Consider the following 139,063-nt stretch of genomic DNA (forward strand, 5'->3'; position numbering starts at 1 on the left):
CACGTCAACCAGTGGCGTGGCGTGCATTGCGATGTATCGATTGTTATGCCATTTAAACCTATGGAAAAGGATCGATAAACAGGGTGTTCGCAGCGAACACCTCAATAATCGATTCTTTACCATAAGTTTAAATGGTATAACAATCGATACATCGCAATGCACGCCACGCCACTGACGTCAACCGAGGTTGCCTTGGCTACAGACATAATATAGACTGATTTAGTGGCTAGTCATTCGATTTAATCGAACCCTAGGTTCGATTGTAAACTAGAGTCCCTTGACTTTTAGAGTCCCTTGACTTTTAGAGTCCCTTGGCTTTTAGAGTCCCTTTATACCTACAGTTACGACATCTCACTTTTGGTTGGGCTGAAAGTGGCCTGGAAAAAATCCAATTCTGATTGGTTCTCGCTCATGGAGTCACAAATGAGTGCATCAAGATGGCGATACCTCGAATGTGAACAGAAATAATGAAAGTAAAACCAAATAGTGGTTAATCAAGAGTGAATTGTTACTGTCATCGCACCAAAATGAAAATAGATTATAAATCCACTAATCAATCTAATTTTATTTAACTGCAATTTCTATGGTTAGGTTTTGATCAGTTTCGTTGATGTTGTTGTTTTTGGATGACAGACATCGCAGGATTCCTTATCCTTATCCCTTAATATCGTTCGTTTGGGTGCACGTTGGGTGCACGAAAGCCCTGTCAACACATAGCAAAAGTTAAGTTCCATAAACCTATCACTGTGTGAGCAAGGCCTTCCATTTATAGGAAATGAACGTAAAAACTATGCAAGAACGAACATAAATGTTCATTAATAATTTTAACTTTCGTCGCCGCGCCGCGCTGACCGCGACGTGTTTAGCGCAATGCGTGAAGTATTCCTTCAGTCTTGTAGGTGCTATGCGTTTCATGCTGACCGCACTGTTTTTGACGCAATGCGTGAAGTATTCATGCAGCCTTATAGGCGCTATGCGTTTCACGCCGACCGCTGCTGACTGTACTGTGTTTGACGCGATGCGTGAAGTATTCATGCGGTCTTGCAGGTGCTAATATGTGTTACAAGCCGACCGCCGCGCTGAGGGCTTCCTTTTTCATCTCAAGTCCTCCTCATCATTGCTCTCTGCGCCCCGCCACTCCATGCCAAGTTGCGTGTTTGGTTTCTCTCTTAACCCGACTAATTAAAGGCACTGTCCCTTGTATCACCGAAAGACGACAAAATTAGAAATTACTATGTTCTCATGAAATGAGAGATTTTGTCGCCGTTTCTCATTTGTAATTTTTTCTCTGAATCCGATTTTCTTTTTATACCTACATTAAAAAAATTGCAAAATTTGCCGCCATGGGCCGCGGCCCATGTGGCCACCCCCTTAATCCGGTCCTGGTCCTTCCACCGTACTTAAATATACTTAGGACGGGTCTCAACTGTACTTAAGTCCGGCTTAGCGCTTTTGATTTGCCGGTGGTGCGGTTTAAACTCATCGATGGCTGTTGCACTCCGTGTGAAAAATCCGACAAAATTCGGCCATAGCCCAGGTGTATCTGGAGCTTAAAGGGACTCTAATGTAAACGAAGGAAAGACATAAAGACGGAGCGCTAGAAGAAAAAAATGATGCAAATTCATGCAAACTCTCCGATTGGCTAGAAGATTGGCGGCGAAAACGGGACAATTTTGAAATTCAAATATAGGGCAGGAACTGAATAAAATTGCGTAAACAAAGTATTCTAGGTTGATTTTCGCTCAAATTCACTTACCCACGTATATTTCTTTAACTTCAGGTTAATTTTGGTCCGTCATCGACCGATTAATCTCATTTGGGAGTAACGGGCATCTAGGACTGTACAACACATCTTTCCCTTGAAATTTCAGATATTTTAGAAAAGATTGTAAACAAAACGGTCTAAAAATTTTGAAGAAAAATATTCACAATTTTCTGAGTAAATTCTGTTTTCACTGAAGGGAATATGGCAACGCCTGAGGGTTCATACGGCGTTCTTCCTTAGCCCAACAGAACAGCACCCCGCCCCCCGCCCCCCGCCCCCCCCCGCCTAATCCGGCCTTAGGTTAGTGGAACTCAAAAACACTCTTAACTCAATTTTTTTCGAAATTGTGGGTTGGTTCCCTTCTGATAAATTCGGTCCAATTAACTTCCGTCAGATTTTACATCCCAGGACGCAGCTATACAATCAGTCGACACTTCGAACCGGTTCGATCGACAGACTCACGTCACGCGTGACTTTTACGAGTTTCATTTTGGCCGGCCGCCTTTCTGAGGAGGGAGCCAATGGGGAGCCGGCATTAGCTGGCACGGTCGTCAAGTAACACTCGAGCTCGACTCGTCTTGTTGACGTAACAAATGAGGAACAAGCTGCGGTCTCCTGCCACACCTGGTCGCGAACCGCATCGCTGAATGCATGCACGAAGCACTCAAGGCTGTCAATTTTAATGGCGCACGCTATTGTCCGCGCCAGTTCGTTACTCCCGCTCCTGAAATCCACTCCCGAATGAATGCACTCTACTACAGCTCGGTGGGGCACAAAAGGTCTCTAAATGCACCACACAGAGATAGCGTATTATGCAAAGCCCTTACTTTTATCTTCCTTGCAGAATAACGCTAGTCTGGCAGACTTCAATTCTGGGACTTTTAACTTTCAGGTGCTCGAAGTCGAAAAATGCATAAATCGACGGTGTAAGTCGGCAATCACATAAAACTCGGTTTGAGACGTCGCAGACTTCCTGTCTTACTTTACTTTTTGAACGGGAAAACTACTCAACGGCAATTCTTTGAAATTGCCGTGATTTTTCCTCTCTGTGCCAAGAAAATTCTGTATAAACTTCAAGAAATGATGTCAATTTGTTCTCCTTTTAAAAAAATAGCATAGACGAGGCGGAGACTTTCAGACACCGCAAACGAGATATGTGATTGCAGACTTACGCCGTCGATATCTCATATCACATGTATCTTAGCTCATGTTTTTTTTTTTTTTTTTTTTTTTTTTTTTTTTCTCCCCTCGGAAAACTAACTGACAATTTCTACCAGAACTTTTTCGTGAATTTTCTGCACTCAATCTAGAAAAATCACTTAAAACTGCAGAGCAACATTTTGATCAGTTTCTTTGAGAAAGTGAGACATTATTGAATCATTTTGAATTTTGAAATTAAGGTAAAGGTTTCTCGCATTTTAGCCATGGATGTGTCATATGAGAACGCATTAGAAATTACACGAGGGAGAAAAAAGAGAGAGAAAATGCATGGAGAGCAGGAAGAAGAAGAGACAAAATAATGACGAAGAAAAATGATTAGATGAAGAGGAGAAGGAAGGAGAAGAAGAAACTGATGGAGGAGAAAAAGAGGAACGATGAAAGTTTCGAGCCCTTTCTTCATCTTTTTTGTCCTTGTCATCCTCATTCGCCTCTTTTGCTATCGCTCTTTTTTCTGCCTCTATCTCCTTTTTTTCTTCCCCTCCGTCTTTTCCAGCCTTTTCTCCTTTCCCTCTTCCTTTTCCTCCTCGACCTTATTTTTTATCTCATGATCTCTATGGTTCATCTCTAACACCTCTGGTATATGATGACTAAATGCGAAAAGTGCATATCTCCTCACTTTCGACTCCTGAAATTCGATGATTATGTTTCATTTGCTTTAAAGGAAACGAATCAAAATGTAGTTCTAGTGCCAAGTTCACGCGACAATTAGAGTCATCGGTGGTTGCTCAATGTTCCAGAATTCAAATTACAATCGTATACAGTATACTCAAAAACTAGCCCTACGTATACATTAAATGAGTTTAACTTACCTACCACTTGCGTGAAGAGAGATGAATCCTGATGAGGAACTCTGGATCTTCGCACCTTACATTTTGTTTTCCCTTTTTTGTGTTGAGCCTAAGAACTACTTATATTGAAAGACCGCTTGTTTAAAAAAACAAAGTTTGAAAGATTTTTGTCCAAAAATTTTCTGATTTATGCATAAGGTCAGGAGAAAAATCAGTGAAATTTTCAGTTAGAAATGCCCAAGTTGCTTTTAGTTAATAAGCCATTTACGAAGGGAAATCCGGCAACATTGAAATGAAGTCACGTTCTTTTACAAAGATATACCTGTGGGATTATTGTCCAAAATTTGTCTGATTTATGCATGAGATCAGGAGGAAACTCTTTTCAAACGTCGCATGGCGCTTGTGATACTTTGGCCGGAAGGTGCGACATGATTTTTTTTCAGGGCAGTCTCTCTTATTCCATGCCGGAAATTTTTCCCAGTGCATGAGTACTGAAATAGGGTGTCCCTGTTGAGAACCCCACGAAAATGAGAAAGCGAGGGTCTCGGAATGAGGCTGGAGCGAGTATAAGTACCGATCCTAAAATTAAACGAGATGTTAGGCTGGAAAGAAATATGCTCGTTTGTGATTTGTAAGTGGCTGCTAACAGATCATAAAGCGTCTCTCGACACTGCGCCGGGACACGCGGCAACCCGCAACGCGTAACGTGCGGTGACAAATTACTCCCAGGAACCATGCTCCTCCCTCCGAATCAACTTCTCTGAGTAGTTGCCAGATTTCCTCAAATCTCTACAGTTTTCCTCGGTTCCGATTTTGAATGTAGTTACAAATTCACAATAGCATCCGAGCAGTGCTTCCATTTCCTGGAACTAGTTTCGAATTTCGGAACTTTTGGAATTTTCCTGGATTTTTCCCGGAACTTTTGAAATCCCAGAAATGTTCCGGATCTTTTGCTTTTTCCGGATCTTTCTCTGAATTTTCTAAAAAATCTAAAAAGAATCCCGAAACTTTTGACTGCATGGAGTACACGGAGAAAAAAAACCTCGTGCGTGGGACCCGAAGTTTAGGTCATACGGATCTCTGAAGTTTTCAGATTGAGCATCTGAACACTTGGTCTAGTTGTCGAGGTTCAGATCACATATCTGAAACTTCAGTTCTTACATCTGAAGTACTTCAGATGTGAGAACCGAAGTTTTTTGGATGTGAGAACCGAAGTTTTTCGGATGTGAAAACCAAACTTTAGATGTAAAAACTGAAGTTTCAGATGTGTAATCCAAACCTCAGCAGCTGGACCATAAGTGTTCGGATGCTCAATCCGAAAACTTCAGAGATCCATATGACCTAATCTTCAGGCCCACGCACGAAGTTTTTCTCTCCGTGTAGGAGAAATTGGAAAAAAAAGTTCCGAATCCCGGAATTTTTGACGGACATGGAATGGGAACACTGCAACGGAGTCTCGTGCCGAGTTTTTTCTCTAACAGCGAGAATGTATGTTTAACCGTAGCGAGGAGTGCTATGCGATAAATCGATTGATTTGCCATTTAAACGTATGGAAAAGGATCGATAAACTGGGTGTTCGGAGCGAATACCTTAATGATCGATTATTCACTACAGCTTCAAAGGAAATATATCGATAATCGATCATTCACGCCTCGCCACTGGTTTTTAAGGTCGTACTTAACATTTCGCACCAAAAAATGGACGTATTTCTGCTAAACGGAACTATGTGCATTATGACGTGAGCCCTGTTATGCATATATTCTTATGGGTCTCAGAGCTCATGTCTTAATGCACCTAGGTCCGTTTGGCAGAAATACTTCCAAATATCAGCTATTGATAGAACTATTTTCCCTGAAACCTTAATACGGGCCTCGAGAGGAGTGGGGAGAGAAGGGGAGGTAGGAGAGGGAAGAAAAAGGGGGTGAGGGGGTTGTTTCGGAACATTTTTGCAGAGTGGTTCAAGAATAGTTTTTATGGGGGTCCAGAGATAATTCGTTCCGCCACTGTCATTTTGTGTGTTTTCTTTTACTATTTACGACTGTTACATCTAATTATTTATCTTTGTCAGCCTTAAAACGCCGCAGGTACATTCCTAAAAAAATGATGGAAACTTTGGAAATTGCATAGGTGGATCCAGACAACTCAAAAAAGGGGAGCGAGAGGGGAGCTCAGGGGTTTTCCTAAGAAAATTTTTGAATTTTTGAAGCATTTAATAATCAGTTTGAATCCATTTCGTGAGGAATAATAATCGAATGTAAGCGTCTTTCCTGTGTCTCTTCTTTTTTCTTCCTTCTCATTTTCTTCCTCCTGTTTTTAGGCAAACGGGAGGGGGGTACACGCCCCCTACACCCCCCAGATCCACATATGTTTAATGAAGCGGAGGAATATTACCACTGCGGAAATACATGCAACATCGCCCTCTTTGATTCACGAGAAGACATAGATACGCATCGGGCTATCACGGTGAATCGTTAGAAATTTATTGGATCTTTAAAGTCGCCATCAACGCATAAACACTCCGAAAAGCTTGTAAGCGGGGAAACTGCAAGAAATTAACCTCAACAGATACATCAACCTTGTCTCATCTCCCCCCCCCCCCCCCCGTTCTGAACCGCATTCTTTTTCTCTGCAAGTGGAGAGAGGAGGAAGTTAGGGGCAATGTTACGCCGTTGAATTCGTGGGAGCAATTCCAATTTTCCCGCTTAAACATTTTCTTGCCCTCTTCAGTCACGCATATTTGAAACGCTTAAGTTTGAGATCATTATGCCCGTGAAACTGACCTCTGAAGCCTCGTTTTGTGGTGCAATATACAACAAACGGAGAATTTGCAAAAGTCTAAATTTTGATTGATTTTATTTTGATGGATTCAATGGACCACTAGACAAGGCCTGAAGTAGAAGAAAACGCCACACGTTTTCTCTTCAGAATGTTACACAGAAAAAAATCCACAAAGCGGGAAGTTTTGAAATCAACTCCTGAACGAGATTTTAACAAGTCTTTTAAACACAGACCAAATTGAGGTTCAAGTATACAAATGACCTCATTTGTATATTTTTGCCATTTAACCAATGTTAATAGAAAACAGTTGTATCTTGTTCAGGGATTGATTCTCAGACTTTCCGTTGTGTGCTTCGATTTCCTTGTGAAATTTTGAAGAGGAAACACGTTGTTGGACACAGATTTGAATTAGATATGCCGCTCAACAACGTACCAGAGAGGAACATTCATTCACTTTCAAGCCTATTTTTCTCCAAATTTATTTCATTAGAAAAAATTGTGAAAAGCACCACAAACTCAGCACAACAACATTCATAGGAAAGCGATGAAATTTTCCCGAGCGTCTACTGGTAAAATAGTAAAAACGTCTTTGGCATGAAGACTGTAGAGATTTCGAAGAATTTTGAGTGAGAGCTACAAGAAGGGGTCTCATTAATTCACGAAGTCTCAAAATTTCACGAGACAACTTATTTTTTTTATTCATCGATTGGTTTGTATTTCATGTCGAGAATTTTAGAAATTGTTTGACCAATCATAAAGAAAATTCTTAAAACTTTTTAAAAGAGAATTTTCAACAATTCTTGAGTAAACTTAAAATTGTGAAATGGAAAATTGCAACGTTTGTGATATAATGAAGTCCCCCTGCTTTTCATCCTCTCACATCAATTGGCAGTATTTGAATCAAATGGATCTATGTCCATTCTGACATGAACCCTGCGATCCATTAGAATATATGCATGACAGGGCTCACGGCTGATTTAAATGCGTTAAGTCAAGAGCGAGCCAACAGATCGGGGAGACGACGTGATGGTTGAAGTATCTATACAGTTTTGAAGGCGCTTCCCACGATTGTTTTCCTCGCAAAGTTTAAAGTTTTGGAAATTTTTTCCCCGAAAAGCGAGGTCCCTTTTCACATACCCGGTCACAATTTTAAAGCAACAAGACTTTCCCGTACATACGCAACAATGTATATGAGCGTTTTATCTTTACGGCTGACTGAGAGACTTTAACGCAAGTGTAGAAAAGTTAGATGGAGCAAGACGCGTGATACAACTATTACCACTTCCAAGTAGGAGTAATTGCATACCTACAGAAATGAAGGAAAACAAGGTATTTTATATCATCCCAAATATTGTGTTCATCAAACTCAACTTTCAGTTCGTGTTACTGAACGTTCGGTTCGTATTACTGAGCTTATGAGGTTAGAGGAACTATGAAAGAAGTTCGGAATATAAATATGAACCAAACGCTCGGTTCCATGAATAAAAAAATCGGTAATATTCTTAAGAGTGAAAATACACTGATTTTTACAAAACCTTAAAACTAGAATGTTGATATTTCGTAAAAATCAATGCAAAAACGTTGAATTTTCATTAGAATTATTTCTTAAATGTTGAATTTCCTAAGAAATTACTGCCTAGATGTTGAATTTATAAAAAGATAACAGTGAAAGTATTAATTTTTTTAGAAATTTACTGCGATCGCAAAAAATTTCTAGAAAATTAATGCGAAAGCGTTTAATTTTTCAGAAGATTACTGCAAAAATGCTATATTCTTACGGGGAAATTACTGCGAACGTGAAATGTCATAGTGCGTAGGTTGAATCCATGCACTGGAAAAAAAAACACATTGGATCTAGAATCCAGACTCTTAAAAACATCGACAAGAAAAAATACTCTTGATTCAATCAGATTTAACCTTAAATCAAGAACCAAGCCTCTTAATTTGAGCGGATTTTCCTTTTGATTTAAGCAAAAATCTGGTTGAATCAAGAGTGTTTTTCTTGTCAATGTTTTCAAGAGTCTGGACTCTAGATCCAATGTGTTTTTTTTTCCAGTGTGGTTGCTTGAAACTCCATAGGCTGAATAATTTTCTGCACTCCTGGGCGAAAATAGTGTTAGCATTCAAAAGTGTCAAAAGACGTGACGTAGTGGGATAGCAAAGCATCATGGATGATATATCTTTTGAAAATAAGAATGATAGGTGAATGAAAACGCTAAATTACTACAATTTGAGTTTATTCATAGAATGTTTTTAACATGTGCCTTTACATTCATAATATACATATAGTTACATCATAAAAAAATTATCAATATAGCTCAACATTTACAAAAAATTAGCTACGAATGTGTTTTCCAATGAGACAATATTTCTGTTACTTTTCTTTTATCATAATTGTTACAGATCTAAAGGAGTTGTATTCACAAGAGATAATTTAAAAACAAAAAATATGCAAATATGGATTATCTATCTTAGATATTATCACAAATTGGGTATCTTTATTGAGAAAAATGAATGAATACTAACAAAAAAAAAGTTACCAAAGTATGCTTTTACATAAATCGCTTATTGAACTATTATTATTGGTGTCTGTACAATGCTATTTACAAAAATACAAATATGTTTCGTATACTTCATCCTGGTGGCTGCGAAAATCAATCAAGGCAGCTTAAATTACAGAGGTAAATAAAAATAATAAAAAAGGAGGGAGAAAATGAGACCAAAAAGGGCAAAAGAGGAGTCCAATTGAATCAGGAAGGCTACAATTTAGTTCATTCATGACATTAACCTAGCTTTTCATGATATTTTCTTTCCTGCCGTCCTACATTTTTCAGAAAACATAAAAAAAACAGAGGTCAATTAAATCTTAACAAGATGTGATAGAACAGGCTTAAATTCCTCTAGTGGTGATTATAAATTTAACTTGACTCTTATAAAAGTTTCACAATAAAAAGTATCCATAAGGTCTAGGTCCGTCAATCGTAAGATTTGAGTCAAATATTGTTGAAAATAATATTTTCGATGGATTTTACGCATAGTCTCATTTTTTAACGATGAGATTGGTGAATATTTGACGTTAACAGATAAAATGATTAGGTATCTAAGAAAATATAAAAATGATTCAGTACATAAAAATCATAATTTCAAAAAAATGTCTCACGAGTGGAAAAAAAATCGACAGAAATTATGAGAGAAAGGAAAAAAGGAAAAAATAGACGGGTTAATCATTTGGAAAACACAAAAATTGCCACCAAGAAATAATAAATCGTATTTACATAATTTGACAGTATGGTGAATAGTTATAGTGATATTATTTTACAAAAAAGTATGACTAGAATCGAATAAAGGATGCTCATTGGGTACTTTCGACTGCAAGTCTTAGAGCACAATTAATGATTACAAACATCTGCAAAGAAGCTATCAATTTTCCCTTAAAATAAATCAGTTCAGTATTTCTCAATTAGTTCTTACATGAACTCATTCACAAGCTTGGACTTGCGGCGATTGATAAGTTTTACACTTATGAATTAGTATTTAAATGGCATTAGGTACGCCCATCCTCCTTCTCTCAGCAGACAGATTTTCTATTCCATTTAATGCCAAAATAAATAGTGAAATAATGCAACACCATGCTTATCACAGCTGGTATAAATAAAAAAGTTCGAAAGAGTAAATAAATTAAAATAAATCAATAATAATCCGGCTAGAACAAAGATTTTATTGCACGATCTAGTCACCTAGTGGTCACAATTCTAGAGGCTTAGGAGAAGTGTCTGTTAGAGATAGTTCCAAAATTAACAAATACCACCAGTCCAATTTGTTGCTTCATTGAATTAAACGGTGATTTTACTTTATAATTTTTCATTCTTTGACTCGTGAAAGATTTTTTTTTTCACCGCTTCGATGTTGCTATTTTACACACTTACATATAACAAGTTAGGGAATCAAATGTCATGCAATAAAATTGAAATTTACTAACCAGTCTTCTTTATTTCAAGCACGTATAGTTTCATCGAGGGACTTAATCAAATATAGTGATTTGTCGTGGGTTTGTGGTATGATTTTGAACCTTACATATTTCTATAGTGGACGGACTAATGAATGTCGCAGACAATTAGCAATCGCAATCTATGTGTGATAAATAAGAAAATAAGTGTAAAAATTCGAAGGTAAAGAGGTAAAAAATTATTACATAATTTGTATGCCTGAAATTCAAACCGACCAGCACGCACACTCATGGGCTTGGTCAGATAGGCAACTAAACTAACTGTCCAGGAAAGCAGGGAGTATCACCGGATTTGAAGGCGCTCCAAGCTTGGGACGTACTTTTCAAGTTCTTTACCAATGGAACCTTTACTATTTCGATACGAATCGTTGCAAACAGACAAGTTATCACGCATGTGGCATGCTAATTGTTGACTGCCGGCGACTGCAGCATTACTAAAAAAATACCAACATATAAGATGGCGCTCTAAATCTTAACTCAAGAGAGTCCGTATAACGGCTAAAATTATCTCATAGGAAGAGAATCTATCATTCATTGAAAAACTAGGAAAATAACAAAGAAACTGTTTGAAATTGAGTTGCACTGAGACAGTATGTGTCAATTTTCTTCAATCTATGACTATAATTATGATTTCAATGGAAATAAGAGGTAGGGGTCAAAACACAACTTGCGCATTTCCAATTAATTGCGTTAGGATCCCAAGAAATTAGATCACTAACCCAAATGTTGAGGTACTACCACACTCAATTGGAGATGCCAATATTACCCTCACGGATTGGGGTAGCACCACAATTTTAGGAGATGACCAATAACACTTATTCCCCCGTGTTGAATGACAAGAGACTCTACAGAAAAAAAGAACTGCTTCCAAAAACCCACCATTCTAAGCTCTAATATAGTAAGACCAAAACTTTTCGTGTAAATTGTATTTCTAAGAATCTATCCAAACGGATTTAAAGCCTTAGCCTCAAGGAAAATAAGGAGGTGAAAAACGCTTGAAAACAATTGAAATCATACGCGAGAGGTCTGTCAAAAAAGTGCCTTTTTTTGGGCGAACTCAGTGCTTTCGTTCAAAAGTGGCCTGATCGAACCTTATGACAAGACAGCCCTCCACTGACAGCCTCAGCTTGAGTTAGAGGTTCGTTTTGGCAGAATAACGTTTCAAAATTTACATTTTATACTTTTGAAAAATGCTGATATTTTGAAGTTCTTCGGTTGAAAAAAATAATTTTAGACGATCCCGATTTAGTTTTTGCGGCACCGTGAATAATCAGGTGATCTTACTGGGCCTCGGGAAATAAAAAAAGGATCAACTGATTTTTTTGTCTTCTCAACTCAAGCTAAATCTGTTACTGAAAATTGGATTGATAAGGTCATCATTTGAGAAACATCCCCAAGTTTCGCCAAAAATGGGCACCAAAGGCCCGTTTTTAGACAGGCTCTTGGAAAAAGCGTGTCAAAAATTACGAAAATTGCACGAAAGAGATAATTTTAGACTTTTCAGATGTATGTCATGCGTTTCGTTTGACTTTACTCGTAAGTATATTCACTTGGCTATACCTCTTGCCTGCACCAGACCCACTGATAGCAGTTCTGCCATTTCCCGGAAATGGTTCCAAATTTCAAAACTTTTGCAATTTCTCGGAACTTTACTCGGAATCTTCGAAATTCCCAGCTATTTTCGGAATTTCCCTCCGGATTTCAGAGTTTTTCGTGGGTTCCACCGATCATATGATCAAAGTTGATGATTTTCTTCCAAATAAAATTTGACAATCTTCGTAACTAAATCTGGGCGTATTTCGGAATTTTCCTCTAGAACTCTTGAAGAAATCAACATTTTTCTCGGAACTGTTACAAATTGGAATTCATTACGGGAACCTCGGAATCATCGGTGAAATAAAATGGCAGAACTTATTTGGCCTGGTTACACGATCAAATTCCCGTCAAATTCCGATCAAAATGACCAAGATGGCGGTCGATAGTTATCTAGATTGCTGAGTAAAATTAATTAAAACAGCGTGTCGATGGAAATAAGCATGAAATAAGCACGGTTGTGTGGAAATCTGATGAAGGATGAGCCCCACAGCTCCATCATCTACCATCAAATTTTTGCAGGCCGCAGAAATTTGATGGTAGATGGTGCGCACCAGTCACCATTTGTTCGGAAATTGACGGGAATTTGAGCGTGTAACCAGCACAATTGGACGCATTTCTGCCAAACGGAACTATGTGCATTGAGACATGAACCCTGATACTCATAAGAATACATGCATAACAGGGCTCACGTCGTAATGCACATAGTTCCGTTTGATAGAAATACGTCCAATTGAGAGAAAAATATGTCGCAAATTTGAGAAAATCGTAGTGACGTCAATGACATGAGTGACGTCACCCAGGAAAAGGTAAACTGGCGGAAGGGAGTGGATTGAACGATGAGCGTCGCGCAGACGAAAAGGATGAGCCGGTGCGTTCGGATGAAATCTTTTTGAGACGTGGATGCAATGAATGTTTCAACAGTTTATAAATAACGATCATCGACGGGCCGTGGCGTGACCGTGCGCCGGGGGCCGCGGGCCATCCCGTGCATTTAACTTAACCTATTTCCCGCTAAGCGACTTCCGATTCAACCCCCCGCCCCCGCACCGCCCCTCCCCCAATGTTGCTGCCCTCAGCCCAAATGTTGGCCTCTGACGAGCAGCGTGGCTGTGATCGCGCGAACAGTCGCCTTGTTCAGAGTGCTCCCGTGCTAAGGAAGAACGCCGTATGCACATTCGAGAGTTGCCAAATTTCCCCGCATAAAACGTGAATTTCTGAGGAAAATTATGAGTATTTGTCCTTGAAATGTTCAGAAATTGTTGGTGAAATTGCGAGAAAAATTATCTGAGAATATTCATAAGTTTACTAGGGAATTCGTGTTTTATCAAAGAAAACTTGGCAACGCCTGAAGGTCCATACGGCGTTTTTCCTTGGCACGGCAGTGCTGTGCTAAGGAAGAACGCCGTATGCACATTCGATAGTTGCCAAATTTCCCCGAATAAAACGTGTATTTCTGAGGAAAATTATGAATATTTGACCTTAAATGTTCAGGAATTTTTGGTGAAATTGTAAACAATATTATTTGTAAAATTCAAAGATAAATATTCATAAGTTTACTAGGGAATTCGTGTTTTATCAAAGAAAACTTGGCAACGCCTGAAAGTTCATATGGCGTTTTTCCTTAGCACAGCACTGCCGTGCTAAGGAAGAACGCCGTATGCACATTCGAGAGTTGCCAAATTCCCCCGCACAAAACGTGTATTTCTGAGGAAAATTATGAGTATTTGTCCTTGAAATTGGAGGAATGGAAATTGGAAATGAGGATTTTGCTGGGTGAGTTTTTGCAAAGCAGGTCCGAATTTCCAAACCAATTTCTAAAATATATAATTTTCAGTCGTCATAATGCAAATTTGAGCGTTGAATTCTGAAGGTAAGATTTACACAATCGGGAAGATAGCGGGGTCGCTGAAATATGTATAGTCTCTTGATGTAGCACTTATGGAGCCAGAATGGGCATATTCTCCTCCACCAGAATTTGAAATAATTTTAATTGCCCCTGATGTCGTTGGGGTGAATTTTGGTGCAAGCCGGTACCTTTTCTAAAATGTGTTAAGAAATAGATAAAAATGGTGTATTTCGAGCTTTATTGGTGGAGCTGAATCTTAAGTTTGCATACTGTAAAATTTTGAGTGAGAGAAGCTTCAAGAGGTATTCAAGAAAATTGGCAATTTTTCAAAAATTTTCCAGGGGAAACCTCCCTTTGTTCTGGTAAAACGGCAATTCTGGATAAATGGGGGCTAGACAACCTTAAAATTTTTGCTCCAGCTACGCCTATGACGTCCACAAGAAAAGACACCAAAATCCAAAATTGAGTTACCGATGCCAAAACATGAGTTAACTAGGACCATGACAATACTTCCTCCACCCGCGAGGGCAACGAGAAATTAAAAAATCCCACACGGCATTATAAACCCTTTACGTCGTTTCTACCGAGAATGACTTAATTAGTTCAGAACAGCACCAGATGACAAAAAAAAAAATATGACAATAGGAACGGGGAAACGTGTGAATGGGGCGAGCGCAGTCATTTCGCCACCGGCCTTAATTCTAGGAGCCTGAGTTGAAGATCCTGTTAGACATCAAGACGGCTCCCGAGGAGGGCGGGGGGGGGGGGAGGTTGGAGGGGTTGAGGGGGGGGGGGTTGTTAAAGAAGACAGGCCCGATTTGTTTCCGGAACCCGGCAGGAGAAGGCATTCCGGTACGAAGAAGCGTATTCCGAATCTGTTATGACAAACTAATTACTAGGCGACGGGCACTGGCAGAAGCGTTTAGTAAGGAATTAAATAGACGGCGCGGCGCACGGTGGGTAAGGAGTCAGACGTTGGTCTCAATTCTGAAAGACCTAGTTTTTGTGATGTAATTAACCCGAAGAGCATTTTTAAACGGGAAAATTGTGAATTTTTAAAATTAAATTGCAATTTTTTACGATTTTGTGGCGATAAAATCGCCAGGAACATCACGGAGAAAAATGGAACCGCGCTGAGTACCAGAAGATGGACTCCAGCACATGGTCCCGGACGGCGATTTTGCTCCAACATTTCTTTTGCACTTGAGCGCAGCCATCCGGATGTGCCTAGCACAGTTTCGGCGGATGCGCCCAGGTGCGGAATCTATGTACCCAGATGCGGAAATTCATGCCCCTACGTACAGTTTTGCCTGTGGTCAGCGCGGGAGGGGGCGGAGGCGTTATATTGGGAGGGGCGACCCCCTCCCCCAGCCCTTACCCCTTGAGGAGGAGGAGGTTGCTTTGTTCTATTCTTTTGTTAACAGTGAGGATGATAAGAAAAAAACCTGAGCACATTTTAAATCTCTAAAAGATCTTAAAATTTCTTCACCATTTTATTTTTCTCCTCTAATGTTTTTGGTGTTACATGTTACATGTTACAAGTTATAATGAGGAGGAAAACATGCTCATCAACATGAAAATTTTGACATTTGAAGGACCTTGTTAACTTCTACTAGGTATTTTATTTTAAAAAAATTGAAAAATCACGGAGGAAAAATAGAAAAGTGGAACAAAAATATAGAACGGAGCGAGTACCTAGGAGAAATGGGATAAAAAATTAGATACCTAGAAGTGAAAAAAAAGATAATGTCGAAGAAACAGGCATGCTGCAAAAGCAGATCACTGGAAAGGAGACATGAAAGATGAAGGAACTCACCGAAACAGGATAATGCAGGCCTAATGAGGTCATATGTTGAGAAATCTTGTGGACTGAGACACTATTCAGGGCATGGGCATTTGAAATCTTTTGACAGGAATTCCATTTCACAAAACCAAACCATTGTAATGATTTCCACTTTACGGAGACATCACTGATTCTTGTGAATTAGGATACCTCGAAAACCGTCACTGAGTATTTGAGGTTATGCGCATTTTAAATCTTATTCACTGAAATGAGGTAATGAGACACAGGAACCTACTTTTAACTGAAACTGCTAAAAGCGGCTTAAATTTATGCTTAGCAGGTATTGTGTAAAGGCTTCATTTATAATCAGGACTCAATTCAAAAAAATAAATGAGTTGTTTCTTTGTATCAAATTATCAATGCAAGTAACTAGTATATTTCACAGCGGAACTTATCGGTAGAACAAGGCACGAAAGGAGGAAGCACTAAGATATCCAAATTCTATTTTTCATCTCACACAATAAGAATGCAGAATCAGGCAGATAAAAGTACAGCACAAACTTTGATTGGAAGGTATATTTTGTTTAAATGAGCAAGCAAAACGTACCTTTCAACATAACATGTGCTGAGACATTGCATGTACAATATTAAATATATGTATGAATGGGTAGAAGACTAATTAGAATTTGTGTGAAAAGAAGAAAGAACTCACTGAAAATTCACTGGGTCAAGACAAAATGCTGAACTGAAACGCGATAAAACTTGGAGAGATCATAGGCACAGCTACCACACCGCACACAAAAGCTTTGAATCTTTCAAGCTCACTTTATTCCTCCCGAGTAGATTATTTATGTTGATGGAAAATCAGTGGGTCAAAAAACACACTTTCATACGACTCCGAATCAAACCGCAGGCACACACACAGATAAAGAGATTGGAAACGACCAAACGAGAAACGACACCAGATTCGCGCAAACTCAAAACCGTTACTCAGCATTTTTGTCGACCTTGGTGCCGCGGCGCTGTTCGGAAATGCACGTACACACCCCGGCGTCTATGCGCATGCGCTAGACCGAGGCGAAACAGTTGTTGCGGCAATTTTTTCGTCGGCGTACCAAGGGTTCAGCACAGTTCCGCACATGTCGTTGGGACAGAGCAAAAAATTCGGCCCATGCCTTTAACGCATCCATCCCCAGATGTTCACACCACCTTAGATGTGCTCTAACGCATTCTTACCGGACACAGCCGGCAACATGTTCACAACGCTGTTCCATTTTTCTCCGTGATCACCATCCGAGCGACTATCCATAATCTTGTCCTAGTTTTTTATCTCTATAAATCCGCGTCCGATAAAATCGAAATTTTATATCTGTTTATGACGAGTATTTGTTCGATAATATTGCGATAAATTTTCGTCGATAAAACCGCGAAATCATTGCAAAATGCGATGAAATCGAAATTTGTCACAATTTTTCATCCGATAATATTGCAAGTGGACACACACATTCATGCTAAAATGAACTATGTGCATAGGGGTTGCGTGTAACATAGTTCCTTGTAGCATAAATACGTCCAATTAATCGATGTCGATAAAATCGCGATACAAATTCCGACCAAATCGCAACATATCGCGATCACAGCTCTTCGGGAAAGGATCGGAAGTTTTAGCTCGTGAAAGGTAAACGATTGATTGGTGCTGTGCAAGCAAAAAGTATATTCCAGACATATTCCAAACCGATGTAAGATTTTGCAACAAAATTTGCAATTTTCACCTCGGGATCGCAAGATGCGTGCGATTTTCACCCGAATTTCGCAGAAAATACGGAATCTCTGCGTACTAACGTGTACCGACCCACGCCTAAAAGTATAATATTTGTATCACTTTATACTATGACCGGCTTTGAGCCACAACTAAAAATTTTAACACGGGCTTTCCTTATCAAAACGTTTCATTTTAAGTGTATCCCAGAGAATTCCCGGATTTTCAAAAAAGAGAACATTTTTGTTTGCAACGTATACCTTGAATGGACGGGAGTTGGGGTGATTAAAATGAGGATGAAGAGGTAGTAAGGCGAGTGGGGCTTCTGAAATTAATGGCTCAAGAAAGGGGTGAGCGAAACGTAGTGAGCGTTATATGGATCTAGGAAGTTGTAGAGAGAGAGAGGGATGAAAAAGTATACGGGTCTCAAGATTTAAGGAGAAGACATAGAAGGGTGTGTAAGAGAGGAGATCAAGGACAAATAAGGAGCTGAGAGATGCGCGGGGAAGTGGGACTAGATCTGAGCTGAGAAGTCACTAGACGACGCACAGTTCATCTCGAAAAATATTTTTGGGTAAATGAGTAGCCCCTATTGAGCGAGCCACAGACCTTCAGTTTAAAAAGAGAGCAAAGTTGGTGTGAAAAATAAATAATGAATGAATTTTTCCTGTTCGATCATAAATTACGCAAGAGCAAAGGTAAGTTTTAAGGTAGGTAGGTAGAAAGGTATTCTTTATGGGGCTCTATATGGGAGGGAAAAAACTGTAAGTCATATTTTTGCGATCTGAACATTTTTGTGGACTTAAAATTTTTGGTGAAAGGAAAGATTGAAATTAAAATTGCTTGAAAAAGTCAATTGGGTCCCCTCTGTTGGACGTGGTCGAAAAAATCGAGGTAAGGAAACTAGGTATGACAATTTTAATAATATCCAGTTTATGGAAGAATTAATGGTTTCTTTTGTAAATTATACTCAAATTTTCAACCACGTGAGATGGCGTAAAAAATGGAGGAGTAAACTGCTAAAAAAAATCTATGCAGCGATGTAGATTTTTGTGTAAATTTCAGTGAATTTTCTGCACAGTACGAAGGAACTGCCTTAAAATTTTCAAAGTAATCCGCACACACGTTCTCTCTTAAAAAATCAAAAGCCCAGTTATATTCGGCAATAGCTGATGTGGCTTGATTCCTTTCTGCTTAACGCGGTTCAAATTAAGATATAGACATGGAATTTTAGGAGTGCTCCCAAGACACAGGAAGCTACTTTTGGCTCCCCGACCCCCCCCCCCCCAAAAAAAAAAATTCAAAGGGAATTACCCCGTATGAACATTCGAGAGTTGCCAAAATTCTTTTGATAAAATGTTAATTTTTGAGAATAGTTTTGAACGTTCTCCCTTGAAATTTTCAGGACTAGTTGGTAGAATTGCGAGAAACATTATCTGAAAAATTGGAAGAAAAATATGCATAAGTTTACCAGGAATTCACGTTTTATCAAAGGACATTTGTCAAAGCCTGAAGGTTCACACGGCGTTTTTCCTAGCACGGCAGTATAGAAATGGTTCGGAACTTAGCACCCTGATGTACAGGAGTGCTGCCCGGAAAAAGGTGGTGCGAAGAGAGGCGGGGGCCTAGAGCAAGTGGAGGGTAGAGTCCCTTTAATCTGAGAGTCAAGACAATTTGAATCCATTTCTGATTGGTTCCCGTATTTTAGGCCTCCACAGTGTCACAAACGGGAATAAAGATTACATTTTCACCAATTGCAAAGATTATAATCTGGAATGGACCAGGGAATTACGGGTTCGACAAGGAACAAACGGAATGAGAGGAGGAACGGAGAAAGGCATTTGAGAATGGGCCGATCAAAGATTACGAAAAAAGTTCAATTTCTGTAATCTTTATTCCCGTTTGTGACATCCATGAGCCGAATTGTCTTGACTCTCAGTATAAAGGGACTCCAGTGGAGGGGAGGAAGGGTTAGGTCTGAGAAGTCAAGGAAGATGAACTGACGGCAGACAGAGTGAAAGACAGCGCGACGATGACGACGACGGCGAACGGTGACGGTGCTTCCTCCGGGGGTCGCGACGCCGGGCGACAGAGGACAGACAGAGCGGGGACGGAAGGCCCGGGTCCCGGGGACAATGCCTTTCAAGCGTGTGACACTTTGACGGGGCAGCGCCTTGTGTGGCTCGTTCCCGTTTTTCGGGGCACGCCCGGAGGTGCTCCTCCTGGATCTGGACAGGAGCCGGGGCATTGTCCACGCTAATCCGCTCCGAGCCCGCAATCAGCACGTCCGAGTCGCCACCCCCGCCCCCGCAGCATCCGATTTGCACTCGAAGATCAGGTGGTTGTTTCCGCTCGGAGCTGAGATATTCGCTCCCTTGGCACTATACCAGTGCAAAAAAATTAGAGTTTTGCAGCAGCGGGCTGATAATCAGCCCGCTGCAAAAAAACGATAGACAAAGCGATAGACATACTGCCGGGCTAAGGAAGAGCACCGTATGAACCTTTAGGCGTTGCCAAATTTCCTTTGATAAAACTCGAATTTCCTGGCAAACTTATGAATATTTTTCTTCCAGTTAATCACATAATTTTGCTCGCAGATCCACCGAAAAGTCCTGAAAATTTCAAGGTGAAATGTTCATAACTTCCATAAAAAATGAAAAATTTATCGAGGGAAATTTGGCAACTATCGAATGTTCTTACGGCGTTCTTCCTTAGCACGGCAGCATAGGAGACAGAGGAAAAATGAAGCTATCCTATTGGTTAAATTGGGATAGGAGCTGAGATGTTGGCTCCGCTTAGCTCTACCAGTGCAAAAAAATAGGAGTTTTGCACCAACGCAGCGGGCTGATTAGTGAAATCAATAGACAAAGCGATAGACATAGGAGATAGAGGAAAAATGAAGCTATCCTATTGGTTAAAATGGGTGGTTGGATTGGACGAAGGAGGTAAATCTAAGACTAGTAATCAGCACGTCCGAGTCGCCCACCCCCGCCCCCGTAGCATCCGATTTGCATTCGAAGATCAGGTGGTTGTTTCCGCTCGGATGTTCGCTCCCTTGGCACTACCAGTGCAAAAAAAAGGAGTTTTGCAGCAGGAAGGAGTCAAAATTTGGGGCTAATGGAGCTCTCATATGCAAGGGAATAGAGAATTTGCAAGGGTCTGAAATTTGATGAATTTCGCGTTTAAGTGGAATCTACTGAGTGAACTGAACACAAAGATACCTCTCATTTATAGATTGAGCAATTATTAGAATGGGTATGACAAAATAACCGATTCTGCTAAAATACAAGTGTTTAAATGGGAAATGCCGCAAGATGACGTCACTAGGCGGTGCATTTTCTCACTTTTAAATCTATTTTTAAAGCATCTCCTACGTCAGAAGAAAATTATAAAAAATACCGTGAAACCTGCTCTTTAAGCACTTTCCTATGATTAAGCAATACAAAATTTGCATGCAAATACTTCATTGGCGATTTGAGTGATTTCACCCGATATGCCAAGCCCGATCATGCGATTCGCGGAGCGTGTAATCGGTGGGGAAATTTTTGTCCAAAACGACACCGAAAATATTTTTCGCAAAAATTCCGACGATTTATTGATCTTGTGAGGAAATGCATTCGTGATACGTATGAAACGTAAGGAAACATATCCCCGTGGGAAAATTTTTACAAGTGCAGAGCTTTAAATTAAAGAAAAAATTCATCTTGAAAAATTTGGGACAGAGAAATGGGATGGTGCCACTGGGTCCCTCTGAAACGAACTCTCGAGACTGTAAAGTTGAGGCCGACCCGTTATGAAAGGGATCATCTTTGTTACAAAACTGCCGTGCTAAGGAAGAACGTCGTATGAGCCTTTACACGTTGCCAAGTTTCCTCCAATAAAAACCGAAATTACTGCGGAAAAATTGTGAATTTTATTTTCTCGAATTTTCCGACAATTTTGTACGCAATTTAATCTAAAATATCAGAAAATTTCAAGGAGAAATATGCATGAATTTTGTCAAAAATACAGGTTTTATCAAGGGAAATTTGGCAACTTCCGAATGTTCATACGGCGTTCTTCCTTAGCACGGCAGAAAAAGAGACCACTTATCCCGTTTTACTCTCCACGCATAGATAGGGAACAAATAATGGCAGGGGTTGCGCCGTGGCTCCACACAGAAGAAAATAGTTCTGTTCACAAGGCTTCTGCACTTTTTTTGTTACAGCTGCAGAAGTTTCCGTCATGAGTATAGAGTACTCTGTGCTCACGACCGAAGTTCGTGAAGTTCGAATGTTCGAAATTTCGAACTTTTTTGTTCTCACAACAGAAAAGTTCTGTATAGAAAAGATGCTAGTATACCAAAGGAAACCCAGGAGCTCTGTGAACGCGCCGACTATTTTTTTGCGTGCAGCCTTGGAGTTCCCATCCAAATTGGTAACAGTGCTAATATTTGCACTCAAAACCTATCTGGCATTGATTTCTTTATAGAAATAGATATTTTCAAACGTGTCCGACTTGCAATCGCGAATTTGATGATTGTTGTTTCCGCGAGAGGATTTAGTCATAGATTCGAATCAAGTAAAAGTTCAATGTTATCTCCAATTTATTACTCAGTTTTTTCAACGTTCCTCTTTCAACACCTTAAAATGTAACAGAACCCTTAAAATTAAAACCAACAGGGAAATCAGAGCACCTAACGGATCAGATAACTTGTAAAGAGATTCTTGCATTTCGCCTTCAATTCGAGAAGTATACTACAAAACTTCCTGCATGCAATTATAGTGGCCTAATCGGAAAATTGCGTTGTGTGGATTATAAGATTAAGTAACTGCCAGGAAACGCCCTTAAATGCGTTTTCGAGGAGTTGAAATTTCAAATTTTATCAAAAGAGGCCCTCGAACTTCCCTCTACTAGGATAATAAACTGATGAACCTCCATTCTCCCTATATCTAGTTCCGCTCATGTAAGGTGTATTTTGACCCCATCGAGTGTAAAAATATGAATGAAACACAGTGGTAACCACGAGACGAATTAGCAACAGTCAACAGTCAACAATCAACATCCCGAAACGTAGCTTCGTCGGGAGGAGGGAAGTGGGGTGGGAGAGGTGCGGGCTTTTTTCAAATATTTACTCGGGCGGGGAGTCCGTAGACCGAGTTATGGTAGTTAGCGAGAAATTAATTCGGGTCGATTCGGTAACACTCGATAAACAGCAGGCGCCGCTCACAATGCGCCTCTTTGTCAACAAACCCCATAAACCTCATAAAACGCGCAGTGGTGAAGCGCAGATCGACGCCTATCGTTTTCTCCCCATTTGAGGCATCGGTCATGAATCGATTATCGAAGTATACCTTGATAATCGATCTTTTTCCATAGGTTTCAAAGACGGATCATTCGATAAATCGTAAAGAACGTCATGCCACTGCTCATAAAATGCGCGTCTCCACCCGCAAGCCGCAAGGAGACGGTGCATACGAGCGTGTTTATGGTAGGTTACCTTTACGGCCGTGCTGCGGAAAAAACGTCGTATGAGCAGCTCCACGTTGCCAAATTTCCTCTGATAAAATCAAATTTTCTTTGAGATCGTGTGTGTATTTTCCTTTGATTTTCGTAGGTACCGAATTTTTTTCACGACTACATCTAGTGTTTCTAAAATTTCAAGGAAAATCTAAAAAAAATATACGCAGAAATAATTGTTTTATCGAGGGAAATTTGACAATTTTTAAACGGTTTACAGCGTTTTGCTTTAGCATGGTAGTTTACGAGCCGTGACCCGGAACTGGGTTGTTTGGTGTCAAGGAATTCCCTGAATTTTTGTTTTGCTCCGATAGATATCGACAACCGATTGATCCTGCCGTGCTACCAAGGAAAGCTAAAATTTGTGTGTATTTTCCTTTCATTTTTGTATCGGATTTTTTTCACGACTCAATCTAGCGTTTCTAAAATTTCAAGGAAAATCTAAAAAAAATATACGCAGAGATAATTGTTTCATCGAGGGAAATTTGACAATTTTTAAACGGTTTACAGCGTTTTGTCTTAGCATGGTATTTTACGAGCCGTGACCCGGAACTGGGTTGTTTGGCGTCTAGGAATTCCCTGAATTATTGTTCTGTTCCGATCGACGACCGATCTGCCGTGCTAAGGAAAAACGCCGTATGAGCCTTCAGGCGTTGCCATATTCCCCTTCGAAAAATCGACTTTACTGGAAATTTTTTGATGTTTTGCTTCAAATTTTACAGACGATTTTGTTCGCAATTTGATCTAAAATACCTGAAAATTTCAAGTAAAAATATGAGGAACTTTTCGAAAAAAATACACGATTAATCTGGGGAAATTTGGCAACTATCGAACGTTCATACGGCGTTTTTCCTTAGCACGGCAGCGATTGATCCTGCCATGCTACCGGGGAAAGCAGAGATGACCAAATTTTTTAAATCGAGTGTTCTCCAAAATTCTGATATCTACATTACATGAGCTTCACGACAAAACGAAAACAACTAAATCCGTCTTATTTGCAGAATATTAAATTTTTTACAGAGCTGTAAGAGCGCAACAATTGCCGTTATTTCCAATGAAATAGCAGTACATCCACGTTATTCTGCGAGAAATTAGTAGAAAGCGACGATCAGCTGTTTTCTTTTTTACAGATAGGCACCGTTTTCCACCGACCTCTATTCTACTCTCCTGTTTTTTTTCCTTCGAAGTAGTATTTGTCTGTACTTTTTGTTGTTAAAGTTTCCTCAACTTTGTTTCATTAAACCCTCTAAAAAGATGATTGAAATTAATTGTTGATTGATTGTATTTAAATACGTTTCAAACAGATGGGATGTATTACAATTATTAAAATTCAGTTTCATGCGATTGTAATACTTAGGTGAATCATTCGAAAAATGAGAGTGAGCATGAGTATATTTTGGAAATCCAAAGAAAATTTTTACCGGGAAAAATCGAAAAATCGGTCCAGTTTCGGTGGAATTGAACACTACCGAGAAAATAATTTACATTCCACTATTTACATTCAGTTTCTAGAAAAAACCGAGACTCGAATTATTTCCCTCTCTTTTTTAAATGTTTATATTTGACGCCGATATGCAACAAGATTATGAATAAAAGCAATTTTTAGCGCATAAAATACTTTTTGATTTAGATCAAATTATTAGCGGGACTTTGACATTCCTGATCCATCATATTTCAATGGCCATTCAGAGTTATGACTGAAGACCGATGTATTTCAGTAAATAGCAGGACTAGACGGTGATTAAGTGGGCCTAAATGATAACAGATTTATTGGTTGTTGTGTCTGTGCTCCACTTCTTGCTGACAAACAAAACCGCGTGATGACTATTTTCATAGTCGCGGAGGGCAATTATTCAACAACTGATGACTCTTAAGAATATCCATCAATTTGCAACTTGGAGCATCTAAAGTATAACCTATATGCCATCTCCGAATAGACTTTTTCTTTCATTTAAATATGAAAAATATACCGAGAGTTGGTCAAGATCATATACGTTAGGATTGAGTTTTTCATAATGTCTACCTACAGTAGGTATTAATAAAGAGAAGAAGAAGAAGAAAAAGAAAAATAGTTTTCTTCAGTATTGAAGCATTTTGTAATAAGTTACCTTCAGTCTTATATGAATAATTATTTGTTTTCCCGACGAAGGAACATAACTCAATTCCAGGGCTTCAAAACTAACCCTAACAATTCAATTTTTCAGAGGATAAATCAGTCAAATTTTCAGTTAGAAATGCCTAAGATTTTTCTGGTTAACATGAAAATCGTGGGGGGAAATTTGGCATCATTGAGATGGAGTTACGTTCTTTCGCAAGGAAACGACGAATTCTTCAAAATTTAAATGAAAACAGTTGATCAGTTATCTTGAAATAGAAATAATATAAACTTCGTCGAAAGTAGAAAGGTGAAAAGAGGCCGATTTCGCGAAAATTCTGGTCAAGTTTGTGCAATTTTGAAGATGTTTAAAAAATTTGGCCCTAAGTATTAAAAGTCAGCAAATATAATGCAGCCAAGCCAATTTCAAAGATACGCATTAGCATTCAAAAGAAGTGTAATAGACCGACATTGTCCTGCTTAAAAAGAGCTTAGTACATCAGGAAAAATATCTACGAGAGCCTAAGTCGAATAATTTTAAAGGAGAATGAAACTTGTTACCTACCAGGAACAAAATGATGCAAAAATGACAACGAAAAATTAATTACAAACGAGGATAAAATGAGCCGAATCATATAAAACCATGATGATTAAGAATTAATTGTCTCTTAGCTGCCTTGCTAAGGAAAAACACCGTATGGGCATTTTGAGGTTGCCGGATTTCTCGTGATCAAATCTTTATTGTGGAAGAAAAGTATGAATATTTTTTCTTGAGGTTTCTAAATACTTTTAATTAAACTGCGAATAAAATTCTCTGAAAATTTTGGGGAAAAATAATTATAAATATATCTACAAATTTGTATTTCATCGAGGGAAAGGCAACGCCTGGAGGCTGATACGGTGCTCCTCCTTATCACGAAAGTGATACTCAATTCTTCATTGGCATTATAATTTTCTCGGCAGGGCAGCACGGGAAACCCTGTAAGGGATTCTTTATGAGTCAATGCATCTATTTCAATCCCGAGTTTTTGAGCTTAGGCCTCTTATGTGTATACATGTCGAAGGCAAATAGTCAAATCAGACGTTTTGTTAAATGCCTAGGCAAATAGTCAATTATTCTTACTTAGATTGAAATTTTGATTTTTTACCCCAATTTTAGACAAAAAAATTCGTTGCTCCTGAAAGAAAGAATTCTCTGTAAAAATATGCAGCAACAATAGTATTTTAAACAATTTTAAGATCCTGAATGCACATTCATCATGAAATTTTCAGCTCATCATAGAACATGGAATTTTTAAAATTTCAACATTTAAATGTACTAGAGACATGTAAAAAGTAGGGAAGAAGGAGAGTTCGCGAATTTGAGGCGTTATTCTTCCCAAAATATTGAAAATCTGTGAACTCCTCGCCATTTTACAGAATTACGTAAACTGTCAAAATTTGACTACCGGCCTAGGAATTTGATAAAATGCCTGAATTGACTAATTGCCTTCGACATACACACACAACATTGCTTACCTATACGCATGCTCTGATGTGTATGAAGCGCGTCATAAATGAGCATTCAGGCGTTAAAAGACTTCCAGCAATAAAATGAAATATTTAAAATATTCATGAATATATTGCTTCAATTATTTCAGGGTATTTAATTTATTCGCAATTTGATCTGATGTGAAAATTCCAAGGAGAAATATTCATATCTTTCCTAAAAAATTAGTGTTTTATAAAGAGCAATTCGACAATTGTTAAAAGGGAAGGCTCTTACGTCATTTTCCCTTGTGACGGCAGTGTTCAAGCTTTGATTGATTTCTAATCCGATGGATTAAGATGCATTGGTGTGCGTGATGACTGATGGCACGCGTACCTATTCTTCTGAATGATTGGACAGTTTTTGGCCCGCATGAAAATAGTACGTGAATCAAAAATTTGAAAAATATATTGATCCTGTATAAATCTGATTTACGTGCAAAAAAGTGAAGTGCAGAATTTTGATTTTGGACTCATTCGTAATTCTTGAAATTAATTTTACGGTTTTCATTTTACTAGATCAAACTTATGGTCATAGAGGAGAAAATTAACTAAAAAATTCAATCATTGACCATCGGACGATATTTTTTGTTTCATTATATGACTACCTATTGCCGTGCTAAGCGAAGAACGCCGTATGAACATTCGAGAGTCGCCAAATTTCCCTTGATAAAACATGAATTTTTGACGACATTTACGCACACATTTTTCTTTGAAATCTTCAGATATTTTAGATTAAATTGCGTACAAAATAGTCTGAGAATTTTGGAGAAAAATATGCACAATTTTCTCAGAAAATTCGGTTTTTATCGAAGGAAACTTGGCAACGGCTGAAGGCTCATACGGCGTTTTTCCTTAGCATGACAGTAAAACACCCGGATGTTTAAAGATGCTTGTGCTTCTATTAATTTCAGATCTCTAACTAAGCGCGGTAAGAATATTCCATCGCGCTGAACAAAATACTGAAACGAGAATTATGGAAGTAGGCTTAAAAATGTATTTCAGGAAAACTTATGAAAAAATTATTTGAAGATCAGCATTTGATAACCGTATATGAATTTTCCTTCTGTCTGCATGTTCCTAATTTTCACTCGCAGGTACCCCACAGGTGCGTTTAAAAAAGGAAAAAAAGAAGGAAAAAGGAAGGGGTTTTGTAGCAGTTCTTTCAACGTTCTGGAGAGATCTTTTCTTTAGAATATTTTTATGAAAATTGAAAAAGATTGAGATATTTATTACATTGATATGATGTATTATATTCGTACCCTTAGGTAAACTTTTGGACGCAAACTGTCTCAGTTACAATTCAACTTTTTTACTAGAGCAACGATGGCGGAGGATTCGCGTTTGACACATTGGAAAGTAGAATCAATGGGGGTAAATCAATAAAAAAAAAAAAAAAAAAAAAAAAAAAAAAAAAAAAAAAAAAAAAAAAAAAAATCCGCAGAATTGATGAATAAGCGAGGCCTCCGACAGATGAAAAAAGGCGGGTGATATTTTTATGCATTGAAGAAAAAAATAAAGTTTAGAAATTGAGTTGAGTCGAATGCAATACTAAATTTCAGCATACTAATACTGATATTTGAGTTTTTAAGGTTTAAGTTTTTTACGTTGAGTTTTTTCTTATTTATTTATTTTTTAATTGAACTAAATTTACTTTGGGATGTGCTTGATTTAATATTGCATCAAATAGTTTTTTTTCTTAAGAAAAGAAGTATTACCTCCCTTTACCATGTATTTTAAGCTTCAAAATCAAATTATTTCAGAATCAAATGAATCATCACGAATTTAAATGTTTGACTAATTGGCAGTTTAAAAGTCGTAATGTTGAAATAACTGAAAATCTCACGAGTCAGTCACGACACAGTTAATAGATTTCAAAATTTATGTAACTAACATGCTAATATGAACTTAGTTACGACTGCCTCAATTATGATTTGATAGAATCTGCGTGTGTGTGAGTCATTATTTGCTTTCATAATAAGGAATAACTGCACTTTTAAATGGGCCACTGTAATGACGAATTAAAATTTTTCAACGTGTGAGGGCGAAAAATGTATCGCAAAAATGGAATACGGCGGGCACATTTAAAAGTTCTGCAGAGCTCATGGAACGAATCATCATTTTCTACACTTTCCGTCAATTAAACATAAAAAACTAGGTCCACGTGTGCCAGATTTTGCGCGTTGAATTAATTTTTGCAAGTGCCACGGTAATGAAACTTCATCCAATATTTTATTTATTTTTAATCGCGTCTAGTAGTCTATTCTCTTTTGATTTGATAAATGAGTGAGAGTGGGTAAATTAAAGTTTAAAATTATACAGGAATAGTGAACAAAATACTTTACACCAAGTTGTATCCTCCCATGTCCAAGACTGGATGGATTGCTGTTTAGACGCCGCCAAGGAAGATAATCAAGTTGTTTTCTCGTTGATTTCCGGTCCAGCAAGGCATCCAAAGTCGCAAAGATCTTGAGTTTGAAGTGAAAATCCCTCCAAATCTGCTTTATGGCACAAAATTTCAGCGTCGTTGAATCGGAATCCATTTTTTGTTGCACTCGCGTAAATGTTAAACACCGTCAAACATCGCCGCCGAACAATTCGATCTTCAACAGAGTTTTAACTTCGAAAAAGCGAAAAAAATTAGGTGGATTTTTATCCGGAATCAGTCCAAATTCAACCCGCCATAATAGAAAAAAATCACCTCGTTCGGTTAATTTCTTCTTGCAAAGATAAATCAATGCGTTTGATTATAGGGCTTTGTCGATAAATATTGCAATAAATCCGTTAGAGATCAAAAGGATAACACTCAAATAAAAGAGCGCATTCACGTTCAATTGCATCGAATTTTTGAGGAAACCTAATTTAGGTTAATTAAAGATGACATTTATTAGTAATCGGGACCTCTCATAGACAGAAAAAGGGCGCCAAAGTCCATTCTGTTGAGCAATTAATTAAGTTCGGTAGGCATAGTGATGTGGACATTAGAGCGCATGTAACTTGTGAATTAAAGAAAAATATTTGCCAAAAAAAAAATGCATTCAATGATTCCGATTTTGAGTATGTGAGGCACTCGAATCCCACGAACAGTCACTTAGGGAGTAAGTAATTAAAATCACTCGGATCTTTGTTAGAAATCGATTTTTCCGAGTGTTAATAACACGACAGTAACTTCAAGACCAGAAGTAAGATGAAAAAATCGGCATTTGATCTAATGACTCCCTCCCAGAATATCACAATCAGATTTTCGAACCGAGACAGACGGTTCGGTCGCCGTCAAAAACCGAGCGCGCACTTAACCTAGAACCGGGACAGGATAGACACAAGGATACCGAAACCGGAAACAGCTTTATTTACACTATCTACACACTGGGAACCGGTTCAACCGGACCGGTCGTTACACTATCTACACTTGCACGTCACCGGGCCGGGTCAGTACTTTTGCCCGTCCTGCTGGTAATACGAGTGTGAGGTCCGGAATCCCAGCTGACAGCTCGGGTTCTCGAAGAGGTCCGGTTCGTTGCCGTACCACGAAGTGTGCCGGTACTGGTGCGCGGGGTGCGCCGGGTTCGCAGTTCCGGTCGCCGTGGCGCCAACCGCCGGCGCCGGCGCCTGCTCCTCGTACTGCGAGCAATGGTAGTAAACCGGTTGCGCCCGGTAGCCCTGTAAAGCGGCCGGACCGGCCGTCGTACAATCGCGACCGCCGGCGATGACCAGGTTGTCCATCGCGAAACCGAGCTCGCAGTGTTCCGGTTTGACGTCCATCCGGTCCATCTGGTACTTGGAGTTCATGCACGCACTGAGGGTTCCCATCGGTTCCCGCTTGGGTTTCACAGGTTGGACGGGGATCTTGTCTTCAGCCTTCTTCATCTGCGCCTCCTGGGCTTGTTGCCTCTTGAGCGCTTCCTCCTTCTCCTTCAGCGCGTCTTTCTTCTTGAAGCGCCGCCGCCGCCGGAGGTAGGACCCGTTGTCGAACATGTTGTACGAATCTGGGTCGAGGGTCCAGTAGCTCCCTTTGCCGGGCTTCTTGTCGTCCCTGGGGACCTTGACGAAGCACTCGTTTAGACTAAGGTTGTGCCTGATGGAGTTCTGCCAGCCCTGCTTGTTCTCGCGGTAGTAGGGAAACTTGTCCATGATGAACTGGTAGATGCCGTTGAGGGTGCAGCGCTTGTTGGGGTCGTGCTGTATGGCCATGGCGATGAGGGCTATGTAGGAGTACGGCGGCTTGACCATGTCCTTGGTCGGGCCTTGCTGCGGGTAGGCCGCGTAGCCGTACCGCGGGTACTGCTCGTAGCCCCCTGGGTACCCGCCGAGGTGGCTGGAACTGGGGTACCCGCCGGAGGGCATCCGGTAGCACGCGTTCTGCTCGCCGAACAGGGTATGCATATCGCATCACTCGCTGGGCCCACACCCAGGTGAGAATCCGCGTAATTGTCCAGGTATCGAGGGAGTCGCACTGCCCGTTGTTTTAAGTGTCAACAGAATCACAGGTGCCCCGATTGTTTTTCCGCCGCCGCGGTTGTTGTTGTAAACAGGGCTTAAAAAAGGCAGGGGTTGGCCGGGGTCGCCGCGAAGGTGGACGGAGCGTCTTATTATCAGACACAACACGGGCGCGTTTACACAGAGCGAAGTAAAAACAAACTGGGTTGATTCGGGCTCCTTTCGACCGGGCAGGAATAACACAGGCTCCGCGGTCGGGATTCGGCGAGCCGGGCGTCGGGGTGGGGTCGCGGAGGGCGCTGATTGGTCGCCGAGGGCCCGCCTCGCCCGCGACCCGCCATCCGGGATTCGCGGGCCACGCCCCCCGGCGGGACTCCCCTCGCCCCGAGCTGCAGCCGCTCGCGACTAATTTGAAAGCTTGAGGAATTCCGTCCTGCAGCGATTATGCTGCAGCTTGATTCTATTATTTTTTTCTTTAATTTTCGGCGTGGGGTGGTGTTTTAATATTTCACCCCCGACGGTTAATTGACTTTCTTGCGTTTAATTTATTGATATTCGCGGTTTAGACTCGGTGCGTGTCACACAATTAAGCGGCCATTTGTGGATTACATGGTCCTCTGGGAGGGATGAAGGGCCCTTTAATATATTAATACAATACCTGTAGACTTTCTAAAATTAATTTACAATTTACTCGTACCTCGTAAGAGAGGAAAAAGAGAATAAAATACGGATAAAATGAAGTAGGTTAGTTTGATTTTCGAACTAGGGTTTTAAATATTTTCAGTTGCTTCGCCTGGAACGCTAATTGGACTGCATTTTGCAATACGAAACTTCCGTTTTAGGCTCATTCATAGAAACACGTACCTGCTTAGGGAACCCAACAGCGCATATAATGTTTCTAAAATTGCCATAAATTGTATTCCCTTCCTTCTCAAAATGCATGGTGAAATTGAAAAAAGTTGTCTGATTTGCAGTAATTTTTTCTCAGCTTTAATCAGAGATGTTTCATTTCATTTCTCAAGAATATTTATTCTTTTCTTTTTTTTTACCAGAGAAAATGTGTACAAATTCCGACGGAAACTTGTATACACAAAATGAGTAAACATGGGAGAGTCCATGAGAAAAGGGACTTTTCAGGTTTGGCTGAAAAATCGGATATTGAGATTTTGAGTAAGACACGGTGGAGTCCAGAGAGATGTAAAAGCCTTTTTTTAAAGAAAGAAAAGAAAAGAAAAGAAAAAGAAGGTGTAACGTTGGAAGTTGGATTTTACTACGGTAATGTCTTGTTTTAAATTGCCCCAAAACCGGTTAGTTTTGAAATTAATGGGCGTTTTATTTCCAAAATTTTCGCGAAGCACTCTCACACTAGACTAAGGAACTAAAAAACTAAAACTGATGAGCATTGCTCAAACTACTGCAGCAACTATTACCGCTCCTGAGCCGCTCAAATTGCCTACCCACTTATTGAAGGCGAACTGGGGAAAATGAGCGCGGAACATTCATAGTGAGTGGATTAATTAAGTCGCCACTAGGTTGGAACAGCATACTTTGTAAATTGAAGGAGGGAGACCTTCCCATGAAAATTATTGATCCAACATGCAGTCACTTGGTCGCAAAGGAGATAAAAAATACTGATTTATAGGAGCCTTTGGACCCCAGCGAAAAGAGTTGCAGTTTTTGAGGGGCCGCACCAATCACAATTCCTGAGGTTCATCACACCTCTAGCCTCAGACTCTCCAAAAATTTAATTTCGCAGACACAAGACCATAAATCGTCGTTCCACTCCCGAAAGAACGTAACTAAATTCCAATGTTGCCAAATTTCTCTTTCGCAAATTGAATTTTTACCAGGAGAATTTTGAAAATTTCTAACTAAATTTCCACCGATTTTTCTTCTGATCTCATACAAAAATCAGACTAATTTCGCACAAAAATCGTGGAGGTGTATAAACTTGGAGAATAATTGTTGTTAGAGTCAGTTTTGCAAACTTGAAATTGAGTTACGGGAAATGAGAAATGAGAATATGTTGAATTTGAGCCGGTCCGGGAAATTAACGACTAAATTCTATAGTTTCACCACCTGTATCCCCCTCAAAAAAGAAATAAAGTCCGGAATGAAGGATCGGTGAGAAAAATAACAATAACCGACAAGAACGGATTTGAACATGCGGCAAGTAGTGAAAGAAAGACACAGGCTTTGACCATGATTTTATTTTTTCAAAAGATGGTGTAGTCTAAATAAAACGGTAATTACTCAATCATTTGATCGAATGAAAAGATAGAGAGGAAAGAAGTCTATGATCCGTCACCCTTTTGACTCTCAATTTACCACGCTTGTCCGAGGGAACAGATGAATATCAAAAGTGTCAAATTTTTCCTGTACATCCAACTCCTCTGACAAGATATTGAAATGGGTAAAAATAAATACGTAAACGTGAGTAGCGTATGATATGCATTAAGTAAATAAAGGAGGGAGCCATCGAAGAGGGATGCTTTCAGCCCACCGCACACCGGCCGCAGAATACTTCCGTGCTAAGGAAAACCGCCGTATGAACCTTCAGGCGTTGCCAAATTTCTTTTAATAAAACACGAATTTCTAAGCAAAATAATGAATATTTTACTGTCAATTTTTCAGAGAATTTTTTTTCCTATTTTGAACTAAAGTTCCTGAAAATGTCAAGGAAAATTGTTCATAATTTTCCTCCAAAATGAACATTTTATCAAAGGAAATTTGGCAACTTTCGAATGTTCATACGGCGTTCTTCCTTAGCCCGGCAGAGTAGCTGGTGAACGTCAGAGGATGAGGGCCTGTACGCTCCGAAAAAGGTTGTATCATACCAGCGCGAGGCGGAAATCATCTGTAGATATGTTTACTAATGACGAACAAATTTAGGGTAGCTCTTGAGCCTTTTGAAGAACGATTTGATAGTCGATAGCTCAATGGAGAATTTGCAGGTGTCTGAAATTTGATGAATTTCGAGTTTAAGTGGAAACTACTGAGTGAACTGAACACGAGGATGCCCTTGATTCATGCATTGAACAATTATTGGAGAAGATATGACAAAATGATCTAATCTGCACTGGAAAAAAAAAACACATTGGATCTAGAGTCCAGACTATTAAAAACATCGACAAGACAAAATACTCTTGATTCAATCGGATTTTTGCTTAAATCAAGAACCAAGTCTCTTAATTTGAGCAGATTTCCTTTTGATTTAAGCTTAAATCTGATTGAGTCAGGAGTATTTCTTCTTGTCAATGTTTTCAAGAGTCTGGACTCTAGATCCAGTGTGTTTTTCTTCCAGTGTGCTGAAATACGTGTGTTTGAATGGGAAATGCCGCTAGATGACGTCAGAAGGCGGTGCATTTTCTCACTCTTAAATCTATTTTTATACTTTTTCTCATATCAGAAAAAATTTATAAAAAATTCTGTGAAATTAGCTCTTTAAGCTGTTTCAGTTGAAACAATACAAAATTTGTATGCAAAGTCTCCATTGAATTTTTTTTTTTTTTTTTTTTTTTTTTTTTGACATTATCGATGGCCCAAGTACGCAACCACGTATCTCCGCTTGCGAAGTGGCATATTTTCTCTCATAGATTTAATAATTTTGGAAGGAGACAATAGTCAACGTAATTTCTTGAAAACTTCCTCAATTTTACTTCACTATCAGCAGAATACATTCTGCATTTTCAAGTTATTAAGTCGGCTCATATATTAGCTTCGAAAAACAAAATGGGAGCAGAAACCCTAAAACATCGCTAGCGAGGTACGCGGTATCGCACTTTGGCCATCGCTACGTCATGCATAAAACTTTTTCCCACTGATATTTTACTGTATAGAACTTCTTTAGTAAATCACGGCGGTTTCAGACTTTTGCCTATCGTTTACCACTATCGAATACCACTATTCGACCACGAAGGAGCTTTGGTTGCTTACACTAAAATTTGAAGGCGAACTGGCATGACGCTAATGCAGCGTCTTCCAGTTTCGTTAAAAAAAAAAAAAACCTCCTATCTGCAATTCATTTAGCGACTAGGAATAACAATTTCCGTCTCACCCGTAAAAACATTTACATATCGACGGAGTAAGTCGGCAATCACACAACTCGGTTCGCGACGTCGCATGACTTCCTGTCATACTTTATTTTTTAAACGGAAAACCCGAAAACTACTCAACAGCAATTCTTCAAAACTGCCGTGATTTTTCTTCTCTGAGCGAAGAAAATTCTGCACTAAATACAAGGAATGATGTCAATTTGTTCTCCTTTAAAAAATAACATAGAGGCGGAGATTTTCAGACACTGCAAACGAGTTATGTGATTGCCGACTTACACCGTCGATATGTGCCTAGGGAAACTATAACGGTGCACACTTTATTTGTTTCTGCACTGACAGTAACACCAGAAATCGTAGTTCCAAAGTTGGAAAATGTAGTCCATCTGCGCGTATCCCGATTGAGCTTGTCATTTCAAAACGATACCACTATTCGACCACGTGGGAGCTTGTGCTGCCTACACTAAAAATTGAAGGCGAACTGATGTGACGTTAAAGTACCCTCTTCCGGTTCGATAGAAAGCTATTTTATGAGTAAGCTCTGAATAAGCGTTTACTTATACACCACTACTATTCACGTCTCATTCTATCCTGTCTCATGGTCCATTGCTACCCCAGGCTTGCAACAGAAGCACGGAGAGAGTTTGACCGACATGAATCGATCGAACAATTAGAACGTGAACCGATCAACATAATTGAATCGACAAAATTTGATCAATTCACGGGTTTATCAATCAATTCATGGATTTGTCAACCGGCTCACGGCGTTGTCAATCGATTCACGCGTTTGTCGATCGACTCATGGGTTATTTGATCGAATCACGTCGATCGGTTCACGTCTTTATTTTCCGATCGATTCTTCGAATAGAGACTTTGCAGGTGTCTTAAATATTGTGAATTTCATCTTTGAAATGATACCACTAGGAAAACTGGGCAAGACGATATTCTTGATTTCAAAATTGAACAAATATTAGAGAAAATATGACAAAATAACCTAATTTTCTAAAATACATATGTGTTTAAATGGAAAATCCCGCCAGATGACGTCATAAGGCGGCAAATTTTCTCACTTTCAAATCTATTCTTCTCCAATTTCCCATGTCAGAAAAAAATTACGAAAAATACTGCGAACTCAGCTCATTAGGCACTCTCAGATGAAGCAATACAATTGTGTGCAAATTTTCCATTGACACCGGTTTTCTAAACGTCTGTCGATCAAATCGATGCACTGAAAAAAAATTCTCGGCGTTTTTACCAAGGTCCGTTGGTACCTTTACCATCTCACTTTTTATACCAATTATTGGTAATTTTACTAAGACAGACTGGTAAGCTTACCTGAAAATCGGTATTTTTAATGTTTTTTTTCAGGTAAGAATACCATTTTTATTGGTAATCAATTCCCGGTAACTTTGCCATTTTATCTCGGTAATTCTACCACAGTCGATAAAAAATATTGGCGTTTTTACCAAGGTCCAGTAAAATTACCGAGAAAGTTCAATAATTTTACCGAGATTTCTCGGTAAAATTACCAATTCCATAAATGGCATACATTTTACCAAGAAGAAACTGGGATCAAATAGAGCCCTGAATTCTTGGTAATTTTACCCTTTTCTTGGTAAATACACCGAGATTTTTTTTTCAGTGTGTCGGTCGGTTCACGTCGATCGAATTCATTCCCACCCAGAAATATTACCAACTATAATACAGAACATTTTTAAGACGGACCATGAATTTTGGATCAGATCCGTGAGTGCATGCTCGTGGACCCTACGCGAGGATGAATGGGCTCGGGAATGAATGAATGGGTTCGGGCAGCCAGAGTGGCGGCAGCCCCGTCTACGTCCACGTCGACCCGATGGCAATCCGATCGAGTAAATAAATAGAAGTTAATGAATTGTAAGGAGCGACTCAGCATATCATGATCCGTCTAGTTTCGGCTGTCTGTTTTAGTGGCTCACTCCACGCACCTCTCGGTCAGGGGTCCTCAGATCGCGCTCACCTCGTCTCGAACACGGATCTAAGTTTCCCCGCAGGCCGATTGTTGAAATTGATAGACAAACCTATAGAAATAGAAGACAAAAGGGGTTCGGAGGGATTCTATTGGTGGCATCAGCGGTTGTTCACTGAAAAAAAAAATATCGGTGTATTTACTAAGAAAGTGGTAAAATTACCAAGAATTCAGGGTTCTATTTGATCCCAGTTTTTTCTTGGCAAAATTACCATTTATGGGATTGGTAATTTTACCAAGAAATCTCGGTAAAATTATTGAACTTTCTCGGTAACTTTACCGGAACTCGGTAAAAACGCCAATATTTTTTATCGACTGTGGTAGAATTACCGAGATAAAATGGCAAAGTTACCGGAAATTGATTACCAATAAAAGTGGTATTCTTACCTGAAAAAAACAGTAAAAATACCGGTTTATAGGTAAGCTCACCATTCTGTCTTGGTAAAATTACCAATAATTGGTAAAAAAAGTGAGATGGTAAAGGTACCAACGAACCTTGGTAAAAACGCCGAGAATTTTTTTTTCAGTGTTTGCAATGAACAAAGGAGGTAGGTAATGGACGAACTAACGGCAACCCACGAGAGACCCTATACTTACTTAGTCCATCATTTTCTCCCTAAGTCTATAGGAACTACCCACTTTCACCAATCGGATCGCTCCATACTTCATTAAACTTCTTTATCTATCGCTTTGTGTATCAATTTCAATAATCAGCCCGCAGGGAAAGTAATCCCTACATGGAGAGGAAAATCAACACAAAAGTTTGGTCAGTGCGGGAAGTAAAACACCAAATAACCAAAACCTTCAGTTGACTGGGGTTTCCCAGTCTATTCGTTGTTTTCTACGCTAAATTCGCCGCTAACTGTACCAAGAACAATACAAAATCTGGGTTGGTTTGTCTTCCATTTCATACGTTAACCAAAATTTACACAAGAACACAAATATTTCAATCAGTGTAGTAGCACTTATAGTAAATTCGTAAATTTTGGGGAGAAATCTCTTAGAACAGCTGAAAAAATATACGAGGTAGAAAATCGGCAGACCATCCAGCGATCTATCTAGAGCTCTTCCAGCAAATCGTATCTCCCCATTTCCTGCCACATTCCATCAACCCATGATTTGGCATCGAAGTATTGAAGCTTTAAACATGAACTTCTTGAAATAGCAAAAACTGCACTTACGCGCTTTGTCCTGCAGCAGGCTCCTGCATTACTTTGTTGATACCGACAATGGACCGGTTGCGCTGGTCACAGAATCGTGTTTCGATGCTTGATTCTTGTAGATTAGCTAAGAATAATAAGATCTGTCCAAACAGCAATTTTCTACGTTCAATATTAACCTAGATATCGCCCTTTGAAAAGTGGGGTTTTTGACGTCATCCACCGCGGTAGTGACACCCTTGGTTTTTTCGTCCTTGCTTTCATCCAAGTTTCAAGTTGAATAACCAGTAGTGCAAATAATGCGTCACGCCGACTGATGAAATTAAAGTGGAAGAAACCAAGGGTGTCACTACTGCGGTGGATGACGTCATGAACCGAATTTTTTAAAGCGCGGTATCTCGGTTAATATTGAGCTTAGAAAGTTGCTGTTGGGCAGATCTCTTTATTTGTAGCTGTTCTACAAGAATTGAGCATCAAAACACAACTGACTCATTTTTGAGGACCACTGAGCCTTGGATTGAGGGGGCGAGTACCCAGTACCCGACTCCGGAATGTGCAAGGTAAGCCGGGCACGTTGTTTAGTTTGCGGCGAGGCGCGCGCTTGCTCGCTCGCCAGTCACCATTCACCACTCGAGTCAAGTAGCTGGATGCTCGATGTTGTTGTTAGGTGGTCAAGCTTCTACATCCACAGGTGTGGTGCGCGCCCCGGCCACCGCTCTCATTAAGCTACCTTTCTCTGTTATGACTCAATCTGTCAGCTCTCAATTATTCACCTCACGCGCCTTCAGGAAGGAAGAAAAAGGCCTCTCGTTTTTTTCTCCTTTTTAACCCATCGCGGCTACACCCATTGTTGCCAGATTCTGATGAAAATCAGCACTTTTTCCCCTTTTAAACCCGTGTAAAATATCCTCTTTTTATTTCACAATCTGGCAATCTTGCCCCACCCCCGATGTCTTCCTTACGCCTACGATCTTATATTGTGTACAACCTGTCCAAGAATTTGGTCTCTAACCTCACTTTTGGGATGAATATCGGTATGAAAGCCGGGAGGGATGGATTTCTGGAGGAGGTCTGCAGGCATTTCTAGGAGAGATTGGGTCCGCAATGAAAGAGTGCGTCAGATCATGGGAGTCGAAAATGACATCATATTCGACGTCATGACCAGACAGCTTGTCTGGTGTGGTCATGTCAATAGAATGACGGACGAAAGGCTGCTAAAGAAGTTGCTTGATTGGGTTCCTCCTGGGAGGAGACGAAGGGGACGCCCAGTGAAAGGGTGGCGACAGGGGGCTTTAGAAGAAATGAGGGTTTGCCAACTCCCTGAAGGGCTTTGGGAGGATAAGGGACTTTGGCGGCTAGGTGTCGCAGAGCGCCAGGAAGCGCTATAAAAGCGGCTTTTTACATACATGAAATCCGGGATTTCACTCCCGTTTGCAGCGAATGCTGCTGTTTAACAACTCGCTTGGGCGCATGTATGAATTTGGTGTAGAATCTGTTCCGTGGGAGTGGTATTCACTCCGCAAAGAGACGAGAGAACTTCTGTTCTGCATCCGTAATCGGTCTGTTAGTTTGGCAGCCGTGTACGCTCAGCAGAATCTTGAAATTCATAGATTAAGCGATAGACAAAGAAGACAGAAGGAAAATGGAGCAATCCTATTGGTGGAAACGAGTTTGTTATCGACTAGAGGGGAAAATTATGGACTAATAAAGGGTTCCGCCTCGTAGATTGCCGTTAGTTAGTATATTACGTCCCGCCTGTGCATACATTGCAACTACCCGCTTTCACTGATGGGATCGTTCCATTTTCACTTTGTCCAGTTTGTCTACAGCTTTGTCCTTCAATTTCAATAATCAGAATCAGACCCTTGGATTTCACTCTCAGTTTTTGACATAGCTGAAGAAGTGACTATGACAGGATACCGTATAGCAAAATGCGAGAGATCTAAAAAATAAACTCGTCCACACAAAAATGAACAATTGAGAATATTCTAATGGGCAGAATTTTAAAATTAAATAAAGTTGATGAATTTGTGAAGCGATTATCTTGAAGTGGAGATGGTTTAATCACAATTCCTCCTTTTTTCCGTGCGTGTAAAATTCACTTCAAGACCGCCGAAATGAGAACGATTTCAGGGTTATATCGCTTTCGAAGCAGTCGCAAATACATCCGCCTTCAATTGAGAGGTTAGGCAAAACGAGCTCCCGAGAGCTGGTATAGTGGTATCCCAGAGACTTACAGGAGGGACTCACTGGTTACTAACTCACTAACTCGCGCGCAGTTTAAGGTAGTAATGCACTCGCATTAGTCGCATACCGTCACGTCTCACTCGTCTTAATGACGGATTTTCATTCTGGGAGTTTGCTAATTCTTATAAAAAACTCAATATTGCTTTTTAAAAGAAATAAATGACTCAGCCTCAGGGTCGGATTTACCTACTTGCCGCCCATAGGCCGCCTGTATTTTGCCGCCCCCTTCTCATTCGTTTTGAAACATCAATAAAAACCATCAAGTGAACATGCTGGAGGGGGAGGAGTGCATAAGACGCGTTTAGCTACTCACGTTGGATACATTTTTTGCGAAAGCCCTGTCAACACTACTATAATTTATAGTAAAATTTCACGGAACTTTGCGCGAAAGTTAACTTCCGTAAACCTGTCTCTGTGTGGACAAGGTCCTCCATTTATAAGAAATGAACCAAAAAATTATGAAAGAACAAACATAAATGTGGTCGAATAATTTTAACTTATTCCGCCACCGCTGCGCCTGCGCCGCGCTGATAGCACTGTGTTTGGCGCAATGCGTGAAGTATTCCTTCAGTCTTGTAGGCGCTATGCGTTTCACGCCAACCGCTCCTGATCCTGACCGCACTGTTTTTGACGCAATAGTTGAAGTATTCATGCAGTCTTGTAGGCGCTAATATGTGTTACATGCCGACCGCCGCGCCGAGGGCTTGTCCTTTTCTTTTCAAGTCCTCGTCATCATTCCTCTCTCCGCTGAGCTCCAGGCCAAATTGCTTGTTTAGTTCCTCTCTTAACTCGACTAATTAAAGATGCGTCTCTTGTATCACCGAAAAACGAAAAAATTCGAAATTACTATACTCTCAGGAAAGAGAGATAGATACTCTCAAATATTCATTGATATTTCCCTTTTCTCATTGATAATTTTTTTTTTCTGAATCCGATTTTTTTTACACATGCATTCAAACAAATTGCAAAATTTGCTGCCCCCAAATTTGTCGCCATGGGCCGCGGCCCATGTGGCCACCCCATTAATCCGGCCCTGTTCAGCCTACCTTCACATTGGAATTATTTGGATTTTAATTTCGCTCATTGTTTGGCTGAAGTTATTATTCACGTCTAAAGCAACTCCGGATCGAGTGAATCGCAAGCCAGCTAGAATGTCAAATACGATAAGAGTCAACTCATATAGTTTTAATTTTAATACTTCCGAAACTTGAATTACTGGAAAAAATGAATGCAAATTTAACTACATTTTGCAAATAGGAACTTCTGTTCTGTCTCATCCGTAAAAGCACCCATCTGCATGAGGAAATTGGTGGCACATACATTGTTTCTAAAATGAACTGGAAATAGTAGTTCTTGAATGGAAAATGTTGTCCAATTTTTTCTGACAACCATTGTTAGACGGCTCTGGCCAGAATCAGGCTAACTGCTGCGGGCGTTGTAGAATTTCATCTCAAGAACAATTTTTTTTTTTTTTATAGAGGCCTGAGCTGCACTACACCTCCAAAACTTCTAGTGCATTTTTCTGAGATTTTAAAGAATGATCCCACAGAATGCACATTAATTGTTGATCTTTTGTAAAAAAAAAAAAAAAAAAAAAAAAAAAAAAAAAAAAAAAAAACCGATAGGAAGAAGTTTTGCAGAATCAAATGTAGTTACTCTAATTCTAATTTATATGGTTCAATTAGAAATGCCTATTTTATTCGATTATTGTAAAATTTGTCCGGGGGAAAAAATTGAGCTAACTTCATGAAAGTCAGAGACGGCTAAAAAACTAAAAAAAAAATGGATACTTATCGGAGCAGACTGTATCCTCATTTTTTCCTGTTTTAGCATATTTTCATTCCTCCTATCCCTTTATCTCTTCCTAACTTGACATTTCTTCATCCCGAGACTCTCCGTCGTCCTCCAGGGCCAATTCGACTCCCTCGGGATCAAACAGCCCCCTTGAGCGTGCCACGCCATGCAATGTCTCGATTTTATTTCCAACTTGATCGATCGGAATGCGCTTGGAGCTGCGTCAGGAACAACGTTGCCAGTTCTCAAGCTGAAGTTAGTCGATTTCCAATTGCAGGGCTCAGGTTTTTTATCGTTTTTTCTTTTAAATTTGTATTGTTTCCGACTGAAAATGACTCACTTTTGAGTCGTAACGTCTCGGGTTTCATTAATGGACCACTAGACAAGGAGCAAATTTCAGCATTCTGATAAATGTTCCTCAATCAACATTTTACGTAAAAAACGATACGCACAACGAAAATTACCGAAATCACATCCTTACGAAGATATTCAATAATTCTTGATGCGTGAATTCAAACCGCCCGCTCATGAAAACTCAATGCTCTACGTGATTCACATCGCGCGCTAAACGTTTATCATGACAGTCGCTGAGATATAAAAATCTGGCAACCTCAATCTTGACGCTTTGGCTCAGCTGTAGCAAATTGCTTAGAGTTTGAACAACACATGGTGGGAAATGAACATTGCTCGTTTGAAAAGCTTGCTGAAACCGATGTAGTGCTCGATTTGACTGACGTAGAGCTTTGAGTTTCTTGTGAGCGGGCAGTTCAAATTCCTCGTAACCAATGTGAAATAAAAATGTTAATACCTCCGTTAGGAGTTGGTTTCAGTAATTTTCGTTGCGCGAATCGTGTTCTACGTGAAATTCTGGTTAAGAAACGTGAATCAGAATGCTAAAATTCGTACCTTGTCTAGTAGTCCATTGTGCAGTTTTAGCCTTGTTTCCCGTTTTTTCATTCTTGTTTTTCCACTGTTATCATTGTCTTGGGCTGCTCTTAAAAATTTGTATTTAATGAGGAATCGAGAGGATTTCCATCTGCTTGGCAACCGCGGACAGGGATCAGACAGCTTGGCTCGGTGATGCTCGGTTCTCAATCCAACGTGTCTTCGACGTAAGCGCGTATCTGAGTATCTACGTGAGCCCTGTTTTATATGTAAACCAATACTTTCTGGGGCTCATCCGGGAATCGAGATACGCCCTTACGTCAGAGGAGCGATGGATTCCGTTCCTTTTCCTCCCCTCCCGCCTGGAGGTCTCCACGTTTTCTTGCCCACTTTGAAAAGACGTCGCTCCTTTGGCATAAGGGCGTATCTCAGTTTCAACGTGAGCCCTGTTCTCCGTATGAATCTATACGTTCCAGAGCTCACGTGGGATTTGAGGTGCGCCCTTACGTCAGAGGAGCGTCAAAGAGTCGTTGAATCATTCATGACAAATCGGCGTTTTCACGCTGGAACTCAACCGGAAAAGACGGGAGACGGATTTTTCTCCGCTTTCGGGTTCGGGGCCTCTTTTTGCATTAGCGGGTCGACTATCGAATCGTTATCGAATGACCTTAATCGATAGATAGTATTGTCAAGATAGGGATTCTTCGATCGAGTTCATTCGATAACGATTCAATAAATGAGCCGTGGGTGAATCTTTTTACTGTCGTTTGAGATTCACCGATGTTTGAGATTGGACTCTCCTCTGAAACTTTTCGCTTCTTCCTACAACAAGACTGATCAGATATGAATCGATCAAAATATTAAAAAAAAAAAAAAAAAAAAAAAAACGTGAACCGATTGAGGAGGCACTGATTCGATCGACAAAATTGGGTCGATTCACAGGTTTGTCGATCGATTCACGAGTTTAAGGGATTTTGTCGATCGAATCACGGGTTTGTCACATAAGCGGATTCCTGGAAGGGGCGTGGAGTCGTGGCCTCCTCCCATTCATCCGAAAAAAGGAGGAAGAAAAAAGGAAGACAGAAAAAAGGAGGAAAAACGCTCGCATTTGGTACTTATTAATGACAAAATTGACTCACACTGCATATTTGATGCTTTATGAATTCGACAATTTTCTGGGGGATACCCCCAGACCCCCTTTCGCCCCCTCCCCCGTTTGATACGGCTGGGTCCGCCTGTGGTTTGTCGATCGATTTACGAATTTTTCAATCGATTGACGGGTGTGTACAGGCTCGGACTGGCTATAAGGCTAGTCTGCCATTGGCAGATACGCCCCCTTGGCGCGCCGAAAACGTCCCACTTTGACCGATAGTAAAATATGAAGAGAAAAACAATTACGACCAAGAAAATAAGAGGAACTTTTTTTTTTAATGAACGAAAGAAGAGAGCATTAGGAGTAAAGAGAGGTTCTTTTACTCATGATGAAAGTGGTGAACAGAGGTCCAAGCGTACTTTCTGAAGCGTAAACTCTTTTCTGTGAAATTTTCACCTTTAATTTCGTTGACATAGAGGCGCTTTATCATAGCCGGCCTTCATTCGCTATGTGTATCTCCCTTAGAAGCGATGGTAGGTTCGATTTTTAGACATACGCACCCTTTATAGACCTCTTGAGAGACCTTTAAAAATATTTCTTCCTTTTCAAAATGATTTTGATTTGAACATACCATAGAATATCTCTGGCAAACTTAACCTATATTTATTTCGATGTTCAAAAATAAGAGGCATCTGAAGTGTAAACGCGATACAAGTATTCGCGCAAGATGGATGTCCACATTGCATATGAAAAATGTGAGACGCGATGGCATGAGTCGTGAACTTGCAATACTTTGCTTTATGCTACCAGTTTGTAGCACCATTACGAATAAGACAAACGCAAACATACACAATATGGAAATAAAGCGAGGGAAAGGATGCGCGTTTACGACGCGGCGCAGAGATACAACTATTCGTACTTGATGGACGTCCGTGCTGCATCTGAAAAATTGAAGGGGCGATGACGCGAAGTGTGAGCCCTCAACGCTCTACTGTATGCTATCAATGAGGAGTCGCTCAGATTCGGTAGAAAAGTTAAAAAAGAGGCCCGAACACTTGTCTCCTACATTCCGTTGTGTTACTCACGTGGTGCTTGAAGCACAATTACGAATAAGACAAACGGAAACAAACACACTATGGAAATAAAGCTAGTGGAAGGATGCGCGTTTACGACGGCGCAGAGATACAACTATTCGTACTTGATGGACGTCCGTACTGCATCTGAAAAATTGAAGGCGCGGTGACGCGAAGCGTGATCGAGCCCTCATGCTCTGCTATATGCTGTCAATGAGCCTGAGCTGTCGCTCAGATTTGGAAGAAAAGTTAAAAAAGAGGCCCGAGTATGTCTTTCCCGTCTTTGGCTGTGTTGACACTCGTTCTTTCTTCTTTTTTTCAGGTTCTTGTCTGATTCTTTTTTAGGGTGGATTTGCAGACCCACGTCTTAAACTCGTGTAAACCGCAGCACGTGGATGCGTATAGTGGCTTTAATTTTTATATTTTCTTTAATTTCAGAAGTCTGTAGGCTATTTCAATTCGTTTTTTACAATTTTTACTCTGTGCGATTAATAAACTTTCAACCTGAAAATAGCGTAAACTTGTGCTGCTTTGTCAAAATTTTCTGAACTCCTCTCCATGTAGGGGATGCCCTACCAGGAAATATCACATTACGCCCCTTTAAGCAGCCAGGAGTCTACGCCCTCAGATGCGAGCCAGTCCGACCTTGGGTGTGTAGATCGATTCACAGGTTCGTCGATCGATTCACGGTTTTCGATCAAATTATGTCGATCGCCTCACTTTTTTTATTTTTCCATCGATTCATGTCAATCGGATTCATACCCTCCATGACATGGATGACACAGCGCAGCGGTTTAGTTTGTCGAACCTGCGGGCTGATAGTTGAAACTGATAGACAAAGCTATAGACAAAGACGACAAAAGGAATTCAGATGGATCCTATTGGTGGAAGCGGGTAGTGGCAATGGCCATAGGAGCTATATAATGGACTAACTAACGGCAACCCACCAAAGACCCGACGACTAGTCCATGATTTTCTTCCTTAGTCTATAGGAACCAACCATGTCAACCAATAGGATCGCTCCATACTCCCTATGTCCTCTTTGTCTATAGCTTTGTCTATCAGTTTCAATAATCGGTCCGCTGTTGGGACGCTATGTCATTTCACCACCACCGCGGCGACCCGCCGAAAATGGCCGGAATTGGCTTTGCGTCGGTATGCGGCGCGATATGCAAAGTTGAAACACGCACAAAGGATCGAAGGGCTTAAGCGGGCTAATCCGTTCTTTTGAGCGCGGCCAAAGCCGCCCACACTCAACGGATCGCCACCCCGAGAGGCGCGACCCTCGGCCCTCCCCCGCCCTCGCGGCCGCCTCAAGCCTTTGCTGCCCGCAGTCGCAACAGCTGACTCCCATCCTCTTAACTCCTACTTCCGTTCCTATTTCCCATCTATCTCCCCCGTCCGCCGCACAGTGGATCGAGTCAATGGAGATGTTGCTAAACGCTTATAACGCCGTTTAAAAAAAAATTTGAGGTTCTGAAAGTGGTTACATTGGTATCTTCGTGAAGTTTTCTTCCAAAAACACCCCTTGAAATGTAAAATGTGACGAAATGAACATCAAAATTTGCAGTTTAAGTCAAAAATTTCATGTCCGACCTCTCTAATGGAGATGTTGCATGTTTGAGGAATTTGCGATTTGACTGTTGATTCATTTGTAAAAGTTCGCGAGAAACACGATGGTGCCACTGGTTTTCTCTGAAATCAACCCCAAGCTCAAAAAAAGCTCTCAAGTTGAGGTCAAAATGGAGGGGATATCCCACGCTACCCTGAGAGTCCACCTCTACATCAAGACAAACTCTCCATGCAAAGATAGGGAGCAAACACAATAGCAGGGTTGCCGTGTTTTCAGCTTTCGAGTCCCCAAATAAAGTGGCAGCCCTGTCAATGTATTTGTTCCCTATCTTTGTATGGAGAGTTGGTCTTGATGTGGAGGTGGACTCTCAGGGTAGGGTGGTATATCAACTCCATTTTGGCCTCAACTTGAGAGCTTTTTTTGAGCTTGGGAGTTGATTTCAGAGAAAACCAGTGGCACCATCGTGTTTCTCACAAACTTTTACATAAGAATTAACAGTCAAATCGCAAATTCCTCACCCATGAAACATGTCCATTGGAGAGGTCGGACATTAAATTTTTGACTTAAACTGCAAATTTTGATGTTCGTTTCGTCACATTTTACATTTCAAAGGGTGTTTTGAGAAGAAAATATCACGAGGAAACCGATGAAACCACTTTCAGACCCTTAAAATTTTGTATAAGTGGAGTTATATGCGTTTAAAGTTTCCTAATTTAGTCCGACCTCTCTTATTGACGCGATCCACTGTGCGCCGCGCCGACCTTTCGCCGCGGATCTAAGCCGCATTGAAAGCTTTATTTCGGGTCCGGGCGGTCCTCTTGTCGTCGCTTCTTTAACGTAAGGGTGTATTACAATTTCCACGTGAGCCTTGTACCACATATAAATGCATACTTTCTAGGGCTCAAGCTGAAATCGAGATACGTTCTTACGTCAGAGGAGCGGTGTTGTGACGCTCGATATCCTCATAGCCTTTGGCGGTCCTTTTATCCTTTTCTCGTCACGTTGAAACAATGCTGATGTATTACTGAGGAGGGCAGTCCGCAGTAACAACCAAATTTTGAAAATCGAGCTCCTTCCATAATATGATTTCACCGTAATGAATGAACTTAAAAAATTAAAATTATTTAGTTGATTTTATTTTTTAAATTTGAAGTAATTAAATGGTTCCGCTAAAGTAATGAAATTCGCGTTTATTTGTAAAACAAAACCTAGCGTCGTGAGAGAACGGTAAGTGTGAAAAAGCAGAAAATATATTTTATGTTAATTTGTGTCTTCCCCGGGCAGTGTACTTTTTATAGTTGAATACTTGAGGTGATTCAACAGTTGTTATTTTTGGTGTCAGAGCGACTTGCGATTCATCGCATCAATTCGTTCCATAATTTCAGCTACTTCTCATTTTGTTCGAATTTTGAGATCGCACTTCTGTTGTCATGAGACTAAAGAATTCATGCACCACATTTGACAAAGAAATTCAACGTATTAGAGGCAGGGTTTTTTTAGAGGAAAAATATAGCATTCGATACTGGTATCGAAACTGCACTCGAATGCGATATTTTCCCTCTAAAAAAACCCTGCTTCTAATACGACTTTGAATTTCGCTGTCAAATTTGGTACATGAATTCTTTAGTCTCATGACGACAGAAGTACGATCTCAAAATTCGAACGAAATGAGAAGTAGCTGAAATTATGGAACGAAATGATGCGATACATCGCAAGTCGCTCTGTCACAAAAATGGCAACCGTCGAATCACCTTAAGCGCGCCTCATGCAGATTTGGAACTCTACTTTTTTGCCGTAGCAAAAGGTTGCAAAGTACCCATTTTGATGCGAAACCGACTGATTCTATCGCACTTCATGAATCAACAGGAGCTAAATTCGCAATTCTTATAAAAAAGATTCATTTGATGAGACAAAATAGATCAGGCCAATCAGCGAGGCGTGAATGATCAATTTATCGATATTCTCCCATTTGAAGCTGTGGTAAAAAATCGATTGTTAAGATGTTTGTTGCGATTATTTGCCCTGTTTATCGATACTTTTAATTTTCCTAGGTTTAAATGGCAGATCAATCGATGTATCGCAAAGCACGCCATGCCACTGGATCAGCAAAAGTTCACGATCTACACTGGAAAAAAAAAAAAAAAACCACATTGGATCTAGAGTCCAGACTCTTAAAAACATCGACAAGAAAAAGTACTCTCGATTCAATCAGAATCTAGCTTAAATCAAGAGCCAAGCCTCTTAATTTAAGCGGATTTCGTTTTGATTCAAGCAAAAATCCGATTGAATCAAGAGTATTTTTTCTTTTAAATGTTTCCAGCAGTCTGGACTCTAGATCCAATGTGTTTTTTTCCCCAGTGTATTTTGGAAATCTCATTTCACACTCCGTGATTTTTTTAAAAAAATTTGTGTTGCCCACCGTGCGTGAGAATATAGGGTTCGTGAAATGAGGTTGCGGTTCCGGACTCCACCAAAGGCAGTCCAGTATCCGGGAATATGATTTAAATGCGCGCCTGACGTCGTAAACATTATGTCTCCTCGGTCAGCTAGTCAGCTACAAATCAAAAACGTGTCACCTGTGCGTGTGAAGAGTTCGTTCATCAGGAAAAGATGCCCCCTTTTGAAAGGAGCTTTTAGTCGGGTGGGAATCAAGAGGTAGTCTCTTAAATGCATGAGAATTTATTGCGATTTCATGTTTTCTCTCCTCCTCATGGTCTCAGTATGATGTCATGTTCGTGGCGTTTGAAATATAAATGTCAACCAGTAGCTAAGCTCATTCATCACTCGAAATCCGGATTTCCGAGTCAAGTTGCGGCATGAAATCCGAATTTCGATAACGGCAGGAACGGGAAAAACGGAGGAAAGGAAATCCAGGTTTTATAGAACTTGGATTTGTAATAGAAACAACGCAAATCTAAATTAAGCGTGCGTTTGGTAAGGAGTCAATACAAATAGTTTGTACACTGTTAAAAATCGATGATTTACTCTGAGTGAATAGCCGGCGTGAAAAAAAAAATCCAGCGCGCATAGAATGACTCTTGAAAACTCCGTATAGTTTTAAATTTGCCTTTGCATTGACCACGAACAAAAGGTCGATCACCACCATGCGCTTGCATAACATGACTACTTTAATTCCCACTTCACTTGAATTTGTTTGAGCATCAACCGCAAACAAAAAGTGGATCATTACTTACTATGGGTTTTCTTAACATGCTTTCTTAAATTTTCACTTCTCTTAAATTTGCTTGAGCATTGATCACAAACAAAAGGTCGATCACCACCATGAGTTTCCATAACATGTCTCCTTAAAATTTTTTTAACCTTAAATTTGCATGAGCATTCGCCACAAACAAAAGGTCGATCATCACTATGCTTCTGCGAAACATGATATTGTAAAGTCTGTTTTGACTTATACTTGCCTGAGCAGTGTCCACAAACAAAACGTCGATCGTCACTGTGGGTTTCATTAACATGTTTCCATAAACTTACATTTGTCTTGAAGTTGCTTGAGCATTTTCCGCAAACAAAAGGTCGATCATCACCATGCTTTTGCATAACATGACATTTTAAAGTATATTTTGTCTTAAATTTGCTTGAGCAGTGACCACAGACAAAAGGTCGATCATCACTATGAATTCCCTTAACATGACCTTTCAAAGTCCCATTTGTCTTGAATTTGCATGAGCATTGATCACAAACAAAAGGTCGGTCATCACTGTGGGTTTGCATAATATGTCTCCTTAAAATTATTTTGGTCTTAAAGTTGCCTAAGCATTGGTCGCAAACAAATGGTCGAATTTCTGAGTGGCGATTCACGTAATGCGTCTTTAGTATTTTTTTTGACTTAAATCTTTTTGAGCACTGACAGCAAATAAAATGTTCTGGGATATAAGCGCGAGCAAAATGTCGACCCTCTTTTGACCTCCTAACTTTAACTTTCGTTATTTTCTGAAATGTCGTCATTGTAACATCACTGTTTGCAGTAAACATTTCCGGAGAAGAATCGGTGGCCGCCATTTTCAAGTTCATTCTTTCCACAGCCAAGACTAACTTTTTTGGTAAAATATTTACACTTTCAGCTTCAATTTCGTCAGCAAGGCCTGAAAATAAGATAACCAGCATATTATGAAGATCGAATGAGATTTTTTTTTTCAGACTTTGCAAATTTCCAACCGTATTTTACTCTTTGAAGGACGATTCATCATTGTCCTTGCATTCATCCTCTATAATTTTGCTTCATCCACTCAAAAGATTTGTCGATAATTTTGGCGAGAAAACGGTGCAACCTAAACACTTAGCCGTAAAGTTAGATAATATGTGGCAGTTCATGGGGTAGGGAATTTAATACCTCAAAAAATCAAAATCGAGTTTTTGACACCATAACATGGAGGATTGTTTGACAAACATATTGCGGGATGTAATACGGCCAAAAAATTGGAATTGTGGCTGTTTGAAATAGTTCGAAACTCGTTGTTTCGCGAGAAAATAATTTAAAATTACAATTGGTCCACGGGACTGATATTTTCAGGAGAGATATTTTTGACACGTTGAATCAGTTCATGTTGATGAAGAAAAACTTCCTGCATTATTCCTAGTGAAATAATAAGTTACGAACAGTTATGGTCATAATTGTGCCAAAAGAGGACTCAAAGGTACAGTTTTTACCCGATAATTTTGGGCCCTGACCATGACAATTTTTCAAAATTACATTTTGAAACTGCAGATTTTAGACTGCCATTGCTCCGGTTTCATTTGGCATTTGTAGGAAGTTTCAGTGCCAAATTGTTCGCAAAAAAATTTCTCTTTGAGGTGAAACCAATATTTCAATTACAATCCTACCTATATATGTGTCAAGAATTGTATACTGCATACATTGTACACCTGCATTTGCCCTGAACTTCTCTTAAAAACGGATTCATTCGGTGAATTTTCAGTACTTATTGCTCCCACCCCCTCCCCCAGTGCAGTGTGCCCCCTTAAGTAATTGAATAATTTGATATCCTACAGTTCGAAACAAATCCACCGACCATAGCTTACGCATTAATCCATCTTATAATGTTTCATCGAATAATCATTAAAAATGGGGGCGAGAGACCGATGTTTCACGGAAATCCACAATACATATGAAGTAGCTTTGATGAAGTTTTCCGGGGTAGATTATACACCCCTTTAATTTATACCCCCCCCCCCTTTGATCCCCACCCATTGAGTCGTTATCATGCAGCTCTTGCCACGAATAATGATGGGAGAAAGTCGAAAATATCGGTCATGACCACCGTATCACGACCGGTATGATCAGATCAATCACTTCAATCGAATAGCTCATTAATCCTTGTAAATAATTACTCTTCAGTGTTATCTTGTTGAAAAACTTTCTTCATGGCAAATGAATTAACAATTACAGTACATTAACAAACCTGTGCTACATTCTGGGTCGCGCTTTATTGGCGTCGTCTCTAAATTGATTTCAGATTTTATATTATGAAACGCTTCCTCTGTATTTTTTGAAATATCTGAAAACCCAACGGTTGAAACATTTAACGAACGCTCTTATTCTGATAGAATGTCAAAGAATCTGCCGCCATCAGCCTTCATATAATTTACTATATTTACGAGAAATTTCATGCTAAGAAGCTAAACTTTTCATGCAGTTTGGTTCACGCACCCCATTTGAGTTTCAGAAAATTTAATAAAATGAAAGGCATTTTTTTCTAAACACATCATAATGATTGTTATGCATTTTTAATCAAATATTTGAGCACGAGTAGGTAGAATAGATCATTGCTCATGTAGTCATGTACATACACTGTTCCGCAGAAAAATAAAGAAAACATGAAGATGAATCAGGTAGAAATATTTTGATGGAAATCAATCCTCAATATGTAATCAGTGAACATCAGTGTGCATTATGTTAGGGCATTATGAACAGGGAAAGATGATGACACAGGGACCTCAGACCTCAGTTCTGGATAACTACGAAATGTTAAATCGGGTCAGAATTTTAGTATCATAATGAATCACATACGGCTAGGTATTTTCACACTTCTTCTTCTGTTTGAATTATTTTGGTGGACGCATATCGTTTGGCAATCAGTAAATCGTCGTAATAATTGTAAGGACCAGAGCTAATTTTCAGGGCTCATCAGGGCCTTGAAATGATGTCAATGTCACCATGAAAAGACGACTAAAATCTTCATGATGAACGCGGCTCATTTTTATCTTCCTTTAAAGGCTGTTCAGTACTGAAAATAATTCAACCATGAGCAATGCTATTTGATATCACACCTGAGTTAGACTCTGCGGAGTCTTCGAGATCACTAACGTCAATTTCACTCTCAAGTTTGATTTCCGGTTTCAATTCCAAAATGTCTTCCATGTTGTTCCAAAATGCTTAGCACCTGGGACTGTCGGAGGGTTTTTAGCACCTGAAAAACTCTAATTCATTTAAGTACCCTCCAATGGCTTTAGGTTTGCAGTTTCCGGACACTTCTTCAAAATAATGCAATTCGTCATTTATCGGACGAAGGGGCGTAACTTCATTGCAAGGTTGCAAAATTGACTCTAAAATTTCAGTTTTTTACCAAAATATAGGTACTTGTGCAGTTTTTGTTCAAATTTCTTTTTGATTTTGCATGAAATTATAGAGAAAACCAGTGAGAATTTCAGTTAGAAATGCCCGAGATTCTCCTTTTAAAAATTCAATTTTCGAGGGGAAATTTGGCAACATTGTAATGCAGTTACGTTCTTTCGTGAAGGAAACGGCGAATTGGTCAACTTGTAACGACATCGGATCAAGGAAATATATAAGAGTAACCAGAATACTCCATTGCCCGTAAGAGGGGTGTGTAGCGACGGTGAAAATACCAAACCACGTGTCTCGCTAGCTGTGTTTAAAAATCTCCACTCCCCAGGGCCGGATTAAGGGGGTGGCCACATGGGCCGCGGCCCATGGCGGCAAAATTAGGGGGCGGCAAATTTTGCAATTTTTTTAAATGCAGGTACACAAAAAATCGGATTCAGAAAAAGGTGACAAAATCTCTCATTTCCTGAGAGTTCATTAATTTCTAATTGTGTCGTGTTTCGGTGATACAAAAGACTGCGCACTTCAATTAGTTGAGTTAAGAGAGGAACCAAACACGTAATTTGGCCTGGAGCGGCGCGGCGCAAAAAGAAATGATGACGAGGACTTGAGATGAGGAGGAGAAACCCTCGACGCGGCGGTCGGCATGTAACACATATTAACGCCTACGAGACTGCATGAATACTTCACGCATTGCGTCAAACACAGTACGGTCAACAGCGGTCGGCGCGGCGTGAAACGCACAGTGCCTACAAGACTACATGAATACTTCACGCCTTGCGCCAGACACAGCGTGGTCAGCGCGGCACGGCGGCGGAAGTTAAAATTATTAAATCACATTTATGTTTGTTCTTTCTTAATTTTTTAGTTTATTTCTTACAAATGAAAGGTCTTGTCCCCACAGAGATAGGTTTACGGAACTGAAATTTTGCGCAAAGTTCCGTGAACTTTTGCTAGTAGTGTTGCCAGGGCTTACGCAAAAAATGTGTCCAACACGAGTGAACGCGTCTTATGCACCCTCCTCCCTCCGGCACGTTCACTTGATGGTTTTTATTGATGCTTCAAAAGGAATTAGAAGAGGGCGGCAAAATACAGGCGGCCCATGAGCGGCAAGTAGGTAAATCCGGCCATGCCGCTCCCATTTTATTTTTTTGAAGGAGCAAAAAACCAATATTATTCCTTGAAGTTTACACGGAGTCCTCTTCCCTTATAGAAGGAAAATCGCGGAAGTTTTCAAGAATTGATATGTTGCGTAGTTTTTGTCTACGTATGATAGGAAGTCTCCAACGTTGCAAACCGAGATACGAGATTTAGTATTTTCACTGTCGATGTATTATTTAGACCTAAAATAGAGGAAAATTTGGATCAAGAGGACAGGGGGGGAAATAATCGGATACTATATAGTTTTGAAAAATTGCAATTTTTCGTTTCATCAATCAAGAGATGGTTTCCTAAGACTATTCATTAATTATATTGTTAGTATACGGTGCTGTTCATTATTTTTTTCAAGTGCTATAATAGTGACCCCTTGATTATAGTCTATTGAATAGGGTAGGACTTTCACTTCCCTTCATGCACTGAAAAATTTAATCTTAAATTTAATCTAATTTAATCCATAATATTAGATACGTTAGCTGTGGAACTTGACTTTTTCAATCAATTGTAGATATTTTCAAGTTTACAGAATGGAGGGCTTTTGAAAATTAGAGTGCCACCCCTCCACCCTATTATTCATATTTCATCAGTAACCTGGATTTGCACATTCTTCATTCCAGATTGACAGACAGAGAGAAAGTTTTCTTATTTATTGAAATAAGTAGATAAAATTTAAAGTTTACCACTATTATAGAATACGCGAATAATTGAGTGTGGAAGGAGAGAGGGAGCAAAACGTTCGATAATATGAAACATGAAGCAATAGAAAGTATAAACTCACAACTATTATGGTTCCTCTGGAATTGGAAAGATATAATGTGACACCGCAGCGATTCTACAAGAACTGGTGAATTTCAGAAACTTGGCCTCGAATCAACTTTTTTGCACCACGAGACAATCTTGAACTTCCCTGTGTAAGGTATTTTACGTGCTAATATAGGTGTGTGTTCTTTCTTGTGAATTATCTCATGCTGCCTAAATTAATGTTGAGAATTAAAAAGTCTTGGCTGCAACGAAAATGTTGACGGAGAGCAAGGCCGAAAATTACGCAACTTTTCCTGGCGGTAAACTTACAAATGAACCCATATAAATGAGAAGAGCTCAAGTTTATTTTCAGATGGACCCTAATCTACACGGAGAGCTAAAACGCTTCAGAGCTTATCCCGACATTGACTTGTAAGACGCGAGTTCCCACTTAATTAAAAAATGTGTGTTTTAATTCATTATCAATCCACGAATGCCGGACAGACAACTAATTTTACACATTTTTCTTTGAAACATCTATATGTGCCTATAATCAAATTCGATACTATGTTGCTCTGTGATTTCCCCTATCATTCACGCCATCTGACTGATTGATTTGGTTGATGCGATAAATTTGTATTACCAAGCGTTATATCTTTAAGAGAAACTCGCTGGTCTTCCATTTTGTTCGAAATCTTAGTTGGCAAGTCAAGATTTTGGAAAATGTTAAATGAATTTTATTTTGAATAGGCACAGAGTATTGAAGTGACGCGACTGCGAACATTCCGTCCATCAGTTAAAGAATTTGTTTGATAAATGGATCATTTGGGAAATGACTTAAAAATATTTAAAAACATACATAGAATATTTGAAATTATAGCTATTTGAAAAAAATACGTAGATCTCGCTCCATAAACTTTGCTGAACCAATCGACCATGCGTGAAATCTATCGACAGATATCATCCGCTAGAGGTGCGCCTTCAAAACCGCCCATAGGCAACAATTGTACCGCGGAACGCGATCTGTTGCAATCGCATCGGTAGGTCGTCACCTTCGGGCCAAAGTATCTTAAGCGCCATGCGTCATTTAACAATTTCCGCCGCCATTTTATTTTTTTTACAGAGAAATTATCGGTTGAATCTGTTTGAAAATTTCATTGCATTTTATCGGCAGCACAAAGAAAATTTAGTACAATTTTCGGACAGCTTCGTTGAACAATTTCCTGTAAAAAAATAAAATGGCGGCGGAAATTTTTAAACGTCACGTGGCGCTTGTGCTACTTTGGCCGGAAGATGACGAGGTATCCATCCTCCTAGCACGGTAGGTACGGGCCTTACTGAGGCCTTCCTTATATTATGTGGGAGAATATGTCTTCGTTGAAATTTAGCCATCAAATTGAAAGAAAGTAGAAAGCATGCATCACTGCTGACCGAACATACCAAAAGAACTTGTGACTTTTATTCTACGATTTCCCATGTTATTTCTAGCAAACAAGAGTACAGAACGTATTCAACATTTGTGCTTAAAATGTTATTTAAGAGGTTCTAAATTTTTAAACATTTTGTGGGTCCTTCATTGGGTTCCTATTTCGCTTTACGGTGTTTGGTATTCCTCTAACTTCTCCTCACGAGACGCCTGAATAGATCTACATCTACTCTTATCCTCTGTAATTAGTTAGATAGTTCATTTCTTTCGAGATATTGGCCAAAACGCGAAACCGCTTATCTTTTTTGCGGTGTTTCAAAATTTCCTTCCCTATTGTATTTTTGCGAAAGAAAACGAGCCAACTTTATTGATTAAAATTTCTACAAATTATTCTACTAATTGAGGAGAAAAGTCAAGGAAGTATTCAAGCTAACACGTTGATCAGTTTTACCGAGAAAGAATGAAGTATGGCAGGAAGTCTACAACGTCGCAAACAGTCTTCGAAACTCACCTTTGAGTTTTAGGAGCCATGCGGCGCATCAAGCCCGCTTTTTAGGCGCCATTGAAGATTTTTTAGGGGCCAAATTGACTTTTCGCCCATATATTTCGGCGCATTTAGTGATAAGTTAGATACAAGATGTTTCCGTGACAGAACTAATGAGTAGCTGTAACTAGGAGGAAAACAAAAGCACTTAGAATGAAATTGTGAAGAATAGAACATGGAAAAACAGTCGAAGAAGAAAAGTAGAAATTTCGACTAATCACCTATTATGAAAATTCAGATTTTTAGGGGGCAATTTTTAGGGGCCACGTTGGCGCAAAGCCTTCATTTTTTAGGCGCCATGGCCAATTTTTTTGGCGCATTTGGCGCGTTGGCGACTGTGAGTTTCGAACATTGCTGCCGTGATAGCGAAGAGAGCCGTAAGTGCAAAAATGAAGTTTTGAGAAAATGGGCTCAGAAGCTTCTGACAAGATCATTTTATTGAAAGAAACCTCCGCTCTTTCTCAAATTGCCACTAATCGTCCGGAAGACTCCTAGAAATCGTATGGATGATTAAAAATCGACCGATTTTATTTCCATTACATAAAAAGGGTATTTTTCATTTTCATGCTAGGTTCTTGTTAGGCAAGACAGCCGTAAGTGCTATCTTCTGCATGATTTCGTGGTTGCGTTTTGGACGCACAACAAACACAGTTGCAGGTTAAAAATTGGCAGAAGAGCGCGGCACTTTACTGGAAAGCACTGTTTTCATTGGCTCTTATGCACCTGCGGCTGTCTTGAAAAAGACTATGTCATTTTTTGTGCACTTACGGCTTTTTCATACGTCTCCTTTTCATTAAATTAGGATGAATTTTGCTATTTTAGTTGTCTCAGTAATCTCATCTAAAAGAGTTTAGACGAATTTTGAGGAAAACTTTCGAAAATTTTGCACTTACGGCTCTCTTCGCTATCACGGCAGATTGTCGCAAACGGAGATTCGTGGCTCAGCACTTTGGCCAGTACTCTTCCTTGGAGGAATCTCTTCCCAAAATATCGAATTTTTCTCGGACTTTCTCCCCCCAGCAGATGAACAATGTGAACTGGGAATCCGAAGAGTGTAAAAGTAGAAAACGACAAATTTAGCCGCGATAATGCTTGGGGTGATCTTTTGTCGACCCCGGGGGGGGAGGGGGGGTTCGTGGAGAGCAGCAGACTACAGGGTGCGTTGTGTCAAATTTGACTGAGAACTGACGAGGACAAGCCAGTGATGAGGGTTTCCTCCTCCCTTCCAGTGGCGTGGCGTGCTATGCGATATGTCGATTGTTATGCCATTTAAACCTATGGAAAAGGATCGATAAACAGGGTGTTCGCAGCGAACACCTTATTAATCGATTCTTTACCATATGTTTAAATGGCATAACAATCGATACATCGCAATTCACGCCACGCCACTGCTCCCTTCCTGGCTAGTCTCTTGGTTTCGAATCCCGGTTCAGGGTATCTCCTTTCACTAACATGGCGAAGCGTGAATGATCGATTATCGATATTTGCCCGTATGAAGGTATGGTAAAGAATCGATTATTAAGGTGTTCGATGCGAACACCCTCTCTATTGATCCTTTTCTATAGGTTTAAATGGTAGATCAATCGATATATCGCGAAGCACGCCAAGCCTCTGTTCGGGGCATACGTGTTATTCTATCGATACGCCACAGGCGATTCTTACAGGTCGGTAGCGCTGTAGTTCCTCAATTTAAATATATCATTAGTAATCAATTGTAAGTGAGCAAACAAACCGTAGACATTTTAATAGCGTAAATCAATTGAAGCATATCGATAGCCAAAGCGCAAAACTACATATCTCCATTCTGCCGTGCTAAGGAAGAACGCCGTATGAACCTTCAAGCGTTGCCACATCTTTTTTTGGTAAACCACGGATTTTCGGGAAAATTTGACAATATTTTTCCTCCAATTTTTAGATAATTTCGTTCGCAATTTCACCTGAAGTTCCTAAAATTTCAAGGAAAAATATTTATAACTTCCTTCAAAAATAACTTTTTTCTGAGAAGAAATTTGGCAACTCTTGAATGTTCATACGGCGTTTTTCCGTAGCACGGTGGCATTGCGGTGCTATAAAATTTCCTCTCCTATTAAATTTTTTTGAAGAGGAACACACCGAAATTAAGCTTGAAATTCATTTAAAATATTCTACCAAAAGAGAGGAAAAATCGAGGAATTTTTCGAAAGATCACGTTGATTAGTTCACCGAAGAAAAAATTAAGTGTATAACAGGAAATCTCCAACGTCGCAAACGGAGATATGTGGTTTCACATTTTAGCCATCGATATCGACAGTGAATTTGCAAAGGTTTGTATCTCGGTCGCGGTACTTCAAAATATTCGTCACTATTTTATTTCTTAAAAGGAAACCAAACCAACATCATGGCTTCAAATTGCACAGGATATTCTTCACGTAGAGAAGAAAAGCCACCGAAGCTTTAAAAAAATTACGTTCAGTAGTTTTCCGGGTAGAAAATAAAGGGAGACAGGAAATCAGTAACGCCGCAAACCGAGACGCGTTTCTACAGTTTCGCCATCGATATGTAGGACCAAAAAAAATGGCGCAAGGCAGGGTCAGGGTCGGACATGGCTCGCATCTGAGGGCGTAGACCCTTGACTGGTTAAAGGGTCGTAATGTGATATTTTCTGGTAGGGCATTCCTTACTTGGAGAGGGGTTCAGAAAATTTTGGCAAATCAGCACAAGTTTACGCTATTTTCAGGTTCAAAGTTTATCAATCGTACGGAGTAAAAATTGCAAAATTGAACGTATATTGAAGTAACCGACAGACTTCTGAAATGAAAGAAAACATAAAAAATTAAAGCCACTAGTACGCATCCAAGCACCTCTATTTCCAAAAGAACCGAGCCAGTGCTGCGGTTTACACGAGCTTAAGACGTGGGTCTGCAAATCCATCCTAAGAAAGAATCAGACAAGAACCTGAAAAAAAAGAACGAGTATCCAATACAGCCGAAGACAGGAAAAACGTATTCGGACCTCTTTTTTAACTTTTCTCCCGAATCTGAGCGCCGCACCTTTTAAAGCGGAGCAATGAGAGCTGACATTGACAGTTCACGCTTCGCGTCATCGCGCCTTCAATTTTTCAGATGCAGCACGGACGTCCATCAAGTACGAATAGTTGTATCTCTGCGCCGTCGGAAACGCGCATCCTTTCCCTGCCTCTACTTCCATATTGTAATTGTTTCCGTTCGTCTTATTCGTAATGGTGCTTCAAACTAGTAGCATAGAGCAGAGCATTGCGAGTTCACGACTCATGCCTTAAACTCATGCATTAAATTGTGGAGGTCTGGAGCGAATTGAGCACCTCTCAAATTTTGAAACTTTTCAAAAAACGAACTGGAACTGCTAGCAGCATTCTTTTAAAAAACCTCAATAAGAATTTCATGACTGGCCTCCCTCCACATTATCTGTGGCTTCCGAAATAAAGTCTGAAGTTACATTTTTAAGTGTTAGGCTCAAAAGAGCATACCTCCTTGTGAGACGTATATAATTCTAAAAAGATAGTGTAAAAAAGCATGGGTGTATCCATCTCTCCAAGCAATATTCGTTGTAGTGTCGACTATGATTTTTGAGACTTTCAAATCCACAAACTGGTTCTGAGCCGTGCTTTAACTTATTGTTCAAAAAATTGGTAAAGCCAAAAAAGTTTCAATTTTTCTGTCAAGCCCCGAATGAGGCTGGTTGTACATCCATTTAAAAAAAAGAGAAACAGGAAATAACAACACAAAGAACCGCTAAAACTAAGTACATGTTGTACATGTAAGCCAAAAATAGACAAACATCGCGCGTCAGCGAATACCCGAAAAAATCACATGGATCATTTAGAGTCGATTTGAAGTTGGACCAGATTTTTCCCACTGTCGAACAATTAATTGGAAATATATTAAAATCTCTGTCCAAAGTTTGAGAGCGTCGACGGGACAGACGTGTCTTTTGAAATTTTTCAAAATCTTCCAAACTCAAAAATCAAAGAAATTGATTTTTTCCAAAATCGATTCCTTACCATCGGTGAACAGACCGTGCCAATTATTTTCACGTATTGCTCGTCACTATTCAGAGGATTTAAACTGATGATACAACCCCGTACCTCCCCCCCTCCCCCCCAGAGTCAGCCTCCCCCCCCCCACATCGCCTATAGAGACGAGTCGTCGAGTACATCGAAACGCGATTGATCACCGAGAATCTCCTCATGACCCTCTTTTTGCCTAACTGAAAAAACGAAGGCGCTCGAGCGATAAACGGAAAGTGGTGTACTTGTCAGTAGTGGGCACTCACCAATTATAATTCTATCGAGAGACTCAATTTGGCTAACCGATGACAGATGTGTGAACTTACTCCAGGCACGAGCCAAATAAGAGATAAGTTGGAGGGTGAGGAAGACATAAAGAGAGGAAGAGAGATGGGAACAAAGGGTGGTAAAAGGGAAAAAATTCGGGGAAGGGGGGTGTGAAACTGAAATAGAAGAAGAACATATGCCATGGTTCAAGAGTGAGAGAGACGGATGGGTCGAATGGTAGTCAGAGAGGCATGAGAAACGACGTAGATGGACGGAGAGGGAAACTAGGGTGGAAGAGAGAGAGATGACGAACTTGAAGAGTGAAAAAGGAATCGACGAGAGTAAGAGAGAAGAAGAGGGTTAGATAGGAGCCTCTAGGTTGTGGGAGAGAGAAAGGATGAAAAGAGGAGGAGGGCGAAAGAGAGTTAATGAATTGTTATTTCAATTTGACGAGACGGCTAAGCCAAGCTCGAGCCTGGGGGCTGGAAGTTGCCCCCCCCCCCCCATGGCCTCCCGTTTCTCCCCCGTCGAAAACCGCGAGATGCGAGCTGAATAAACATCATCCTGCGGTTCAACTTTATTGAATCGGGCCGCGACGCGCCTCGTTCGAACCTGCGCGCGTCCCAAAAGAACCTAAGTCCTTTTTGGAGTGAGCCCCGGTGCGGCGGAATCCCCGTTCGTATCGGGGATCACGGAGGACGGGGCGTGTCCTTTTTCAGGCGCGGTTTCGGTGGCGCACCTTTTGCCATGCCGCGATTCGGAAGGCGCGTTTTCCGGCGAGGCGGGGTGGTTTCGGGCACGCTCTTGCAACGGATTCCGTCGTCGGAGCCCTCGACTTAACTTTCGCCTTGAGTCCCGTCAACTTTTGTCCCTGCTGCCCCCCCCCCCCCGGCTCCACCTACGCTGAGCCCGCCCCCGCCCCCCTTCGTGTCGATAATTGTTTCGGGGCGCCATTCGTCGAACCGCGCGATGCAACCCTTTCTTGGGCTCCCCGAGAGCTGAGTGGAAAATTTCCCGCCATTCCCTCCACCTCGGAAGGGATGTATGAGGAAGGTCCTTGGTTTTTAATGCCGTGAAGTAGGGGTGTTTTGGTTAAGATTCGGAGCAAAAAATCGTTTTGTTTTATAATTTTAGGGGCGAGTCCATGAGCGAATAAGTACAAAAAATAGATAACAAAATAACCACCACGCAAAGATACATAGGAGAGAGAAAAGTATCGTAACATAATAGATTACTACAATTGATAGAACTTAGATTTCACGCACAAGTAAAGCCTTGATCAATTTTTTCCACTTAATTAATTTTGAAGAATAAAAAATTAGTGCCTCGGAAAGCCGGATCTTCCTGAATGAACGTACCAAACGAAGGCGATTTAAAATCTAACTGTGCAGTTATCTAAAAAGTTTTCTATTTTTATAAATGAAAGAGAGATGTAAACGTTTAAAATTCGTGTATGTTTCTTTAACGGGAGCTTGAAATGTCCTTTTCTATGAAAATACAATAATATTTCAGGGGCAGAGCATCCCAACAACTATTTAAGAACTCGATGAGAAACTTCGAAATTTAACCCGTGATATTTTTTATCTTTGAAATCTCAAAATTAAAATTTTTCTGTTTCTACGCCTTTCGCGGCAAAAAGAGTCCATTCCAGAGATATTAAAAAATTCATGCATGAAATTTCTTTTGGACGGCATTTGGAAATCATAGGAACTACAATTTCTGACTCAAACTGACACAAAGAAAAATCATAATCAATCCTAATTTCGAGATACCTATCGCAATTTGAAATTTTCCTGGTAAATGCAAGTTTTCTATTGATTTTGATCCGTTTTATATTTATTTGTCCGTTAAATCTGTGTTGATCGGCTTACGTTTTTATTTTTTCTTTCGATTTATGTCGATCGAATACATACCCTCTCGTTACATGACATGTAGAATACCTATCATACTCTTTCTTTTTTAACTGAACAATTCGCCTTCTGCTGCGTCTGCAGCAATTGTTGTTACAGATATGTTGTGCGTGCTGATTTTAACTCATTACATACTCTACTCTCTGAAGGCGTTTCATGTGCGCAAGTAGCGCAGTCTATCGGAGAACGAACGAGATAGGGATTGAGCAATTCATTCAATCTCACTCCTGTTGCACTCCGACAGACTGGGCTACTTGCGCACACGAAACGCCTTCAGAGAGTCGAGTATGTATAAGAGCTAAAATTAGCACGCACAACATATTCGTAACAACAATTGCTGCAGACGCAGCAGAGGGCGAAAAAGCAGTTAAAAAAGAAAGAGTGTGATAGGTAGTCTGCATGTAACGAGAGGGTATGTATTCGATCGACATGAATAGAACGAACAAATAATAACGTAAACCAATCAAACACCGATTCAATGGACAAATAAATGAAAAACCGGATCAAAATCAGTAGAGAGCTTGCATTTACTATAAAAATTTCAAATTGCGATATCTCGAAATTAGGATCAGCCTAATTCAGCTTTTAATTTTTGTTACTCTTCTTCTTCTCTCACTGTTGTAATTCTTCTTCTCCTATGGCAGTAAGCTGACGCAATTCTAACATAAGTTATAGTGTCTACAACAAATCCGGAGATAGTCTAACTATTATCTACGGAACGCTTCCTTCAGCCTTCCTGAATCACCATGTAAACCATATATCGATGGCCAAAGTGCAAAACCCCGTACCTCCGTTTGCGACGATGCAGACTTCCTGTCATACTTTACTTTTTCTTCGGAAAACTAACCTACGTGCTTTTTGAAAACTTCCCTGCTTTTTCTCTGTCGGTAGAATATTCTGTACAAATTTCACGCCACAAAACTTGCTCGTTCTTCTTCAAAAATGAGAAAATGAGAGCGGGAATTTCGAAACACAGCAATGGAGACACGTGGTTTCGCAATTTGGCCGTCGATACGGACCCTCCTCATGAAAAGAAGCCGTTAACGGAACGTTAACGCATACAGCCCAAGATGACGTTCCGCACACGGAGAAAAAAGATTAGTGGCTGTGACTATTCGTGGTTGGTAAAACAGGATTTAGTTTCACGCAACAGAAAAATTAGAAACTATTACTCATTGAGTTAGCGGCCTATGCTAACCCGAGTTGGTAAATGATGATCTAGTGCTCCTAACTGGGACCGTGATACCACTTGACATACCGACTAGTCACAGAAACCCAACTCCTTCGCTCTCAAATTTACCAACCCGGAATAGTTGCATTGTCCACCACGTCAGGTTTGCTTACCTTGAAATATGGTAAACAAAGACAGCACTAAGTTGTATTTTACGACCAATCTGGAACTTTCAACATACACTTATTTGAAGGTAATGCGTACTATGAAATAAGTTGCATTTCTAAAAAGAATTGGTGGGAGAATCAAATTCGAGATATTAATTCTGATGTAAGTAAATTTATGTACACTCTAGTGACTTCTGCATTTCTTGCTTAAGATCCTAATAACAATTTTACTGATGTAGATAAGTATGTGTATTTGTTGTTTCCATGCTCCAATTACTAATTACAAACTAAGAAGTTATACTTGTTCTTTTCTGAAAATGTTTCTTCAGATGGAAAAATTAGGTGTTTCCAGTGAAAACTAGTGAAAGTCAAGTGTTAGTTCAGAATTCGATCAGGCTCTATCCATTGAGTTCTTAAAGATTAAATTAAATAACAAAGAAAATAAAGTACCTGCGTAAATGAGCTAGATGAATTAAAAATAGCAAACAGTACAGTATTAAGTAAAAAAATTAATTAATTAGGTAAAATAAAAATAAATTTAAAAAATCTACCTAATAAATAACAAAATTATATGAAATTTAGGCCTTAGCAAAAAATTGCAAGTAAATCGGTATGGATCTCATAATATATTGTACATCTTGGCGGAAAAATCTAAGTTGATTGCAGAAATTCTAGTTTTTCGACAAAATCAAAGTTATATGCCGATTTTTCGTCGCGATGATCATCGCTCGGTTTTAGCTTAATGCTTAGGGTTCTCGGCTAGTATTAGGTAGGTTGTAGGTTCGAACCCCGACAAAGGTGAAAAAATAATGTCGCCAAAATACACTGGATTAGCCTCCGAGAGATTAATCTTTTTCATTTTTCACGGTTTCGGTGAGTTTAATTGTGCATAATCGTTTTATTTGGGGGAAAAGGGCTCTTTTCCAACACCTTCTGTTACAAGCCCCAGTTTTTGTGTGCCGCCAGATTGGAGCTGGAACAATCTCGATTCATTCTGTAAACCAGGCATTCAATAAAGCCTACCAGGCGTTTATTCTTACATAACAATACGAGTAAGGAGTGAAACTTTAATACTTGGCAAGATTTACCAACCCGCGTAGTCGGAGAAGGCAACCCGCCCGCCCGTGACACCGTTAGCCATACTTACCAACCCGCTTTGTTCGGATCAAACAGGAGTGTAGCTATGACGAAAACGAAATAGGCGGGTTGGTAAACATAGCCCTTTTCCTGGTTGCGGCCACCAATCTCTTTTCTCCGTGCAATGGAGATGTTGCATGTGTGAGGGATTTGCGACTTGACCATTCATTCTTATGTAAAAGTTCGCGAGAAACACGATGGTGCCACTGGTTTTCTCTGAAATCATCTCCCAAGCTCAAAAAAAGCTCTCAAAGTGAGGCCAAAATGGAGGGGATATCCCACCCTACCCTGCGAGCCCACCTCTACATCGAAACAAACTCTCCATGCAAAGATAGGGAGCAAATACATTGACAGGACTGCCACTTTATTTGGGGACTCCAAAACTGAAAACACGGCATCCCTGCTAATGTATTTGCTCCCTATCTTTGCATGGAGAGTTCGTCTTGATGTAGAGGTGGACTCTCAGGGTAGGGTTGGATATCCCCTCCATTTTGGCCTCACTTTGAGAGCTTTTTTGAGCTTGGGAGATGATTTCAGAGAAAACCAGTGGCACCATCGTGTTTCTCGCGAACTTTTACATAAGAACTGACAGTCAAATCACAAATCCTTCACACATGCAGCATCGCCATTGGCCCGCCATACACAATAAAAATTAAAACTAGAACCTCTCGGGGTGTCCTCTGCGTGCGGCGCGGCGCGGCGTTGCGTCTCCTGAGGTTACCCACCGGATTAGCGTCATTACGTATTTACAACCGGGCGCGCGATGCAAGCGTTGGGTGCTGAGTAAACACCCTGTATGTACACACGCCAGCAAGTGAGCAGCGAGTACCCCGCGATGAGTGCTCAACTACCCTCACCCCACTTCGCGGTTCGCCATTGCAGGCACTCGAGTCGTGGGCGAGGGTGAGGGGGGGGGGGGGGGGCAAGAAAGGTGACATGATTCTTGTTTACCCACTCGGGAAGGCAGGCGGCTAATTCAATAAGCGCCGAGGCGAATCGAGCGATGACGCCGGGCGACGGGCGACGACGGCGGCTCTCCCACGGGGGGTGCGCCAAGAGGGGCGCAAACATGGCCGCGGGACTTGACCTTGATGCCGTAGCTTTGTGGGATGGGTGTTGCTCACGATGGGTTTCGGGAAACCGCCCCCGTGGGGTGCGGCTTATTCTGGGAAACACCAGAGATGCGCACTGAAAAAAAAATCTCGGTGTATTTACTAAGAAAAGGGTAAAATTACCAAGAATTCAGGGTTCTATTTGATCCCAGTTTTTTCTTGGTAAAATTTCCATTTATGGAATTGGTAATTTTACCGAGAAATATCGATAAAATTATTGAACTTTCTCGGTAATTTTACTAGACCTTGGTAAAAACGCCAATATTTTTTATCGACTATCGTAGAGTTACCGAGATAAAATGGCAAAGTTACCGGGAATTGATTACCAATAAAAGTGGTATTCTTACCTGAAAAAAACAGTAAAAATACCGGTTTTGAGGTAAGTTCACCAGTCTGTCCTGGTAAAATTACCGATAATTGGTAAAAAAAGTGAGATGGTAAAGGTACCAACGGACCTTGGTAAAAACGCCGAGAATTTTTTTTCAGTGCAGAAATTAAACTTCATAATATGGATTACATTTTGCGATTCGGAACTACAGTATCTGGCTTGTTGTAGTTCTTCATTGATTTGGTTTTATCATTCTTGTTTTATATGTTTATGCATTTTTATTTTTATTACTAAATAACGAATTGACGGTGAGACTGAAAACGTGGGTATCTCGGTTGCGGTGTTTCTAAATATCCGCTCCTTTTTTTATTTTTTAGGAGGAGACCGAGCCTACGTCATGGCTTGAAATTTTCACAGAATATTCTTTTGAAGCAAAAAAAAAAAAAAAAAAAAAAAAGCTATGAAAATGTACCCAAAACTAGAGTACTTGTATAGCGAGGGTATGGGCAGATTGCTTCATGTAGAGTCCCTTTATACTGAGAGTCAAGACAATGTGAATCCATTTCTGATTGGTTCCCGTATTTTAGGCCTTCACAGTGTCACAAACGGGAATAAAGATTACAGTTTCACCGATTGCAAAGATTATAATCTGGAATGGACCGGGGAATTACGGGTTCGGCAAGGAACAAACGGAATGAGGGAAGGAACGAAGAAAGGAATTCGAGAATGGGTCGATCAAAGATTACGAAAAACGTTCAATTTCTGTAATCTTTATTCCCGTTTGTGACTCCATGAGGGGTGTTGTCTTGACCCTCAGTATAAAGGGACTCTAGCTTCAAGGAGGTCTTAGGGCCCAAAAGTGCAGCCATCCTTCTAACCAACATCTAACGCACAAAATTTCACCGCCTGTCTGCAGATTCCAATTCTAACCAAATGAATGATGGCTCAGATTGTACATAAATGAGCGTTTTTCCGCAAAAATGAATAAATTTATGCAAAAACTGAGACAAATACGTGCTTTTTAAACGACGGTTTCGTAATGACAGTACTATCGTAAATCGTTCTGAATAATTGAAATTCATAGGTTGGCTGCATTTCTGGGCCCTAACTTTATTCGCCAGAAGTATCGGTGAAGGCCTGATGGATTTTCGGAGTTTAACATCTGTCCATGGGCGTAGCCCGATTCCGTCCCCCGATTCCGTCCCGAGTCCGATTCCGTCCCGAAATTAAAACCAGATTCCGATTCTGTCCCGGAAAAATAATTTCTAAATACAAGCGGCAACATTGCAGCAATTTAAATGGTAGCACAATAGAAGAATTAGGAAGTGATAAAAGAAACTCACCATGCGATTACGTTGAGAACCAGCTTCTGAGCAAAAATGTTGAGAAGTGTAAACTGATCGGGTGTAAAGAGTCCGATGCGTCAAACGGTAAAAAAAAATAAATAAATAAAAATGGAAATATTACAGAAACATGTTAGGCGTATTTTTATGGGAAACAGCGCAAATAAATTTGAATAGAGAATCTTCACTGCTATCACCGAAGAGTTTGGTGATGCTCGCTTGTATGGCCTTCATTTTTTTCAAAGTTTTAGATTGCAGAGTGGCCTCAGATTTATTCGCAGAGTTGATTAAAATTTTGGAATCTTTGGAAACTGACACACTCAAGATGCATAAAGTGAACAGGTGACAAAGTGACCTTTCACCCGTACGCATTCGTGGGGTCGCCCGTGTTACTGATCTATCATGATCTGAAACGGAGTGGCTTATTTGTTTACTTTCTGATATGCTACCATTCAAATTGCTGCGATGTTGCCGCTTGTATTTAGAAATTATTTTTCCGGGACGGAATCGGAATCTGGTTTTAATTTCGGGACGGAATCGGACTCGGGACGGAATCGGGGGACGGAATCGGGCGATCCCGCTGTCCATAGAGTCCCTTTATACTGAGAGTCAAGACAATTTGAATCCATTTCTGATTGGTTCCCGTATTTTAGGCCTCCACAATGTCACAAACGGGAATAAAGATTACATTTTCACCAATTGCAAAGATTATAATCTGGAATGGACCAGGGAATTACGGGTTCGGCAAGGAACAAACGGAATGAGAGAGGAACGGAGAAAGGCATTTGAGAATGGGCCGACCAAAGATTACGAAAAACGTTCAATTTCTGTAATCTTTATTCCCGTTTGTGACATCCATGAGCCGAATTGTCTTAAAATTTGTCTCTCAGTATAAAGGGACTCTAGCTGTCCATACTCTCGCTATACAGGTACTCTACCCAAAACCGGTTTGCAGGGTGTAAGTCTATGAAAAGAAGAAAATAAAAATGAGAAAGAAGTGGAATCGTTAAATTAATTGCATGTTCTCTCGGAACTCGGTAAAAAATAGCTTTTTACCTAACTGAAGGAGGTTACGTTAACGCCATTTAAGTTCTTCTTCAATTTTTAGTACAGGCAACCCGAGCTCTCACGCGGTCGAATAGTGGTATCATCTTGAAACGACACGCTCTTTTGGGACACTCACAAACACATGGCCGGATTCACCTACTTGCCGCCTACGGGCCGCCTGTATTTTGCCGCCCCCCTCTCATTCGTTTTGAAACTCGATTAAAACCATCAAATGAACGTGTCAGCGGGGGAGGGGTGCATAAGACGCATTTACTTGTGTTGAACACATTCTTTGGGAAAGCCCTGTCAACATTAATAGCAAATTTTCACAGAACTTTGCGCATAAGTTAAGTTCCGTAAACCTATCTCTGTGTGGACAAGGCCTTCCATTCATAAGAAATGAACGAAAAAATTATGAAAGAACAAACATAAATGTGGTTCAATGATTTTGACTTCCGCCGCCGCGCCGCGCAGACCGCACCGTGTTGGACGCAATCCGTGAAGTATTCACGCAGTCTTATAGGCGCTATGCGTTTCACGCTGGCCGCACTGTGTTTGGCGCAATGCGTGAAGTATTCATGCAATCTTGTAGGCGCTATCCGTTTCGCGCTGACCGCAATGACCGCACTGTGTTTGATGCAATGCGTGAAGTATTCGTGCAGTCTTGTAGGCACTAATATGTGTTACATGCCGATCGCCTCGCCGAGGGCTTCTCCTTCTCATCTCAAGGCCTTGTTATCATTTCTCCCTAAGTCGCGCCGTTCTAGGCCAAATTGCGCAGGGGCGGACTGGCCATGGGGGCGAGGAGGCGATCGCCCCCTAACAGTTCAGAGTCAGAGTCATCGTTTTTTCCCCGCGATGTTGTAATTTTCTTATCCTTTTCAATCACTACAAGTCCCCGAATTCCTTGAAAATTTGTCTCTAAGAGACATATGGAAGGTCGCCAAAAGCATTTGTGATGAAGGGACCCCCGATGAATCCTGAGAATGGGTTATTTTGAAGTTCAAGTACTGTAGAATCCAACTCAAATAATGCCTACGTGTTTAAAAAATGTGAAATGTTCAAAATTTACCGGGGGAGTGCCCCCGGACCTTCTTAGAGGGGCCCCCGAACGACAGAAGGGGCCCTTACATTTAAGTCTCCTCCTAACTTTTCGACTACCAGTCCGCCCCTGTGTGCCGCTACTGCAGTTTCGACCGTTCAGGTCGTAGTTTACGGGCGCTAAAGCCAGGATTGTATTTCGCAAAAAGATAATTGTTGCAGAATAATTAAAAAGTAAGCAGCAAGAATAATATTACTAAATAAAAAAAGGAACCCAAATCGATAATATAATGCAAAAAAATTTGGAAAATCTCGTCATGTAAATACAGAAGATTCGTAAACGCCTTCAATTGAAGGTGATACCTTACGCGTTCCGGGGAGTTCAAATAGTTGTATCCCTGCGCCTTAGCAAGGCGATGGAAGTTTAATATTGAAGTAGCGTCCCGGTTTGGTTTTCCGGCTTTCCTCTGCCGCTACTGCAGTTTCGACCGTTCAGGCCGTAGTTTACGGGCGCTAAAGCCAGGATTGTATTTCGCAAAAAGATAATTGTTGCAGAATAATTAAAAATTAAGAAGCAGGAATAATACTATTTTGTAATAATACCATGTGTTGTACCATGTTATACGGAAGACTAGTTCTTGGAACCCAAAATGCACTCAAAAGACTCCAACTTTCAATCAACAAAAATGATACAGTTGATGAAGGCACTCAATCTTTTTCATTTCCTAGTATTTACCCTACAGTTGTTTCGAAGTGTACTTTAATCTAATTTTTGAAACAAGAAGTTCTCAAATTTAAACCCATAATGTTGCTGTGCCATGAATAGATAGGTATCTACAATGAAACTACCAGACCACGTATCTCGTTTGCGCAGTGTTTATACACCTCCGCTCCCATATTATTTTTCTCATTTATATAGCCAATAAAACCAATGAAATTGAAAAAAAAAAAAAAAAAAAATTACGTTTGCGCAAACCAATATCATTACTTGAAGATTCACAGAATTTTCTTCGCACGGGGTGGAAAACTCATGGCAGTTATTAAAAATTACCTATGAGTAGTTTTCCATTTAAAAAGTAAAACAAGACAGAATATCTGCAACGTCGCAAACCGATATACGCGGTTTGGGAGTTTCACCATCGATATGCAATTGGACGTATTTATGCTGAAAGGGACTATGTTCATTGGGTTTATGTGTAACATAGTTCCTTCTAGCATAAATACGTCCAATTTTATCTCAGTGGCGTAAAAATCGTTGCTCGAATCGAGCCCAAAAAATTGTTGGCGCGCGCAAAGCCGCGTCCTCTAAACTACTTAGCTCACCTGAAGCTCCTTCAATTCATTGAATATGCAATTTGATCTCCGGGGTTGTAATAGTTGCTCGAGGGAGAATCCGAAGGCCGAGGCTAGAGTCTAAGTTTCAAATTTTAGCGGGTTGAAGTTATTATTTCAGCCGCCAGGCTGCGCTCACGCTCTTTTGTTTACTGATAAAACAACAACAACAGCCGCAACCATGTTCATGATTACAGGTTATGTTATCAAAAAATGTATTATAATAATTTTATCTACACGATTTGTTGTTTTGTTGTATTAGTTTCGTAAATTTAAAGTGATCGCACGTGTTCTATGAAAAGTTTCGTAAAGCAGAAGCATCATGGTATTGTCAAATCTGGTTTTTAACCCTTAATCTCTTTGTTTGTCGGTTTTATTCATCGAAACATGAAGCCTCACTTAGGTAGTTCGGTCCACATTTTTAAGCAAATTTCGAGACATTACAATTCTTCAAAAGTACTGTTAGCCTCCCCGAAATCTGCCAAAAAGAAACTCCCTAGGTACCTCCCTCCTAATCCCATTAACCATCAACAGAAATATGACTATTTTTTCATCCTAGACTTCGAAGCAACATGTGATGACACAGAGAAACCTGAACCGCAAGTAAGTAAAATACATCAGCATGTTATATGTAGGAAGATGGTTTTGAAAGTTTTAATGCTATTGAAGTACTGTTTTTAGCATTAGAATGAGAAGAATTAATAACTCTGGAAGGTCAAAGGGCACCAGCGGCCCGGTTATTGAAACTATGTCAGCCTGACACTGCAAGACATAGCCCTATCTTAACCATGCCACAAATCGCAATTTGACATCTTATCGGGCTACTTTAAACTTTCCATAATCGGCCCGCTGAGTGGAAGTGCTATCTAGCAAACAGTAGTTGTGGTCACCAGCAAAATTTTGTTAACAGTCATAGGAGAAATTGAAATTGACAGTTGTCGGTGGCCCACTGCTGGCCGTGAAGTCTAGCCAAGCGTGAAATGTGACTATGTGTAACAGAGACTTGCAAAGACCATTTACCAGAGTTCAAAGAGTGTGGAGTTTTTTGGTTTCCAATAGGATTGGAGTGATGTAGGAGGCTTTGCCATTCCTTGATATTGAAAGATATTTTTCTTAATTGTCCTAGCATTTATTAAATGATAATCACCTTTATGAATACTGTACACTTGTTTGTGACGCTGATGTTAGATAGAACTGGGAATGGGGAAAGAAAAGAATGGGCCTATCGACGGTGAAATTACTAGACCAGCATCTCGACTTGCGGTGTTGTAGACTTCCTGTCATACTTTATATTTCAAATGGAAAACTACTTGATGTCAATTCTTGAAAACTTCCGGATTTTATCCGCTCTATGGGAAGGTAACTCAATGAAAATTTCAAGAAATAATATTGATTTGTTTTCCGTTAAAAAAAAAAGAAAGAAAATGGGAGCTGAGATTTTTGAACAACGATACCAAGATTTTGTGGTCTAGTAGTTTCACCGTCCATATGTCACATCAATCTGAATGCATCAATCATCAGATGACCCATTTTTCAGCTCATACATTTCTGTTGAATGATGCCTGACGTTAGTCCATTCTTTTCGTTCCCTAGTTCTAGCAGGTGTGACATACATCCATTCTGTAGTTAAATTAACGAAAAAAGGGATTTTTTCAATTTTGATGAAGCATTACTAGAACCATCAAATGCCTGAAACTGCTCCTTTTCCAGTTTGGATATTCTGAATTTGAGTTTTGACCCAAAATAATTTGGACACATTTATGCTAAAAAGAACCTGCATCGCATGCAAATCCTATGCATATTGGTGGTGTAAGTTGGCAATCACATAACTCGGTTTGCGACGTTGCAGACTTCCTGTCATACTCCATTTTTCAAACGGAAAACTACTCAACGGCAATTCTTTAAAACTGCAATGATTTTTCTTCTCTGTGCTAAGAAAATTCTGCATAAACTTCAAGGAATGATGTCAATTTGTTCTCTTTTAGTAAAATAACATTGAGTCGGAGATTTTCAGACACCACAAACGAGTTATGTGATTGCCGACTTACACCGTCGCTATGCTTAAATGCATCCATTTCTAAGTCTTCCCTCTCTGTATAAATCCCTCATGCCATTTGGTAAGACTCAGCAACAGATACATACTTAGCTGAATGCCTACGAGAATGAGAAGAAATTTGGAACTATTGAACAAGTTTTAAGGTTTATCAAACGTTCTATTTTTTAAAAGTAAAGAATCAATACAAAATCAGTAGCAAATTTCTAACTTGGGCCCTTTTAACTTTTACAGGAAATTATTGAGCATGCCTGTTTACGGTTTAATAGGAAGAAATTGGAAGTTGACTCAGCTTTCCATTCATATATTAGACCTGTGGCACATCCTCAATTAACTCCATTTTGCGTTCAACTCACAGGAATCATACAGGTATTAGAGTATGACTTACTTACATTTTTTATGCTCAGTATTATTCTGTTTTTGGAATTAAGATCTCAAACATAATTTGCTATTGAGAAACAAGTTTACAATAGAGGTATTATTGACTTAAACATGGGCAGTTCATGCGATTATCATAATTTTAATACCTAAGAGGTTTAGTTGGATGTATAGATATCGACAGAAAATTGCAGAACATGTAACTCAATTTGCAACATTGTAAACTTCCTGTCTTACTTAATTTTGTAAATGGTAATATGCTCAACATTGTTCCTTTCTTGGTCTGTAAGTATGAAGAATATGGATTTTGTGACAATTTCCAATGAGAGTGTTGGTTTGTTTGCCTTTGATCAACTAAAATGGGAGCGGAGATTTTGAAACGCCACAAATGAGATATGCATTCCTGCAGTTACACCTTTGACATGCAGAGGAAGTATACCCATAAATGAATCAATATTTTTCTTGGAATACGTAGTCAGGGTGACAAACAGCATGGAAAACCTTAAAGAGTCAGGGAATTTTACAAAACCTGAAATGTCGGGGAAGTTATCCATTTATAGTGGAGACCGCACTTTAGTATTAAAATTTCCAAGATTATCTGAGACCGCATGTCTTTATTCTTATATGAATGCAGTGGCACAAGGTTTTACCTTTTAAGTGTGGTCCAATAAATCCAGGATTTTGCTAAAATCAGTGATTTAAGGTGGGAATTTTTTTTTAGTGAAGTCAAGAAATTTTGATACTTGGTTGTAAGTAGGGTTTACCTCCATATTAATGAAATTTTATTTGCCAGCAATTTCAAAATCTTTGTATAAAATAATTCAAAGTGTGTTTCACATATATTTTTCTAGGAAGATATTGATAAAGCACCAACTTTCGATGAAGTCTGGAGTGATTTTCGACTGTGGCTCAGGAGCTGTAAGTTTAGCAAAGACTCCTCCATCTTTGTGACCAGTGGGAATTGGGACTTGCAATACATGTTACCACATCAATTAAATTATAGCCAGTTACAGCCAGTTGATGATCTGAAACAGTGGATTGACTTAAAGAAGGTTAGTATATTTAAGTTTGATTTTTACCTAATCTCATAGATTAAATATTACTTTAATTTGTGCTTCATCAGCAAAAAGTTGGATGTACAAGGAAAATTTCTCGACTTTGTGACTTGCTCAAGAAAATTAACCTACAGCCACTTTAAGCTGCCTTGCGTGACTTTGTTAAATAATAATTCCGCAAACCTGATCACCAAGTACAATTGGAGTACATTTTACCATGAGAGAATACCATTTCTAGCTAAAGCACCTACCTGCATAGGAGAACCAATGGTGTATATATTGTTATTTACCCTTGAATATAATGGCACCGATATTAAGAAAAGGAACTAATCAAGTTTGATATGCATATTGCACCTGTAATTCAATTGAATAATGTGATTGTATGCCAAAGGTGCTTACTTTTTCCTGTGTTAGTTTCTGATGCATTTCGCCTGTTTAGGCATCTTCAGAGAGATAGTAACTATGAACTTTAAACTATAAAAAACTTTCCGCATTTTTTGCAATTGTCAGCATGTACGTAAAATTTTTAAAATTGATAGCAGTTGGACTAGTCACTCGCGACCGTATACGCGTAAACTGATTACTCTCTCTCGTAAATTGAGTAATCAGTTCACGTGTATTCGGTCGTGAGTGACAAGTCCAACTATAGCTATCAATTTAAAAAAATTTACGTACATGCTGAGGCTGACGACCGCAAAGAATGCGGAAAGTTTTTTAAAGTTTAAAGTTCATAGTTACTACCTCTCTGAAGATGCCTTTTTTTTTAAAGATATGATTTATTGTCAGCTTCCAATTCTGAAATATAAACAATTAATTTAAATTATAGATAATGTATAGAAAAAGTAACAACATGATAATTACTTATTATAATAAATTAAAAGTAGAAAAAAGTACATCCATTGTAAAGAGAAACTATAAGATTAATGGATGATTAATTTAAGGTGAGATTAATGGATGATTAATTTAAGGTGTCTGAAGATGCCTGAACAGGCGAAATGCATCAGAAACTAATCAGAAACTAACACAGGAAAAAGTAAGCACCTTTGGCATACAATCACATTATTCAACAGAAAAGTAACTGAAATCCTATTCAATAGGTTTCAGTATGAATCAGGCATTAAGGAAATCCATTTTAATTCCTTTTTAATGACAGGAATAGAAGGCAGTATCATACATGCCTTTCCTGATTGAATCTGTGTGAAACCTCACTCAAGTCTCAGATAAAATGGCATTCCTGATCAAAAGAGATCTCCATCACGTTATTGTCAAAGAAAATTGTGTTATGTTTTAATCTATAATTGCCTGTTTGTAGGCATTTTGCAAGCATTATGGTCGGTTTCCCTTTGGAATTAAGGATATGCTGAAAACATTGAAGCTTCCGCATCTAGGGAAATTACATAATGGTTATGGTAAGAATAATTTTTTAATATTGGATTCAATAAAGATGATGTAACCAGCCTTTTACGACCAGTCTTCGAAACTCACAGGCGCCAAATGCGCCTAAAAAATGAAGGCTCTACGCCGAAGTGGCCCCTAAAAATCTGGACTTTCACAGGAAGTCACATGAAGAAAGAAAAACAAATCTATTTGAATTGAAAAAACTCAGAATTTTCAGCACTGTAAGTGAAAGCTTGCTTTCTCTATTCTTCACGATTTCATTCTTAGTGCTTTTGTCTTCCCCAAGTTACAGCTACTTACTAGTTCTGTTACAAAAACATCTTGCGTCTAACTTTTCACTAAATGCGCCGTAATATATAGGCAAAAAGTCAATTTGGCCCCTAAAAAGTCTTCAATAGCGCCTAAAAATCGGGCTTGATGCGCCACATGGCTCCTAAAACTCAAAGGCGAGTTTCGAACACTGTTTACGACAGTCATGAAATATATTCTGTTTCTTTACCACAAACCTAACTGGCAAAGGTTACTGGTGAAGTTGGAGGAATATTGCCTTAATGATTTTGCAATTTTTTGGCAACCATCCAGCAGGGAAGTTTGCACCTTGTCTTAACTCATGCTGTCGTATTCAATTCTGATCACTAGACACTGTTTTCTCAGTACAAGTTTTAAGTGTGTCGTTTGATCAACATGTTTAAGTTTAACAGACATCATTATCCAACTCTTCTTGTAACAGTCTAGTGATTCGAAGAAGAATGCAATATGTGGAATGCATTTACATTCTGTGTGTTGCAAATTATATTTTTCAAGTTCTCACCTATAACAGTTTTTTTCATCAAATTTTTAACCTGTTCACCAAAAAAATAAAAGCTAGAAGATTACTGAAAAGGATTCATATAGATTTAGTCTATCATCCTATGGAAGACAAAGTTGATTCACCATTGAATCGGTTTCTGTGAAACGGAAGTAAGTTCAAAAACCCATGAGCCCTAGCGTCCTGCGTCATCAGTGAAAGCCAAGGGCTCATGAATTTTTTGACTTACGCCCGTCTTTTAGAAACCGATTCAATTCTGCTGTGCTAGGGGAAAACGCCTTATGAACTTAAATAAATGTTGTCAACACTCCCCTGATAAAATATTTTTTTGAGGAATGTTATTCCTCAATAATATTTTCCTTGACATTTTCAGATATTGAATTTGACTGCAAACAAAAGTCTCAAAAGAATCTCCAGTTTCCAAGAAAATTTGCAGTTTATTAAAGAAAATTTAATGCTTAAAGGTTCCTACAGTGTTTTCTCTAAAAGATTTAAGCGTCTGAAATGAAACTGCAAGAAAAACAGTGAAAACGGCATTAAGTGACCTTATAATTCCTACATTAAGTAATAATGTGATTTATCAACTATATATGCTCCAATATTTTGGAGCTGTGAACTTTTGAATGGGTCAATTTAGAGGTTTTTCATGTTTTTCTTGCAGTTTAATTTTGGCGCTCAAGTCTTCTTGAGAATGATCAATTTCATTGCTTTTGTATCACATTTTAGAGATCACTGTCTAATTTTTTTTCTTGCAGATGATTGCACAAATATCGTCAACATAGTGAAGCATATGATTGAGGACAACAAAATTCTGGACCAGACTGATCAGCTGAAAGAGCCAGAGTGAATTTTCAAATTCTTAGGTACCTACTTACTCCCTCCGAAAGCTGTTCTTGGGTATGTTTGATCTAACACCTCATAGGCACGGCTTTATCAAGTCACTAAATTCAGTATCAAATTCAAGATGAATATGTATCCATTACCGAAATCAATAAGTCAATTCCCCATCCAAAAATACCAGAGAATGGATGCACATATAGATTGAGTTAAGCAAAATAGGTAGTCACATCTAAATCGCAGAGTTTCATAATTTTTTCACCTATTTTAATGTTTTGAAAGGTAACCAACTAGTACTAGCACACAAAAATTGTTGCAATTATTTTACCCATACAAGAGTTATTTCTATAAAACTCTAGCAAAAATGTCGGTTGGTATCCTTTCAAAAAATAAAATTTGAGATGAGACTCTGAAACGCTGCAACGTAGATGTGATCGCTTTGCTTACCATTATTCATATAACATGTATGCATTTCATGTAACAGTTAGCGTACACCATGGTACTGGTATAGAAGTAACTTTGCAATTTAAGGTAATTAGATTGCAATTTTTTTACATCATTTTTGGTCAATAAATACCAATGTGAAACAATCACCCTGCGAAAAAGCTGCCAAAACTCTTGACTATACAGATGAACTGTCCCCAGGAGTCGAGTTCATTTTGTCATTCTTGCAAGAATTAGAAAGCAACGTCATGAATTGATTGTATCACTTCATTTGTTCAAGAATAAAAAAATTGCAAAACATTTTACTTTCATTCATTTAAAATTAGCAATCTCAGAGAACTTGATGAGCAAGAATGCTATGTGTGTTATGTTTGAAGGATGATGAAGCGCAAATCATAGCATATTATTTCATTGTACCAGAGGTAATTTTTATTGTAATCTTTGTTAAAAATCACTGGTAATAATTGAAATAAAAGCATTTGCAAATCACAGCAAAAATTTTTCTCTTCATCTTTGCATGTCCAGCCCACTTATTGATAATACGAGGATTATCCACCATAAGTTTCCCTAATGTATTTCTATCGAACTAAAAGAGATACATCATATCTAAATGAAAGTCTACATTAGGGATACTCTTTTAGCTTTACTAAGGTAACATTGTATTATTAGAGATAGAGATCTTGAAAATTGGTTGATGTGTCCCTGACAAAACTCAAATTTACTGTGACCACCTCTATGGACACAAACTGATTGCGGTAGACGTACAAGTTGTATAGACAGAAAGTTGGAAATCTAGCCGACATGCGTTACAATTCTGTAAATTAAAAATCTCCATACAGAGGGAAAAATCTCATCCAAGCACAATTTTCTCTCAAAGATTGCGATTAAGATTTGTGGTGCTGTTTGGATAATTGCTCATTAGATGGCACAAGTTCACTTGCCGCTGGTGACCGCTTGTCCAAGTCTTGGGCTTGTTTTCACGACTTCTTCGAGCTTGGTAGCAGTAAATTCAGGAGGCTACGCTGCACTAACGATGGATCCAATTAGACCCAAAATGCGTCTGCAGTCGCCTACCTGAATGGTCATAACTATTGTTACACCAAACAGCGTATCTCTTTGATGGAAAATTGTGCTCGGATGAGATTTTCCCCTCTGTACTGAGATTTTTCATTCTGTATTGAGATTTTCATTTTTCTGAATTGTAACGCATGTTGGCTACATTTATAACTTTCTGTCTATACCAACATAGTCCACCCCCTTTCCAAAAGTGAATTGCACTGATGTTTCCTGATTCCTGCCTCAAAGGCGAAAAATGCTGAAAGTTAAGGTACTGAATCTGTTTTAATGATCGTATTCTAAACTTTGAACAGAGTGTTGGTGATTTTGCCAATGAACGTCAAGATTCAGTATGAAACTGATATTTAAACCAAACAGCAAAGCTCTCTTGAGAGAAAATGTGTGCCCTGATGAGCTTTTTATATCTGTAATATGAATATCAGTATTATTCAGGAATTTAATGCTTGTTGGAAAAATCATCCACCATCTTGATTTGGTTTAATAGTTTAATGACATTTATAACCTACTGATAACCGAGAAAATTAGATTATTTTGGTCATGAACCGAATTTGCAGCGCTTATTCTCCACTTGGCGCAATATGAAACTGATAATTGGCCGATTTTTTCTCCAAAAAAACATGATTGGTGTATCAATTGAGATTGTTGTAATGAAATGGAATCCTTTTTTATTTTTTTCATATGTTGTTGATGCTCGAAATTTACAAGTGGAATCAATGATGTAGTAAATAAAAATTGCAATCAACAGAAAAACGTTTGAGCAGGTACACAGTTTTATTTATTTCCTTTGATTCAAACGACATGATTTAATGAAGGATTATAAATATATAAGATGTACGCAGAGATTTAATGTCGATTAAGCTCAAGTCTCAATAATGGTCAATGATTGTTTGGCACTCTTCTAACTATAAAAGTAAAAATACTCTACAGTCATAAAAAAACAATTATTAGAATAAAAACTAGCTTAAAAAGACAGTCATTCTACCGAGAGAAGAGACAAAATCCACTGATATCGAAGAGAGCGGGGCGTCAAAAATCAGTAAAACACAATTAAAAAGATGTAATTAAAAAGAGAGTGCTAAGGAAGCCTTGAAACCTATCAACAAAATAAAAAGAGAGTGCTAAGGAAGCCTTGAAACCCATCAACAAAAAAAAAGTGTATGAATTATTTCCAAAGAGACTAAAACATGAAGCTAGCAAGTTGATTTTAGTTTTATTAGAAAACTTATGAAAATTAATATCCATCAACCCGTGAAATCTACTGATGGTTACAGCTAGTTTGGTCTAAAATCTACTGCCGAATATGCGGGATTTTTTGCATTAATCCTTGACCACTTTTTAAATTCTGAGATTTTTCATACTTATCGTTTCATTCAGAAAACTAATGCATGTCTATTGATTCTAGGTTTAGTTAAGGCTTGACAACCTTTTACAGCTAGGCAGCACCAGTCGACAAGGTAGGTCTGTGAGTCTTTGAAAAATTGCTTAAGGTCAATAAATTATGACTGCTTCTGAGAGGTGGTGTTCTGCGCATATTCCTTCATAAAGTATGCTGTAAGAGCTTCAGATAAACTCTGATAGGGAAAGTATAAGTAGAAAAATCTTAAAACCAAAAAAAAATCAATGAAAGAGTGAAGATTTAATTTTCATGCATTCGAGCTTGACTGACATTAGACAGTTAATAAGAGCAGGTACATAAAGGGTTAAACCATTGTATGAAATAAATTCCCGCTTGCTTACAAGCCACTTTAATCTTATAAAGGGATGTTTAATTCTAAAATGCCCTATTTCATCTGACGAAGCAATTTTCAATTATGCAGCTCAGAAAATCCTATAACTATATTGTAAAAAGTCATTGAATAATTACTATGTACAAAATTTGAGCTAAAATAGTAACAAATCATATCAAATATGATGGACCTCAATGTACAATTTTCGAATTTAATTGATCTAAAAGGACTTCTCATCAATTCAGTCACGCTTTACATTGACTTCAACGAAGCTGTTAAATGAAGAAAATGCTTTTAAGTAAAATATTGAGCAACTTATCAGTACCTTCTTAAAGCAGCTGTTTTTAAATGGTGATTTTTTCATACATACCATTTCATAAAATAAATTCAGCAGTAAATCAAGTTATTCAGAGCAGGAGCTCAACCTGATCGATTGAAATAAGCATGAAGGATGAATGGCTCAAATGAGTGGCTCTGAACATGAAGGAGCTAACATAATCGCAAACAGAACTGAAAATTGGAATGGATCTGAATTCGTAATAATTTGAGCTCTTTAGTTCAAATAGATTCGAGTCCTGAAACAACTTAACAGCCAACTGCTGGGTATTTAAAGTAAAAATTTGACACTTTTATAGTCTGACTAAAAAGTATTAAATTTGGGACTAGTATCCCAAAAAATTTTAAAAACAAAATGATCCTAAAATGATTTCAGACTTAATATCTACTTCGTTTTTTTTTTTTATATTTTTGCTGCATCATGAAAAGGGGTGAGAGAAAGCTATCATGATTTCATCCATAGATTGACGATTGACACACCATTCACTTTCTCATCTTTGAATCCCACAAAGGGGGATTTGAATTGATACCAAGACGTCAGGCTTTCGTTGCTGATGTCTAAAGTGGTGGCGGAATTATCACTACCTGCCCGTGCAGGAGAGGTCTCCACATTGGAGTCATTGAAAATTTTTATACCCGAACAACAACAATCTGCAGAACTTCCATCTGATGTAAGTATATTGATGATCGACTCTTGAGCTCTCAATGGTAAGCTGAAGTTCTCTTTCGGAAGGAGATGACTTGACTTGACGCAGTAACTTGCGTTCAGTTTCAAGAAAATGAATAAATTTTTAGAGCTAATTTCTTTACACATAAGATCTGCGAAATTTGAAGTGCCCACCAGTGACCTGAAACAGTGAGCAAACAGACTGATCAGCAAAAAGAAAGGGGGAAAAAACATTGAAAGTTTTAGATGAGTTGATCAAAAAATACACATTGATGACTAACGAACGACACCGCCTAATTGCAAACTGACCATTTTGTAGAACCAAGAGAAAACTTTGCCATTTTTTAATTTTGAGGTTAGATTTGGAATTTATTCATACATTACAGCGACATTGAAGCGCTTCCCTACAGAATTAGAAAAAATTAAAATCATCAGTTTCCGTATTTTATACTGTAGAATGCGGCAAAGTCGCTATCTCATTTTTGCCAAACTTGTCAGTTTAGCGGTGTCGTTCGTAAGCCCTTAACATGCTACTTTGTTCATGCTAATCCCAACTATAGTTACGTAATGGAAAAAAAACCGACCCCAAGAAATATGACAATGATTAAACCACTCTGATAAAAATAAGTTGTCCTGCCAGGGACGAAATTGTTCTATGATGTCTAAGTTCGTCCTTCAAGGACAAAATTGTCTTTTCAATTGCTCTACTTGGAGGACAATTTATTTTTATTTGAGCAGGGAACGTGAACTTTAACTCTCATGTCAAATGGTTCTCCTCCGATAGATATGTTGCAAAAAAGATATACAGCCAACTAAGTACATATCATATTGGTCAAATCGCTCAAATATCACACTGGGCACAAAAAAAAATATCTAAAATCCACTCCCTAAGGCACGATTGGCACAGATTGCGTCCTCTGGCAGTTCTTCTTGGTTGCTGGCTGTCAGGTTTGACCAACATACAATCTTGTCAACTATTACACCTTTCTTATGTATTATTCCAATTGGTTAAAGCATTCGTTTTTGCAGCTCAAAGAAATAAAGGAGAAAACAAAGGTTTGAAAAAGGTTGAAGCTACAGCTGAGAAATATTTATGACATAAAAGGAGCATATTAGGTTTGATTGGGGGAATGGTCATTGCTTACCTGAGAACATTGAAAAGTTGCTTTCTTGGTGGATGATATTTATCTGAATGCAGTTTTTCTATCTGTGGGATTTTTATCCGGAATACGTTTTGAGGACTTAGAATAGTTGCTCCTAACACCAGCAGAACTTCTTTAAGATCGTTTGAGTCGCAGGATTCAATCTCAGAAATAATGCTCTGGAAATCAAAGAAAAGAATAAGTATATCTTCATTAGCACTTGAATGAAAGCTTCCCACATGCCGATAATTGTAGCGTACATCGCAGGAATAAAGGGGAAACTACAAATTTCTACTAGTTTCGGATTGCTTTGTAGTTTCAGCTCTATTCCTTATCTATTCTAGAATGTTTCCATTTTTTTCCGACTAAGCACTGAGGAAGATCCATGGCCTAGGGGTCAAAATGAGTGCCTCTGTTATTTTTGTGAGTTTGTGTATCTTTCATTAATTGCTTGCTTCTTCAGCATCATGTAGTTGAATTACATTGTATCTATTTAGTATTGGCTTGAGCTTGATCTTTGCATTTCTAGGATCACTAAACTTGCGTTGTAAGTGAGGGCTGTATTTGACCATACAAACTCTGGATATTTTTGCTTCAACCTATTTTCCTCATCAGACTCAGGCACATTGCCACCGAGAGGTGATACTTACAAGTCAAAAACTTCACTGCTTCGGAATGATTTTTCAAAATTTCCAGGAAGAGCAGTAACCAATTATAAGAAAAAAAGAATATGTACTTACTTTGAACATGGAGTCAAGTAAGTCCAATGAATCGACCGTTTTTTTCAAGTGTTTCTCAACAAGGTAGGTTGATCCTGTTTGGTTGTCTCTACTGGAAGTCTGGTCAATTCTTGTGTCCTAGAAAACAAAAAAAATTACTTGATCAGGAAAAAAACAGGATGCATATTAAAAGGGATGCTTTTTGACCTGACGAGCTGATCCTGAGACAAAGTTGGCCAAGGTAGGGCTACAGTAGCTGTCTGTACATACCATGGTTATTCATTCCCCGGCTGGGTTTCGTTGTAGTTTCATTCAGTTTTAATGTAATTCCAAATTCATATTTTTCTTCTCAAAAAAACTTCTTTTACTTAGTTCATCCACCCAATTTTTATCTCTCATCTAAACCGTTAATTATGATTACTTGGTCAATAAAATGGGAGATAGCTGAGCTGCAGGATCCAATAGGAACTCTACAACTTGCATTATTTGACATGGTATCGAAAACCGATCTCATTGATTGACATTGTGCCTTCACTTTGATTTCTTATTCATTCAAGTTTTATTAATTGACCGTAGAAAATGACTTCTCCAGCCGTGATCGTTGTTTTCAGAGGTCCATTCAGTCCAGTGTCTAAATCGCAGAACATGAGAGATCACAATGAAATTGTTTTTCTTCATAAATTTGTCAAGTATTTTGAGAGAGTGAGTAAGCTAACTTTTCACACTTTCAAGTAAGACAATAAAATGTCATGAAAGAGGGAGTGCCCCAAACTTTGTAACAGAGTGATTCAAACCACCCGTATCAAGTTTTTTCCTCGGCCGTAACGGGTTAAGTAAGTTCAAGGACTGCGAAATCGAATAGGAAATTGACTGCAAGGAGTACAAGTTTCATCACTCCAAAACCATGGGACTTCCTTCGGCAGGTAAAACTGGGGTTGCGATTATTGAAGTCACCGATCTCCACATAATTTGGAAAATATTCAATCAAAAGGCAGTGGCACGTAAAATTAAACCTAAATTGACACCAGGTCATTCAGTACCAGCCCATCTCCATCCAAAATACTGATTCACAAAGGTGAGGGACACAACCCCCTTCCACAGAATACCGGGGGGGGGCAAAATTGATATGGTAACTTAGGAAAAATGTTTACAAGGGTAGTCAGCCCCAAGGAATCCAAATTTGATAAGACCCTAGCTCTCTTAGACTTGGCAGATGGGGTACGAAGGAATCTTAAACTTGAAAGGTAAAGGGTCCAAAAGGCAAGGAAGGTCATAAGAACATCAAATTTGGATATTAAAAGGAACTCATTTCATTGTGACCCAGGCCATGATAGTGAGGCGTGTGCAAGTATATGCGAGAGGACCCTTCTTACAATTGAGATGGATATATTTAGTCAAAATACATACATTATAGAACTTGAATAATAGGAGTAGATACAGAAGTCAATCTCAGATCAGCACTATCAGAAGGTTCATAAGTGCGTTCGAATACTAATGACTTGATGTACAGTGAATCGATTGTAATGACCTGCAAACTGTAGAAATTTGCTCCTACTTAACTTAGAAACGGAGAGATGAAAACATACAAACCTCTATGCTTTTTCGTCTCGCAATGCAGAGTTTTAAATGATCAAGGGGAAAAGGAATCAATTGTTTCTGGTAGATGATGAATTTCACTATTTCGACGATTAATTCTGAACATAAACTCTGCGTAAAAACGTCTGTAAGCTGGACGCCGATTTCAACCGACGGACTTTTCATGGTCGGTTTACGGAGTTGCACTGCGTACTGCGTATTCAATAATTCACAGATTCACTGCTGAAATTGTCATGATGAACTCATGCACTGGACAAAGAGATAAGGTCGTTGGACTCAAACGGACAGACACTTCGGCTAATTATGCGGAGGAAATAACCTGAAACTTGTAACACTTGAATGAGAAAAGCCTCTGATGAATTCTGACACTTCCAACTACATAATCTGTCTTCATGAAAGTGGAAAAAGTATTTCAGGAGCTCGAAAATAAAATAAAAGACTGAATGAGTGAATGATTCCAGGAATTCTTGAATTACACATACCTAACCTCACTTTTTTTGGCGGGCTTTATTATTGCTACTTGTTGCTAATACTGGCAACGTTGCCAAGAAAACCGCGGATTTTTAAATTAACGGACCGGCATGCACGCATCATGCGCCACTTGCTGGAAAAATGGAAAATAATGTCTCCATGAATCATTGAACATCTTCATCGATCGCTTCAAAGTAATAGTTGACCTTGTAAATTGCAATTTATATACCTTTTAGGTAAAAGATAAATTGAATGGGCTAGGTGCGTTGCAATGGTTATACCTAACAAGCATCCAAGAAAATGTATAGGTACATCAAATTTAGAAAGAAACTTAATGACAGGAGTCATAAGAGACATAAATCGAGACTCTTTGCCATAAAGTTAGAAACTCTTCATCACTTCTAGAGCAGGCATAGGTGTAACAAAACTGTTTTGCGGTGGCGCTTCTAAATTTGTTAGTACATTTTTATTAATCTCATCATCCAACTATGAGCTACTCATAAAAGCTTCAACATTTTTATGATAGAGTTGCAGGAGGTTGAGGTGGTTCTAACATTATTTTATGCACTGGAGGATGTTTCTGTTCAGAGGTGCACTGTGCTCCCACCTCCTCATACAATCGATTACTTGTGATTTTTTTATCATAATTTTGACTAAATTTTTGAGCTTATAACTTAGTTTAAAATACCTATTCATATCAACAGCTTAAAGTGGAAAATGCGTATCTCTGACTGGAACACTGTAAATATTGGCAGGAGTTTAATTTTCTTACGATAAAACAAAGCAACAATTTTCATTTACATTTTTGGAGAATTCTCTTAACTACTTAAAATATGAACAAGCAATTGCAAAGAGATATTTGGATAAAATCTCTTATAAAAATAAATAATAATTGAGGGTTTTTTAATATTAATGGAGAGACGCATATTCCAACTTTAGCCATGTCATATGTACTCTTGAGACATGGATTTATTTTCTTAGCTCAAATTTGTTTAAAGAAACCTCCAAAAATATGTATATTACTGAATCAGTCATACATCAAAGTGGTGGCAATACGTAGGACGATTTACCTTGGATTCACAGTTCAGGCAAACTTAGGCAAGATGGATGAAGAAACCTAGTTACATTCACTTCTAACACTATTTTTTGGTGATAAAAAGTTCAAGTGAAACAAAATGAAACTTTCGCCACGAAATCCCCTAAGAAACGGTCCTACAATGTTTTCTAATTGATACAATCATTCCTCGAATCAGAGGATTTTGATCTCTGTCTAATGTCTGAAATAGAGCAAATAAAATATTGTTGCTTTAATGCTTAATGCAATTTTGCCTTTATTCATTCTTAGGTGTTCTTAACTTTGAAGGGGTAAACCATCAATCAATAGTGAAAAATTAAAACTCACAGGTGGAATGACAAAAAAAGAAAACACCCAAAATGAAAAACAACAAATATAAAAAGTTTATGAAACGCTTAGAAAGAAAAATAGACAATATTAATATGATTCAACACCTTGCATGATTACGGAATAAATTAGCCTCTTAATTGATTGAAAAAAATTCTTTCACATTTCGTCATTGAACGAAAGTCCATTATTTAAGTATTTGATGGAAGGTTCATGCTCAATTTCATTCAAGGTACGCAAACAGTTTATTTTTTGCTCTCAACTTTCTCTAAAAATGCAGTACAACACCTGAGACACTGTTCATAGACCTTCTCAAAACCAGCAGTATCACTATCATAGTATGGATCTCGGATGATTTTTTCGCCTTGTGGGTCGTAGTCTCCTAACAGCTCAATCTTAGCTGGGGAATTTGCAGGGGCCAAACGCTTCAAATCTGAAATATTTTGCTCATCCATGCCAAAAATGTAGCTAAATTCAGAAAAATTTTTCTTCTTAATCTGTTTGGCAGTGTGTGTTGAATCGACACCATGTGCTTCCAGGATTTGCTGAGCACGGCGGTCTGCAGGGCTACCAACATGCCAAGACCCTGTTCCACTGCTATCCACAGTCCACCCTGAAAGGTTTCGCTCTTTGACTAGGTGTCGCATAACACAATCCGCAATCGGTGAACGGCAGATGTTGCCCAAGCACACAAACATTACAGACTTTGGTCCTAGCGATGGTTCTGCTGCCATTCTGGAAAAAAAAGTATTTTAAGGTACAGATTAGTACACGAGGAGAATGAATCATGTTCTACATGACGGACTGAACAAAAAACAGTAGGCCCCCATCTGAGTAAATTAGTCTAGGTAAAATCTAAGAAGTGCCAACTAACTCAGAGCTAAACTCTTTCACTTGATCTAGGATCTTGATCTCCCGAAATGATCCACATTTTGAAAATGCAAACCTCGCATGTCTAGCCTGGAATTGTTCTCAGCAGGCCAAATATTAATTTTAAGCAGCGAGATAAGACCTTAAAGTGCTGTATATTGTGTAGTTATGATGGGGCTACAAATGCCGTGTCGTATCGACATAGATTTAATAATCGGGTCTTAGAACCGCCTACTTGAACTTACGAGCATTCCTGCAAAAGGGCAAAAATAACTGCCAACTAATTTTAAAAGTAGGAACTTGAAGTAGGATTGATCACATTTCGCTAAACTAATTAGTAGTTTCTCATATCTATAATTCAACTTGCATTCAAATACCTGCAAAAATGCAGAGCAATCCTCCTTCCGTATCCTTAAAATACAGGATTTTATGACAACAAATAATTGTGCTAATTGGATAAATTAGTGTTGAATAATTGATAAACTCTGCTTCGGCTGCTTTTACCATATCGATGACTAAAGTACAAAGCCACATATCTCACTTTGCAGCGTTGCTGAATTCCCATCATACTTTATTTTTTCACTGAAAACCAAGTCAAGGTAATTTCTTGAAAACTGCCTTGATTTTTATTCTCAGGCCGAATAGCCTGTTAAAATTTCAAGCTGTAAAGTTGGCTAGTTCCTCTTCAAATGAATGAAAAAGGAGCGGAAATTTTGAAACACTGCAATAGAGCTACGTTATTCCTTAACTTCACTTAACCTAACCGTACTTCATTCATCGATGTGTCTTTGCTTGCACTTTTAAAGCAGTCGCAGAATCTGCGCAATCAGAGGGAAAAGGTATACTATTGAGAGACGGGATATGTACTTACTTTCCTAGTGTCCGATCAAACAAGATTAGATACTAACTTCAGAATAGGTTGATGAAGAGAACAAAAATGAGTTCAATGAAATCGTTGATTGATAAAACTTTTACGCTTATCTCATGGAATGTTATTGAAAGTTACTTATATGAAGGATCAGTGAGAAGGATACAGATAACAATTTGGTAGATAACAACTTCCCTAACCTAACCTCAAACAACAAACACAAACCTCCACAAGTGCACAACCTTGCCAGTTCGTTGTTCTTGCACGCTCACACAACCGATTTTTTTGAGCTTTGGCAACACGGTAGCAGGTGCAGGACTCAGGACAAGAATTGTAAGGACAAACCGTTTTTTGGAACCCGTCGTTCCCGTCGTTGACCCGTCGTGACCCGTGACCATTGCGTGACCCCATGCAGCCCCCCCTCCCCTCGGGACGCCATCTCTTTTCCTTTGTTTATTTTTACAGTTCTTTGTTCGTGTTTTAATCGCAACAACCAACAAGGCATCTTCTTATTCGTAAAGAATTCCGGGCTCCAGAAAAAGATAGAAGCCAACCCAAATCCTCAATTTCAGTTCAGTGTGTCTTTGATCTTAGATCCTCGCTACCAGCTTGAAAGTACCTCGTCCTATTTAATTTCAATAGATTTCACGCTACTTCAAAGTATTCTGCTCTATCAAGCCTTTCTTTTAATTTTCAAATGACAAGTGAACAAAAAAATGTCTGGAGTGTGTGGTCGGAAGAAAGTTCCAAAAAAAGCTCTATCGTAAGTCCTTAGATTCCTTTACTTTTCACTATTCTTTATATTATTGTACTTCTCCGCTTTCCCTGAGGATGCTGCTGGGTGCACATAGCAAACCAGAAATGGTGGGGCCAAATTAGGCTTTAAGTATTGGAGCATTGTAGCTAAGTACTTAAATCCTCTGCATAAGTGTTGAGAAGGAGAAAGCTCTCTGGTGAGGAGGAGTTATCAAAGTCAGTCGAATGCCCTAATTGCTTTGAATTAGATCGAAATAATCAGTAGCTGCCTGTAGGTTCCCCAGTTTCCTCAGTCTCTTCTCATTGTATGATGCAATAAAGTTCTGCCAGTTGCCTAAATTGCAACAATTTGATATTCTGAAGGATTGTATTTCAGATCTTTTCTCTCCAACTTGGTGCTCAGCAATTGAGATGTGGGTACTTTTATTGTTGTCTCCTATGCAACAGACGCTATTAGTGGCAAGTCACAGAAAAGCGATATATATCGATTTTTTGGCATTGGTAGCATTGGAAGAGGTTATGCCAACGTTATTGTTTGGATCCCATGCGATATAATGGAGAATCCCTATGATGACGTAACCACTAATAGCGTCTATCAACGTATCTCAATTGCACTGCCCTAGCGTTTCTTAAGTACTGACATTTAATTTTTTGGGGGAAACCTGTCACCCTTTACCTGAAATTTTTAGTGACTTTTCTCTTCTCTTGTGAGAAATGACACTAAAATTTCCAGACACTTTTTTCAAAGGTTTTTCTGTGAGAAAATATAATGATTGATGAATCACTGAAGTTGCGCAAATGAGTTACAATCCTATGTGTGGGAGGCAACAATACGTCAGATTGACGAGATGGTCTGAAAAATGTCCACCTAAGCATTTTTCAGACTGATAATGAAGAAAGATCCTCTCTGGCCACCTATCCTCTGCAGGTAGATTTATGATGCCTTAACCTCCAAATTTCCCAATTTTTCAGGAAAGAAGCTTTACGTGTGACAGCTCAGAAGAAAAAAGAAACTACCATCAAAGCAATGGCTATTATCGAGAAAATGATAGACAGTAAAGTAGAAGAAAAGTGGTTGCTTGATTCAGTAAGTTATATTTTATAGTAACTCGAATAATTATGACACACTCCCTATAACAGGATTATTTGCGCTTTACAACACTTTAAGAACCAAAGTGCCTGATTTTTAATCAAATTTTCATGTATCAGCTCAAAGGTGTTAATCTTTCATTCGTCAATAGTGGCATAAAGTATATTAATTTACTACGAACGGAGGCGGTAACTGACGCACCAGTCAATAGACACAGCTTATAACCACATGGATCATTCAGTCAAGGTGACGTGTCCCTGCATTACACAGGACTCTCACTGTTGAACGAAAAGAACTCATTTTGAGTATAACTTCCCCTTTAGAGTAATACCGTTTGGTGCAACACTAGTTGTGTTATCAGATAGCAACTATAAACACGTTTTGGCTTTAGTAGGAGCCATTATTAGTACAAGGCTTGACCGATTTTCCACTCCCACTCTTGGAGAAGTCTTTGATCCTAAAATGAAGCAAAAAATTAGAAAGCCGCGCTGCACTGATGATGGATCCAAGCACTTAGAACTGAAACTTGTCTACAGTCTGTTTCTGATTCAACGCAACTAGTGCTGCGCCAAACAGTTTAACACCAAAGACAATAATTATACTATGTATGAGTCTTTTCCGCTTTTAGTGAGAGTCCCTTTATAGCACAGAGACATGATGGCACCTTTGCTCATCGATCTATACGCATGATCACAACCTGTGTTAATTTTGTGTAGCAGCAAGTTACAACTGTTAACGGACAATTTATAATATCAAATAGTGATTCTGTTGTTTGGACTTATCAAATCCAATTCTTGAACCGAATATCATATTGTCCATCCAATTATTAAACCATGAATTCTCACCCAACACTTCCTCCTGTAGAATCAAAAATCATGCAAAAGATGAGAATCAGCAGTCGTTGAGATATGAAACTTTCTTGATATTTTCTCGGACTATGATGAATCCCCCTCCCCTGCTTCTAAATATATTGTTGACCAAAAAGCAAAACCACATACCTCCATTCGCAGCGTTGCAGGCTTCCTGTCATATTTTAGTTTTTCTTTAGAAAGCAAGTCAATACAATTTCCTAAAAACTTCCTTGATTTTCCTTCTGTCCTAGGAGAAAATTCAGTGTAAATTCCAAGGTACAAAGTGGGCTGTTTTCTCTTCTGAAAAATGAAATAAAAGCGGAAACTTTGAAACACCCCAATGGGGGTATGTAGTTTGGCACTTTCGCCATCGATATCAAATTGAGAAGACTCAGAAATCACTGCTGCACAACTTAAAATCACTATTTGTCATCAGCACCAGTCATCAGTGTCCATTCTTGAAACTGAAGACAACTTCCCCTCTCAGTGAACTACAATGAACATATTTTGGCATTTGATCCTGCAAGAGAGGCATCGAACCCAAACCACCTGGTTTTACTGTAACCCTCCGTGTTGCAGCCCTGATCTTTTTACATTATCTTCTCTCAACAGATGTGCTATTTTTTCTATCTTTCTTTTTTTTTTTTTTCTAAGGTGCATTCAATCACTCAAGATCAGTATCAAGATGTTACAGAAGAGAGGGCCATTACAGAACTTTGTGGTTATCCATTGTGTTGTAACATTTTGAAAAATGTTCCGTCCAAAATATACCATATCTCTACGAGACAAAACAAAGTCTACGACATCACTGACCGAAAGGTAAGGGTTTTATAGTACCTATGTGGAATTTGAGGTCCACTTTAGTTTTTCGTTTCCTATTTCATCGCTGTTGTTAAATGATCTCCAGTGTTCAGTTTTTTGCTAAGCATACTGAGAGATGAGTTATACTCAAAACGACTAATAAATTCATTTTTACCAACATCACTCAACTCCTCTATCTATGATATCCTTTAATTTGACCAAGGAATGTAACGCCATTCATGAATTGAAAAACCGATAAAAAAAAATCAATTTTCTACAAGAGATAAATTGCGCAATTTTTGTCAATAATTTTGCTGATGTTAGTCAGTTATCAAAAATAAAATCTGTAAAATTGCTCGTTGGAATCACCCAACAGTTTTTTTTGTCTTTGCAAGTACAATTACTTAGGGAGTTGGAATGTTGCAATGTTGATTTTGTTTTTTGTCTGGAAACAAAAAATTGATCCATGAAACAAGCGTGAATGGAGCCACTGTTCATCTAATCACAGAGGAAAAGAATTTCATAAGAAAAGAAGTCAAGTTTTGATCTAATTTATATGTAATTAATACCCTCCTCTATTTTCAGAATTTTTGTAGCAGTGGATGTTACAAAGCATCTATCTTTTTGAAGGATCAGTTATTAAGTAGTCCTCTATGGTTGAGAGATGCTGAAGGAAGACCCGATTACAAAATTCTTCATATAGATAAAGGGTAAGTTTTGATGCTTTGTCATATCAAATCATTCTACGTATCATTTCAACCACTTCTTTGTTGTTTAAAGCAGGGTTGCAAATTGTTCTCAGCAGGCTGTGACCAAACTTTGGACATGCCCTGATAATTGTGGAATCTGGAGAAGTTTATCGCACTTGCTGAGAAAGCACCTCATGAGCATTTGAAAAATTTCATATTTCCTTAGATTAACTGTTTAATTTCTATGTAAGTTAGGTATGATTACTTTTAGTTGAAATTTTCAATTATACTTACTGGATGAAATAGTGAATAAAATTTTGTTAAAATTTTAAGGAAAAGCATAGTCTAGTTTTTTAGACTATCTCTAATTCATTTTGAAAAATTTAGGAACATACGAATGCTCTAATAGCTTCTTTCCTCATATTGGCAGGATTGCTCATTTTTTTCAATTTCAGTTTTCCTTGAAAAAGTAGGAACACATCTTGCTCAGCCGTTATTGCGAGTCTTCCCTTTTTAAAGTACCCAAAGACCAAATTTTAGCCATCCATCAAACTTTCCTCAACATTCTAACTTTGATGTGTAAAGAGAGCTTTTTGTTTTATCATTCAGTATTCAAGAATCTTGGCATGGTGTTACATATTCGTAGCAAGGAATTTTTTTGTTTTTTTTAAAAATTGAACTACTTTTCTGAGGAATGATGGTGAATTTTTATCACAGTTTTCTTTCCTGAAATATTAATTACAAAGAATCTGGAATTTTGAGAAAAAAATTGAGGACTCTACTCTATGTTTTTACAAAAGCTACAGCAAAGATTTGTGTCCTTTATAATCCGGGACTCAAAATTAATTCATACTATTGAGGATTAAAGCATATCCAGATTACAGATGATACTCCAAAGAACAAAATACATGTTGCTGAGTACAAGAACTGTTCTCATGCACGAGTGAAATTTTTCATACATTTTATATAGTTATTTTTCTGTCTCCTTTTTCAGCGGAAGTCTTGGAGCAGAAGTCGATTTTGGACATTCCCGAGTTCGTTTATCCGAAGTTAATTTGCCAAGCAATGTTTCAACTGCTGAAGATGATGCATCTGTACTCGGAGACCCACCAAATTTCCTCAGTGAAAGTGAAAAACTGCCTCAAGATCCAACGGATGAAGGAAGCACTACCCAGGAAAACGTACTTTGTGGCCAAGAATCTGAGGAACTTTCAACTTCATTAGTATCTGAGAAGCTTTCAACCATAACTCAGGTTAAACTTAAAGAAAATGAGAGCTCTGAAGGCAGAGAAATTTTGCCATCCAATGACAAAGGGGAGCAAGTTTGTTTCACTAACCCTAATTCATCAAAGAACCATAATAGTGGGTCAGAGTCAATTACTGTCCCTCAAGAAGATACGGAAAAATTTGAAAATTTTGTGTCTAGTTTAGGTAGTTCTGAAAACACAGAATTAGCTGCAGATGATACCCCTTCCTTGCAGGGTAATCTATCACCGAGCATGAGGAGTGACTCTAACAATGACTCTGTCAGTTTATTGGCCTCAGCCTCCAAAGAGAAAAGTACAAAGAATTTGATATTTCAAGAAAGCTCCTGTTCAGAAATCTGTGAAAAGGGACATTCCATGGCTTCCACCACTAATGTATCTGAGCTAGACAGCACTGACTGTTTAGAAAATTCGGACTCAACAGTAGTCAAAAATTGTTCTGTGATCTCTGAAAGCTGCAATGAACAATCATCTAGGGTAGAAGGAAGCTCTCATTCGGCAAATTCTACTCTGAAGTCCAATTCTATAAATTCACGTGCAGAAACTGCCTCAAATGTTCCTGTGAGTAAATCTAGTGAAAGTTCCTGCAGCAGAACAAAATTAGAAAGCTCTACAACTGAGTCGAAATCTAGTGAGCATTCAGTTTTTAAGAAACAACGACATAAAACAAAAAAGCAAGAAGAAAACATCGACCGGAAGAAAATTTTACTTGAAGTTGTGAAACATATAGAAAAATGTCTCCGAGAATGGATGACCTTCGACTCACTGGTCTTCCTTCTTGGCGAGGAGTCCGTCAAAAACTCGCTACGTTTAAAAGGCGCAGATTTCAAGGATTGTCAAAACTTATGCGGAACAGATGCAAGTACCTACGAGAAATACTTGAGCATTTGCAAGAAGTTGAACATGTTAGAACTGGAAGATGCTAGAGCAGACGCTGCTGCAAAAGAAAAAAATGCTGATCTGAAGCCGCTCCCTGATTACAGTCTGCTACAAAGAGAGGCCAAGCAATTGGAAATCAAAGTCAGATCTTTTTATGAAGGAAGCACGAGAATAGAGATAGAAGAAGCGACTCCCCAAAACTGCAATAAAGAGGATGATGAGGGCGTAGTCTTACCATTAGTGGATTTGCATGCTCAAAAGGCTCTTAGGAGGAGAATTGTCCTAGATCGTCTAAATGTTATGTAAGTGTTTATTTTGAAACTGGCTATTAATAAACCTACGTTGTTATTTGGATGGTCATTTGAATACAAGACACCCAAATAAACAAAGCACGTGAATTAGGCTGAAAAAACTTTTTTTCGTTTTTTTTCTTTTCAGGGACTTTTCTGGAAGCTTAAATTGCGGAGAGTTCCTCAGATTTGTTAATGGAGGGAGACTGATTTGTCTGAACTTTTAGTGACCAATTCTGGCCCTTCTGTCCCCCTTTCAAGTATCTTTCTTTTATGTTCCAAGTACATAAGTCACTTTTACTGTTGACGATCCTTTTTCCAGTCGCAGTCTGTCCTTTTTTTTTTGTATCAAGCTTGACTTGAAAAATTAGAAACTTCACTGATTTATTTGCTCCTGTGTATACTTGAGGCCTTTTCATGGAGCTTTCAAGTTAAGGGTTTCAAGGAATATTTCACATTTTGCATCCTAAAAATTCCACTCAGTAGTCTTAGCGCATCTCTCAAAAATATGTTTTCTAATTTTTTTCACAGATTGCCTGACCTTGGAAGAACACTGAATCTTAGTACTTTCAACTTAACTTCAGCTGTCAGAAGTCTCAGCCAAACATTTAATTTTAGTTCCAGCAACATTACCTTTAAACCTCCTGAGTGGTATTTCATTGCAATGGTGCTTGTCAAATTGTAAGTATTTTCCAGATCTGTATTTATATTTTTAGAAAGTGCTTGCTTCTCGAAATGAAAAGCAAACTTCTATCTGGAGTCGCTGAAAACTGTAATCTACTTTTGTCAGCACTGTCAGTGTCCACAGTGCAATACGCCATTTCTCTGATGATAGAATGTAACTACTTTTAAATGTTGCTAAATTTGCCCCTAGTTCATTGCATTTTACAAGGAATATCTTTGGCATTTCTAACTGAAAACTTCACTGATTTTTTTTTTTTTTTTGACCTTGTACAAAAATCAGATAAAAATTGCACTGGTATATTTTGTAACAAATTTAATTGTTTGAGTGAATTTTGCAACCTTGCAATGGAGTTACGGTCCAACGAATATCTCCTCAATAAGTGAGAAATGTACAATACATATCATATCATGTTTCAATATTTCTATGTTTAGCCTGTGTGCCCAATATCAGGCTGATCTGACGATTTTTAATGTTTTACTGGCAGAAAACTGTCCTCTTTAACAGCCATATGTCTTGAATAAGGAACATTTTTTTTACATTGAACCTTGATTTCATTGCTAATTTATAATTTGATTTAATGATTTTCAAATCCTTCGGTTACGTTAAATCCAGTTCACATTCAATACAGGCTCAAATGCCTTAAAGAAAAACTACGAAGGTGACTTATATTTGCCTGTGAGGACTGAATTCTTTACTGTAGGTAATGATTTAGGTAGGATTTTCAGTCTGTAGCTTCAGCTTTTAGGACTGACTACATTATTTCTCTCTTTGCATACAAGTTGGTACGCATTTTGTTGAAAATTATTGGAAGTGACCAATCAGAAAATTTCTAGCAGATAGTGTCATATACCTTTGTCAGTTTGAATCATAATGGCAATGCAGTCACGAAAAAAGAATAGCTAAGTCCAAGCAGAGAATAAGGAGGCATGGGATAGGTTGCATGCCTTGAGAACCTTTTGGGGTAAGGCTGAATAGATTTAACTTGGCGAAGAACACTTACCAAATGAACACCTTAAAAAAGCTTCCATCCTAGAAAGAAAGTGACTAAAGTTATAAGTGCCTGTTGAAATGCTTCTCTTTGTTAGATATGTAGTCCCTAATGAAATCCTTCAATGATAGGCTCTGAAAAATACCACGCACATAATACAAAAAAATTTAGTGTCAACTGAATTTCGAGATTTTTTTATATGATGCCCCCTACGATCTTTTGGACATTATGAGCTTTTAAAATTAACTTTCTACTTGCCTATCTCGGAAAAGTTCGGTCTGAAAAGTGCATTCTTCAGCAATTTAACACTTTTTATCATTTGGAGAAGTAGCTCTGTCGCTAAGTTGAAGATGCAGAGCCTTCTATTTTAAACTGAGTTGATGACGCGTTGTCTATTTCGGTAGCAGATTTTTGAGATTAGCTAAATGGAAAGATAACTTGATAATCGCATCTTGCGTGTTTTAATGATGTAAGATGAATAATTAAACAGAAAGTTCGATTTTAAAATCTAATCTTCCTCAGGAGATTGTAAGGAACAGCTTACAATAAAACCTTGCAATTTAGCCAGCAGCCTGATTGTTGAAATTTTGTGTTTGTCTGGTGGACATAGATGACATGGGTTAAAAGGGGGAGCGTGATTGGTCGGCTATGGCTTATCGCTGCTTTATCGAGCCTTTGTCAGGTGGAATGGATGAAATACTGTCGGAAACTTTAGAGGTGCCTTTAGCTTGTCGTGAGTTCCACCCGACATAGGCACGACAAAGCAGCAATACGACGTAGCCGAACAATCACGCTCCGCCTTTTAACCTATTTCATTATGTCTACCCGACAAACAAAATTTCAACAATCAGACTGCTGGGCTGAAATTCTTGGCGTTGTGAGCTTAGTCCTTTGCTCGCTCTTCTTCTTTAAGTACATCATATTATTTTTCTTCTTTTTTTCTTCTTAGATTATCTCTGCAAGACAAGAACATGCACATCCTGTTAGAAAGTGGCTCATCAGAAAAGTACCTCACACTTCTCCTCATGAATTGGGGCTTGGATGCTGGTTATTTGGATAGACTGATCTTGTGGTTGATGGACATAGATTATCTTCTTCAAAAAACTAGCTGAGATTTACTCTTCATTTGTGAGTAGTTATGCGTGGCTCCGGTAAAATTGTTAATTACTGAAATAGGTACCAGAATCATTGAAGGAGAGCAGAAATGCTGAAAAATTTCTCTGCTGGAAATGTTGGGATTCCACAATCAGCTTTTCGAATGAACTTTCTACAGCCTCAGTGAATTTTGTAAGAAGGTCAAAAGTTTTTAGCTGATCAGAAATTGACAAATATTCCAACATGCCTCCTCTCATCTTCACAGGATTGGAAATAAGTTGATGATATTTTTTGTCATTGATCTCTCTCTCTCCCCCTCTCTCTCCCTCTCTCTCTCTCTCTACTTTCAATAACCTGAACCTCTTTCAAACCTTTCCACAGATTTAAAAATCTTCACAAGTGTAGGTTTTAAAACACTTCCATCTCTGTAAAAAATTTTCAGGCTTTCCAAATCTCTCCTATCTTGCTCAAAGAAGAGTATCAATTTCTCTGACACAATTTAATTGAAAAATGGAAACGCAACTCAGTCAATGTTTTTTTGATCGACAAATCACAGTGTACGCTGTTCTAGTCTAAAGAGATCTGATCACTTTTAACACTATCAACATATTTTGGTGAGGACTGCTGGAATTGAACTCACTTTTCCAAAAGTTTTTAACACCTTATTGGCTCTTTGGGTCATTAACATTAGATTTTAATTAAATTTTAGACTTCTTGCTTTACATTAAAATTCAGCAATTTTTTTACTCACGACCCCTCGGATTGCCAAAATGCTTGCTTTATAGTAGCTGTATGACTAATGATAGACGAGACTACCTGGGAGGGTAGACTGGAATGACCAACTCGAATAAATGTAGAATAGGTTTATTCTAAACAATCGCAAGGACTGGGTAACACTAGCCAAGACTGAAGTTGGGGAAGCTATCACCAATAGACGAGAGTCGCAGTCCCAATTTATAGGGGACCAGAGCGAAACGCGACGTTGACAAAAAGAGACACATGCGGTGGACTACGCCTTGGCAATCGCCTTGTGATAAGGTCAGTGTCAAGCGTCACCAAATAAAATGAGAATCATCATTTTATAACTCCTCCGCCGTAAGAGAAAATTTATGGGGGAGAAAAAAAATTGAAAATAATTTCGAAAAGATTCACCATAAATTTTTAAACAAGAAAAAGGTGAATGCAAGTTAAAGGAGGAATAAGTTGAGAAGGGGAATGACAATTTACCTTCAGTCTTGGAAAAGGACTTAAGAAGTAATACAATTAAGAAGTAATACAAGGTAAAGAAGAAAGCTTGAGTAATTTGAAAACAATTATAGATAAGGGACAGCGGTAGCGCTGTAGTAATGTAGTATCGCTGAGTCAATGAATACGACGGGTCATTCACTGGTAGGCCGGGTCAGGCGAGCAAGTTCCACTAGCGGTAGTAACGGAGGTGGAGTGAGCGGTGCGGGGACAGACTCCAAAAGACGATATAACGCCAACAAGATTGAATAATCAGAATGTGGTGATTGAGCTGGTTGTGGCGGCTGTGGAGGCTGAGAAGTCGGACAGGAGATAACAATGTTTTCCGTCGGCTTGATAGTAGTAGTAGGTATCGGTCTGCTAATGAATGAAACAGATCGTTCATGAAGCGGCACACGCGAGTACTTCCGCCTGGCATAACATAAATAGTCGCTGATGAAGAAGGTTAACAGGACAATACAAATCAAAGAACCGTAAAAGGCTGTAAAATGAGTTGAAGACTCGAAATTAAGGAATGATTCTGCAGGAATGTGAAGCGGCAGACCACGTTTGGATGAACAAAGTGTTGCACTCGGGGCGCACCTTTTCTAAAACGTCAAATATATCCTGCAAAAAAGATTTTATATTCTCATATCCCATTTGCCACACTAACAGCTCTAAACAAACTTCGAAAGATTTATTATCCCAAAATAATACTCAGACGGAGTATCTGAAGCAAATAAAAGCCTATCCGTGTCTATTTTATTGACATGGTTGAATATCTGTATGATAGACATCTTACTTATTTGGTACTGCGCGAGTTTGAGCGCCTGGCGCAATGACTCCTGATCGTTAGGCATCCATCGGTAGTGACTCTCCAGCCACAGGTGAGAATCGAAAAAACGGGCCAGTGGTGTGACGGTTGATGACATGATCATGTTTAAGATCTGTTCGCCTTTGTGGTTCCTTTGGCTCCCTTGTCCTGTTGCACTTTGGTAATTTTCCTCTCGCATCCCTCCAGACTGTCCAGTTCCTTTGCCTTGCGGTCCAGTATCCTGAAACCCTGTTGCACTTGATTTTCTAGAGAAATCTCGGATTTCCGGAAAATTTGGATAAGAATTTTGAATAAGAGTAAGTTCTTTACGTAAAAGGGAAATGTTATAGTAGTGTACAAAGGTATGGAAAGTATCTCGTTGTTGGGCAGGTCCCAATTCGAGGGATAAGAGTCCTGGATTTTCTGAAATATTATTCATGCCATTAAAAGCGATGACCGTAGAAGCCGTTCTGAAACATATTATAATAATGGAATAACAACTAAATAACTATTTACAAAATATATCTAACTAGATTCATAATCGAAATCAGAGAATGTGATATTTTTTCGTTTGCCTAGAAAGGGGAAGGAGGGGTGAGAGTAATTATCCTCCTTATAGGGATAGGCATCGAGAATCATTAAGCAATATCGCTAGTATCAAGTATAACATCGTTGAGGGTCTTTGTGGGCGATTGGAAAATCGTATTTTTCATGAAAAGTCAGCCATTTTGGTAAAGTTCTCATAACGAACGTAGCGTGGGCTGTTTCCAAACAGAATTTACATTTATATGTGTCGATGCAAGCGCCAAAACGTCCATCAGAGTGATGTGTATGCCAAACGAGAGAGATAATGGTGTTGGGTTTGGAACGAAACATATTTAGTTCTCAAAGTTCTGAGGAAGCAAGTTTAGGGTGAAAAAATGTAATTTCTTCATCGACTAAAAGTTCCTCTTTAGGTTTTTGAAAAGAATTTTGAAGAGCTAGGAATTTCCTATGATCCTCGATTCTTTCCTCAAGTAAAAAGTCAGCATATTCACGTTTTGCTTTTTCCCAATCAATAGGGACGAAAACATCATCGTCATCAGGTTCTAATGCTGGGCATTTTTCAATAATAAACTTATCCATAGTAACTTAATAATAACAATAAGGTAAGTAAAAATATAAAAGTGGAGAATGGATTGTGGGATATCACTGACACGTATTTGGTTTAAGTTTTTAACAGCAAGCTCTGAATCCATTTGGTTTTGATAATTTACTCTGTCAGTTTCGTCTACATTTCTTGTGTGTATTTTTAAATTTTTGTTATACTATTTCTTATTATTATAGCTTTACTCGCGAGTCATACCCCATATCGACGAATTTTATGCGCTTTCGGCATTTAAAGAAGATTTAACAATTTTTTAAGATTGCCAAGACCTACCGAAGACAACTGGTTATTTATCTGGAAAAGGACCAAACTACAGTTAACAGTGACCAAAAAAATGAAAAAAAGGGGGAAAAAACATTTCAAAGCAAAAGTTGAGAAACTTTATTCACGCCTCTCATGGCGAGACCCTCACATCCGTGTTGTCGGTAGTCAAAGCAAGGCATCCTGTTAGAAACATAAGATAAAAATTTACATTCAACGCAGACACAAATGTCGATGTTGTGAGGTCGTTCAGGATCTCGATCAATGTTACGCAGGTAGCATTCAAAATCTGCGTATATAATAAATTGATGTGGCATTGCATATTTTAAGTTTTCAAATTGCTCAAGTTGACCGAACATTATGTTTGGCTTTGCAGGTTTAAATTTAAGATACAGTTTCATGTGCTGCTGTAACTGTTCGTTAAATCTGTAGCGAGAGAAATAACGTATACATATGAAGGTCTTCCTGGTACTAGTTGACAATTGACTGCGAACCACTGGACGAATTTAGCGGCCAACATGCTTAACTTCTGAAAGTCGGTCTTTTGATTGGGGACGGGGGGGGGGGGGGGGGGCACTGTTAATTAAACGGAGACGCGGTCGGTGATCACGCTTTTCAGGGAAAAGAGCCTCAAAATTTGCAGCCTGTTCCATGAGGCGTTGAGCTTGTTCCAAAGCCTTAGTAGCCTCGCCATGATGGAGACGTTGCCGCTCGTTGTCCATAGCGAGTTCTGCAGCAAGACGCTTTGAGTTAGATTCCGAGAGCTCTTCTACAAATAAGTGTTCCTCCTCGGAAGGAAACAGAGCTTGTACTCGCTCTATCACTCGGGGAAGAGGAGCGAGCCCCGTCTGTGTAAATGCTATAAGGTCTTGAATCATTCCGCAATTGGATGTTTGTCAAATTTTTTCTGCCGTTGCTCCATTGTTATCTTTTTGTTCGCGATTTTTTTGTCCTTCTGGAGTTGGATCTCGTCTTCCAGAAGGGCTTGTGTCGGTATTTCGGACCGGCTCCGCGATTTTTCTCTTTCCGTTTCGGATTCCGAATCCATTGCACTCGAAATTTCTACCACACGCACTTTCTTCGTCATCCGATTTTCGAGTTTGCTCTTCTTCCCCTCCGTAATGTTGGAATATCGCGTCAAGTCCGCATCCCGCTTTTTAGTACCCGGTTACGATTTTCTCGCTGCGGCACTTAAGCGGAAATCGTCGGGGCCAAAAGAAAGCCAACTTACTGTATTTCAATTTAATTGGGTTTCTGTCATATTTTGTAATATTGCAGAAATCGCAATTATTTATGAATTCTTTAATAGAATTTTTCAAATTTGGCCAGTAACAGTTTTGAGAATGAAAGATTTCAGTTTCATTGATACCGCGATGGTTATTAGGGCCAGTGTGATAAGATTTAATCAAATTATATTGCTCCTCCTTATCTTCAATGTCCTTGAGAAATTTTGAGAATTTTATGAAACGTAATTTAGGGAATTTTTTAGACTTGCCGTCAACGTAAATAGGGCAACCTAAAGTGAGAGGCAAATCGGTTACAAAGGTTTGTGCATTTCTCTGCACCAACTCCCCATCATGAAACCATTTTACTAGTTTCCTTTTCCCAATATAAGCAATAGGTCCGTCTTTTGATCCCAACGTGACGTGGGAAACTTCTTCACGTGAGAAATTAGTATTCTTTCTAACTCCTAAACAGTAATAAGGATACGCCACGTCAACACCAGCAATACCTTCCTGGTGCGGGATGGTGTTCATGACATTGGACCATTTTACGTTGGATTTGTTCATTAGAACATAATTGCCTTTACCATCAGATGAAGTAACGATACTAACTATAGTGCCTCCTTTGTTGAATATAGGAGTGCCACTTGGGAGTGCCACTTGGGACTTAAAGCGTGGGATCAGCCCTTGCGGGCTACTTGAAGTAGAAAAAAAAAAAAAAAAAAAAAAAAAAAAAAAAATTTGCTTTGCAGGGTTTTCATACTTGCGCTTGAATTTAACCATCTTGGTTAACAGGACTGATGTCGACGTCAAACGATCCATCGGATTTCGATTTAAAAAAGCAGTCCGAGCGGTACTTGTTCTCAAAACCTGTCAGGATACCGGACAAGTTTAGAAACAGAATTACGTACAAAATTCCAATACAAAACATTGAGTTTTCCTCGGGTGCGGGTTAATGGGGCGGGCGGGGTTCACCGATTGGTACTGATTTCTTTCTGTGTGAAGCGTGTCCACCGCAGAGGGACATCGTGTCTAAAATCAGACTTGAATGATAAATGAATAATATGAAATTTCTTAAGTAAAATTGTTAGAAAAACTATGAAAATCATCAATTTGAATGGATATTATTCTCCAATCATCCCTCCGTTCATCTTTATGAGAAAAAGTTATAGAGTAAAATAATTATTTTTTTTTTCACACGCCATTAAGTACAAAAAACAAAAAACTTACATGTTTGTTCAATACAGTTAACAACACGTTGGCAACATTAAGAATTCACTTTACTCCCACATAGAATCGAAAAAGTCTTTGGTAGCAGGTACGTCGCTTGACGATGAATGTTCATAGTTGACCAGCCAATCTCGCACTAAAGTAACGGTGTTCAGCGTACAGGTAACGTCAGACGCTTTGGTTAGCGTGTGGTGGAGGCACTTGAACGTAGAGCCCGTCAAATCTTTTTATTTCACACGACATTAAGTACAAAACAAAAAACTTACATGTTTGTTCAATACAGTTAACAACACGTTGGCAACATTAAGAACTCACTTTACTCCCGCATAGAATCGAAAAAGTCTTTGGTAGCAGGTACGTCGCTTGACGATGAATGTTCATAGTTGACCAGCCAATCTCGCACTAAAGTAACGGTGTTCAGCGTACAGGTAACGTCAGACGCTTTGGTTAGCGTGTGGTGGAGGCACTTGAACGTAGAGCCCGTCAAATCTTTTTATTTCACACGCCATTAAGTACAAAAAACTTACATGTTTGTTCAATACAGTTAACAACACGTTGGCAACATTAAGAATTCACTTTACTCCCACATAGAATCGAAAAAGTCTTTGGTAGCAGGTACGTCGCTTGACGATGAATGTTCATAGTTGACCAGCCAATCTCGCACTAAAGTAACGGTGTTCAGCGTACAGGTAACGTCAGACGCTTTGGTTAGCGTGTGGTGGAGGCACTTGAACGTAGAGCCCGTCAAATCTTTTTATTTCACACGACATTAACTTCAAAAAACAAAAAACTTACATGTTTGTTCAATACAGTTAACAACACGTTGGCAACATTAAGAATTCACTTTACTCCCACATAGAATCGAAAATGTCTTTGGTAGCAGGTACGTCGCTTGACGATGAATGTTCATAGTTGACGAGCCAATCTCGCACTAAAGTAATGGTGTTTAGCGTACAGGTTAACACAAGACAAACAACTTAAAAAATCGATGTATAAGCATAAGATTAAATGGGAATAATAGAATGTTGGTATTTCCCCGTTAAAACGCATGAAAATGATGGTTTTTGGGGAAACTGACAACAAACAAGTCAAAAAATCGATTATCAGCACCAATTTCGATGAAAATAATGGAGTTTCGATTCTTGCCCTTTCAAAACGCATGAAGAAAATCGATTTTTTCAGAGACTTGACAAGAAACAACTTAAAAAATCGATGTATAAGCATAAGTTTAAATGGGAATAATAGAATGTTGGTATTTTCCCATTGCAACGCATGGAAAGAATCGATATTCAGAAGGTTGCCAACAAACAAGTCAAAAATCGGTTATTAGCATGAATTCCAATGAGAATAATCGAAGATCCACTCTTTCCCATTCAAACACATGAAAAAAAAATCGATTTTTCACAGAGTAGTCAACAACGAATTCAAAATCGATTCATTAGCATATATTTCAATGAAAATAATCGAGGAGCTTGCAGTCTGTTGCCCATCGAGAATAGAAAATTATCAAGATAATACTTTAGCATAAATAGGTAAAATTTGTGTTGAAATAAATAAGAAATAATTATACTAACATGGATTGGTCCACTGAGGATATGCGGACTACTGGTGATATGCGGACTACTGGTGATATGAGCAACTTGAAATCGGTGGCCCACGATGGTTTGCCGCGGCTAACGGAGGGGCGAGTCGGAACGGTGACGCGTGGAGGCGCGGGAGGAGGAACGATAGGCAACGCACTGGATGTGGGGGGGCCCGTTTGACGAAGCACGTTTAGAGGGGACGGGGGGGCGGCGGGGGTTGAAGATTGCGCGACGCGACTAGGGCCGGCACCGGGATCCGATCGTTCAAGACGAAGCACGTTTAGGGGGGACGGGGGGGCCGCGGGGGTTGAAGATTGCGCGACGCGACTAGGGCCGGCACCGGGATCCGATCGTTCAAGACGAAGCACGTTTAGAGGGGACGGGGGGGCGGCGGGGGTTGAAGATTGCGCGACGCGACTAGGGCCGGCACCAGGATCCGATCGTTCAAGGAGGCGGGCCAGCCTTGAGATCGGAGCCTGGACGTCAAAAATCTCCGTGGAAACTGACGCGGTTATGTCGGCCCTTGGCACGGGAGGCAATGGGGCGGATATATTTTGGGCGAATTTAGCCGCCAACAAGGTTAAATGTTGGAAATCGGTCTTTTGATTAGGGGCGGGGGGGTCGCTGTTGATTAAGCGGAGACGCGGCCGATGTTGACGCTTTTCAGGAAAAAGAGCCTCAAAATTTGCGGCCCGTTCCATGAGGCGTTGAGCGTTTTCCATAGCCGTAGTAGCCTCGGCATGGAGACGTTGCCGCTCGTTTGCAACGTCACTGCGAGTCACGCTATTACGATCCTGGCGGGAGAGGCACTGAAAAGGGTACGGCGGGCGGAAGATCCATACTTGTACGTTGCCCCCGTCGCAAGCGACGACGGCTACCTCTTTGAAGACGAAACCTTTGGTGAGGTTAAAGCCGCGCACGTGGAGGAAGCAGCCCATGTCTTACGTCAATCAACGGTAAACTCTTGACCTCGAATGATCTCCGTTCGGATAAAAAAGGATTGTGCGTTCTCGACAGGTTTTTCTTTGTTTCGTTTGTCCTTCAAAACAGCATCTGTAACTACACAAGGGGGGACATCAATGTTCAACTTCGTTTTTATTGCAGTCTGTTGCGCAATTGAATTAAAGTGGGAGGTGTCGAGTCGTCTGACATCACTATCATCGCTTTGTTTTACTTTTGATAGGGAGGATGAGGGGGAACTACCTGAGCTGGAACCTTGGGCAGGATTTCAAAGCGGAAGCTTGGAAAAACGTGCTCCGCTAGTACAAGGTCAAAATTCCCATTTTCGTTGACGTCATTGATGGCTTGGTCGGGCAAATTGTCGGCGTATATTTTCGGGAGGAAGATCTTCTTCGGCTCACCGTCGATGAATATGAAGGCGAGAAGTGCATTGCCGTAACGGGTGCAGGTTTTTTCCAACTTCTCTAGTGGGTACCGACGCCCAACCTCCAGCTCGGTTGCCCTTATTTGTTCGTAGACCGGCTTTACAGGCACTTTATTAAATGCTTCCATGATCTGGAACAAATATATGTACAATGAATGGTATTAATCGGGGAGGTAAATTGAGGTCCTTGAAACAAGCTCCAAGACCAAATTTTCGGCGGTATCTACGAGGACAATATCGTAAAGTGGAACGTGAGACCCATTTACAAAATCGATCAGAGTAGGAGTTAAGTAATTACGCCAAATCAGTTCGTAGTTAGGGACGTGTAGTTTTCCTTGTCGACCATGAACGTCTAAAATTAGTATTTTTTGGGGATCGGGTATATTTTTCCACATCTCAAGTCTCACACGGAGTAACGGGTACCTCTGTCCTACAACTAACTCATTTAGGTTTATTACGCCATCGTTTGGCAAAGGAGGAGGCGGTATACGGGGTCTTATACGGTTGAATCGTTCCATCCTATTGAGAGAGAATGAGTATAAGACGGAAAAATCTCGGCTTGTAACTGTAACAGAAAATAATGAAACATTGGACTTTAGTTTGTCGTCTGCTTGTTCTGGCTTGAAAGGGGGGGGGGGATATCTAAACATAATGTACATGAACTAATATCACAGCTTGGTATTGGCTATTTAACGAAAGAAAATACTTACACATGATTCTAATAAAATCGAAGGTCGCTGCTACAATGGGCAACATGTTGAGATTGTGCAGTTTTGTCCTTTTTGACTTGTCGAGAATCGTCATCGTTTGTGGCGACGTCTTTCCTAGAGTTTTCGCGATTTCTCTTCCTTTTCTTCAGTGGCAGTTTTTTCGCTTCCACTTCTTGGGTTGCTACGCTCAAGTGAAGAGGAGACGGCTCGGCGTCGTCGTCGTTGATGGCTTCGTGACAGGAGAGAGAGCTGGTCTTCGGCCTTTCCTCTATCTCTGCTGTTACTCTTCTCATTTGATCCCCGTGTTGTTGTATTGCATAGTGGCCCCAGGGTATAGAGACGACGTTCCCTTGTAAGATTTTCCGTTTATCGTCCTTGCTCGAAAGAGCGACCTTCTTGCTTTCATACGAATATATATTGTGTAAGGTACTATGAATCCCGCGGGTCATTCTTGATACGGTGTCATTGTAAAACAGAGTGTGTTTAAAGTGGTCAAACTTGAGTGTGTCTCGAACGACGGCTCGTTGGATCCCCTTACAGCGCTTTTCCTCGGCTAAGCTCAAAGTGAGGTAGGAATAAAGTTTTGAGCGAAGACCGACGAACTCTGTAATTGGATCGCCAGCAGTCTCGTCCTTGAACGTCCCCATTACCTTCAAGTTGTCCGTACTGTACAGGAAGTGGTTTTTTGGAAAATTGGACGTGTCGTAGAGGTTTCGATCACGGATCATATCTCGGTACCGGTCTTCAGTCTTGATGGCAAGAATGAACGAGTCCGTATCAATATAAAGAATGGATACACGATTCCTCGGGTAGCGGGAAAGTAATTTATTGTAATAAAAATCGTACATATGGGTTTTGCTTAGTTCAAGCACTGAAAACCCGACTATCATTGGTTTATCGAACGTAATATTGGTGGTCTTTAAGCGGATACCGACCAGCTCTTCATCGAAGATAGTGCGATCGATGAAGTCTGCTCGGGAGATATATCGAATGATCTGTTTTTCATGAGTACCGAGTACGATCCGCTGTCTTTTCATGGGGTTTTCCAAAAATTTTCCATAACAAGCGTTGGAAATCAGCTTCAGGAGGTCTTGGTGGAATTTATTGGTGGCCTGTTTTCTTAAATTGGCGTTCAGTTCGATGAAAGGTCTCAGGAAAGGTTTTTGTTTGAAGTAAAATCCCCCTGTGTATTTTCTCCAAGACAAGTCCGTGTGAAATGGCCTGCTTAAGAGCAACGTAATGAATGACGTATTTTTTCTTGTCTTGGAGGGTCAACAGAAGTTTGGGATTTTTGGATGATGGAGATGGCGGAATTTTCTTTTCCGGGCAGAAAGGAAGATCGGAATGGTAGTCGTGAAGGTGCTGTGGATACTTCAAATCCACCTGCAGGATGTAGCCAAAGTTGCAGTCGTCCGGCACTTTCATGATTCGATGTTCTCCGTCTTCTTTCTCGAAAAGATAATTGATCTGGAATGGGCTTATCCAATGATAACCACCGTATGGTAGATACTTGCACATTGTGTAAGCATAAAGGGCGGTCACATCTAGATATTGAATATACGTTGACGGCTCGGTGAAGGGAGTTCTGTTTTCCTCACCTGTCACCAACGGATTGTCTGCAATTGCGTGTCGTAATGAGCATTGTGAAATGCCACCACGTATGGAAGCACTAATAAACTGTATCATGTCAATGTCGGTGAATAGCTCTATTTGAACACGAGACATCTTCAGAAAAGCATCGTAGGAAAAAGCCGGCAGTGTCAAGTAATTTATACAATCGAGGCCGTAATTGTTCATGCAAAAACCTCGGAATTCTTGCATCACATCCGCCAAAAGGCAAACGTCTAGTTTGAGATAGAAATCAGCGTACTCTCCGAGATTTTTGAATCCGAACGCAGTCCAGGTGGTGCAGAACCTTTCATAATCAGCGTCGGAAATATGGGTATTTTGCAAGCGATTGTAAAAGGCTTCTTTCGGTGGGGGAACCGTGTCGGCTAATTTTTTCGCATCGGATATGTAATCATAGCAATAAACACCTTTCTTTTTGACGAGGTTGAACTGGTCGTCGTTGGTGCACAGTCTTCGAGCATGGACAAGAGAAGTTTCAGGAACAGATGAAACTAAATTGTCCAGAGAAGAGGGTAAATGACGAATGCTATCGATGAAAACTATGCGGAAGCGATTTTCTACCCAAATACTCATACTTATATAAGTCTCCATCGTTGACGGGATGATAGAGACTCGATAGGTACAGCCGCTAACTGCTCGCACCATCGGGTGAGCGTCGTATTTACCCCAATTGTGACAAACGACAATCAGGCTCTTGGGATGAGAATATCTCAAATTGCAAACTCCGCATAAAGCTTGACGGTAATTAGGTTGGTCTGGTGAAACATACTGATGGTTGTGATCTCGACATTTCCGTAGGACTTCATCAAACTGAAGGCCGCACATCGCACAATGGGTAGCGTTCCGGTGAGCCCTTATATTCTCTTCTGTCATCCTGATTTCTTCGCCAAAATTATGATCTCCCGAAAGGTCGCTGGCAATACTGATCATCTCTTCGATAAAGTGAATATGAGGTGATGGACCGCGGTATAATTTGGGCTTGTTCATATTATAGGTGGGATCTGAAGATTTTAACATGTATGCATATGACATCGGCACATGTTTCTGATAGTTGTGGTTATTAGGTCGTTCAGGATCTGGGTCGATGTTGCGTAGGTAGCATTCGAAATCTGCGTATACCACATATTGATGTGGCATTGCATACCGTAGATTTTCGAATTGCTCAAGTTGACCTTTACCGAACATTATGTTGGGTTTTGCCGGCTTAAATTGAAGACATAATTCCATGTGCTGCTGTAACTGCTCGTTACATTTGTAGCGAGAGAAACAACGTCTGCACATGAACATCTTCCTGGTAAAAGTCGATAATTGTCTACGAACCACTGCTTCAAGGTTCGTAATCCAACAATAATGTGATGTTTCTCCATTCGTGAAAAATAAAAGGTCTGTGTGGTCTTCCTTGATAATATCTGGAACTTTCAAAGGATAAAGGAGCGGTTTCTTTCTTTTGTTGGAAGCAGGTTTCTGTATCGATTCGACAGGATCTTGAACGCCTTTCTCATTAACATCATATTGCTGTCCATCTTCCTCATCGTCGTCAACGTCGTCTTCGTCGTCGTCGTCGTCGTCGTCGTCGTCGTCAAGGTCTCTCTCGTCTGTCATCGAATCATCGCGTACATTGATTTTCGGCTTTTTCACTTTTTGTTGATAATGTCCCGATAATCCATACACGGAAACGCTCAAATTATTCACCTTCTCGAATTTTGAAATATCCTTCAACTTGACGGGAAATTCGAGACAAGAAAAATCATAATTTTCAAGATATTGGTTGTATTGGAAAGGCCTATTCTTATTTTTAGTACCGATTGGTAATTTTTTTCCGAGCATTGCATACATGAAACATTTATCATCGGAATTCTTTACATTTACAATATGTTTTGAATTAATCGGTAGCGGTATATAAGTAGAACCTTTGGAGAGAGGTCGATAAAAATTTATTCTCAACTCGGTGCCCATTATAAGCTTCAGAACCCAGCCGGATCCTTTCATGACAAACTCTTCGTGCTCCTCCATCACACTCGTAAAAGCATCATCCAGAAGGTGGTTTAAGTTAGTTTCGTGGAAAACAGGAACGTTTTTGGTTTTATAAAGGACGATTTGTGTTTGGTCAGGCTCCTCCGGTTTCTCGAATTCAAGGTAAACGAGGATGTTGAATTTAATGTTGTCCAATTCCAGTAGGCATAGGGACATTATATTTTTCAGAGTTTCTTTCGTATTTTGTAAATAGTGTTCTAAATCTAACAGGGTAACAACGAGATTTTTAATATAATAGCTTCTAAGTTTATTATTTGCAGCGGAATCAACCTTGCGAATAGTTTCTTCCGTCTTGAAAACATTTCTTATGTGAGTGGTGGATAACTCGTGACGACCTTTAGGAAAGTGGGCACGACATATAGCACACCAAAAACGTAAAGTGGACATGACTCACTTTTTAAAATTGCTTCTGGGTAGAAAAAGACTGCGCCGGTTGATACTGGTTAGAATGTTCGCAAGATTTGTTCCTCTGAATATCCGCAAAATGAACGTCTGTAACAATAAAATATTTTTTTATTTTTATTTTAGAATAAATCGAAGCAGTCCTGTTGATGACGAAGAAGACGAGGAAATCGAAGTTATAACATTATCTTCTGATACCGAATCGGATTAAACTAATTGTAAGCATTTGTTCGTTTTAAGAAAGAAAAAAAATACAGTAAAGTAAAATGAATCGTATCGAATCAATCAATTTGAAAAAAATTAGTTTCGTAGTTACGCAGAGTTTTTTTTAGAAAATTTGTTTTTTCGCAGAAGGGGAAGTATATTTCGGTTTCAACATTTAAGTTCAAAACTGAGTGATTAAAAAATGAAAAAAATTAAGTAAAATAGTAAAGTTTCAGGAGACGTGTAAAATGGACAGAATCAATTGTTTTTTTCGGTGTAAAATTGAAAGGACTCACCTGAGTAATAAAAGGCAGAAGATGATGATGAAAAAAGGAATTGTTCCCAAAACTGACGAGGAGAGTATCGGCTGAAGAATCCTGCACCGGACACAAACGGTAAGAAAATAAAACTTCTTAATTTTTTTCCGCACTTGACACAAGGGAAGGCGAGGACCGTTAGGCTGACACAAGTGTAGGCTAGCGGGAGCGCGGCGTCATTTATAAGGTGGGCTCTACGGCGAGTGTGGGGAACATGGATACTGGAGGGAGAATATTGCGCAGTATGATGGAAGTGTTTACTTATTCGACTTGGTGTGATTTTTTTCGGGAGGCAGAGGGGAATGATACAGTAGAAGGTTACAAATTTTCGTTTCTCCTGTCATAGAAGAGTACGTATTGCACAATATTATGTTTTGTGTTTACATATTGAAATATTTTTTGTAATTTTCTCCGCGGAAACTCGGCCCACTCCTTGTTATAGTGTGTTCGAGGTTGTAGTTATTGCACAAAATGAAGCAAATTTTTTTTTTGACAACGTGAACCTTGTATGGTTGCATCAGAAAAACGAGTAGTTTCTGCACAATCTAGGATTTGATATAAAATGGACTGAAAACGATACAAAGCTAGGGGGGGCCCCGAGGGTAGTCACGCAAACGCAGGCAGTGGGGCGTAGCATGGTCATGAATTGGCTATGATGTCAAGTTTAAATATGAATTTCAGTGTCTGTTTGGATGGTATTTCTAACGAAAAAAAATGAGGAATTCTTCTACACAATCTGGGATGGACAAGAAGGAATCAGTCATTACGAATTTCTGAGAGTAACATAGTCTGATACGACACAAAGCAAGCCGGGCCCACGAGGGCCCGGCTTGCTGGAGTGTGGTGTACTTTGTAAGGGTGCTATCTTCTCAATCTGACACAATGCATTATTGGGCTAAAAATTAGGAAACTTATTGTTTAACATTACAGCACACGTATCCTTGAGCAGATTGTGACGACACAAAGCAAGGGGCCCTAGCGGGCCCCTTGCTGGAGTGTCCTACGGCTTCTAAATATAGTTGTTCGCATGGGTGTCCTTGCGTAGATTGAGACGTCTTGCAACATTTGGCAAGTAAGGGTCTAACTGCACGGGGGAATTGGGCGCGTTCGTGAGGTCAGTGAGGCCTAAGGACGGCTCACGCAGTGGACCCTGTAATTATTCATCACTCCGGCACAGAGGAAATAGTAGCATAAGTTAAGACGCAACAAAGCAAGAGACGCTCTGCTGGATCGTAGTACAGGCTCGGTGGATAGATGTAAATTGCGGTATTGGGCTAGACATTAGGCAACTTGTTGTTCAAAATTATCGCATGCGTGTCCTTGCGTAGATTGAGACGTCACAGAGCAAGGGGCCCTGGCGGGCCCCTTCCTGGAGTGTGTTACGGCTTCTGAATAATAGTTGTGAACTGCGGTTTTCGAGTAAAATATTAAGACATATGTTGTTTCGTATCAGTAAACGTGTGATTACCGTGAGAAGCTGTGCTCGTCATTAGCACGGATGCATTTTGTGCTTATTATAAGCACAAAGTGCAGGATGCAGTTTGTGCTCACGATGAGCACACAGTGCAAGATGCAGTTTGTGCTCATTATAAGCACAAAGTGCAAGATGCAGTTTGTGCTCATTATAAGCACAACGTGGGAGATGCAGTTTGTGCTCATTATAAGCACAAAGTGCATGATGCAGTTTGTGCTCACGATGAGCACAGTGCAAGATGCAGGTGTGCTAAGACATATATTTGCTACCTACTTGCACTCGCTCCATCACTCGGGGAAGAGGAGCGAGCCCCGTCTCTGTAAATGCTATAAGGTCGTGAATCATCTCCGCAATTGGATGTTTGTCAAATTTTTTCTGCCGTTGCTCCATTGTTATCTTTTTAGTCGCGATTTTTTTGTCCTTCTGGAGTTGGATCTCGTCTTCCAGAAGAGCTTGTGTCGGTATTTCCGGAGTTTCGGACCGGCTCCGCGATTTTTCTCTTTCCGTTTCGGATTCCGAATCCACCACACTCGAAATTTCTACCAGACGCGCTTTCTTCGTCAACCGATTTTCGAGTTTGCTCTTCTTCCCCTCCGTAATGTTGGAATATCGCGTCAAGTCCGCATCCCGCTTTTTAGTACCCGGTTACGATTTTCTCGCTGCGGCACTTAAGCGGAAATCGTCGGGGCCAAAAGAAAACGCACTCAAATCATGAAGGAAATATTTATTGAGTGATAGGCATGGTCACGCTAATTATTAACCATGTTATCAACCTATGTTCGTGTAATCGACGGAATTGCGTTTTGATTTTAGATCGAATTGTGTCGGAAAAATTGATACCCTCTCCCAATTCCTTATGGAACCCTGCATCTTGAAATTCCTGAACCCCTTGAGCGAGAGGGATACTTTTGGAGTTATGGAGTTAAAATGCACGTACATTGTTTAATAATGATACAGGGTGAAGCTCATCAGAAAATCTAGGGACAATGTAGAAACCTTACAATAAATTTAATTCAACAGTCAAAAGTTGAAGAATAGTCAAGAAATTTTGTAATCTTTAAATTTTTTGTGTTGCCAAAACTTTGAAACGCCTATGATTCGAACCCATGATTTCTATCAACAGAGTTTTGCAATAAAAAAGGTCTTAGATTTCCGCTCGGACCGAAAATTGATTTATTCATTTAGACTGAAGATTCTTGTATTTATCTGTTAATTTTTTTTATTCTTCGTTAATGTACCATTTGTGTGTGTTTTTTTTAAAATTGTTATTTGGTCACCTCATCGTGGGTTGTCTATTTTGTTATGAATGAAAATAAACATTTTAATTTAAATTTGAATAAATTTTGTTGTACATCATACGATTTTTTATAATTATTTTCCTATTACCAGACGGAGCAAATAAAGTCAATTTTGTGAGCTTTTTTACGTGGGGTGTTCAACATTAGACCGTTGGAGGTCTTCGCACGGGTAATAGGATTGCAGTGGCGCGATTTCGTAAACAGGGTGTGAAAAAGTCATCTCCTGACTAGTAAGTAAAATATTGACGCTAGAGAACGCTTCTATGCCCCCCGTCTCACTTATTTGAAGTGGGCAGCATAAATTTCGCCTCCTGTGTTTTTTGGAACCTTTTGCAATGGCTGAATTTTAAGATGAACATTACGCTATTATGCAGTTCTTGAAACTTAATAAAACTAAAACAGGGTTTCTACCGTCAGTAAATGCCGGAAGATATCAGGAAATGGGTGTCATCAGGAAAATCGCACAGAGAAAAAAAAGGAGGTGTTCGCATCTTGAGGATTGTGTACCCTGTGACGTAGGTCGGTGCAACATGGTCAGCAAAATCCGGAATTCGAAGTATGAAAGACGGACCATAAAATCCGATTTGCCTAAATCAACGTATGATATAATATTGAACACTTTATGTTGAATGCATTTTTTCCATAAATTACATCATTTCCAAGAAAATCGATGATAAAAGTCGCCGTACCGACCTTTGTCATCGCAAAAATTCCCAGATGCCCGAAATGCAAACTCCTCCTTTTTTTCTCTATGGGAAAATCGGTCATGGATCGGGAAATTTCGAGTGCGTCAAGCGTTTTTCAACTATATGCAGTTTAGCACATGCAAAAGTGAAACATTATTTGATTCAATTAATCAAGTATGTTGTTTTGTTAAATATGTAGTTTGAGTGTTAATTTATTTGTTTACAAAATCAGAAAATTTCGATGAAAATATCATTAAAGTCCCAAAAGACATTTCAGTAGAATCATTGTAATGGTAAGACCTCTGCGAAGATGATAACAGCTCATGGGAGTGTTGTAATACAAAAGTGAGACCTGTGCAAAGTTAAATACAACTTATGTAAGAAGTGTAATGCCCAAAAGGTCCCACCAAAGGTAGTTTCAAGGCTTCATGAAGGTCCTGAACTTTAAAGTGGTCCTAGCTATGCTGATACAGCTTCATTTGAAAAGATTATCAACACTGCCGTGCTAAGGAATAACGCCGTATGAGCCTTCGGGCGTTGCCAAATTTCCCCTGGTAAATCACTAATTTTCAGAAAATGTTTTAATGTTTGTCTACCAATATCTCAGATTATTTTGCTTGTAATTTGATCTAAAACGTCTGAAAATTTCAAGGAAAAATACTCATAATTTTCTTCAAATATAAACATTTTATCGAAAGAAATTTGGCAACTCTCGAATGTTCACACTGCGTTTTCCCTTAGCACGGCAGAACACTATAGCGACGTGTTGGTACAAACTGATGTAATCCAGAGCATGGGCGTAGCCAGAGGCCCCCCCCCCCCCCCCAGAATTGAAACTAAGATTATCTGCAGACGCATAGCTGTACGCTCATTGAGTGTGGCATAATTTGTAAATATATATGTAGTATTAAAAAATTACTGATACGCGGAAAATTGCAAGTACTTTGGGTGACTTTAACGCCCGAGTAGAAAAGTAAGCAACGGAGTAAAATCCACAAGAAGCTTCAAGCTGCCTAATTTTACCACTGAATCTGATACAATCGAATCTCATGTTCAATGGCAGGCTATGTTCTTAGTCTTTTACCCACTCGATCCATCATGACTGATTCAGATTTAGTGGTAAAATTAGGCAGCTTTAAGGGTTCTTGTGGATTTTACTCCATTGTTTACTTTTCTACTCGGGCGTTAAAGTCACCCTAAGTACCCGCAATTTTCCACGTATCAGTAATTTTTTAATACCATATATACGGCTACGCGCTACTACTACGCGTACGGCTACTAAACAAACGCATATCACGCGGCTACACGTGAGAAAAAGTCCCGGATTTAGTTAATGTTTTGTAAAGCTGACATATTTTGGAAGAAAATGGTGTATACATACGCTAGGTTTGCTTAAAAATTGAGGAAGATACAGCATCGTGAACATCGCGCCCATTCACGTTTTCGCGGCGCACCCGTCAACGCGCGATCCGGCTCGCCGCAGTCAGCCAAGTTCCGAAGCGTTCCAAAGTTCCGAGATCCGAGGTTCCTCAATTTTTGAGCAAACCTAGCATATTCATATACCATTTCCTTCCAAATTATGTCAGCTATTCAAAACATTAACTAAATACGGGACTTTTTCTCATGCGTAGCAGCTATATAAAAAAAAAAAAAAAAAAAAACGCAAAAAAAGGCCCTCGGGTCAAGGCGCTGAAAAAGTCAAGTTAGGCTGTTTTTGTAGTTCGTAAATGCATATCCTATACATTTTGAGTCAATCAAGTGCCAGTAGATAGCTATTCGTGCATATTGCCCAAAATTCATATCCTTAAATCCACGACTTTTGGGTTTTTGGGGGGTTAGTCAAGGAGAAATCCGAAAAAAAGAGGGTTAACCCGGAACAAATTGCTTAACAAACTTTTCCTACGTAAACTTCTTCAGTAGGTCCTATTGAACAACATACCAAAAGTTTACCACGGTTCGCTCCCGGAACACCCCCCCAAATTGCCTAAATTTCAAAATGGCGGCCATAATAAGGCCTCTGGGAGTTCGATTTTTTTAAAAATACGCATACAGTGTCATGTGAGGTGTCAATTCCTATGTAATTTTGGTCGTAGATTTCAAATATGAAGTAAAAAAAGTCCCTTGATCAAAAGGGGGTACCCCAAATCCAAGATGGCAGCCAATTTTGAAAGTCAAGAGGGTGGATTTTTAAAAAGTTCGCGTGATAAGGCAAGTGAGGTATCATTTCTTATGTAATTTTGGTCGTAGATTTCATTTATGAAGTCATAAAAGCCCTCAAGTCAAAGGGATTGCTCCAAATGCAAAGATGGCGGCCAGCTTTGAAAGGCAGGAGGGTGAATTTTTGAAATGTTTACGTGACATCCCTAGTAAAATAGAATCAACCTGACGTTTCATAAACTACCCTGAGTCAGACTAATTCAGGCTGATATCAATCTGACTCAGGGTAGTTTATGAAACATACCCTGACGTCAGGTTGATTCTATTTTACTAGGGATGTCACGTAAACATTTCAAAAATTCACCCTCCTGCCTTTCAAAGCTGGCCGCCATCTTTGCATTTGGAGCAATCCCTTTGACTTGAGGGCTTTTATGACTTCATAAATGAAATCTACGACCAAAATTACATAAGAAATGATACCTCACTTGCCTTATCACGCGAACTTTTTAAAAATCCACCCTCTTGACTTTCAAAATTGGCTGCCATCTTGGATTTGGGGTACCCCCTTTTGATCAAGGGACTTTTTTTACTTCATATTTGAAATCTACGACCAAAATTACATAGGAATTGACACCTCACATGACACTGTATGCGTATTTTTAAAAAAATCGAACTCCCAGAGGCCTTATTATGGCCGCCATTTTGAAATTTAGGCAATTTGGGGGGGGTATATAGGCAATTCTCTCAATATGGCGGAAAATGCTCACCAGATACGCGGTAGGAAACTTCAGATTCTGATTCAGCGACCCAAAAAACATGAAGTTAGACAAAAAAATCGCTGTGTACCCGAAATTCCAGGTAGCCTCATTTTTAGCTACCAGGCGCCTGGACCACTACTTCAATATTCAGCTTCCATCGCCTCATTGCTGAGGCGCAGGGATACAACTATTTGAACTATCCGGAACGCGTAAAGTATCACGCCTCAATTGAAGGCGTTTTCTAGTTTACTATCTTTGCACAACGGGATTTTCTGGTCCCATAATGTTCGGAGCATGGAAGAAAAGGAATGACTGATCTTCCGAGCTACTTCCACGGTTACGCGCGCATCCCCATGTTTTAAATGTTTCTATATTACTTTCTCGAATGTCCGTCGATTTCACAATCAACTAGAAAATTGATTGTGAACTCAAAATTTGCTCGGACATGATTTGGTTCTAATTTCAGCCTTTTAAGCATATTTTAATACCAAATTGTTTTGCATTATATTGATGACTTGAGTTCCTTTTAATAATTAGTTTCATTACTCCTACTTCTTAATATTTAATTATTCTGCAAAAATTATCCATTTGCGAAATACAATCCTGGCTTTAGCGCCCATAAACTACGGTCTTAACGGTCGAAACTGACGTAGCGGTAGCGGCACAGGAAAACCGAGAAACCAAGCGGTAGACGCTACTTCAATATTGAGCTTCCATCGCCTTGCTAAGGCGCAGGGATACAACTATTTGAACTCTCCGGAACGCGTGAGGTATCACGCCTCAATTGAAGGTCGAATTTGAGGTATGGATGTTTTTCATCTCACAGTCGTCGGTGATGAGAAAATGTGTAAATCCACACGTTCTGGAGTGTAATGTCGGCGGCAGTCGTGATCTTCTGCCATCAAGTCGAGGCGATACGCTTGAAGGCGCTCCGAGCAACTATTCCACCTCGGAAGTATTGCACAGTATCAGACGAAATTGAAGTCGCACTAACGTAGGCAAATTGACTGGTATCATTTTCCTCCTTAGTCTATTGCAGTCATCCGTTTCAACCAATGGGATCGCTTCATTTTCCCTATGTCTCGTTATCCATCGCTTTGTCTACCAATTTAAATAATCAGTCTGTAGGTAGAGCTATCAAATTACCCTACGGTTCAGGTTTGAAAGCCGCCAATTCCAAGTTTTTGGTACCTAATAGGTAAAGACAAACTTAAGCGGGCTGATTATTGAAATTGATAAACAAAGCTATAAACAAAGAAGACAACGGGAAAATGAGGCGTTTATATGAGTGGAAGCGGGTGGTTACAATGGAAACAAGCAGTAACTCCAGCGCACTGCCGCTGGAGAGCGGCTCTGGGCCGCTCACATCCAAGACATATATAAACTATACTAGCCGTGTTCAGCTCGCTGTGCGAGCTGTCACGCCTAGCTGGAGAGTGCCCCTGGACCCCCAGTTCCTCGCTTCGCGATGAATTTGCGACTCGATCCGCGAGCCGCCCCTCATAGCTATTAACTTTTAAAAGAACGAATTTACTTTCTTTTAACGAAGTATGGTGAAAAGTGGCGAATATGTTATCTTTGTCCTCATCCACAATCGGCAGACTTAGCATTTTAAGCCACGGCCACCATCTTGGATTTTAAATTTTGAAAATTTGACCAAAAATTGGAGTTTCCCGTTGAAAAATACATCCGGATACCGAGTTTCACGAAAATCGATCAAACAGGAGCCGACTTAGCATTTTAGGCCACGGCCGCCATCTTGGATTTTGAAATTTTGAAAATCTGACCAAAAATTTGAGTTTCCCGTTGAAAAATACATCCGGATACCGAGTTTCACGAAAATCGATCAAACAGGAGCCGACTTAGCATTTTAGGCCACGGCCGCCATCTTGGATTTTGAAATTTTGAAAATCTGACCAAAAATTCGAGTTTCCCGTTGAAAAATACATCCGGATACGGAGTATCACGAAAATCGATCAAACAGGCGCCGACTTAGCATTTTAGGCCACGACCGCCATCTTGGATTTTGAAATTTTTAAAATCATCGACATATCGACAGTATCACCATGATTCCAAAAATACACTACACAACATATCATTCACTCACAAGAAAAAACAATGAATTAAAATAAAATCATGGCAAGGTCCACAGCCGAAAATGGCGACGATTCCCATCTACCAACGCGCGCTCTAACCAATGGTAGATGTACCATTGGTAACATCCACTGCAGAGACCGACCGGAATAGCAGCTCTAGGTGCTACCACCAGATCCGCTAAAATGAAGTGAGTAATAGACTAATCAACGGCAATTCATGAGGGATCGTATAGTCAGTTCATCATTTTCTCCCTTGGTCTACAACAATCACCCATTTCAACCAATGGGATCGCTCAATTTTCCCTATGTCTTCTTTGTCTATCGCTTTGTCTATCGATTTCAATAATCAGCCCGCTGACCTGCGAAGTTACTCATCTATATTACCAATGAAACTTGTCCAGGTAGCTTTGTTACTCGCATAGGTTCAAGCATGTCCACCTATGCATGTAGCAGAAGTAGTGTCATTATGTACATCTCTGGAGACTTAAACGCCGGGAGTAAGAAAGTAAGCGACAATTTCAAAATTGCAATGGTTACTTCAGACTAAAATTGATGATTTTAAGCCAAAAAATGTGTGGCGATTTTTGGAAATTAATAAGAATTTACGGCTCATAGTGACGTTTCATTAAAATATTTCATAGAGAATGAAATATTTTTACTTTTTGACAGTCATTCAAAAGATCAATTGTTTTCCGAGATTTTTGATGACGATTCCTTTTTAAGACAGCTACCTACCAATTTTGGATAATTTTGAAGGTGCCAAGATAGCACTCTAAGCCACTTCCGCCATCATGGAGCTTTGAAATTCAAAACTTTGACTGAAAATTCGACCTCTACGTGAAAGACATCCACTGCCAGCAAGTCTCACAAAAATGAATCAAGGAGGCTCCGAGATAGGATTTTAGGCCCCATCAAGTATAATGGATTTTTAAATTATGAAAATTTGAGTTGGAATTCAAGGTTTCCGTCAAAAAATTCCACCTTGTACCGAGTTTCAAGAAACGTCCAGGAGTGTATTGACGGCGGCAATCGTGATCTTCTGCCATCAAGTCGAGGCGATACGCTTGAAGGCGCTCCGAGCAACTATATCACCACGGAGGTATTGCACAGTATCAGACGAAATTGAAGGCGCACTAACGTAGGCAACTTGACTGGTAGCGTTTATCGTACGATCTGCGACTCCTGTTCGCTCGATTTTTTTAAAACTCGGTGCCAGGTGGCATTTTCTGACGGAAAACCTAAATTTCAACTCAAATTTTCATTATTCAAAAATTCAAGATAGTGGATGTGGTCTAAGATGCTATCTCGACACCTGTTTGATTTCTTTTTGTCAGACTTGGTGGCAATGGATGTTTTTCACATGAGGTCGAATTTTCATTCAAAATTGTAAAATCCAAAAGTCGGAGATGGCGGTAGTGGCCGAGAACACTATCTTGGTGCCTTCGAAATTATCCGACTTTGCAATCGAGGTATCTAACCCTTTTAAGTTCAGCTTTAAATCGATGTACTCTCGGCTAACTTAAACCTCGATATCGGCTCGCTCTGCAACCGTTATGAAATGAATCTGTTCGTTTTATTTGTTTGTTTTTTTCTTTTAAATTATTCATGTATTTATTTTTTATTCCATTTCCAACAGGAGTCGCATATCGTCACGATCCATAGGACTCTACGGATGCCAGTGAATGTACATACGTTAGTGCGCCTTCAATTCCGTCTGATACTGTGCAATACTTCCGAGGTGGTATAGTTGCTCAGAGCGCCTTCAAGAGTATCGCCTCGACTTGATGGCGGAAGATCACGATTGCCGCTGATATTACACTCTGACGCGTGCGCAGTTACACATTTTCTCATCACCAAAAGTGAGATAAAAAACGTCCATACCTCAATTTGCGACGTTGCAACTTTTTCACTGCCTCTTTTGAATGAGTAAACGAATATGAACACTTGAAAATCTGCCGTGATTTTTCCGAGATAAGACAAAATACATCATTTGAATGTGCTGCCAGCGAGCTGATAATAACAGTGATTGTCACTTAGTACGTTACGGTGCCTTATTACCTCTTCGGGCCCATTTACGTGCAGGTTGATAAAATTTCGGGTCTGGTTTTGTTTGTTCCAGGGTTCCTATACTTCTTTTCCCCCTTTTTAATTAAAGCATAGACTTTAGACATTAGACTGAAATGAAAAATTCAAATTCAACAATCACTGTTATTTTCAGCTCGCTAGCAGCACATTCAAATAATGCTTTTTGTCATACCTCGGGAAAATTACGGCAGATTTTAAGTGTTCGTGTTCTTCTACGTGTTCAAAATAAGCAGTGAAAAAGTTGCAAATTGTGGTATGGATGTATTTCATCTCTCCGTCGATGATGAGAAAATGTCTAAATCCACACGTTCTGGGGTGTAATGTCGGCGGCAGTCGTGATCTTCTGCCATCAAGTCGAGGCGATACGCTTGAAGGCGCTCTGAGCAACTATTCCACCTCGGAAGTATTGCACGGTATCAGACGAAATTGAAGGCGCACTAACGTAGGCAAATTGACTAGTAGCGTTTATCGTACGATCTGCGACTCCTGTTCGCTCGATTTTTTTAAAACTCGGTGCCAGGTGGCATTTTTTGACGGAAAACCTGATACAACATAGACTAGGCATGTTCCGATGATCGATTCATAATAATTAGTCGAGCGCATAGTAATCGATTACAGTAATCGATTTACAGTTATCCGATTAATCTCTAATCGATTGTTAGTTTACAATTAATTAGCAATTTGAGATCATGTTGAAACAACGTGTCCTAGTTCCAAAGAATCTAACATTCAAAAGATTTTAGTGGTCAAACTAGCACGATAGTAGTCCGTCCGTGCAAAGGGCCTATCACAGCGGGACAGGGGACACGTGGTTACGTAAGAGCCGCTCGGCGCTCCAAGTGAGGAAAGGATAGGAGCAATGTCCAGCCCTGTTTCCCTGCATTTCTACACGTGCCTAAAAGCTGAATTCCAAACCGCTGTTTCACGATCTCTTGGAAAATCCGGAACCTCCGAGTGTTTCGAGCCTCGGAGTAATGAGGATGCTCAGCAGTGGCGTGGCGTAACGCGATGAATCGATTTATCGGCCATTTGAACCCATGGAAAAGGATCGATAAACAGGGTGATAGCAACGAATACCTTTATAATCGATTCTTTACCACAGCTTCAAACGGGGAAATATCGATACTCGATCGTTCACGCCGCCTTTTAGCGACCCCCAGCGGCAACATCGCGCAGCATGTCCTCGTCATGCTGCCTGTGGCGGTGCCTGGATGGTGAATATTAATCACCCCTGGCCGTGCAACTCGCGGAATTTATTGACACGTGCAGACGTATACTATCGTGCTGAGGGAGAACGCTGTATGAGCCATCAGGTGTTGCCAAATTTCCTTCGATAAATACCGAATTTGCAGTGAAAATGGTGAATATTTTTTTCGAAAATTTTCTGACAATTTCGTACGCAATTTAATCGGAAATATGTGAAAATTTCCAAAAAAAATTATGCATGAATTTCGTCGAAACTACACGTTTCATCAAGGGACATTTGGCAACTCTAGAATGTTTATGCGGCGTTTTTCCTTAGCAAGGCGCAGTATATATCGCGATTCTTGACTTCTTACAGAGTTGCCGTTTTCCCAGTAAAATGTATATGTTTTACAAACTTTTACTTGGATCAAAAATATTTTAAATACTTGCTTGAATAATACTTCAACTTATACTTTAGGAAAAAGGAACCAGCACGATTACTACGACTGAATGGCGCTTCTTCTTAATTATCTGAAAAGTCTCCTTGGTTAGCAAATAGTTTTGGTTTCCCTCCAAAAACTCGTCAATTTTAAAGGAAAGTAATTGTGTGAAATATAATACTGTACATATATTAGATATTTTTAAAAGAAAAGGAAAAGTTGCACGATTTTGAAAACTGTGTAATTGCGCTGGTTCCTTTTTGCTACATGCGATCCACTTATCATGCAAGAGTCATTTTGACAATGAAACTTCAAAACTTCGTAACGCAGTTGCAGTGTTTCAAAATTTCCGCTCCTCTTTCATTTTTTAAATAGAGACCAAACCAACATTATGGCTTGAAATTTTCTTTACATAGAGAAAACATCAGCGGTTTTTTTTTTTTTTTTTTTTTTTTTTTTTTTTTTTTTTTTTTTATGGCGTTTAGTTGTCATTTACGAGGGTCGTCTAGAAAGAAAGTTTACTCATTCAATATCTACTACATTAAATAAGAGAGAGAAGATCGCAAAAAGCGGTAAAAAGCCACTACTCTCGGCTTCTGAACGCGGTACTGATTTTTTAAATTGGTCCCATGGTACTCTAAAAAAGTGGATTTTTCTGAATTTAGACACTTTTTTTTCATACAAATTGAAATTTAAAGAAAAAAAATTAAAGTAAGTCATTAAAATCGGTTTTTGAAACAATTTCACTTTGTATAAAAAAAAAAGTGTCCATAGTGCCGATAAAGTCTTAGAAAAATTGTGCATTATGCTACAACATAGTTCTGAATTTAAGCCTCTCCGGGCGCGTCCAAAATTTCACGGAGTGCCACCCTCAATTGATCTGATGCACCTATCGCTTACCTCGAACGTGACGTCGAGATGGTTTAATTTCTTGTAAATCATAACGCAGGACATTCGTCACTTTGTCATCGTCAGCTTGCAATTAGCAAAGTTGATCGTGTTTACTTCACCAAGAAATGTGCCCAACTTCAGGATCGTTTACATTTAAGATATTGTAAAGGCTGCACATTTTCTCAAATGACGCATCATTGATTGATTTTCCTCACAAACGGGTGGGATAATGTGAAGGCGTATGAACAAGTCAGTCAGCGAATTCATGAGCGAGTTTTGAGTTCATGTTTAAAATTCGGTTAAATTTTATTTCAAAGCAAGTAATATTCGCGTAAAACGGTCAATCCTGCTATTTTTTAGCTGATTATATGTCCTTATTCGTCTTTTACGCGAAATTCAAGCGTCTCTTAGTCACTTTCTTGCGATAAGCAATAGATTGTAATGGAGCATGAACAGTCTATGTGACAGTGGCGTGGCGTGTTCTGCAATATATGGATTGATCTGCCATTTAAACCCATGGAAAAGGATCGATAAACAGGGTGTTTGCGAAGAATACCTTAATAATCGATTCTTGATCATAGCTTCAGATAGGGAAAGATCGATATCATCATCGCATCGCAACTGTCACGTGAGCAACACAGCCGAGAGTAGTAGAGACGAAATCCGGCCTCGTTTTTCAATTTTTTCCCAAGGAAACAAGACACTTCATTGGCAACCAAGAGCGGTGACAGTGCAGGCCTCGCGCTAGCGCGCCTTCAATTTCGCACACGCAACACGGACATCAATCAAGTTCGAATAGTTGTATCTCTGCGCCGTCATCAAAGCGCTTCCTTTCCCTTGCATTATTCGATATTGTGATTGTCACCATTTGAATCAGCGAGTTCGAAAACGCAAAAACTCGGGTTTTTTTCGATTTTCCTTTTTTTACGGTTTAGTAACACTTATGGATAGAAGCACCTGCACGCAAAAGGAAATTTCAAAATTTCAATCGGAAGTGCTCGAAACAGCGACGGGAAGAATCGAAGTATTTCGTTGGAAATACCAATTTTTGGCCATTTCAAGGGAAACGGGTGACCATCCGATTTTGCGGTTTTCTTTCTTCGGTTCAGTAAACCTTGTACCAACAAGTTATATAAATATTCAAGCGTTGTTCAGGTCGAAAAATATAAATTTTTCAGGGCAGACTATGAAAAATCAGTATCTGAACGTCGGTGAGAACGGAAACACACCAACTCGGAAATTTCTAAACGTTTAATTCTCTGTCATCAAACATGGTGTATCGATTTCAAGTTGGTGCTTTACAAAGTCTCTAGGTACTTGTCCTTTGGCACCAAAAAGGTTTTTCTGAAACTAACTTCTTCGTCCGCTGCGAAGTTTTAGGTGTTTCTTGAACAATTTTTTTTCCGAGTTGGTGTGTTTTCGAACTCACTGATTCGATTTTTTCCCAAGGAAACAGGACACTTCATTTGCAACCAAGAGCGGTGAAAGTGCACGCCTCGCGCTAGCGCGCCTTCAATTCCGCACACGCAACACGGACATCAATCAAGTACGAATAGTTGTATCTCTGCGCCGTCATTAAAGCGCTTCCTTTCCCTTGCATTATTCGATATTGTGTTTGTTACCATTTGTCTTATTAAATACAGCAGCTCACTGGCTCTTGACGCTCCGTGAAATATTGGTCCCGAGCGGAAAGGAGTTTGGTTAAGTAAAACCTACTCTAATAGAGTTTTATTGGATCAAATGTACAAATCTAGCACGTTAAAACGCTATAAGTAGTAGCTTTTCGACACCATTTACAGATTTTTTTTCTATCTATTTTAATGAGGAAGGTGCGTTGAATAGGTAACTTACTTTTTAGACGATCCTCATATATTATTACTACTAGCTTTATTCTGACCCCTTAAATTTAATTTCAACTGCATTTCGACGGATACACCAAAAAACGAAGTTTCTTAATATTTCGGATTTTCAAAATTGATTCTAATTTTTATTTCTAAGAGGAAATACAAATAAATCATAACTTGAAGCTTAAATGAATTTTCTTTGACATCCTATGGTCATCATGCAAACATGTATCGCCAAAATGTAAAGTTGTCCGTGCGCTAGAAAAAAAAACACATTGTATCTAGAGTCCGGACTCTTAAAAACATCGACAAGAAAAAGTACTCTTGATTCAATCAGAATCTAGCTTAAATCAAGAACCAAGCCTCTTAATTTAAGCGGATTTCGTTTTGATTCAAGCAGAACTCCGATTGAATCAAGAGTATTTTTTCTTGTCAATGTTTTCTAGAGTCTGGACTCTAGATCCAATGTGTTTTTTTTTTTCCAGTGCGGCCAAAATACAAATATATACAGCATGTCCTGAAATTTCGAACTGTAGCTGAGACAGGTGGCTAGCTTTTTAGCCATTAATGTTTCAATCTGGTTATGAACAAAGTGACAAGGCTGTGGACTTCGTCAGCTCAAATGCTTGTAAAATAATCGATATAATATCGATTTATGGCCTCACCAAGTATCGACTATGTATAATGCAATTAAAGGGAGGAAAAACAGTACGACTGCGAGAGTCGCCAATGATCTATGAGATTATAAACGAAGTGGTGAAGCGTGTTCCTGTCATTCGCCTGGTGACTTCACAGCCCACGGTCGGGTAACAAGAGATGCAGTCGAGAATATCCCATCCCCATCCTCTGAATACATTAATCCACTTATAGGAGACTAGTAGCATATACTGCCGTGCTAAGGAAAAACGCCGTATGAGCCTTCAGGCGTTGCCAAATTTCACCTGTCAAATCGCCAATTTTCAGGAAAAGTTTTGAATATTTGTCTACCAATTTCTCGGATAATTTTTTTTTTGTAATTTGATCTGAAACTTCTGAAAATTTCAATGAAAAATATTCATAATTTTCCTCAAAAATAAACATTTTATCTAAGGAAATTTGGCAACTCTCGAATGTTCGTACGGCGTTCTTCCTTAGCATGGCAGTATAGGTAGAATAACAGGTAATCTAAGAAAGTCAGAGCGTGATTCACGGATTAATGGAATGGATCTAACCCAGTGGCGATTCTTGAAAGTTGGTAATGCTTGAAGTATGATTGATGCTCCGCGCCCCGTGCCAAGATATACAATAATAAAACCAATTACACAACGGTTAACAAGGCTAATTTTCATGTAAACGCTACCAAACAAAACAAAAAAAAAAAAAAAAAAAAAAAAAAAAAACCACAGAAGATACGAAAGCATACCATGAAAAGGAGCAGGAACAAAAGATTCCACTTTATCCCTAAATCTACATTTTTATCAGTGGCGTGGCGTGCTCTGCGATGTATCGATTGGTCTACCATTTTAATTTATAGAATAGGATCGATAAACAGATAATAATCGATTCTTTACCATAGTTTCAAATGGGGAAATGTCGATAATCGACCACTCACGCCTCGCCATTGATTTCCATGTCTTTCCTCTTATCTCCATTGATAGCAAATATGCGCTACCTCGCTGAAGTTTCAGAGGAAACTTCGAATAAAAAAGTCCCTCTTTGAGAGTAAAATGATAATCGGCTATCTGTCATGTTCCGTGCACGTATAAATTGCGCAAAATTTTTTGGTCGCAAAACAAGGTAAGTCCTCGATATTTGAACATTATTTTAATGTCTCTTTCAAGATTCCACCATTATGACCTGAAAGGTCTCCCTTTGTCGTGTTTGCCGTTCAACACGGAAAAGAGCCTTTTCGGCCCGCGCCCAAAATTCGCCTTCAACATTGCGGGTATGCATCCCCTTGACTGCTGTGTCCGAATAATTTAGCGGTCGCTCGGAAGCCAGCAGGGGCTTGTTGAAAGGCGCGTCAAATGATTGTATGATTGTATGCGCGCGCGAGACGAAAGTTGTGTTAGGGTATAACAAACAATACGGTGACATTTTTTCAGCCCCCTAATCTCCAGGAAATTTCATCCTTCACAATCCACCACGAAATCATGCCTTCCATCTAATGGAGCGATGTTGCATGTGCGAGGGATTTGCGATTTGACTGTTGTTTCTTATGTAAAAGTTAGCGAGAAACACGATGGTGCCACTGGTTTTCTCTGAAATCATCTCCCAAGCTCAAAAAAAGCTCTCGAGGTGAGGACAACCTACCCTGAGAGTGTACCTCTACATCAAGACAAACTCTCCATGCAAAGATAGGGAGCAAATACATTAGCAGGGTTGCCGTGTTTTCAGTTTTGGAGTCCCCAAATGAAGTGGCATCCCTGTCAATGTATTTGCTCCCTATCTTTGCATGGAGAGTTTGTTTTGATGTAGAGGTGGACTCTCAGGGTAGGGCGGGATATCCCCACCATTTTGGCCTCACTTTGAGAGCTTTTTTTGAGCTTGGGAGATTATTTCAGAGAAAACCAGTGGCACCATCGTGTTTCTCGCGAACTTTTACATAAGAAACAACAGTCAAATTGCAAATCCCTCACACATGCAACATCTCCATTATTGCAAGTCAACGTTCACCGACGTACAATGGATCGAGTCAATAGGAAAGGTCGGAAAACATTTGGAAACTTTGAACGCTTATAACTCCATTTATGCTAAAGTTTGAGGATCTAAAAGTGGTTTCATTGGTTTCCTTGTAAAATTTTCTTCTAGGTACCAACGCACCCCTTTAAATTTAAAATGTGCCGAAATAAACCTAAAAATTTGCAGTTTTAGTCAAAAATGTCATGTCCGACCTCTCTAATTAACTCGATCCACTGTGCGACGGCAAAAGTCGTAAAACATGTTTCTCGATAAGCAAAGATGCCCAATTTTACAACAGGCGTATATTCCGAAGCACACGTTACAAATGAAATAATTACATCGCTGGTAATTATAAAAGTCATGACTTCTCCCGGAAAATAAAAAGCAGAAACGACATCGTAAGCCTCCCTGGTCACTTAAGCATGTTGATCTGAGCACTATACCGTTTTACATAACCGTAAAATCACGACTAATATTGTAAGCTTGCCTCATTGTAATGCTTCACGAAGCTCGGATTTAAGCCAAGTTTAGCGCTGATTTGCTCCTTGAGGCGCACGTTGCAATACCTAATTATAATCTCTCTTTCTAGCTTCAATAGATCGATGGCCAAAGTGCAAAACCGCGTTTACAGTGGCGTGGCGTGCTTTGCGATACATCGATCGATCTGCCATTTAAACCTATGGAGGAGGATCGATGATCAGGGTGTTCGCAGCGAACACCTTAATATCGATTCTTTACCATGGCTACAAATGAGAAAATATCGATAATCGATCATTCACGCAACGCCACTGGCGTATAACCATTTGCAAAGTTGCAGACCTCCTGTCACACTTCACTTCGCTGTTTCTTCAGGAAACTAGTTACCATAATTTCTTGAAAACCTCCTCGATTTTTCTTCTAGCTGTCAGCAGAATGTTATGTAAAAATTTTAAGCTGTAAGGGTGACTTATTTCTCCTTGAAAAAACGAAAAGGAGCGGAAATTTTGAGACTCCGCAATGGAGATACGTGGTTTTGCACTTTAGCCATCGATTATCCTACCAATGGCGTGGCGTGAATTGCGATATATCGATTGTTATGCCATTTAAACCCATGGAAAAGGATCGATAAACAGGGTGTTCGCAGCGAACACCTAAATAATCGATTCTTTACCATAGATTCAAATAGCATAACAATCGATACATCGCAATTCACGCCACGCCAGTGTATCCTACGGAGCAGTCAGTTATGAAAGGGTCAAGGCATGGTCAGCGAATGTGGCTACTCTGAAGTATAAAGAAGGGTATTCGGAAAATTTGTTGAGAAAAACTATCTTAAGTGCAAGAAATTATGCTAAAATGTATGCATCAAGACACATTTGTAGACTTTTAGCCGCACGCGTTCATAGGTCTGTACTTTACGAGACCTGTCTATTCGCCCGAAATCGCGGTTTCATCTCAAGTCGCACGGAAAAAAAAATTGCCGATTCAACAATTCAATTGCTAAAAACAGTGAGTGCAATGTTTCAACGCAGATTTTACAACAACAAAAAATGCTACTTTAACCACATTGTAAACTAATTTAACCACGGGGGTGGTTAAAGTAGCATTTTTTTGTTGTAAAATCTGCGTTGAAACATTGCACTCACTGTTTTTAGCAATTGAATTGTTGAATCAGCAATTTTTTTTTCCGTGCGATAACAGAATTTTGGAACCTCAGGAAATTAAAACTATTCGTCGGACTTTTTCATAGGCTTCAAACATATCCTAAAGAGTGTTTCGGACACAAGCTATCTTTTTGGTAAACAAAATAGGTCGAGAAAATCAACATTTTCAAAAATCTTGATTTTTCAGCTCATCGAATCCTTTAACACTTCAATCAATTTCGGAACTCAGAAAAATGCTCCAACTGAGCTAAGTTTCTGCTAAACTAAGTCCTAATGGTGCTGGGTCCAGGTCTAAACCTCTCGCGGGGAAAACAAAGCCAAGTAATCCAAAAAAAAATTCAATTGGAGTCAATAAATGTTTTGCCCTAATTGACATTTTGGAATCTGCGAAATGGTGTGCTGCCATGGTAAGGAAGAACGCCGTATGAACATTCGAGAGTTGCCAAATCTCTCCGGATAAAACATGTATTTCTTAGGAAAATTATGCATATTTTTCCGTGAAATTTTCAGATGTTTTAGATCAAATTGCGAACAAAATTGTCTGAAAAATTCGACAAAAAATATGAACAATTTTTCCGGTAAATTCGATTTTTATTAAGGAAATCTGGCAACGTCTAAAGGCTCATACGGCGTTTTTCCTTAGGACGGCAGTGTGGACCTAGTACCATTTCTCCACCCTGTCACATACAGTTCGGGCCATTTTTCAGTGGTTTTTTTCTCGTTTTTGGGGAAAATAAGCCTCCTATGGTAAAGATTGGAGTATATTCACTAGCCGTTACACAAATCTTCCGTTCATGAAAAAGCACAAGGTGAAATTGACGAAAAAATTGTGAGATTAGAGGAATACGAAAATGAAAATGCTGAATCGGAACCCTAGATAGGTAATTGAATACTCTGATGCGATTTTGACGAATTTTTATCATTTGTTACCGTAAAAAATAACCCATCTACAGCCGCGAATGATTCTCGGGGAATTGCTTTTGCTCACCTTATTGTGTATGTTGCCTATCTACTGATTGAAGGAACACTTCTCATTGATATTTATCGTTATAAAATTAAAATAAGTTGCAATTTTTCATTGCTTTTCAAATTGCCTATCTTTCTGACTTTTGGAACTTTTTTATTGGTCGTATGATGTCGGCGTTTATTGACCAAATGATGTAAAAATGTTACAATTTCTTGGTAAAAAATCGCAATCTTTTACTTTTAATATTCTCATTGCACATTGCTATTTGGGTACAGAAATAGATTCTTATCGGGAAAAGTGAACTATAAATCAGAATAGAATGCCTATTACTGTCTATTTGTCGCCCCTCTGACAAAAGGGCGTAACTACATTTCGTGATAAACCCTGCCGCCCATATGGAATGCACTTAGGAACCATAAATTCTAGTTCAAGCTAGAGACAACGTATGGACCATTAATTTCCCAATGCACATACGTGTTTTTACGGATGAGTCCGTTATAGTAGTTCCCAATTGCAAAAAGTAGTCCATGTATCTAAAGATTTCCCGGGCTCATCTCAAAATTTAGCCAAAGCCGTTTTTTCAACTGAGTGACGAATTGACGATATGATTTATGTGAAAAATACAATTTTAGTAATTGCCCCTAGGGCTGCGGTAAAATATAAATTTCTTGTACCTGTTGAATGTGAGTGCACAACTCAATTAACGCAGCATATCGAAGCGTCCGATGCACAGGAAATATATTTCGGCCGGGCCAGGGTGTCTCTTAATTCCTGTCACTGCTGCAAATGTAGACATTGCGCTATTGGGTTATTGACAAATTTTCTTCCGCACACGAACACACGGAAAACTTGAAACTCCTCAGAGACGCAATTGATACCGTCCTCGAACCAAGACGAACTGAAGACTGACCTGATCGCTATTTCCCAAATTCTCAACACCGACATCCGATGGTGGATTCCCGAATGAAGAGAGGGCAGAGGGGGTGTCAGAAAGTCCAATGTAGGATAAACCCTCCACAGGTAAATGACTTGGAAGTTGGCACAGGATGGGAAGCCCAGAGGCCTGGTCCTGGACTCCTGGAAGCTCCGACCGGAGGCGACAATTTGTCCTGCGGTCAAAGGTCACCCGCGGCGGCAGCGTTGTGTCGGGTGACCGCTAGCTGCATCTAGAGTACCTTTATAGACAGAGTATGGCCATCTCTGTTCCGGTTTTTCATTGGTCGCGAGCGAATAGGCTGACACGATGCTCTTAGGGCCGTAAATAAACAAAGAAGATGGCTGTTATCAGCAAGCAAGATTGAGGTTACGCACATCTTACATCCTCCTGTGATAAAGGTGTAAGGCGGTTTAACAATAGTTTTCGTGTTTTTTTCGTGTGCTATTCGTAGATATGCTAGTTTAAATTGTTACTGCCGTATAATTGAAATTTTTGTCAAATTTAGCTTCTTATCGATGTTACGGTGAGTCGCCATCTTGTTTGTTTATTTACGGCCCTAAGAGCATCATGAAGCCTAAAAACTCGTTGACCAATCAAAAAGCGGAACAGTTTTCCTGTAGTAAAAAGATACGAATGGCTATACTCTGTCTATAAAGGTACTCTAGCTGCATCGAAGGGAATAGAAATTAGGACGAAGATACAGATGTTATGATATCAAGTACAAGAAGAAACTGTCCGTTGGCCAGCCAGAGGGAGTGTCTCCATAAAGAAAAAAAAGGAGGTGTTTGCATCTTGAGGTTTGTTTACCCTGTGACGTAGGTCGGTACAACCTGGCCAGCGAAATCCGGAATTCGAAGTATGGAAAACGAACCATAATGTCCCATTTTTTGGCTTAAATCAACTCATGATATAATTTCAAGCACTTTTTATGGGAATGACTTTTTTCCATAAATTACACCATTTCCGAGAAAATTGATGATAAAAGTAACTGTACCGACCTACGTCATCAAAAAAATCCAAGATGCCCGAAATGCAAACACCTTCTTTTTTCTCTATGGAGTGTCTCGACTGGAGTGAGAGTCTCCTGGCCGGCGCGGCGGTCCAGGGATGAGAGCAAGCTGGGGAAAGAATAGGTGGAACTGAGGCAGCGCTAGGTGAGGGTTGTTCACGGGGCCGCTATATAGGTGGTGGCGCCTGCGGGCCGATTATTAAGATTTATAGACAAAACCCTAGACAAAGAAGACATAAGGCGTAAAGAGCGATCCTACTGGTTGAAATGGGTGGTTCTTATAGACTAAGGGGGTAAATGATGGACTAACTATCGGGTCTCTAGTGGGTTGTCGTTATTTAGTCTATTACCTAAGTCCTTTATCCATTGCAACCACCCGCTTCCACCAATAGGATCCCTCCATATCCTTTTTGTCTTCCTTTGTCTATTGTTTTGTCTATCAATTTCAATAATCAGCCCGCAGGACACTTCACTGGCAACCAAGAGCGGAGTAGGTGCACGCCTCGCGCTAGCGCGCCTTCAATTCCGCACACGCAACACGGACATCAATCAAGTACGAATAGTTGTATCTCTGCGCCGTCATCAAAGCGCTTCCTTTCCCTTGCACTATTCGATATTGTGTTTGTCACCATTTGTCTTATTAAGTACAGCAGCTCACTGGCTCTTGACGCTCCGTAAAATATTGGTCCCGAGCGGAATGGAGTTTGTTTAAGCAAAACCTACTCTTAAAGAGTTTTGTTGGATCAAATTTAAAAATCTAGCACGTTAAAACGCTGTAAGTAGTAGCTTTTTAACCGCACTGTTTACGGATTTTTTTTCTACCTATTTTAATGAAGAAAGCTTACAGTAGGTAAACTTACTTTTTGTACGAACGTCATTTCGACGGTGAAAGTCGGCAATCACATAACTCGGTTTGCGACGTCGCAGACTTCCTGTCATACTTTAATTTTTAAACGGAAAACTACTTAACGGTAATTATTTAAAACTTCCGTGATTTTTCTTCCATGTGCGAGGAAAATTCTGCAAAAACTTCAAGGAATCACGTCCATCTGTTCTCCTTTAAAAAAATAACATAGTTGCGGAGATTTTTAGACACCGCAAACGAGTTATGTGATTGCCGACTTGCACCGTCGATTTATTATTACTATTAGCTTTATTCTGATCGAGCCCTTAAATTTAATTTCAACTGTACTTTGATGGTTACAATAAGTCCGCTGGCATGGAATTGAAAGGTGGGTAGCGGTGATAGGACGCGAAGGATACGGGGAGAAGGAAAAGCATGTAACGTCCGTAACGTAGATGATACACGAGGTCTGTAATGTACATGATACACGAGGTCTGTAACGTAGATGATACACGAGGTCTGTAACGTAGATGATACACGAGGTCTGTAACGTACATGATACACGAGGTCTGTAACGTACATGATACACGAGGTCTGTAACGTAGATGATACACGAGGTCTGTAACGTACATGATGTACGAGAAGGAACGCAACAGGACGTATTGAAATCTACAGGAATTATGAGCCCTTAGACCCACAAGAATACGTTTATGACAGGGCTCATGTCATAATGGGTGGAGTTCCTTTTGATTTAAATGCGTCCAATGTGCGTCCCGTCGAGTCGTGAGGACTTCTCCGCGTTTTTGTCTTACAGGTTGGCACTTTGCGTCGGAGGGTATGGATTCGATCGACATGAATCGATCGGAAAATGAAAACGTGAATCGATCGACATGAATCGATCGACACCGGTTCGATCGACAAATTGGTAAAAAACCGGTGTCGATTCGATCGACATGAATCGATCGAAAAATGAAAACGTGAATCGATCGACATGAATCGATCGACACCGGTTCGATCGACAAATTGGTAAAAAACCGGTGTCGATTCGATCGACATGAATCGATCGAAAAATGAAAACGTGAATCGATCGACATGAATCGATCGACACCGGTTCGATCGACAAATTGGTAAAAAACCGGTGTCGATTCGATCGACATGAATCGATCGAAAAATGAAAACGTGAATCGATCGACGTGAATCGATCGACACCGATTCGATCGACAAATTATTAAAAAACCGGTGTCGATTCGATCGACATGAATCGATCGAAAAATGAAAACGTGAATCGATCGACACCGATTCGATCGACAGTTAATTCAAAAACACCCGGATCGATTCGATCGACATGAATCGATCGAAAAATGAAAACGTGAATCGATCGACATGAATCGATCGACACCGATTCGATCGACAACCGAGAATGGATCGACAAACCCCGTGAATGGATCGACAAGCCCGTGAATCGATCGACAAGCCCGTGAATCGATCGACAAGCCCGTGAATCGATCGACAAGCCCGTGAATCGATCGACAAACCCGTGAATGGATCGACAAACCCGTGAGTCGATCGACAAACCCGTGAATGGATCGACAAACCCGTGAGTCGATCGACAAACCCGTGAGTCGATCGACAAACCCGTGAATGCGGATCGACAAACCCGTGAATCGATCGACAAGCCCGTGAATGGATCGACAAACCCGTGAATCGATCGACAAATCCGTGAGTCGATCGAATTTTGTCGATCGATTCACGTTTTGATTTTTCGATCCATTCATGTCGATCGAATCGATCCGAGTGTTTTTGAATTAACTGTCGATCGAATCGGTGTCGATCGATTCATGTCGATCGATTCACGTTTTCATTTTTCGATCGATTCATGTCGATCGAATCGACACCGGTTTTTTACCAATTTGTCGATCGAATCGGTGTCGATCGATTCATGTCGATCGACTCACGTTTTCATTTTTCGACCGATTCATGTCGATCGAATCCATACCCTCCCTTTGGGTCATGATACTAAAAAATGCGTCTAATAGTTGAGAAGTTCAAATTTTCGTGACGATCATGACGGAAAATGTCGTTTTGTGACGCTAAAGGCAAAGGGGTTTCACGTGAGATGCGAAAAAGGCTTGCTGACCCTGTTCACTGATTTCCGTAATGCACACGGAGTTCAAAAGTCATGTCTCTCGCTGATTTTTGAAATGTCTCGAAATAATCCACTTTTAGGAAAGTGTTTTTTACCTATGAGTGCATAATCCAACTAAAACGAAATTACATTGAAAAAATGTCCGTAACCTCTCTAAATCCAAAGCTAAATTTAGTTAGACAGTGCGTTCGGTGTGAATGACGTCTTAGTACGATGAAACACATAAGTAA

The 139,063-nt window shown here is 39.5% G+C and overlaps 7 protein-coding genes and 2 long non-coding RNA genes across 12 annotated transcripts; 3 read left to right on the plus strand and 6 right to left on the minus strand.

Moving 5' to 3' along the window:
- Window positions 1-29,643: 29,643 nt before the first annotated feature.
- LOC109033635 (fork head domain-containing protein crocodile-like) lies at window positions 29,644-31,499 on the minus strand. The gene has a single exon (XM_019046340.2). The coding sequence runs from the start codon at window positions 31,044-31,046 to the stop codon at window positions 30,093-30,095; it is 954 nt and encodes a 317-aa protein (XP_018901885.1). The 5' UTR covers window positions 31,047-31,499; the 3' UTR covers window positions 29,644-30,092.
- Window positions 31,500-49,434: 17,935 nt separating this feature from the next.
- Window positions 49,435-56,048, minus strand: LOC109033318 (uncharacterized). The gene is made up of 4 exons (XM_072303439.1): window positions 55,502-56,048; window positions 53,271-53,410; window positions 52,403-52,498; window positions 49,435-51,085 (listed from the first exon to the last, which is right to left on the minus strand). Exons 2-4 carry the CDS (start codon window positions 53,359-53,361, stop codon window positions 50,172-50,174), a joined length of 1,101 nt encoding a protein of 366 aa, XP_072159540.1. The 5' UTR covers window positions 53,362-53,410; window positions 55,502-56,048; the 3' UTR covers window positions 49,435-50,171.
- A 16,444-nt stretch (window positions 56,049-72,492) lies between these two features.
- On the plus strand, window positions 72,493-79,784 carry LOC109034131 (ERI1 exoribonuclease 3). Its single transcript, XM_019047102.2, has 5 exons — window positions 72,493-72,916; window positions 74,601-74,735; window positions 75,596-75,796; window positions 77,112-77,208; window positions 78,761-79,784. Exons 1-5 carry the CDS (start codon window positions 72,701-72,703, stop codon window positions 78,850-78,852), a joined length of 741 nt encoding a protein of 246 aa, XP_018902647.2. The 5' UTR covers window positions 72,493-72,700; the 3' UTR covers window positions 78,853-79,784.
- Window positions 79,785-81,980: 2,196 nt separating this feature from the next.
- Window positions 81,981-87,552, minus strand: LOC109034123 (uncharacterized). Its single transcript, XM_019047089.2, has 4 exons — window positions 86,545-87,552; window positions 84,976-85,092; window positions 84,239-84,414; window positions 81,981-83,274 (listed from the first exon to the last, which is right to left on the minus strand). Exons 1-4 carry the CDS (start codon window positions 86,713-86,715, stop codon window positions 82,872-82,874), a joined length of 867 nt encoding a protein of 288 aa, XP_018902634.1. The 5' UTR covers window positions 86,716-87,552; the 3' UTR covers window positions 81,981-82,871.
- On the plus strand, window positions 85,099-88,340 carry LOC140225247 (uncharacterized). The gene is made up of 2 exons (XR_011900392.1): window positions 85,099-85,877; window positions 87,548-88,340. It is a non-coding gene; the product is annotated as an uncharacterized lncRNA (long non-coding RNA).
- A 116-nt stretch (window positions 88,341-88,456) lies between these two features.
- On the minus strand, window positions 88,457-90,574 carry LOC109034104 (low molecular weight phosphotyrosine protein phosphatase). 4 transcript variants are annotated; one of them, XM_019047072.2, is made up of 2 exons: window positions 90,387-90,574; window positions 88,457-89,158 (listed from the first exon to the last, which is right to left on the minus strand). In XM_019047072.2, exons 1-2 carry the CDS (start codon window positions 90,557-90,559, stop codon window positions 88,669-88,671), a joined length of 663 nt encoding a protein of 220 aa, XP_018902617.2. In that variant the 5' UTR covers window positions 90,560-90,574; the 3' UTR covers window positions 88,457-88,668. The 4 variants fall into 4 exon arrangements, with proteins under 4 accessions (XP_018902617.2, XP_018902606.2, XP_018902598.2 ...); XM_019047061.2 differs by lacking the exon at window positions 90,387-90,574 and adding an exon at window positions 90,202-90,380; XM_019047053.2 differs by lacking the exon at window positions 90,387-90,574 and adding an exon at window positions 90,165-90,380.
- Window positions 90,575-90,638: 64 nt separating this feature from the next.
- Window positions 90,639-99,583, plus strand: LOC109034087 (putative RNA polymerase II subunit B1 CTD phosphatase RPAP2). Its single transcript, XM_072303495.1, has 7 exons — window positions 90,639-90,924; window positions 91,890-92,004; window positions 93,513-93,677; window positions 94,245-94,369; window positions 95,343-96,794; window positions 97,314-97,463; window positions 99,405-99,583. The coding sequence occupies exons 1-7, from the start codon at window positions 90,878-90,880 to the stop codon at window positions 99,565-99,567; spliced, it is 2,217 nt and encodes a 738-aa protein (XP_072159596.1). The 5' UTR covers window positions 90,639-90,877; the 3' UTR covers window positions 99,568-99,583.
- An 8,731-nt stretch (window positions 99,584-108,314) lies between these two features.
- LOC140225246 (uncharacterized) lies at window positions 108,315-113,698 on the minus strand. The gene is made up of 2 exons (XR_011900391.1): window positions 113,184-113,698; window positions 108,315-108,547 (listed from the first exon to the last, which is right to left on the minus strand). It is a non-coding gene; the product is annotated as an uncharacterized lncRNA (long non-coding RNA).
- On the minus strand, window positions 110,228-113,820 carry LOC140225255 (uncharacterized). Its single transcript, XM_072303512.1, has 2 exons — window positions 113,692-113,820; window positions 110,228-113,281 (listed from the first exon to the last, which is right to left on the minus strand). The coding sequence occupies exon 2, from the start codon at window positions 113,174-113,176 to the stop codon at window positions 110,228-110,230; it is 2,949 nt and encodes a 982-aa protein (XP_072159613.1). The 5' UTR covers window positions 113,177-113,281; window positions 113,692-113,820.
- Window positions 113,821-139,063: the final 25,243 nt, after the last annotated feature.

Source organism: Bemisia tabaci, chromosome 8 (assembly GCF_918797505.1).
Source record: "Bemisia tabaci chromosome 8, PGI_BMITA_v3".
Taxonomy (NCBI): Eukaryota; Metazoa; Arthropoda; class Insecta; order Hemiptera; family Aleyrodidae; genus Bemisia; species Bemisia tabaci.

Coding starts and splice junctions, on each gene's coding strand:
- LOC109033635 (XM_019046340.2), bottom strand. CDS start 31,046: ATGCATACCCTGTTCGGCGAGCAGAACGCGTGCTACCGGATGCCCTCC.
- LOC109034104 (XM_019047072.2), bottom strand. CDS start 90,559: ATGGTCACGGGTCACGACGGGTCAACGACGGGAACGACGGGTTCCAAA. Junction 89,159..90,386: donor AAGGTTGTGCACTTGTGGAG/GTTTGTGTTTGT, acceptor TTTTTTTTCCAG/AATGGCAGCAGAACCATCGC.
- LOC109033318 (XM_072303439.1), bottom strand. CDS start 53,361: ATGGAAGACATTTTGGAATTGAAACCGGAAATCAAACTTGAGAGTGAA. Junction 52,499..53,270: donor CTCCGCAGAGTCTAACTCAG/GTGTGATATCAA, acceptor TTGGGTTTTCAG/ATATTTCAAAAAATACAGAG. Junction 51,086..52,402: donor CGACCCAGAATGTAGCACAG/GTTTGTTAATGT, acceptor TCTTATTTTCAG/GCCTTGCTGACGAAATTGAA.
- LOC109034087 (XM_072303495.1), top strand. CDS start 90,878: ATGTCTGGAGTGTGTGGTCGGAAGAAAGTTCCAAAAAAAGCTCTATC. Junction 94,370..95,342: donor ATTCTTCATATAGATAAAGG/GTAAGTTTTGAT, acceptor CTCCTTTTTCAG/CGGAAGTCTTGGAGCAGAAG. Junction 96,795..97,313: donor CTAGATCGTCTAAATGTTAT/GTAAGTGTTTAT, acceptor TTTTTTTCACAG/ATTGCCTGACCTTGGAAGAA.
- LOC109034131 (XM_019047102.2), top strand. CDS start 72,701: ATGAAGCCTCACTTAGGTAGTTCGGTCCACATTTTTAAGCAAATTTCG. Junction 74,736..75,595: donor AACTCACAGGAATCATACAG/GTATTAGAGTAT, acceptor ATATTTTTCTAG/GAAGATATTGATAAAGCACC. Junction 75,797..77,111: donor AGTGGATTGACTTAAAGAAG/GTTAGTATATTT, acceptor GCCTGTTTGTAG/GCATTTTGCAAGCATTATGG.
- LOC140225255 (XM_072303512.1), bottom strand. CDS start 113,176: ATGTCCACTTTACGTTTTTGGTGTGCTATATGTCGTGCCCACTTTCCT.
- LOC109034123 (XM_019047089.2), bottom strand. CDS start 86,715: ATGAAAAGTCCGTCGGTTGAAATCGGCGTCCAGCTTACAGACGTTTTT. Junction 85,093..86,544: donor CGAGACGAAAAAGCATAGAG/GTTTGTATGTTT, acceptor TTTGTTTTCTAG/GACACAAGAATTGACCAGAC. Junction 83,275..84,238: donor CAACTTTTCAATGTTCTCAG/GTAAGCAATGAC, acceptor TCACTGTTTCAG/GTCACTGGTGGGCACTTCAA.